The 139,379-nt window shown below is 51.1% G+C and overlaps 5 protein-coding genes and 3 non-coding genes across 20 annotated transcripts; 2 read left to right on the forward strand and 6 right to left on the reverse strand.

Moving 5' to 3' along the window:
- The first annotated feature begins 20,057 nt into the window (after positions 1-20,057).
- IDH3B (isocitrate dehydrogenase (NAD(+)) 3 non-catalytic subunit beta) lies at positions 20,058-40,117 on the forward strand. 2 transcript variants are annotated; one of them, XM_053402266.1, is made up of 12 exons: positions 20,058-20,126; positions 23,911-23,988; positions 26,431-26,529; positions 27,010-27,130; positions 27,514-27,574; positions 28,280-28,412; positions 29,661-29,794; positions 30,574-30,676; positions 30,965-31,111; positions 31,224-31,318; positions 31,795-31,855; positions 33,566-34,312. In XM_053402266.1, the coding sequence occupies exons 1-12, from the start codon at positions 20,091-20,093 to the stop codon at positions 33,653-33,655; spliced, it is 1,158 nt and encodes a 385-aa protein (XP_053258241.1). In that variant the 5' UTR covers positions 20,058-20,090; the 3' UTR covers positions 33,656-34,312. The 2 variants fall into 2 exon arrangements, with proteins under 2 accessions (XP_053258241.1, XP_053258240.1); XM_053402265.1 differs by lacking the exon at positions 33,566-34,312 and adding an exon at positions 39,914-40,117 and having other exon boundaries at positions 20,091-20,126.
- Positions 40,118-40,548: 431 nt separating this feature from the next.
- On the reverse strand, positions 40,549-45,306 carry NOP56 (NOP56 ribonucleoprotein). Its single transcript, XM_053402262.1, is given in 12 exon segments — positions 40,549-40,947; positions 40,949-41,143; positions 41,274-41,411; positions 41,622-41,731; positions 41,973-42,121; positions 42,426-42,526; positions 42,961-43,112; positions 43,446-43,633; positions 43,927-44,125; positions 44,235-44,396; positions 44,503-44,617; positions 45,162-45,306. Coding segments are annotated over 12 exon segments (1,671 nt in total). The 5' UTR covers positions 45,294-45,306; the 3' UTR covers positions 40,549-40,917.
- Positions 41,489-41,561, reverse strand: LOC128421565 (small nucleolar RNA SNORD57). Its single transcript, XR_008332347.1, has one exon. It is a non-coding gene; the product is annotated as a small nucleolar RNA SNORD57 (small nucleolar RNA).
- On the reverse strand, positions 41,844-41,914 carry LOC128421566 (small nucleolar RNA SNORD56). The gene has a single exon (XR_008332348.1). It is a non-coding gene; the product is annotated as a small nucleolar RNA SNORD56 (small nucleolar RNA).
- LOC128421568 (small nucleolar RNA SNORA51) lies at positions 43,728-43,868 on the reverse strand. The gene has a single exon (XR_008332350.1). It is a non-coding gene; the product is annotated as a small nucleolar RNA SNORA51 (small nucleolar RNA).
- A 2,655-nt stretch (positions 45,307-47,961) lies between the features above and the next one.
- DCTN1 (dynactin subunit 1) lies at positions 47,962-115,715 on the reverse strand. 10 transcript variants are annotated; one of them, XM_053402241.1, is made up of 32 exons: positions 115,590-115,715; positions 93,704-93,952; positions 90,441-90,519; positions 88,357-88,388; positions 84,038-84,058; positions 75,617-75,637; positions 69,623-69,643; positions 67,578-67,769; positions 65,475-65,672; positions 64,872-65,076; positions 64,414-64,492; positions 63,757-63,916; positions 63,064-63,168; positions 62,626-62,817; positions 62,026-62,142; positions 60,368-60,520; positions 58,686-58,846; positions 58,405-58,573; positions 57,813-57,881; positions 57,288-57,350; positions 57,029-57,178; positions 56,750-56,911; positions 55,038-55,169; positions 54,460-54,588; positions 54,070-54,212; positions 52,560-52,726; positions 51,445-51,459; positions 50,578-50,711; positions 49,384-49,573; positions 49,177-49,253; positions 48,731-48,820; positions 47,962-48,638 (listed from the first exon to the last, which is right to left on the reverse strand). In XM_053402241.1, exons 2-32 carry the CDS (start codon positions 93,929-93,931, stop codon positions 48,501-48,503), a joined length of 3,792 nt encoding a protein of 1,263 aa, XP_053258216.1. In that variant the 5' UTR covers positions 93,932-93,952; positions 115,590-115,715; the 3' UTR covers positions 47,962-48,500. The 10 variants fall into 10 exon arrangements, with proteins under 10 accessions (XP_053258216.1, XP_053258217.1, XP_053258218.1 ...); XM_053402242.1 differs by lacking the exon at positions 115,590-115,715 and adding an exon at positions 106,664-106,687; XM_053402243.1 differs by lacking the exon at positions 115,590-115,715 and adding an exon at positions 102,881-103,160 and having other exon boundaries at positions 75,617-75,634.
- LOC128420638 (uncharacterized) lies at positions 110,161-121,640 on the forward strand. The gene is made up of 7 exons (XM_053402316.1): positions 110,161-110,184; positions 111,090-111,168; positions 112,879-113,006; positions 115,555-115,970; positions 117,527-117,684; positions 118,197-118,363; positions 119,507-121,640. The coding sequence occupies exons 1-7, from the start codon at positions 110,161-110,163 to the stop codon at positions 120,818-120,820; spliced, it is 2,286 nt and encodes a 761-aa protein (XP_053258291.1). The 3' UTR covers positions 120,821-121,640.
- A 6,344-nt stretch (positions 121,641-127,984) lies between these two features.
- LOC128420602 (retinol dehydrogenase 11-like) lies at positions 127,985-138,088 on the reverse strand. Of its 3 annotated transcripts, none has more exons than XM_053402269.1 (6): positions 137,809-138,087; positions 135,679-135,918; positions 133,326-133,415; positions 131,922-132,137; positions 130,059-130,168; positions 127,985-128,266 (listed from the first exon to the last, which is right to left on the reverse strand). In XM_053402269.1, the coding sequence occupies exons 1-6, from the start codon at positions 137,960-137,962 to the stop codon at positions 128,051-128,053; spliced, it is 1,026 nt and encodes a 341-aa protein (XP_053258244.1). In that variant the 5' UTR covers positions 137,963-138,087; the 3' UTR covers positions 127,985-128,050. The 3 variants fall into 3 exon arrangements, with proteins under 3 accessions (XP_053258244.1, XP_053258245.1, XP_053258246.1); XM_053402270.1 differs by having other exon boundaries at positions 131,949-132,137; positions 137,809-138,084; XM_053402271.1 differs by lacking the exon at positions 133,326-133,415 and having other exon boundaries at positions 137,809-138,088.
- Positions 138,089-139,379: the final 1,291 nt, after the last annotated feature.

Consider the following 139,379-nt stretch of genomic DNA (forward strand, 5'->3'; position numbering starts at 1 on the left):
AACAGCTCTGTCTTGCAGGTCCTGTGGAAAGATGTCAAGTCCCGCAGGGCCCTGGTCTCTTGTGACAGAGCTTTCCACCAGATCGGGGCCACTACTGAAAAGGCCCTGGCCCTAGTTGCGACCAATCTCACCACCTTGCGACCTGGGACCTCCAAAGTGTTGTCATTTGTGGACCTTAATGTCCTCCATGGGGCATACCAGGAGAGGCGGTCCCATAGGTACGTGGGTCCTAGGCCACATAGAGATGGCTCTTGTTTTATATCTCCTCTCAGTCTCCTTTTTCCCAGGCTAAACATCCCCAGCTCCTTCAACCGTTCCTCATCAGGCTTGGTCTCCGGACCCTTGATTATCTCAGCCACCCTCCTCTGCACACCTTTCAGCTTGTCCATAACCTTAAACTGGGGTGCCCAGAAATGGACACATCACTCCAGATGTGGTCTGAGCAAGGCAGAAGAGCGTGGGACTCTGACTTCCCTTCGTCCGGACACTAGACTTCTGTTGGTGCAGCCTAGAAGAGCGTGAGCTTTTTTGCTGCTGCATCATGCTGTGGACTCGTGTTCAGCTTGTGGTCCGCCTTATATCCTTTTCTGTGGTGAGGGTGGATCTAGCTGTGGAGGTTAAGGGGTGATATGATAGCCATGTTCAAATATATAAAAGGATGTCACATAGAGGAGGGAGAAAGGTTCTTTTCTGCTGCTCCAGAGAAGCGGACACGGAGCAATGGATCCAAACTACAAGAAAGAAGATTCCACCTAAACATTAGGAAGAACTTCCTGACAGTAAGAGCTGTTCGACAGTGGAATTTGCTGCCAAGGAGTGTTGTGGAGTCTCCTTCTTCGGAGGTCTTTAAGCAGAGGCTTGACAACCATATGTCAGGAGTGCTCTGATGGTGTTTCCTGCTTGGCAGGGGGTTGGACTCGATGGCCCTTGTGGTCTCTTCCAACTCTAGGATTCTATGATTCTATGATTCCAGCTGTGCTACATTGCCACTCTGCATTACACAAACTGGTATTTGGGGATATAGCGCCTTCTTCTCTTTTATTATTGTCAAATGAGAAGTTTTATTAAAGCTGGATGCAGCATCACAGATATTGTGATCTTGGTCTCTTTTTCTTGCCTTTGTACAATGCTAACAGAGAAACATTTGCTACTTTGACGACCTTGAAACGAACTCCTGGAATGTCACCATGCCCTTTCCGACCAAACCCAGCAACCAGGACTTCTCCAGTTCAGACAACCATCATTAGGAAGAAAGGCTGTTGTTTTCTTTCCATTCTTGATGAGCTGAACTCGGACACACTTCCTGATGGCAGAATTTGGCTGCTTAGCTTCAACACCAACTTTTTCCAAGACAATTCCTTTGGCATGGGAAGCTCCCCCAAAAGGGTTGGCTTTCTTTCTTTTCTTTTCTTTTAAATAATTTTTATTGATTTAACATATAAATTATAAAATGTACCACAAAACTTATCACTTATACAATCTTTTTAGACTTCCATCAGCACCTCTGATGATCCACCGTTTTAACCACTTCTTATGCATTTCTTAACTTTATATTGCCTTTACATCTCTTAACAAATCATCCTCCCCCTTCTCCATTTTTACAATACTACTATAATACTCCTCACAAAACTTCTTGCAAACCTACAAACGGCGTCTGATCTTCACAAATACTTTTCAAATAGTCCGTAAATTTACTCCAGTCTTCCGTGAATTTCTGGTCCCGCCGGTTTCGAATCCTTCCTGTTAGTTTATCTAGTTCTGCATAGTCCATTAACTTCATCCTCCATTCTTCAATCGTCGGTAATTCTTCTTGCTGCTGTTATTGCATATAAAAAGAGCTTATATTCCTTTCTATTTATATCACTCCCAACAATGCCCAGTAAAAATGCTTCTGGTTTCTTTATAAATGTATATTTCAGGATTTTTTTTCATATCAAAAGGGTTGGCTTTCAAAGCAGTACCCAGATGTGCCTTCTTGCACTGTTTGTCATGCCAATTCTGGTCTCGGCGATGACTGCGCAGCTTCCTGGCTGTCCGAAGCCCACGGCCCTTGCCCATCTTCCTCCGGCTTCAGCTGCTGCTGGTTCGCCCAAAGCGGATATAGCGCCTTCTGACAGAGGAGGTAGAAAGTTAGACTGCTTGTTCTCCCTGTTCAGGCTGGCAGAGGCTGCATTTCTGGGTCCTCTTGCCCTTTAGATGGGAGGGGGCGTTGTCTGGGGTTTGTTCTTGTTTTTATCATGCATTTGGCGTGTGTTTTATACTGTCTTTTTATGTTGTGTACCGCCCTGAGATGAGGAGCGGTATAATAATAATAATAATAATAATAATAATAATAATAATAATAATAGATGTCTGTTTTGAGGAGGGGAGAGGCTATCACACATGGCAGGAACAAGAACTCTCTCCCCACATCCTTCCTTTCGTTCCCCCACAGCGAAAGGAAAGCTGCACGCTATAAAAAAACCCATGTGGGGAATTGCTCCATTCCCAACATTTTTTTATAGCAGCCAAAGGGACCTTTAAAAGCCCCTCCCCGAGAGATGGAGGGGGGTTCTCTAAGCAGCAAGCCGTGATGCTCCTGCCTGACCCGGCAGAAAGACCCCCTCGTGGTCAGGACCCCCCTCCGCCCCAGAAGTCGCAGGCCGCCTCTTCTGCTCATGCGCACAGCACTTGGATCTCGCAAAGCATTTTATGGGGGCCTCTGTGGCTTCAAATCCTCAGTGCAGATGGCCCTTATTTCTATTACACAGACGGTGACCCGACCTGCCCAAGGCTCTTGCTGCAAGTCCTTGGCAGAGGCAGAGTTTGAAGGTGTCTCTGGGTGTGGGCACACAGAATCGTAGAAACTATTGTGCTGATCTGTCGTGGGAACAACCCCCTTGAAGACTCTAACAGGTGTTTCAAGGTAAGGTAAGGTAATGGACCCCTGGCCTGTGGGGTGCAGCACTCGCCTTGTTTCTGGTTGTGAAGAGGCCCCTGTGACAGTTGCAGCTTCCACCCTTTCTTCCAACTCTGCGCCAAAGAATGCAGAAGAAAGGTCTAGATTTCAAGAGACGGAAAGGTGGGGTCTGCAATGCTCTGCCCGAGTCACCAGTCCCTGCACCTCTCAGATTTAAGGGGTTCTAAGGAACCTAGCAGTTTGAAAGCACCTCAAAGTGCAAGTAGATAAATAGGTACCACTCCGGCGGGAAGGTAAACGGCATTCCGTGCGCTGCTCTGGTTTCGCCAGAAGCGGCTTAGTCCTGCTGGCCACATGACCCAGAAAAACTGTCTGTGGACAAACGTCGGCTCCCTCGGCCAGTAAAGCGAGATGAGCGCTGCAACCCCAGAGTGGTTCGCGACTGGACTTAACTCTCAGTGGTCCTTTAACTTTTTTTAAAAAAGGAATTAAACTTCCTGCTCACATAACTGAAAGGAAGCTTTCGCATTGTTGTTCCCTGTGTTCAGAAGGTGGACCAAACTCCTAGACCTTCTTATTCTTTGGCAGTCCCTTGTAGCCAAGTGAGATTGTCTTCCATGAACACGGTATTAACAATGAGTCTGTAAGTGACTGTGGAGGCCAGTTCTGGATCCACACATCCTTCCACAGTGGGGACAGAGGTTTCTGGGCGGGTGTTGATCACGATGTGGATTTGCCAAGCGTGCCTTCCTCTTAGCGCGTTTCTCCCTTTCATCCTGAGTTTGAGTGTCTTCAAAGCCCAGGACACCTTTGGTCAAGGCTGTTCTCCAACTGGAGCGCTTGCAGGCCAGTGTTTCCCAGTTGTTGGTGTTTATACTACATTTTTAAAGATTTGCCTTGAGACAGTCTTTAAACCTCTTCTGTTGACCACCAGCATTACGCTTTCCATTAAGTTTGGAATAGAGTAGATGCTTTGGAAGACGATCATCAGGCATCCGCACAACATGACCAGTCCAACGAAGTGGATGTTGAAGAATCATTGCTTCCACACTGGTGATCTTTGCTTCTTCCAGTACACTGATATTAGTTTGCCTATCTTCCCAAGTGATGTGTAAAAAATTTCGGAGACACCGCTGATGGAATCTTTCGAGGAGTCGGAGATGGCGTTTATAAGTGGTCCATGTTTCACAAGCATACAGTAAGGTTGGTAGTATAATAGTTTTGTAAACAATCATTTTGGTTTCCCTGTGAGTGTCCCGGTCCTCAAACACTCTGCACTTCAATCGAGAGAAAGCTGCACTCGCAGAGCTCAGGCAATGCTGGATTTCGGCATCAACGTTGGCCCTTGTGGAAAGATAACTGCCCAGGTAAGAGAAGTGGTTGACATTTCCCAATGTTACACCACTGAGTTGGATTTGTGGCGCTGCAGAGGGGTTATTTCGTACAGTGGTATCTCTAGTTGTGGACATGATCCGTTCCGGGGTGCCGTTCGCACCCTGAAAAGTCCACAACTAGAGCATGCTTCTGCACAAGCGCGGAGCACAATAGAGTTCTTCTGCACATGCGCAAAGCACACCGAATGCTTCTGTGCACGCATGCGGGGCGAAACATGGAAGTATACACTTCCGAGTTTTCCGCATTCGGAAGCTGAAAAGACGCAACATGATGCTAATGCAAGATATGACTGTACTTGTTGGTGCAGCGCTTTGGTTTTTTGGATGTTGAGCAACAGGCCAATCTTTTCTTAGGCTTCTGCGAAGATATTTAGGATGGTTTGGAGGTCATCCTCTGAGCGTGCGCACACGACGTTGTCATCAGCATACTGAAGCTCTGTGATGGAAGTTATGGTAACCTTACTCTTTGCTTTCAGCCTGCGCAGATTAAAGAGCTTTCCATCTGTTTGATATTTGATTTCTACTCCAGAGGGGAGTTTCCCTTCAACAAAGTGTAGGATCATGGCAATGAAAATGATGAATAGAGTTGGGGCACAACCCTTTTTAAACACCTGATCCCACTGCAAATGGTTCACTTTGAGACCCACTGTTATCTGTGATTGTTGCTGTCATATTATCATGGAGGAGCCAAATGATGTTCACAAATTGGGCAGCCAATTTTCAGAAGGACAGTCCACAGGGCATTACGATTTACAGTGTCGAAAGCCTTAGTCAGGTTAATAAACACCATATACAGGGGTTGGTTTTGCTCTCTGCATTTTTCTTGAAGCTGAGCAGTGAAAATCATGTCCACTGTCTAAAACCATTTTGGGAGTCAGGAAGGGTCTCCTCGGATATTGTTAAGAGACGGTTTGCAAGAATTTTGCCGGCAATTGGTACTCAGAAGCGTGGCTGTGGAGGCAAAGCAGAGCTATCGATGGCAAACAGGCCTGCCAGTTCGGAAGCAGGCAGGGCTCAGGATTGAACCACTTCCTCAAATCAACTTTGAAGTTGTATTCAAATCAGTGCTGGAGCTGGGCATGTTTAGCCTGGAAAAGAGGAGACTGAGAGGAGATGTGCCAGCCCTCTTTGAATATCTGGAGGGCTGTGTCGTGGAAGATGGAGCAAGGTTGTTCTGCAGGGGGTTGGGCAAGATGACCTTTGGGAATCCCTTCCAACTTGACAATTCTGCAATTCTATGTGAGAATGCCTGCCTGCCTGACTTTGCTTCCTTGCAAAGCCCGGTGTGCAGAGACCCAAAGCGCCAGGGATCCAGAACGGTGTTGGCCTGTGGTTCCCGCCGCGAGGCCCAGGCGGTTCCTGCTTTCCTCCTGCTCCTCTCTGGGCCTGGCCTGCCCCTTCTGTCCCCAGCTGAGTTTTATTAAGACATCCGAAGTGGCTTCTCTTCCCCCCCGGCTGAGCGCAGTCAATCTCCCGCCACCCCCAAAGCCTCGTTCCCAGAGTGCCATTGGTCCGGCTACAACACCTGAAGACATGTGCGCTGTTTGGGCTCTTTGAGGCTGGAGCTAATCCTGGCTCAGAGGGCAGCGGGAACAAAGGGGCCGCTTCAGCCGGGATGCCCAAAGATCTCCTCCCTGCGCCGGGCTCCCCGCCGCTCGCGTAATCCAATTGCGCTGCCTCCCCTCTCCCCTTTGATGAGGGCGGGGGGATTATTTCACCAGGGCCTTGTTCTGCTCCGCTCGGACACTTCCTCTCGGTTTAATAGAGGGGATTAGCAGCTCCCTACAGGCTCCAGGGTGTAATCTCAAATCGTGCCAGTTCCACCAAGGGGTGCAACATGCCATGGGGCTCAGACAGCCCCCCAGGGCTGGGCAGCGGCAGCAGGAAATGCCCAAGACCTCAAGCACCCCAGGGGCATCTAGTTCAGGATTGCCCATCTGACTGGCAGCAATGGGTCTCTGGGATTTCAGGCAGGCTTCTCTCCCACCAGGAGACGCCAGCGGGGATTGAACCAGCGACCTTCGCCTTGCAAGGAACATGCTCTGAGCTGTGCCTTGAGAGCAGCCTTCGCCAACTTGTCGCCCTGCAGATGTTGTTGGACTGCAATTGCCACCAGCCCCAGCCAGGAAGGGGGGCCAGGTTGACGACGGCCATTTCAGAGCATCACCAAAGCCTGCTCAAAGGACACGCCGGTCTAGGACAACATAGTGTGTGCATGCTCAGAGGACAACGTCCAAACCATCCTAAATATCTTCAAAGAAGCTTACAAAAAACTTGGCCTATCATTCAACATCCAAAAAACCAACAAGCACAAAATAACCCCTCTGCAGCACCACAAAACCAACTCAATGGTGTAACGTTGGAAAGTGTCAATCAGTTCTCTTACCTGGGCAGTTATCTTTCCACAAGGGCTAACATTGATGCTGAAATCCAGCATCGCCTGAGCTCTGCGAGTGCGGCTTTTCCTGATCGAAGTGCAGAGTGTTTGAGGACCGGGACATTCACAGGGAAACCAAAATCCTTGTTTACAAAGCTATTGTACTACCAACCTTACTGTATGCTTGTGAAACATGGACCACTTATATACCCCATCTCCAACTCCTTGAAAGATTCCATCAATGGTGTCTCCGAAAAATTTTACACATCAATTGGGAAGACAGGTGAACTAATACCAGTGTACTGGAAGAAGCAAAGATCTCCATTGTCGAAGCAATGATTCTTCAACATCAACTTCACGCTCGAACTCAGGATGCCAGGGAGAAACGTGCTAAGAGGAAGGCACATTTGGCAAACCCTCACCGTGATCAGCTCCCGCCCAGAAACCAATGTCCTCACTGTGGAAGGACGTGTGGATCCACAGTCACTTACAGACTCATTGTTAAAACCATGTTTATGGAAGACCATCTTACTCATCTACGAGGGGTTGCCAAAGAAGAAGAAGAGGAAACAAAAGCAGAAATTAAAAGTCAATATGAATGTCTAGTGCGATAGATCTGCCATCTCCCACCTTCAGCCACAAATCCACAGTCAAGCCACGGACTGCCTGGGTGAAACTCACACAGACCCCTGTCCTAGCCAGTCCCTGGGGTCACAACATCTAGCAGCAAGTAATTTGTGATTCAAAAACTTGTGTCTGTGTGTGTGTGTGTGTGTGTGTGTGTGTGTGTGTGTGTGATCTGCCATTCAAAGGACTATGAACAGGAACCTCTAGCAAAAAGAAGATCTTTCGTTGCCCATTGGTGAGGCTTCTCCTTTGAGACTCTGGCTTTCTGAGAGACAGGCAGCTCTCTCTGGAAAGTGGTCTGGAGCTCAGCCCATCTAGCAGCCAGATGGTTCTAGCAGATATGATGCAGCCCCTCTGCTCTGCCTTAAGGAGGGGGGGAATGCAGTCCATCAATCAATCAAAACTAAATCCATCTGGCTCTGGTCAGGGCCATTTACGCCAACTTCAGGTGAAAGGAAGGCAGGGTAGAAAATGCACCAAATAGATGTATCAATGTGCACCTCTGGTTTCCCCTGCCCCCCCCCCGTGGTCCTGGGTGTGTTGGCAAAAGCTCCGGGGGAGGGGCAAGCACTCAGCACAGGCCCAGAGGCACTGTTGCCCTGTGGACACTTTCCGCTTGCAGGTTCCAGGGCTGCACTTTTAACACTGGTGGGAGGCTCCCTCTCGGGTCCCCCTCTCTCCCAGAGCCAGGCTGTTCTCGAACCCAAACCTCCTCCCCGTCCTCAGAAAGGGCAGCCCTCTCTGCACCCCCACGGAGGCCGTCCTGGTGGGATTCAGGTGGCTGCTCCTTTTCTGCAGCCTTCGGAAAATGTACTGCCTTCTGCTAATGATCTGGGAAAAGTCACACCTCAGCCCCAGAGCCACGGGAGGGAGGGAGGGGGTGTTTGTGTGTGTTTGGGGGGGGGAGGAAGTGGGGAGAAGCTCCCTCTGCTGCTGCTCCTGTTCCAGAGTGGTCTCCATTTTATAGGGGAGGGAATATGGGGCTTGAGGGACCAGCCTCCCCAACATCTGGAAGGCCAGGCTGGGTGTCGAGGAGGGGGGAAGGACAGCCCCATTGAGCCCCACAGCGTCCCCTTGGCTTGGATTTCACTAGGTCCCAGGGATGAGGGGGGCAGGGAGGGAGAGAATGCAGGTGGCAAGGCAAATCATGGAAGGGGTTCCAAGGGTCATCTAGTCCAACCCCCTGCAGTGCAGGAAACCCAAAGCTGAGAGAGCTGCCACGCTGCACAAGTCTTGTTTCGGTGGCCGGGGGTCCCTTCTGCTGTTTTTGCTCCTGGCCAGGAGGGATTGCTGCCAAGGATGGGGCTAGGTTTCAGGGGAGGTGCTGGGTTTCCAAAGGAGAATGTCAGTGATTGTCTCACAAAGTTCCACAAGGGTGGGAACCATGGAATTATTATTATTATTATTATTATTATTATTATTATTATTATTATTATTATTATTATTTATACCCCTCCCATCTGGCTGAGTTTCCCCAGCAACTCTGGGCAGCTTCCAATCAAGTTTTAAAAACAATACAGCATTAAATATTTAAAAGCTTCCTCAAACAGGGCTGCCTTCAGATGTCTTTTAAAGATAGGATAGCTGCTTATTTTCTTCACATCTGATGGGAGGGCGTTCCACTGGGCGGGCGCCACCACTGAGAAGGCCCTCTGTCTGGTTCCCTGTAGCTTTGCTTCTCGCAGTGAGGGAACCGCCAGAAGGCCCTCGGAGCTGGACCTCCGTGTCCAGGCTGAACGATGAGGGTGGAGACGCTTCTTCAGCTCTACTGGACCGAGGCCATTTAGGGCTTTAAAGGTCAGCACCAACACTTTGAATTGTGCTCGGAAACGTACTGGGAGCCAATGTAGGTCTTTCAAGACCGGTGTTATGTGGTCTCAGCAGCCTTTCCCAGTCACTAGTGTAGCTGCCGCATTCTGGATTAGTTGTAGTTTCCGGGTCACCTTCAAAGGTAGCCCCGTGTAGAGCGCATTGCAGTAGTCCAAGCGGGAGATAACCAGAGCATGCACCACTCTGGCGAGACAGTCTGCGGGCAGGTACGGTCTCAGCCTTCCTATCACATGGAGCTGGTAGACAGCTGCCTTGGACACAGAATTGACCTGTGCCTCATGGACAGCTGTGAGTCCAGAATGACTCCCAGGCTGTGCACCTGGTCCTTCAGGGGCACAGTTTCCCCATTCAGGACCAGGGAGTCCTCCACACCTGCCTGCCTCCTGTCCCCCAAAAACAGTACTTCTGTCTTGTCAGGATTCAACCTCAATCTGTTAGCCGCCATCCATCCCCCAACCGTCTCCAGACACTCACACAGGACCTTCACCGCCTTCACTGGTTCCAATTTGAAAGAGAGGTAGAGCTGGGTGTCAGCCCCCCGGAGTTTCCCAGGTCCCCCAGCACCGAGGCGCAGCAACTCCTCCCTGCCTCCGCAACAGAGAACGAGGCAAAGACGGCTAAGTGGTTTTTAGTTCGTTCGTACGTTTATTGTTCTAGGTTGGTGAAGATCATCTGACCACAACAAGAAACCAAATCTCCAGTGTCATTGGCTCAGCCAGTCCTGTGGAACTCCCTGCCACTAGAGATTCAGCAGGCTCCTTCTGTTTCAACCTGAACTTTTCCTGTGCCGTCAAGCTCACACAGGCCCTTAAGAAAACATATTTGCATAATAGTAAGGTTCTAGCCAAAGTCCGTGATAAACTTGTAGCAATAGCATATGCACGGTCCAAATGCTGCCTTCAGCAAGAGGCAGGATCCAGATCTGAGTCGTAATGGGTCCAGATCCACAACACACAGACACCCCAGTGGTTTCCTCTCACCATGCCAGGTTCGCTGTGCACTTTGCTTTTCCCTGCATGAAGCTTCACCCGCCGAATTTCCACCTGGCATCAAATGCATAAGTCACCCGACATATTTAGGGGCACCAAGGCGACAAATGATGGTGCACAGTTGAGATTACGCACATGGCAAGGGATGCTGCGCTGCGGGTCCCAGGTGCCAAGATGGGGGGGGCGCCGGGGGATTCCCCATTTTCTGCTTCATGTGTCTGTCGGGCCATTTCTGGATAACACTGAGCAGCAATATCAAAAGTTGACCTTGAAGAATACCTCTCTCGCCCTGACCTAGCCACTGTGATCCACACAACGGTCACCTCCAGGCTTGATTACTGTAACTCGTTCTACGTTGGGCTGCCCTTGAGACTGGCCCAGAAACTCCAGCGGGTGCAGAATGCCACAGCGAGACTCCTTACGGGGTCCTCGCTGCGGGATCACATTCACCCGGTGCTGTACCGGCTGCACTGGCTCCCGGTGGAGTGCAGGATCAGATTTAAGGTGCTGGTTTTAACCTTTAAAGCCCTATATGGCCTAGGACCCTTGTACCTATGGGACCGCCTCTCCTGGTATGTCCCACAGAGGACCTTACGGTCCTCAAACAAAACTATCTTGGAGGTCCCAGGCCACAGAGAGGTTAGGCTGGCCTCAACCAGAGCCAGGGCTTTTTCGGCTGTGGCCCCGATCTGGTGGAACGCTCTGTCACAAGAGACTAAGGCCCTGCGGGAGTTGACATCTTTCCGCAGGACCTGCAAGACGGAGCTGTTCCACCAGGCCTTTCGCTAGGGCACAGTCCGACCCCCTCCTTCGACAATCCTCACAGAACTTTAGCCTAATGGTTGCCATGAATTTGATTCTGAATTGATTTTAAAATGAATTGATTTTAGAATGCTGTGTCGCTTTTATTGCTGTTAGCCGCTCTGAGCCTGGCTTTGGCTGGGGAGGGCGGGTTATAAATAAATAATTATTATTATTATTATTATTATTATTATTATTATTATTATTATTAGGGATGCTTTGCCGGGCCGAGCCAATGGCCCATCGAGTCCTCCGTCCTGTTCTCTCAGCAACCAAATGCCCCAAAGGATTTGAGCCCCAAGAGTAACTCTCCTCTCTTGCGGTACCCAGAAAGTCGCCTTCAGCATCCTTGCTGCCTCGGACCGCGGAGGCAGAGCTTCATCCTGGCTAATACCCATCGATCGCCCCGTCCTCCACAAATTTGCCTAATAAACTCTCTGGGGTCCCCTTTGCCAGGAGGGTTTCGTGTCCTGCATCCAGGGGCCCATAAAAGTTCAAGGTGGTCTCCCACCAACGTAGGACCATCCCAGCCTCTCTTGCCGCCACCGCTTTGCCTTGTGGGGCGGAGGGAGGGAGTGCCCACCCCATAGGAGCTTTGGGGTCTGTGCAAAGAGGTCCTTGTAAAGGGGAGATGAAAGGCTGGACTTGTAAAAGGGACTTGTCATTAAGAGGCCTGAAGGAGCAGCCCTCCCCACCCCACCCCTGATAAATCCAGGGGGGTCTGGATTGCCTTGCCTGCCCTAGCGGTGCCGTTAAGGGACCCTTTTCAAAGGCGCCTTTGCAAATAAGGAAACCCCCCCCCCTCCAGCAAAGTGGTTAAACATGTTCAAACACTTGTCTGGGGCAACAGCACCCCGTGACTCTTGCACTTCCAAAGAGGTTTTCCCTGTTCCACCCCTGCAGAAGGGAATGGCAAACACAGATTTGTTTGTCCCAAGGTGGGGGACGAGCCCCCCAGCTCCTCCCTCCGACCCCACACCTATCAAAGGAGCCAGGCAAGGGACCCTTCAGATGTGTGGGGTTGGACGGAAGCCGCGTCCATCAGGCTTGTTTGCAAAGGACACACAGCCAGGCGGGGAGAGGACCCCCCGTCTCTTGTTCTGGGGATCCCCACACATCTGGCCTCTGGCCTGGTGCTGGCAGGAGGGGGGGGTGGAACTGACTAGGGATTACGGCTTCTGGCAGCTTCCCCCCAACCCTGACACTGGGGTCTTGCCTTGAATCACTTGCCCCCACTGCTCCCCGGTGGTCAGAAGCACAAGAAAAAGGCACATCTATATTTTTTTTAATTCATTTTTCATTTTAGTTCATTACATACATCTCAAATTCTTAACATTTGCTATATATTCCTCCCTCCCCTCCAAGACTTTCCCCAACTTGCGTTTCTGGTTTGTTTCTATTTTCACCCGCTTTGCTATCTCTCAACAGAAAAAGTTATTAATAACATAACATCAAACCTTAAAAACATAAAAATAAAATTAAATACATCGTCTTATTTCACTATCTTCCAAACATTTTCTGATGCTAATAATGGGAATGTTTATTTAAATCCTGCTATCTAATGCACATCCAAACACAGCGCAGATTTGAACTGTGGAACTCCCTCCCACAGGAGGCGACCAGGATGGCTTTCAAAGAGGACGGGGCAAATTCCTGGAGGAGGAGAGAGGTGGCTCTTCTCTGCCCTCATGAACGGAGAAGCAGTGTTCCTGCATCCCAGGCCAGCGCAGATGTCGCTGAGTCAGTTTTTTGGCCAAGCGCATAAAGCTGAATTTGAGAGTTGAGAGTCAACTGTATTCTCAGCCAACACCTCCAGATGTGCGCATCCTGAGAGTGGGGCTCATCCCTTCTCCCAGCGCCTGGCCTTTGGTCCTGTTCCAGAAGCGCCTTAAGTGGCATTAAGCAGAGATGCTCGCAGCACTTCCAAGGGCTATGTCTCCCCATGTGGCGTCAAGTGCGCTGCTTCTGGTAGGGCACCAGTTCAGCATCTTGGCCGTTACCTTCAAAGCCCTTCGTGGCTTAGGACCAGCTCACCTGAAGGACCACCTGCTGGGCCCCTCATTGCCTTGAACCTCAAGATCTCCAGGGGAGAAGGGCCTCCTGTCCTCTGAGGGGAGGTGGGGGCTGCCAGGGAGAAGGGCCTGCGTGGTGCTGGCACCCCAGATAAGTTTGCTCCTTCCTTCCATCCTTCCTTCTTTCCTGATATTTACAACTCCCTCTTCATTAAAGTCAACCCCAGAGCATGTTACGATAGACGGCTTAATAATACATAATGAAATTAAGCAATCTGGGAAGACAAGCCATAACAACAATAAATCCAGTGTACATCACAGCCCTGTGACTCCAAAAACCCAAATGCATCTGCATAAATGTGTCTGTGTCCTTTAATATGTTCCTGAGCCTCTTTAGATACAATTTTAATTCTCCAAAAGGCTCTGTTGGGCTTTATTACTGAGGAAAGGTTTGGAGTTTTCCAGAACTCATCATCAGGCTGCTTGTAGCAAGAATCTGTGTATGAAAGGAATTCTTAATTCTGGTGATGGTTTTATGCCGCTGTGGTGATTTTATGGCTTTAAACTTTTTTTCTGTATTTATTTTCTTTCTTTCAGTTTTGTAAACTGCTCCAGGAATATAGCTGAAGACAGTATAAAAAAACAGTGGTACCTCAAGTTACATACACTTCAGGTTACATACGCTTCAGGTTACAGACTCCGCTAACCCAGAAATAGTGCTTCAGGTTAAGAACTTTGCTTCAGGATAACAACAGAAATCATGCTCCGGCGGTGTGGCGGCAGCAGGAGGCCCCATTAGCTAAAGTGGTTCTTCAGGTTAAGAACAGTTTCAGGTTAAGAACAGTCCTCCAGAACGAATTAAGTACTTAACCCGAGGTACAACTGTACTTCAAAGAAATAAATTTCCTTATTTTGGTTTCAAAATGTTCCCTCTTTTCCCTAGCAAAAATAATGCGTCACTCTTAAAACTTTAAAAACAAAAAAAACCCCACACATCATTTTCTGCTTTTCTTCTACCAATTATGATGTGCCTTGCCTGAAATTTCCTGGATAGTTCTCTCCTCTGTGTGAATGGGCTGGCAAATTTGCACACTCAATTGTGTCTTGCCAAGAGCGTGACCTGGAAGCGGCTGAGAGCTGGTTCCTTTGCATGTCACTGAGTTGCCCCAAAGGGCAAGGGAGCCTCTGGGTGCCCCACTGAGGCTGGCCAAAGGAGGAACCCTTGCAGAGATCAAGGGCCAGTGCCCATTTCTTGCCCAAGGCCCCCTCTGGAGAACAAACACCTTCTCCTTAGGCACAGCGGCCTCCTTATTGGGCAATTATTACCCAAAAGGGGGCAAATGAATGAATCCTTAAGCTATGAAGGTGTGAGTGGGGCTTAATCCTTTTGTCCCTTGTCTTGGGTGGGGAAGGGGAGTTGTGTGGTCACAATCTAATGGGCAGCAATGAGGGTCATTAGCAAATGAATCCCATTGAGGACATGCCTGAACTTAGCCACTGTCTGGAAAGCATGTGGATTGGCTGTCTGGGCTGGATCTGCAGGATCTTCTGGGGCTCAAAGAACACAAGAGGCTGCCCTATAACTAGCCAGGCCATTATTCCTACACTAATAATAATAATAATAATAATAATAATAATAATGCAATGACAAACCTAGACAGCATCTTAAAAAGCAGAGACATCACCTTGCCAACAAAGGTCCGTATAGTTCAAGCTCTGTTTTTCCCAGTAGTGATGTATGGAAGTGAGAGCTGGACCATCAAGAAGGCTGATCGCCGAAAAATTGATGCTTTTGAATTCTGGTGCTGGAGGAGACTCTGGAGAGTCCCATGGACTGCAAGAAGATCCAACCTCTCCATTCTGAAGGAAATCAGCCCTGAGTGCTCACTGGAAGGACAGATCCTGAAGCTGAGGCTCCAAGACTTTGGCCACCTCAGGAGAAGAGAAGACTCCCTGGAAAAGACCCTGATGTTGGGGAAGATGGAGGGCACAAGGAGAAGGGGATGAGATGGTGGGACAGTGTCATAGAAGCTACCAGCATGAGTTTGACCAAACTGCGGGAGGCAGTGGAAGACAGGAGGGCCTGGTGTGCTCTGGTCCAGGGGGTCACAAAGAGTCGGACACGACTAAACGACTAAACAACAACAACAATAATTTATTTATACCCCATCCATCTAGCTGGGTTTTCCCAGCCACTCTGACAGGCAGCAGCACTTCAGAGATTCAGGCAAAGGACGTTCCCAGTCCTAAGAAGAGCCTGGCTGCCGGATCCAGCCAAAGGGAGCCCTTCCAGGATCCTGTTCTCACAGTGGTCAACCAGATGTTCGTAATAGGAAACCTGTGAGCAGGATGCGAGAACAAGGACACTCTACTGTAAGTTACGGACATGCCATGAAGGTGCACGTTGAAAGATTCAGGATACCATAAAGGACTGAAACTGTGGAACTCCCTCCCACATGAGGCAGCGATGGCCTTGGACCCAGAGGGCTCCCAAAGAGGACTGGATAGATTCAGGGAGGAGAGGGCGATTCATGGCTACTCGCCACAAGGGCTAGGTATCGCCTCTGCAGATGGAGGCAGAAAGGCTTTTGAAGACCACTTTGTTTTTTGTTGTAATAAACTTTATTTGCACATTAAGCGTTACACATAATGAAACACATTACTGTTATATTTAAAAAATCCACACAAAAAGAAAGAAATAAGAAGAAACGAAAAGAAAGAAAAAAGATACAAAGGGGAAAAAACTTGTCAAAAAACATACAACTATTTAATAAATACAAACCATCATTGATGATATTCTAAACACATATTTCCAGTAAGAGAACCTTTTATCTTGACCTTATTGTTTTTCCCCCTCGCACCTCTCACTTTCTTATCTGTACCTAATCTCTGGTTTTATTCCCTAATTTATTTCATGACTTCCTTCTACTTCTATGCGGTTCCTAATTTCTCATATCTTAAAGTCTCTGCGTCCATTTTTAGCTCTGCGAAAAACCATTCTGTTATCTCTGTGGAATTTAATCTATGCTCAACCAAGTATAATCATTGGAACCGTATTTCATCGTGTAAGTTTTAAAAGCATCCCATTCTTTTCTGGTCTTATCTCCTGAGTGGTTTCTTATTGATTCTGTTAATTTCGTCAATTCCAGTTCCTTTCTTCTTTTGTCAGTAGAACATTCCTTTTCCAGTACTTTGCTATCAGAATCCTGGTAGCCGTAGTAGCATAAAGAAAAACTCTTTTATTGACCTTTGGGATGTTTGTTGTCAAAATACCTAATAAAAATAATTCTGGTTTTTTTTTGTTGTTGTTTAGTCGTTTGGTCGTGTCCGACTCTTCGTGACCCCATGGACCAGAGCACGCCAGGCACTCCTGGTTTTTTAGGAAATGTATATTTTAACATTTTCTTCCATTCTTCATATCTTCTCCTTTGGCGATCCCTTGTAGCTGAGTAAGATTGTCTTCCATGAACACAGTTTTAACAGTGAGTCCGTAAGTGACTGTGGAGGCCAATTCTGGATCCCCACGTCCTTCCACAGTGGGGACATTGGTTCCCGGGCAGGAGTTGATCACGGTGAGGGTTTGCCAAACGTGCCTTCCTCTTAGCACGTTTCTCCCTTTCGTCCTGAGTTCGAGTGTCTTCAAAGCCCATGACACCTTTGGTCACAGCTGTTCTCCAAGGGGAGCACTCGCAGGCCAGTGTTTCCCAGTTGTCAGTGTTTACACTATATTTTTTAAAATTTACCTTGAGAGAGTCTTTAAACCTCTTTTGTTGACCACCAGCATTACACTTTCCATTTTTAAGTTCGGAATAGAGTAGTTGCTTTGATAGACGATCATCAGGCATCCGCACAACAGGACCAGTCCAGCAGAGTTGATGTTGAAGAATCATTGCTTCAACACTGGTGATCTTTGCTTCTTCCAGTACACTGGCATTAGTTCGCCTGTCTTCCTGGGTGATGTGTAAACATTTTTGGAGACACTGTTGATGGAATCTTTCAAGGAATTCTTCATTTATCATGTCCCGAAATAATTTAATTTGAAGACCACTTTATGGAAACCGCCAGTCGTGGGGGAGAGCTCTTGTGCTTGAATCCTGTTGGCAGGCTCCCCTTGGGGCAGGATGTGGGACTAGATGGGCCTGATCCAGCAGCCTCTTCTGAGGTTCCCTGGAGGTCTCTGCCCGCCTCTTCTTCCCCATTAACACCTCCTCAGGCTCAGCTCCATTAGCTCCTCCAGAGCTCTGCTGCTTAAGGGCTGCTAATGGCCTGAGATTGTGGGGTGGAGGAAGATGCCCTCCTTGGGCGCGCTGCTTACTGCTGCCAATTGCCCCTAAAGATGGGCTCTGAGGACACACCAGGGCTGGTAGAATGCCTTCTGCGGGGGGCGTGGCGTGAGAGTTCTTAAACATTTGCAGTAGGCAGTCTAAGTTTGTTCTTAGTACAGTCATACCTCTTGCTACGTTTGCTTCAAGTTAAATCTTTTCAGGTTGTGTCCTGCGGCGACCCAGAAGTAATGGAAAGGGTTACTTCCGGGTTTCGCAGCTCGTGCATGCGCAGGCGCTCAAAATGACGTCACACGCATGTGCAGAAGCAGCGAATTGCGACCTGCGCACATGCGCAGATGCGGTTTGTGTTCTGCTCATGTTGCGAACGGGGCTCTGGAAGGGATCCTGTTCACAACCAGAGGTACCACTGTATAAGCTTTCGTGTGCATGCACACTTCTTCAAATGCACACGAAAGCTCATATCCAGAACAAGCTTAGTTGGTCTCTAAGGTGATACTGGACAATTTTTTTATTTTTTATATATCATAGAATCATAGAATCATAGAGTTGGAAGAGACCACAAGGGCCATCGAGTCCAACCCCCTGCCAAGCAGGAAACACCATCAGAGCACTCCTGACATATGGTTGTCAAGCCTCTGCTTAAAGACCTCCAAAGAAGGAGACTCCACCACACTCCTTGGCAGCAAATCCCACTGTTTCCATATGTTTTGACTGTGTCAGACCAACACGGCTACCTACCTGAATCTTGCAGTTAGCAGAGAGCCATCAAGGGACTAGGCTGGCATGTGAGGCTGCCCTCACTGTCTTGTGCAAATGTATTGGATACCCACCCACCCTGAGATTGTAGAGGAACCAAATAAGGACAAGAGGAGATAGTAGAATCATAAGAGTTGGAAGGGACACCAAGGGTCCTCTAGTCCAACCCCTTGCAATGCAGGAATCTCAACTAAGGCATCTGTGACAGATGGCGGCCATCCAATCTCTGCTCAGAAACCTGCACTTGTGGGAGACCCTTCCATTGCCAAACAGCCCTTACCTTCAGAAAATTCTTCCTAATGTTTAGTCGAAATCTCCTTTCTTGACACTTGAAGCCATGGGTTCGAGTGCTACCCTCCAGAGCAGGAGAAAGCAAGCTTGCTCCATCTTCTATGTGACAGCACTTCAGATATTTGAAGATGACTATCTTATCTCCTCTCAAGATCCTCTTTAACTACAGTGGAGGCTCGGGTTGCGAACATGATCCGTGAGGGAGGCACGTTCGCAACCCGCAGCATTCGCAACCCACAGCACCGTATCTGCGCATGCGCAGGTTGCGATTCAGCACTTCTGCACATGCGCAATGCACGATTTAATGATTTTGTGCATGCGTGAGCGCCAAAACCCAGAAGTAACCCATTCTGGTACTTCCGGGTTTTGGCGTGTCTGTAACCCAAAAATGTGCAACCTGAAGTGTCTGTAACCCGAGGTATGACTGTATTTAGTTGTGCTTTCACCTTGTATTTTGTATCCTATGATGAAGGACGGTATAGAAATCTAAGAAATAAAATTAATAAATGAATAATATTGCAGTAGTGGAAACGAGCAGTGACTGTACCACATTAGAAAGCCGCATCTTTGAATCAGACCTCAGTAATGTCACCCAAAGCCCCTGGAGGTAAAGCCAGGACCCAGTGGGGTCTTTGGGGATCTATATCTCCCCAAACCAAAAGTCACTCCTGCAGATGCAAGTTCTGCCCCCTCGCCTCCTTTGGCAAGACTTTCTCATGGCATCCTCCCCATCTGGGGTTCAGTCACCTGCTCATCTGCCAAGAATGACGGCCTGCATTCTAAAGAGAGCGCACTCTTTAGACAAAATAATAAATGACACAAATCTTATGTGCGAAATGCCCATGGCCATAAAAAGAGGCTATTCTGACACCTGCGGCCTTTCTGGAAACAAAGGCTATTTAAATGGAGATGGAAATGTGAAACTGCCAAATAGCAATTCCATCAAGAAGTTCCATCCTATCACTTGTGGGTTTTTATCACACTGATCCCATGTGTTCATTGGCTTATCAGTTATCAGCACAACCTTTGTGCAGCCTGAGCGGCTCCTTGGGACTCTGGAGAGATTCAGGCTGCGAAGCAAACTTGGAGGAAGACCAGAGAGCAGTTGGCGGAAATCTCCTTCTGGTGCCAGAGCTGACGAAGTGGACTGCGGTGCACGAAAGCCTGTGGCATCATAATATCATAATATCTTGGTCCTGAAGGTCCACAAGACTCTTGTTCCTCGTGCTGCAAGAGACTCAGGTGTCCCCCTCCCCACCCCCAGAAATTCCTATATCCCTTAATTTCTTCCCTCACAGTGTTACTCAGGGAAATCTGCAGATCTGCTAGATGTACAGGGACAGCCTGGCTCTTAAACCGCTGCCCCAGTTGGAGAGATTGGGCCTTTCGTGTCCTGTGGAACTCCCTGCCACTGGAGATTTGGCAGGGGACGCCTGCTGGGCAGAAAACTTTCTTTTTATTCCAGGCCATCAAGAATTCATCTTTCCACAGGGGCAGATGGGACTTCGGATTTCAACCTGTTTGGTAGGGATTTTACTGCAAGGCTTTATTGCTACAGGAAGGAATAATGTGCATTTTTATGACACAGAGGCATAAAAGATAACAACAACAACAACAACAACAACAACAATAATAATAGAAAGAGAACTATGAAATATATATATATGAAATTTTTTTAATATATGGCGCGCACGTGTGCGCATGCGCGGGAGGTCAGGCTTCCGAGGCAGGTAGAGATTCCGGAACCGGAACCCTGGCGCCGCTCTGCCCGCGCTCCCTCGATGGTGGCACCCTCCTTCCGGGCCGCGGAGCATTGTGGGGCGGCAAGATGGCGGCGCTCAGCGGTGTCCGGGCGGTTGCCAGGGTGAGTGAAGGGGAGCGGATGGGGGGGGGGCGCCGAGGGCGACGGCAGCCCCGCGGGGAGGGGTCCTTTGGCAGGAGGGGCTGAGCCCCCCCGCCCCCTGCAATTGCCCCCCCGGCCCCTCCTATCAGCCTCAGCCCCCGCCCCCCCTGCAGGGCGAGGGGCGACCCCGTGGGCCCCCCTGGCGGGGCAGCTGGCTGCCTCGGGGGCGTTTGCACCCCCTTCGTCCTCCCAGGAGAGCCCCTCTCCCCCGACACCCTGGGGCAAATTAATCGAAACAAACAATTAATGGAACAAACAATGTGGTTATTATTGTACAAAACTCACATACAGTGGTACCTCGGGTTACAGACGCTTCAGGTTACAGACGCTTCAGGTTACAGACGCCTCAGGTTAGAGACTCCGCTAACCCAGAAATAGTACCTCGGGTTAAGAACTTTGCTTCAGGATGAGAACAGAAATCACGCAGCAGCGGGAGGCCCCATTAGCTAAAGTGGTAACTCAGCTGAAGAACTGTTTCAGGTTAAGAACTGACCTCCAGAACGAATTAAGTACTGTACAGTGGTACCTCGGTATGCGAACAGGATCCGTTCCGGAGCCCCGTTCACATCCTGAACGCAACGTAAGCCGTGACGGCGCGTCTGCACATGCACGGGTTGCGTTTTGCCGCTTCTGCACATATTGAGCATCTGCACATGCGCGAGCGGCGAAACCCGGAAGTAACATGCTCCATTACTTCCGGGTTGCCGCAGAGCGCAATTCGAACGCACTCAACCTGAAGCACATTCAACCCGAGGTATGACTGTGCTTACCGTAATCCAAGGTACCACTGTATATGTACATTAGTCACGGATATGATCCCCACTATTCTTAAGCAGCATTTGAAAACATTTTGTTATGGAGTCTTAACTAGTTTCGAACAAAAAAAATAAAATCCTTCCAGTAGCACCTTAGAGACCAACTAAGTTAGTTATCGGTACGAGCTTTCATGTGCATGCACACTTCTTCACATACACAGGTACTCTTCAGATACTTGTGTATCTGAAGAAAGGTGCATGCACACAAAAGCTCATACCAGTAACAAACTTAATTGGTATCTAAGGTGCTACTGGAAGGGATTCTCCCCTCCCCCCCCCCGACTATGGCAGACCAACACGGCTACCTACCTGTAACTAGTTTTGAATGGTCCCTGTTCATTTCCGGATCCCTGTACCCCACTTGAGTCAGCGCCTTAATGAGCTTCTCCATAGTCGTACAGTCTACAGCACGCAGGCAACTTTTGCATATAGCCCACAAATTCTCTTTTTTAATTTATTTTTATTAATTTTAATTTTATTTACAACATAAACCCATCACAACTCAAATAGCCCACAAATTCCCTGGCCAATCAAGTACCTGTATTTGCTGCTCTGTCCTGAATTTCTTCCCCACTTTCAGTGTGTGATGAGGGGGGGCTAGGTCCTGCTGCAATATCCCAGTACCGTCAGGATACCTCTTTTCCAGCTCTGGAATAACTCTCTTTCATAGAACCTCAATATATTGTGGGGAGCGCATCATTCCTCCTATTGGCTGCAGGTTTCCGACACCATAATGATCAACTGACTTCTCGTGTTTGTTCTGAGTACGGGATTACGAGTAAGATAGAAAACATGCTTTGTTTCAGTTAATTTGCTCAAGGGTGTACAATGCCTGCCACAACAGCCCTGCCCGGGAGGGTCAGGCTGAGAGGCGGCAATGGGCCCCCAAGGTCACCCTTTGGCTTAATGGCCAAGGGATTCGGACCCTGGTCTCCCCCAGGTCCTAGTCCAACATGGGTCCCCGGCTGTTGTTGGACTACAACTCCCAGCATCCCTCCCCACTGGTCCTGCAGCCGCTGGATGATGGGAGTTGTAGTCCAACAGCAGCCAGGGCCCCCAAGAGAGACCCCGCCTCAAGGAGTTTGCCTTCCGAGTCTTCCTGGGCAGGGAGCCCCAGGGATGGCTGGCACATGAGGAGGTGCCTGGGCCCCAGTGCTGCATACCCCCAAAGAACTTGTGAAAACGGCAGCCTTTCAGGAAGAAGCTTGTCTCTAGAATTATTTATTTCATAAAATGTATACGTGGCTTGATTGTAAGAAAAGCACCTCAAAGCCGTTTGTGAAAAGATGAAAAAAGAAAATCACCATCAAGAAAAAATTACAGTAGCTTAAAACGTACAAGAAGTTAAAATACTGAGAGGGGTTTAAATTCACATCCACTTTCTAAGCATCTGAGTAGGCTTGTCTAAACAAGAATGTTTTTAGCAGTGACACTGTCTGCTTGATGTCAACAGGCAGGGAGTTCCAAAGTGCAGGTGCTGCCACACTAGATGAATAAGTTCTTACAAGTGCAGAACGGGTATTATGTGACTCTTGCAGTAGTGCTAATTCCACTGACTGAAGCAGTTGCGGTAAGGTGATCTTCTAGGTCAGCTAGTTCCCAGTTCTTAAGAGCTTTAAATACTAACAATAACACCTTGAACTTGGCCCAGTTTCAAATCTGCAATCAGTGCAAATCTAAAATAAGGCTTCCTGCCAGGAATTGAAAGATAGTTAACATAATGACTGGGGCTGGTAGGAATTGGTGGGTCCAGCAACATCTGAAGGGCCAAAGGTTCCCCGTTCTGACCTGCGGAATTCACTGTCACAAGATGATTTTTATTTGTATTAAATTTTCAACAAAAATAAGAAGCAAACAACAACAAACACAGCAACAACCACAAACAAAGAAACTTATACACAACAACAATATCAAATCCATAAAAAGGATGCTCTGAATCCCGTGATTCCCCCCTTCCTTAAATTCCTTTTTCAACTATATGCCATTTCTACTCCAAATTATTTTTTCTACCTCAGATTTCCTGTATTAATCGTAAAATTACAAGTGTTCTTAAAATCCTGCCAGTGTATTAACCTGTTTACAGTACTTTTGCAAATACGTAATAACCATTTTCCATTCTTTTTTAAATTTCTTGCCATCTTGATTTCTGAGCTTTCCAGTTAGTTTTGTCATTTCAGCATAGTCCACTAACTCACTGTCACAAGATGTGTTGGTGGCCACTGACTTGCATGGTTTCGAATGTGTTAAATCAATGTTATGCATTAACCATGATAAACAAGAGGAACATCACTGCCACTGCGAATGTGCCACTGATTTGCTGGGGGAAAGAAATTGGGGGTGCTGTTTCCTACAGTGCCCTCTTGTGGAGTTTCTGGCGGGACACTGGGAAACTGGAAAGAAGAGATTTCTGCCTTAGTAAAGCCTAAGGAGTAAAGCTAGAGGTTGAGCCTTGCTTATATGGGGTCAGCTCCTTATATCAGAAGCTAGAGCCTGTTTAAAGCCCTAAACGGCCTCAGTCCAGTAGACCTGAAGGAGCATCTCCACCCCCATCGTTCTGCCCGGACACTGAGGTCCAGCTCCGAGGACCTTCTGGCAGTTCCCTCCCTGCGAGAAGCCAAGTTACAGGGAACCAGGTAGAGGGCCTTCTCAGTGGTGGTGCCCGCCCTGTGGAACGCCCTCCCTTCAGATGTGAAGGAAATAAACAACTATCTGACTTTTAGAAGACATATGAAGGCAGCCCTGTATCAGGAAGTTCTTATTGTTTGATGTTTTAGTACGCCCTGATATATGCTGTGAGCTGCCCAGAGTGGCTGGGGAAACCCAGCCAGATGGGCAGGGTAGAAATAAATTGTTGTTGTTGTTGTTGTTGTTGTTGTTACTGAGAAAGGGCCCTTCTTTGACTCTCTGCCAACATTCCCTTTCTCTTTCAGAGTCTTCTGCTGTCGCAGAGCTGTGGGGCATGGAGGAGCCTCAGCAACTCAGCTGCAGTTCTGCAGAAGCCAGCCAAGGTAAGGCCCCTCCTCTCTCTTGGAGACGCTCTCCCTTCTTCCAGCTCCAGGCTTCCTCTCTTTATTGATGGCATTTCTATGTCACAGTTCTGTGTTGCAACCAACATCTGAAGCAGCGTACGAAATGTTAAGAGAGCTGTAATTCATCTGCAAAAAGAGGCTAAAAATACTGTCATACCTTGTAAGGGCCACCAATGTATGCATAGTGCTTTTTTTTGTAAAGTTCTTTTTTAAAACTCATGTTATAATGTGTACAAAACAGAGAGAACAATTGTAACGAACAGATGAAAATGAAAAAGTGACATAAAGATTGCAATGAGAGTACTGAAATTAAAAGTTAAGGAAGTTGAGGTGTGGTGGAGGGGAGTGATAGGGTGGGGTGGTGGGAAGGATATAGGTTTATATATGTTTATGTTCAATGTTTTTTTTCTTTTGTATTGGAAGGGTATCTTACCCTTCTCTTTTATGTAGTACGAAAATGTAATTAAAAAATTGAAAAAAATTTAAAAGAAAAAATGAAAAAGAAGAACTATGAAATAGGCCTGTAGAATGAGTACAGCTGCACATGGGTTAAAATGACAAAAACCAAGTTGAGACGATGTTATCAGATTATCAAGTACAGCTCCAGATTTGTCAGGCTGGTGATGAGGGCTGTGTGGTGCTTGATATCCTCTGGGAAAGCTCAATTTAGGTGTAGTTATAATTTTCTCACTTCAAGGAAAGAACCTTATATTAAAGGGGGGGGGGAGAGACTCACTTGCTTTGAATACCTTGAAGAAGAAGAAAAAGAAGGGACCATTTTCGTCCCATTTATTAAGTCCAGGATAAGAACACCCTCCCAGTAGTGGGACATCTTTGAGGAGGGGAGGGTCTGGGAGAGCACCTGCTCTCATTGCACAAGGTCCTAAGTTTCCAGTGAGGAGGACCAGGAATCTGAAGATGATGGGAGACCCTCCTCTGCCACAAACCCTGGAACAGAGCTTCCAGTCAGGTGATTCTCCTGGGCAGACAGGCTGGTCTGCTGAGGCTGTTTCCTATATTTGCTTGGAAGTTGCTTACTATCTTTGTTTACGCCCTTCCTAAATGTCTCCCTCATTGGAGGTTTTTAAACAGAGGTTAGATGGCCCCCTCTCAGGGATGCTGTAGTTGTGATTCCTGTGGCAGCTAGACTGGTGACTGGGAGCGGCCGCCGGGACCATATAACACCGGTCCTGAGAGATCTGTATTGGCTGCCAGTACGTTTCCGAGCACAATTCAAAGTGTTGGTGCTGACCTTGAAAGCCCTAAACGGCCTCGGCCCAGTATACCTGAAGGAGCGTCTCCACCCCCATCATTCTGCCCAGACACTGAGATCCAGTGCTAAGGGCTTTCTGGCGGTTCCCTCACTGCAAGAGGTGAGGTTAGAGGGAACCAGACAGAGGGCCTTTTTGGTAGTGGTGCCCACCCTGTGGAACACCCTCCCATCAGATGTCGAGGAAATAAGCAACTATCCTGTTTTTAAAAGATATCTGAAAGCAGCCCTGTTCAGGGAAGTTTTTAATATTTAATGCTGTATTGTTTTTAATACTCAATTGGGAGCCACCCAGAGTGGCTGGGGAAACTCAGCTGGATGGGCGGGGCATACATACATACATACATACATACATACATACATTGTGGGGGGCTGGACCAGATGACCCTTGGTGTGACAGTTCTATGGCAAAGGGTTTTTTTAAAAAAAGAGAGATAAATCTGTTCAGCTCCTGTCAGGGTGCTCATTTAGCTGTATATCTGATTTGCATATTTCCCCCGAGCTTAGACGGCTGGGTGTTTGTTTTTTTAAGAGATATTTATTAAAGTTTCCAATTTTTATGCAAACAAAAAACAAACAAAAAAATTAACAAAAAAAACCATATAGTTCATAATACATACTTTTCCATACCATATTTCTCTGACCTCCTCATACCTCCCCTTCTTGTATTCCATTTCAAATTATTTGTTCAGCAAATCCTTAACTTAAAGCATTACAGCTTATAAACACCTTGTTTTCTATCCAATCCTTTTTTTTTTCCATATTCCTTTATATCATTACAGCTAGAAACCACTCAATTTCAATCCAGCATCATTCAACAATCCTTAATTTTACAATATTTCTGTAAATAGTCCTTAAATTTTTTCCAATCTTCTTCTGCCGACTCTTCTCCCTGGTCACGGATTCTGCCAGTCATTTCTGCCAATCCCATACAGTCAATCAGTTTCATCTGCCATTCTTCTAGAGTGGGTAAATCTTGCGTCTTCCAATACTTTGCGATGAGTATTCTTGCTGCTGTTGTGGCATACATAAAAAACGTTCTGTCGACGGTTGGGTTTTTTGAACCCCTTCTAGAGGATGGGAAGTAAAAACCAGATCTCCTCTCCTTGCTATGAGGAACAGGATGGGTGTGACTCTGTGCTCTCTTCTAGGCAGAGAGCTTCAGCTCGGAGGGGGTGTTCCCCGTCACCATGATCCCAGGGGATGGGGTGGGCCCCGAACTCATGCACTCCGTCAAGGAAGTCTTCAAGGTAAGAGCGCTTGCTTTGCTGGGCGATTTCTCAAGAGCTTGGCTTTGGGGAGGAGGCAAAGGGCTGGCTGGCTGAGACGCTCCAGTCTCTTGCGCTGCATGAAGCCGTGGCCCCTGTGCTGTCAAGCCCCAAGGTCTGGTCCTCAGGTCAAGACAGTTGGGCTCAGATCAGAATCCCAAGCCCAGCTGCATCCCAGGGTTGCTGGGGAAAATCTCTCCTGGCTTGGCTCATCCTTGGGGGTGCCTGTGACAGCCAGTATGGGTGTTGCACAGTGCCCGCGCACCTCGACAGGATTCCCTTTCCGCATGTGACATTCCTTGCAAGAGGCGGAGAGGGATGCCCCTGCACTACTTTCTTCTGCATGGGACGACCACGTGGTATGTGGAAGTCAGAGATCTCCAGGGGCAGAAGGGGCCCACCCTGGCCATGTGACCCAGCAGGAGGACACCCCACCTTCTCCCCTCCTGTGTGTTTCTGCAGGCGGCTGGTGTTCCTGTGCAGTTTGATGAGCACCACCTGAGTGAGGTGCAGAACATGGCTTCAGAGGAGATCCTGGATCAAGTCCTTGGCTCCATGGACAAGAGCAAAGTGGCTCTCATTGGTACGGCGTGAGGGGAAGTTGGTGGGCAAGGCTTCCTGCATACGCCTTAGAGGCCCATGGCGTGCATCTGGGCCAAGCATAGGCAAACTCAGCCTTCCAGATGTTTGGGACTACAATTCCCATCATCCCAGACCACTGGTCTTGTTAGCTAGGGATGATGGGAATTGTAGTTCCAAACATCTGGAGGGCCAGAGTTTGCCTATGCCTGATCTGGGCCATGGGGAAGTGGCTTACATCTTGCAAGGAGGCGGCTTTCTCTGGGCTGCCCCTAGCAAGGTTTCAGAGACTGCCAGTTCACACCTTCACCTTATTACCCCTTATTACCCTGTGGCTTTCCTCTGCAGAGGGCTGGGGTCTTTTCTCACTGTCTCTCGCCTTTGCAGGGAAGATCCACACCCCCATGGAATACAAAGGGGAACTGGCCTCCTACGACATGAGGCTCAGGTATGTTTGGGTAGACTAGATAAACTTCAAATGCCGCCACCATCCAGCTAAAGGCATCCAATTTGCTGTTGTCTGAAAGGATGTAAAGGTTGTGTTTCCCTATATGCTTTTCCACAATGAGCTTTGCCCAAAGCAGCAAACATCCAAAATATCAAAATGAGGAGCATGTCGGTAAATTAAAAAATGACAAAAATCAACAATTTAGCAAACAAAATAATATTACAGATTGCAAAAAAACCCACCAAACAGTCTAGCCTTAAATACAAAGCAAAATTAGCAATGAAGTTTCTGGCACCAATCTTGCTACACTCCAAGGAGTCTGGCTTAAATGCATTTCAGAGGAGAGAGGTAGATCGCGTACAGGGGGCATACAGGCGAGGTGAAAGTCTTGGTTCAGGTGCCTTTGCCTTAATCAAGACAGCACTGGATAGGGAAGTTTTTAATGTGTGATGGTTTTAGATTTTGTTGGAAGTCGCCCAGAGTGGCTGGGGCAACCCAGTCAGATGAGCGGCATATAATAAACTTTTTATTTATTATTATTATTTATTATTGCTGGGCCAGCCCATCCCGGTGACTGAACAGACAGAGAATTGAATGAGCAGCCATGGGGGCAGATAGAGTTGGAGGATGTGGAGCCGACTGGTGTTGACACAGCACTTTAAAATGGTGGTGGTTGTCTCTGTAACTCTGGCTTCCCTCTTCCAGGCGCAAGCTGGACCTCTTTGCCAACGTGGTCCGTGTGAACAGCCTGCCCGGCTACAAAACGAGGCACAACAATCTGGACCTGGTGATCATCCGTGAGCAGACGGAGGGCGAGTACAGCTCCCTGGAGCACGAGGTGAGTGCCGCCAATACAGTAATAAAAATAAATATATAATTTACATGCCGCCTATCTTGCTGGGTGACCCCAGCCACTCTGGGCAGCTCCTGACAAGAGAGAGTCAAAACACTATACAACATTACTTCCCTGAACAGGGCTGCCTTCAGGTGTCTTTTGAAAAGCACATAGCTCATAGACCACATGACACCGGTCTTGAAAGGTCTACATTGGCTCCCAGTACGTTTCCAAGTACAATTCAAAATGTTGGTGCTGACCTTGAAAGCCCTAAACGGCCTCGGTCCAGGATACCTGAAGGAGCGTCTCCACCCCCATCGTTCTGCCCGGACACTGAGGTCCAGTGCCGAGGGCCTTCTGGCAGTTCCCTCACTGCGAGAGGCCAAGTTACAGGGAACCAGGCAGAGGGCCTTTTTGGTAGTGGTGCCTGCCCTGTGGAACGCCCTCCCACCAGATGTCATAGAGAAAAACAACTACCTGACATTTAGAAGACATCTTAAAGCAGCCCTGTTTAGGGAAGCTTTTAATGTTTAACAGACCACTGTATTTCAATACTTTGTTGTAAGCCACCCAGGGTGGCTGGGTATAAATAATAAATTATTATTATAAATTATTATATCTGTTTGGCATCTGCTGGAAGGGCTTCTGTTCCTGGCTGTGCTGATCCTGCAGTTTGCCTAAAGTTACACAATTGAGCGAGATGCAGGGAGTGTGAGAGCCACTGTCTGAATGGGAAGGACGTTTCTAACGTAACGTTTGGTGATGGGGTCGGGGGTGAAAGATTGTGTACACTGACAGCCCCCACAGTAAAATGGGGAGAGGGGAGGAGACAAAGCTTGTGTGGACCTTGGCTCTGGAGAAGGCAGGCTCTGCTTGCTTCAAATTCATTCATTTATGCTAAGCAGGTTCATTTAGCTCTAAGGGCAACTTGCCTAAGAACGTTGATGTACAAGACAACCCCTGTTTGCAGGCTTACATTCCAAAAGATGCAGCACAAAAGGAAATGGGTTGGGATGGGATGAGGAAAACAAGCAAACCCGGGCACCAGTTCTTAAAGTTATAAAGTTTGAAAGGAAACAGTTCTCGTGCAAGAGGGGGCGGATGAGGAGGAAGAGCCAGGTGGAGCCAGTCTCTGAGCAGAGCCCAGGAAACCTGATGTCTCTTCCCACCCTGTGCATGAAGGGGGGGCCTTGGTGGGGGCAAAGCCTTCCTTCATGTGCTTTGTGCTGCTTGTGCCCCCTCTGTGCTCAGAGTGCCAAGGGTGTCATCGAGTGCATGAAGATCATCACTCGGGCCAAGTCGCAGCGCATCGCCAAGTTTGCCTTTGACTTTGCCACCAAGAAAGGGCGCTCCAAGGTCACGGCCGTCCACAAAGCCAACATCATGTGAGTGGGGAGCATCGGAAGGGCGGGGGCTGGCCGGCTGGGGGCTCCTTTTCCTGTTGCTGACCCCCAGTCCCCATCTCAACACCCAGGGGGTTCCCAAGTGTTTGTGCTGCCACACTAAGGGGTCAAGTTCTTGCAGATGCTGAACGGCTGTTCTGTGGCCCTTGGTGACGGAGTCAGTTCCATGGAACGAAGTGGCCGACCTGTTGAGATGAACGGCCTGACTTGGACATGCTCCTTACTTTCATCATCATCATCATTTTTAATCTGTATATCGCCTTTCTATCTTACAATACTCAAGGCGGTTTACAAGTTGAAGAAACAAAAAATGTACATCTTATAACAATCTAACGCAATACAAAAATGTGATAATAAAACATAACTTTAAAATAGGCAGCCTACATCAAAAAAGTAACATTCCACAATCAATTAGAATAGTATAAAATAATAATATCAACATATAAAAGTTAAACAGAAATCCACCCAACAGTTACAATAATATCTAAACTATAATCAATAAAACAACGGCACATAAAACAATACAATACAAATTGAGAAGCAGAGAGTGGGGCAAGGCAGCTGGAAGGAGGCCTTACCTGATGGAGTCTCTCCCCTCACAGTTCTTTCTCCAGGAACAGCTCCCTTAATGTGGGCTCCTAGGGCCGGAGGGTGGGGCAAGGCAGTGGGGCAGCCTTAGTTGTCTGTCTCCTGTTTCCACCTTACCCACTTACCTTGGGACAGCGTCCAGAATTTCAGACTGCCTTCTCTCTCTCTCTCAGGAAACTGGGCGATGGGCTTTTCCTGCGCTGCTGTAAAGAGGTGTCCGAGTTGTATCCCAAGATTAAATTTGACACCATGATCATAGACAACTGCTGCATGCAGGTAGGCCAGGCCCCTCGGCCCCTCCCTCCCCGCTGCCTCCTTCAGCAGATACGTTCCCTTGGGGACCCTTGCCCCTCTGCCCAGGCTTGTGGGTTGCCAGAGGAGTCCCCCAGCATTGGCAGTGTGCCCCTGCAAGTGTCGGTTGCTGGGCGGCCTCACCCCCTCCTGGCATGTGGCCTGCAGAGGAGCTTGGGCACAAAACCGTGAGCTGCCCGTGAGACTGGCATGACGGGAGGGTGCTTCCTGCCGCGATTCCACGTGCGACGGTGTGCCGTGTCTTCTTTCCAGCTGGTGCAAAACCCTTACCAGTTCGACGTCTTGGTCATGCCCAACTTGTACGGCAACATCATCGACAACCTGGCGGCCGGCCTGGTGGGTGGGGCCGGCGTGGTTCCTGGAGAGAGCTACAGTGCTGAATACGCCGTCTTTGAGATGGTGAGGAACTGATCGGGGCTGGGTTCGCCCTCCCTCTGTCCGGGGGCTTCAGGGGAAGCTGGGCGGCACAGCGTGTCTGAGAGCGTTTCCCTCTTTCTCTCCTTCCTTCCAGGGCGCCCGTCACCCCTTTGCTCAGGCTGTGGGGAGAAACATCGCCAACCCCACAGCCATGCTGCTCTCCTCGGCCAACATGTTGAGGCATCTCAAGTGAGTTCCCTGGGCTGAGTGGCAAGAGGGCGGGGAGCCTTCCAGCAGAATAATAATACCACCTTCATTGTCACTGTACAACCTGTGTACAATGAAATTAAATGAGCCTCCCTTCTCCCCAACACTCAGTCTCATTGCACTCTGTGTGCTTATCGAACAACACACCACCTCGCAAATCAATTTCACTGTGTTATTTTCCGTTCAACAGCCTAACAGCCCCCAGACAAAAGCTATTTTTTAGCCTGTTGGTACGGCTGATTATACTTCTATATCTCCTGCCCAAGGGTAGAAGATTAAAGAGGTGCATAGCTGTCAACATTTCCCTTTTTTAAAGGGAAATTCCCTTATTCCGAATAGGATTCCCTGCAAGAAAAGGGAAAGGTTGATAGTTATGAAGAGGTGATGGCCGGGGTGGCCTACCTCACAGAGTTATTACTCCTCGTGACAGCCTCCTCTTTCCTCCCTCCCCTGTCTAGCTTGGAATACCACTCCACCATGATCTCGGACGCCGTGAGGAAGGTGATCAAAGTTGGCAAAGTGAGTATTGAGCTGTCTGATTTCTGTCCTTTCCTTTCTGCTGTGTGCTGAACCTGTCTCTGCTTCTCTTCCTTCCGTGTTGTGCCCAGTTCTGGCTGGCAGGTTCTGTTGGGGCAGTTGGGGAGTTCAGGCCAAGGAGAGAAGGGGCATCTGACTCACTCCCCCAGGAAGAGGAGGCTATTGGGGCTTGTTTGTACTTAGAGCTCACCCTTCATCAAATGGTGCCCAGGTGGATTACAAAAATATCCTACTTAAAATTATTTTCAAATTATTATTATTATATTTATTTATACCCCTCCTTTTCCTCAGTGCAGGACTTAAGGCAGCTTACACAAATTAAAGCAGCACAAATAAAATACAAAAAGCAAAAAACATATACAGTGGTACCTTGGGTTACATACGCTTCAGGTTACAGACTCCTCTAACCAAGAAATAGTACCTTGGGTTAAGAACTTTGCTTCAGGATGAGAACAGAAATCGTGCTCCGGCGGCAGCAGCAGGAGGCCCCATTAGCTAAAGTGGTGCTTCAGGTTAAGAACAGTTTCAGGTTAAGAATGGACCTCTGGAACGAATTAAGTACTTAACCCGAGGTACCACTGTAAAAGTTAAAAAGTGATCAAACTATAATAGAATTAAAACAGCGTGAAATTAAATCCTTTAAAATACAGATAGCAAAAACAGCACAGCACAATTAAAAGCCCTTGCTTAAAAAACCGTTCCCAAAGGCCTGTTGGAACAAAACAGGCTTCATCTGCCAGCAGAAGGACAGCAAAGAGGGAGGCAGCCCAGCTCCCCAGAAGGCCCTCTCCTGCGTCCCCACCAAAAACTCCTAAAATAAAACCCCCAAAATGACCAAAGTAACAAAACAGCACCACAGAGCAGCAGCAGGAGGGAAGTCTCCTGCTCAGCCAAAGGCCTCCTGGGTGAATTGGCCAGTGGTGGCCAGGCATACATCCCTCTGAGTGGAGGTCAGTCCACCCCCCTAGGAGCCACACCAGCCAGGCCTCCCCGCTGAGCTCAACACCTGGGCACCCAAGTCGCCCCCCCCCACTCCTCATTTACCAGCGCAACTGCAGCTCAGTGGACGCAGCTCTCAGAGAGACGCCAGTTTCTCCGTGTGGAACTGGGAATAGAGATCAGATTCCCTTGGCAGGGGACGGACTATTGACCACAGTGCCTGCCCCCAACCCATCTCAGACTTCTCCCACGCTGGGGCCTGGCCACAAACAGAACCTCTCTCACGCAGAACCTGATTGGGAATCATGTGTGTGCGGTTGTTCCATCCCTTTGGGGTGACCTCGCCGCTTGTGGCACGGCTGGTTCTTGGTGCCATTCACAGGACAAGACTCTTCCCAGCACAGCCTCTCTCCTCTTCGCAGCTGCAAACAGCCAGCCATGTGTCCTTGCTAGCATCCAGTGGGAAATGGGGCTGGGGTCCTGCGTCTTCTGCCCCCTTCTCCCAGCTGTTCCCCTTGTCCTGTCGTCTCCCCTCTTCAGAGCCTTCTGTGAACTGACGTGCCGTCTTGTGGTCTGTGGCCTTGGTGGGGTGAGAGTGTCTCTCTGTCTCCCTTTGCCTCTCACTTTCTCTGGGTGCAGCTTGGGACTGTCCCCTTCCCTGTTTTTTTTGGGGGGGTTCGTGTTTCCCCCCTCCCACATCTCACAGCCACATGTCTGTCTCCCTCTCCCCTCCTTCCCTGTGTTGGATTGTAGGTGCGGACGCAGGACATGGGCGGTTACTCGACCACCTCTGACTTCGTCAAGTCTGTGATTGACCACTTGCACCCCCACTACGGGGCCTAGGGCTGGCCTGGCCCTCAGCTGCTCCCCGCCCGGCCCCCCAGCACATGGGCGCCACAGACACCTCCTCCCTCGGGGCTGCCTGTCTCAGAAGAGATCTGGGCGTGCTCTCCCTTGCGTCTCAGATCTGAAGCTGGCCGGTCCCTACTGGGGAGGGAATGTTTTCTTGCCCCCCCCCCAAATCTCTTAACCCTGGGTATGGGTCCCATAGATGAATTGAGGACACTCCTCGGTGCTGTGAGCCTTTGGGAACTGCTCCAGGCCTGGGGTCCCCAGGCAGGCCTCCCCCTGGAGCCCCCCCCCCCAAAGACTTGCCCATAGTTTTGAAAGCAGGCACTCTTGAGAGGCTGGGGTCCTTCGGGCTGCTCTGCCCCCTCCCATTCCCCCTCTTTTTCTGGGTGGAAATACCCCCCCCTTCCCACTGAAGCCCAGGCTGGAACTGGCCTTGGACCCCCTTTCAAGGGAAAGAGGTTTTTCCTGCCCGTAGTCCCTTTTCAGCAAAGCTGAGCTCTGCAGGCGATGCTGTGACCTTTGTGGGGAAGGGTCCCAGTCCCCCCACCCTGCTGAGGAGGGTACCTTTTGTGGCTAGAGCCTTGGTTCCTGCAGTTCTGACACAGGAGGAGGAGTGCTCTGTGTGTGTGTGAGAGAGAGGGGGGTGGGGAGGGTAAAAAGGAGATTTTGTTACAGCTGTGGTCCCTTGCAGAATCATGACAGCCTGGCACCAGTCTCTGCAAATGGACCTTTAGGCCCACGGAAATCCAGGTCGTGGGGATTTGTCAGAATCTGCCTGTGGTGCATGTGTCAGGTGGTGTCATGTGGCATATGGGGGTTGTCTCATTTTGAGGGCAGCTGGCTGTGTTGGTGTGAATGTGTGGGCAGAGAATCCCACGTGTGCTCAGCTGTCATCATACTCCATATTAATTGTGAATAAAACCATTGCGGATTTTCTGCACCAAGTGGCTCTGCTCCCTCCTTGGGGCTGTGTGTGTCTGATTCCTGGCAACATCTCTGCTGTGGACCCCGGAGGGAGAGCACTGGGCCTCTGGACTCCAGGCCAGGCCCCTGGAGAAGTTCCAGCCGTGGGGAACCTCTGCATGGTTAAGCGTTTGCCCAGCCCCAACTGGCCTGGCAGCCCTGGAGTGGGCAGGAGCCAGAGGCTTCACCTGGGTCTGCCTCCCCCCCTCCCTGCTCTTGGCCCCCCAACGGAGCCCCACGGATGCTCCCCTCTCCCTTTCCGGCTCGAGCGTTTGTTCCATGTCCGTGTGAAACAACAGACGTCCTCTTCCCGCCCTACTAGAGCTTCCTCTCCTGCCTCCATATTCATTTGCACACTGTCCATCCTGCACCTTCAGCATCATTGCATGACCATACATACCATGGCTAGCAAAGCAGTCATCACTAAAATAGAAAGTGAACATCACGCTTACCATCAGCAATTCATCCAGGTAGTTTTGATTTTTCCGCAAGTTAGAATTATACACGTGAGCGGTTCAAAAACGAAACAGCCATGGGTGGGTGGGTGGGGGTGCCAGGCAAGCCTCCCTAGAGAGGGCATTTCAGTGGCAAAGGGCTCCAGTTGCTCCCCCCCCCGCAGCACTCCAGACCAGGGTGGGGGTGCCGGTAGAAGGCCTCCTTATGGTAACCAGGAGGCAGGTCTGGCAGCCGTGTCATTTAAGCTCTTGCTAAATATCTCCACTCCCCCAGGCTCCAAGGATGTTGCTGGCTGGCCTGCTTGTAGGGATGTCTGTTCATTTAGCCTCTTCCCTGATGGGCCAGTTGAACTTCTAAGGTGTGCTTTGTGAAGCACCTCTGGATTTATGGAAGGTGACGCAGAAATATGTTTAAATAAATGGGGATTCAGGAAACTCGGTGTCAGCTGAACGCCCTCTGTTCCTGACAAATGCTGGAAAGTGCTACTGAATTTGCCCTTCTGAGCGCCTCAGTGAGCAGGACTTGCTGAGGGACAGGCAGCCTGACTTCTCCAAGGATTGGGAAGATGCAGCAGACCAGGATTTCCCAGCACATTTGCCCAGTCGAGGGCCAAAAGCCCCTGAGCGAAGAGCTGCTTAAGGAACAGGAAGCGCTGAGGGGTGAATGGAGAGAAGTGAAAAGTGGGGTGCCCAAAGGATGGTGCAGGGCCTGGGGGCGTTTCCCTGATCTGGAGTCAGAGGTCAGGTGGCCAGGCTTGCAAGCGAAACTCGTGGAAAACAGGAGGTAGCTCTGAAGAGCTCCAAAGGGCTCTCTCCCAGGCAGGCGAGAGGCCACAAAATGGCAAATAAGTACAGTGGTACCTTGCTTCTCAAACTTAATCGGTTCCAGAAGTCCGTTCCAAAACCAAAGTGTTCCAAAAGCAAGGTGCCCTTTCCATAGAAAATAACACAAAATGGATTAACCCATTCCAGACTATTAAAAACAACCCCTAAAACAGCAATTTAACATGAATTTTACTATCCAACAAGACCACTGATCTCTAAAATGAAAGCAATAAACAATGCACTGCAGTCACACAATCAATCAGTAGCTGAACTGGGTTCCACGGTCACAAAAACAACAAAAAAGCTGCAAAAACAAAAATGCAAACTAAATAGCAAAAACAGACCCCAGCGTAACACTCAAAACGGAGCATGTTCTGCTTCCGAAAAAAGCTTGCAAACGGGAACACATACTTCCAGATTCGCAGTGTTTGGGTTCCAAGTTGATTGAGAACCAAGGGACCCCTGTACGTTGTGAACAGTTCGCTGAAAGTAAGTATATCTGGTGGGCGGCAAAGGTCCTCCCTTCACGTCTGTGCTTATGGGGTCTGAGCTGGTGGGGAAGGGGTTGTAGACAGCAAGTGGGAAACGTTGGCTCCCTGTGTGGCAGCAGTGAGAAAGGCAAAAGGAGCTGGAGATTGGCAAAGGACCTTTGTGGTCTTTTAGCGCACCCTGCTGCCTGCACATGGCAGGATCCCTGATAGGATGGCTGTCAGCCCCTACTGCACCGCCTCCAGCGCAGGACAGCCCAACGTCCAGCTCCTGTCTCTTAGGAAGCTGTTTGTCCTCCTGTCCTTCAGCCAAGGTCTGCTTTGTTGCTTCTCTGGAGCGACAACAAAGGACTCCGCTTTGGCTTCTGCAGGACTAGCCCTTCAGATCCTTGCAGATCCTGTCTTTGCTCCTCTCCCAGACTCTGCTTGACCTCAACTTTTTTTCTTTTCCAAAAATTTTATTGCTTTTCAACATTCATCACAAAAATAACATAACAAAATACACAACAAAGAAAAACACACACACCACACTACAATAAACTAAACACGCAAGAAAGAAAAAAAGATCTCTTCAAATATCCAACTTTCATCACATTGGTGACTGACTTCCTCGAATCCCCTCTAACTGAATTTCATAATATCACCTTTATAACAGTTCTCCAAGTTCATCTTTCTAATAATATTAACTCCTTTCATTTACTAACCTCTTCTCCTTTAATATTCTAATCCTTAATATTTACTACCCCGTATCCATATTCTACCCCTAAGCCTATTTGTCACTTCCAAGGATTTTCTATTTATCTTATATCCTGCTTGACCTCAACTTAAACTTCTCCCAGTGCAACTAACAGTCCTGTGGAAACACGGTGGAACTTTACAATAATTGCAAAAGAAATCCACAGTTCCAGGCAGGGCTTTATAGTGCCCAAGGCTTCTGTTCTGTCGCCCATCAGTTGAGAGGAAGCCGTTTTCCCCTCGCACAATTGAAGATTCACCTGCACTTGCTGTTTAAGTGGTAGTTGCCAAAGGAAGTTACAGGGATTACCTGATCTCAGACAAACCCACCACAGAAAAGAAAATTCCTGATTTGGGGTGGGGGGACAAAAATAGAGATTCCAAAGACTACTCAGAAAGGACAGAAACTCTTTAGGACCGCAGGGATTCCTATTTTGAGGTGTCCAAACAACTTTCACATCATTTACAACACATTGGTTTAAATACGCTGTCAGGTGAGAACCAAAGGATTATTTCACAGACATGCTTTAAAAGGGTCCTTGCATGTTTTGCTTTGTGGCTTTGTAGGCGGGCTAGACTTGCACACAAACACACATGTAAAACGAGGGCCCTTTTGGGCAGCACAGCAACAGCTCCTGCACTTGACAGCATGGCGAGAATAGGCGTAGTTTTTCACATAATGCCAGAAATGTCACCCTATCGAATGGATTACTAGTAAATTAAGGACTGGCCACAAAAATGATTTCCGCAAGACTTTGTAATGTCCGCCAACTCCAGACAGCTTTAGAGAAGTCTTCTGAAGTCACTGAAAAAGAACCAGATCTTTGCTAGAGAGTTGGGGGGGTGGGGAGGGAATAGCAAATTTTGGTAGAAATGGAGAATATACAATAGTTTAATAGTGCTCTTTACATGTCAAAAGTCACTTTGTTCCTTTAGGAATATAAAACATGTTATGTGTAACTTGGTTTGCCATAAAATTATGTTTGGTATATTAAAAGTTCAGTTTGTGTTCAAACAATAATTACAATTTTACTGTGCATTTTGAAATGTTTACAATCTTTGTTACAAGATTGTAAACTGCAAGCTGCTGAACTGTAAGGAGCCTCTTTGACCATACCAGGCAAAAGCAATCAAATGGGAGGACTCAGCCACATCATAGTTTAAAAAAGAGGACATTACAGTTCAAAACTCTCACTGTTCTAGGTGCCTTTTGCAACAGGAAATTTCATTAGTGCAAGCAGTTTCTGAGCTCTGGGCGCAGTACTGCACCTGAGATTTCAGATTAAACCTGTAGAGTGGAAGGAAAAGAGGGCCTTTTTCTGCCTCCCCACTTCCAGCTACTCTCTGGAGAAGAGACCTTCTTAAAAATATTAGGGAAGGTGGGCTGGGGAAGGACTAGACCATGTGAAGAATGAACATAATATTTTAGCTACAGTTGATTCATTTTCCTGTTATAAAAAAGCACGCCTAGACATGCTGTTGTTGCGCCCATAACCTCGGTTTAAGGCGCCATTTAGCTCCAGGCTTCCATATCTGTTTCTAACAATGTCCACCATTGTGATGCAGTCACTTATTTCCATAAAAAGAGCTGGCAAAGCAGGACAGGAGAGAGACAAGACGAAATAAACACCAGATGAAAAGACACCGTCTATTTCTATCTGTCTCTGTTGCTTCTGATCGTTCATGTTTACCTTCAACTTCTAAACACTGAAGTTTTTGCCTAGATTGGAAAGCATCTAACACCCCTTTGCACCATAGGCCAAAATAATTGGGGGTGAAAGCAAGAGTTTGGAAAACAAAAAGGGAGGGTGGCTAGATGGCTTGAAAGGCTGGCCAGGCACCCATGAGAAAGCCAGCAGTGGCCTCAAGAGGAAACCTGAGTGCTCTGCTCTTTCCTGCAGCAGCAAGGCTGCAGATTCGTTGCAGTTAGTGATCAGTGGGCCCAGCTCTTGCTTTGGCTCCCTGTCTGCACAGCAGACTGTAAACTGTAAACTAGAAGGGAGGAGAGTTTGTAAATCATGGGATCTGCAACAGAAATGAGGGCACATCTGTGTGGCTTCAGGTCCCTTCTTAATACCCCCTTCCGTTGCATGATCTTTTTAATTTGAAACTCCAGCAGATGGCAGTCCTGAACAAGTCACTCCCCATCGTCTCTTGGAAGATTTTTCAAGTAGCTCTTCCCTCTTGGTTTAGGATCCAGGGAAAACAAGCCATTTTTTGCAATTTAGGGTTAAGGTTAGGAATTTTAAAATCTTTGAAGTTCTTTGCAATTATGTATTATGTGCAATCCACTATTTGGAAGTTAGCAGTAATTGCATAATTAACATTGGTACCTGGTGCAGTTTGGCATTTCCTTTCCCTCAGAGTTTGCTTTTCACAATTCCACCCTGGGATAACACTTAATGCATGCGATGCAGTGAACTGCAGCCCATACAAGTTCATATCATAATACAGTCGTTCCCAGTTGCTGGGCACCCTGGAGGTCCGTGGCACCAGTCACGGAATAAAAACCACCACAAAGATCACAATTTTCAAAAGTTGGGGGTCCATGGCTTGGCTTTTTTTAAAAAAAGGGGTCCACAGTACTTAGCTGATTGTAACCACTGCCATAATAAATATGAAAGTTTTTAAATTCCTAGATACCAACCAATATTGCTCCCTCCATAAATATATATTGTTCCTATTGACTTTGTTTTGGAAGCAGTATATTATTATTCTTGCACAAAGGACTCTTCTGGGGGAAGAAATGGCCTTTTTGCTAACCTCCCCATCTCTCTTCACAGGTGCGGACACCAGACATGGGTGGCTACTCCACATCCCACGACTTCACACGTGCCGTTATCACAGCTCTGAGCGAGTAGGGCTTGCCGAGAAACACATGGGGGAGGAACTCAGAAATTAATTATGATGCTGCTTTCTGCTTCTGCCAATTAATTTATTGTGAGCTTAGCTCAGTGTTGCACAAATAAAGTGAATGTGGCCACTCCCATGAGTTGTGTGCATGAAATACTCCCAGCAGACCTTGGAGGACACTTCGGGGAAAGTGGGAAGAAGCGGCCGGCCCCGGAGTTCAGCTGCCTCTGACAAGTGAAAAGCAGCTATAAGCAAAGAACTGAAGTCTGCAAATCTTGCAGTCAGCCAGCGGAGCACCAGGGATGCTCACTGTTTGCTAACTCAGTCTTGAATGTGGAGTGTCTTGGCTTAGAAGCTGGCAGTAAAACCCACCAGCTGCACAGAACCATATACCTCCCTCATCAAACGTCTTTATTCAAGCTGCATCTGCAACAGCTGCAAACCTTTATACACAACAGACATGGAATAAACAGAATATGCCACACTACTTGGAAGGGCAAACCTCGCTTTGTTGTGCTACACCCCCTTCCTGGGTCTCGCCTAACAGAATACCCAGAGGCAAAGCTGCTATAAAAAGACAGTAATTTTATTGTTAGCTGGTTAAGTACATGAAATGTCCAGGTGGAATTTGCTGAATGGACGTCTCCAGAGAGGGGCCTCGGCTGCAAGCCACAGAACACCCTCCCCTCCTCCCCCTAGCAGGAGAAGCCAGCCTGGCTCACTCTCTTTCCTTGTGCCACCAAGAAAGGGACAGGAAACGGATCCTGGGCTGCCATTCTGCCCATGGGAGGCCCAACCCTGGCTACATTCAGTTGTCACAAAAGTACTGGGCAGAGAGCGAAGAGCCCAGAAGACAGTTTTTAAAGAAACCCTCAGTGGACCTTAAGTCTCAGGCTGGCCATGTTGGACGGGATTTTGCCGTTCGTCCTGCCCACTAGTCCTCCTCCTCCTCCTCATCTTCCTCCATTCTGGCCTTCCTCCATTCTGGCCTTTTTCTTCTTTGTCTTTTTCCCCTTTGGGTGGGGCATCTCCACAAGGCCCAGCTTCTTCTTCTTTTTGGGGGAGACCTCTTCCTCCTCCAGGCCGTTCTCAGACGGCTCCACGTCCTCCTCTTCCTGGTGCTTTCGCTTTTTCTTTTTCTTGGGCGTGACATCATTTTCCTGAGATTAATTTATAGGGGAGGGGGAGTGAGAAGAGAATGGAGGATGCACACAGCCCTATCGCAGACACTCGGCTCCTGTTATGCCCAACCCTACAACCAACTGCCAGCTCCCCAAAGGGGCTTCTCACCTCTGCCGTCGTCTCGAGCACAGAATTCTCCATTTCCTCTGCGGCCTCTAGGGCTTCCAGCCGCTTCTTCTCTCTCTTCTTTTTCTTCTTCTCTTTCTTCTCCAGCTTCTTCTTCATTTCAGCAGCCACCTCTGTGGCCTGTGAATGTGGAGAGAGAGAAATCGGTCAGTACCAGCCCACGCACCCTCAGTTGTTTGCAGCAGCAGCAACAGGCTGAATCAGACTCATTAAATCAGCTTTTGCCTCCACCAGTGGATAGGTCAGGCTCAGGTCATTTCATCACATCCAGCGACGGCTATGGGGCAGCCCCTCTGCCCTCCCACCCCGGCTCCACAGCCCATTTCCCACCTCCTTCATGACGTCAAGGTTCTTGCGCGGAGGCTCCCCCGTCTCGTAGAAGGCCAGGCGCTCCTCCACCTGCTCTCGAAGCTTGTCTCCAAAGACGCAGGTCGGGGTCTCTGCAAAAAAACACAGACAGGAATGCGTGACTCCGAGGGCGCCAGAACCCAGAGAAGGGCGCCAGTATGTCACCCACTCTCCCCTCCACCCCACGGCCACACCCAGCAAGCTTCGCTCAGCCTTGATGCGTCACCATTCACTGGGTGAAATGCTGTTGACGAAAAATGTAACCATCATAGCAAAGCTGCTTGGCCGCTTGTCCAGCTCCATACAGAGATAGGCCAGGCCCCGATTCCTCACCTGAGAAGCAGTCAATGCGAGATGCAATCGTGCACTTGTTGGCCAGGTAGCGGGAGATCCGGCCCTTGTTCTTGGCAGCTGCTCGGCCAATGAAAGTGGAGTGGAAGATCAAGCCATATTTGGGAGTGTTTCCCCGAGTCTTCAAGGCTCTGCGGGAAAGAGGGGGCAAGGTTCACCAAAACAATGCTTTCTGGCAAAGGAAGGAAGCCATGCCGAGACCCACAAATTAAGCCCCCAACTGCGGCTTGTCTCCCTCCTCCCAGCTGTGTCCAACCATCCCAGGCCAAGCCTGAAATAGCTAACCTACCGGATGTAGGGGAAAGGGAATGGCCCGGGTGACCGCTCAGAGGCTGGGGGCCAGCCCATCACACATGCGGCCAACGGGACTTGACCAGCACATCAAGCCCAGCGCCCCAGGAGCCTGCCATCACTGCGGCCGCCCTGCAGCTGTACCTGAAGAGAGCCTTCTCTGCACCCAGGATCTGCACTGTGGAAGCTGGATACTTGGCCAGGTTGGTCAGGCTGCCAGCGTGGGAGATGAGGCGGGCACCCACCTGCGGGGAAAGGAGACAGGCAAGGCAATCATGTGATGCAGCTACGTCAGAGCAACAGCCAGACCCACAATTGTGCCCAGGAGACAAATTGCTTCCCAGGCTATGCAAGGGTCTCAGGGTTTGCTAAGCCCCAAACAGGAAGGTAGAAAACTCCGAAGCATCCACCTGCACCAGCGGCCCAATCCATGAGAGCTGCCCTTGGCCTTGCTCAGCAGCCGGCTAACATTGCATACACAAAACATTACAATGCTTAAAACTCCTCTCTACAGATGGCCTCTGCCCCCTCCCTTTCCTCTGGCACAGATCAGCAGTGAGAGGGTGTCAGCACAAGTGCTCAGTGGATTGACAGATTCACATTGTACATCATATCTGTAGCCAGTGAGAATGGGGGGGGGGGCAGGGGGCTCCTCTCTACACACACGGCAGCCACTTACCACTTCTCCAATCAGGGCTGAGAGGCTGGGAGCCACCTGGCTCATCTTGGAGCGCAGATACTCCTGCAGGCCTTTGCGGTACTCGGAGAGAGAGATGACGCGGCTGGAGAAGCTCTCAATGTTGATGAGGTCAATGGGAGAGATATCCATCCCTGCAGGGAGGAGGGAGGCACATCAGAACAGAGAGGAGGCAGAACGGAGAACCAGGCCACACTCCTAACCCCCTTCCGCAGTGCAGCTTCTCTTAAAAACTGGCCCTTGTTAACAGCAGCCTAAAAAGGATCTGGATGAAATTATCACAAATTGTTCCATATGCCAAATTTAAAACAACGGAACTGAAAACAGACATTAGCACCAGAAAGACTCAACGCCAAGTAGATGAGCTGCTTGAAATCAAAGAACTGTGCAAGAGCCGCGGTTCAGCACCTGTGTTCACCTGGCATACCCAAGGCCCCAACCCCGCCTATTCCCACATTCCTACTGACCCATGGATGAGCGGGAGGCCTCCAGGATAGCCTGAGCCTTGGCACTGTCCATGACGATTTCTTCCAAGGCCTCTAGGCTCTCCTCACTCAGCTCCTTCCGGTTCCCAATGAGCTTGGTGAGGCGGCAGTAGGTGTAGTTGTCACTCACGATCTTGATCAGCTCAGGGAAATGATATCCGTACCACTCTCTGCCAGGGGGAAGAGGAGGCAGTCAGGACAGAGCACCCACAGCCTCTCCAAGCAAAGTTTAGAAAAGGCTCCAGGATTTTGGGTGTGTGGCTTTTTTGTACCCGTACTAACAATACAGCTCAGGGGAAAGTCGGCCTGGCTGTGGTGTATACGCAGGGCTATCGATTCTCTATCTCCCGTTTCTATACAGTCAGCATGTATGGTGAAGCTGCCTGTGGTAAGCAGAGGGAGACCGGAAGGAAGAATCCACTTTGGCCAGAACGTCTCTCCAAAGAACCAGAGACCCCCTCACCTGACCCGCATGGAGAAGGTGTTAATGTCCTTGTCTAGCTGATCCAAGAGGCTGATGGACTGGATGATCATGTTATCCACCCTGTTCACGTTGAACTTCACTTTGGCCCGAGAGTAGCTATGCCCCAGTCCCAGCTGAGCCTTGGAGGCGGACTGCGCTGTCAGACCTTTGATCAAACTGTGAAAATGCAACCGGATACCTGGGCGGGGGGAGAAGACAGGAGAAAGGGGGTTCAGCCCTGCCAAGCGCTGGCAGAAAAACTCTCTCCAAACACCTCATCCTTCCTGTTGCCCTTTTCACAGACTTACCTCGGGTGATCTCAGCCACCACGCCTCCAGCCTGGCACTGGAAGCCCAGCTCTTCCTGGATGGCAGCCCCGATTTTAGCATCGCTGACCCCCACAATGACCTTCTTCTTTTTGGCCGGCAGGTTCGTCTCGAGGAGAAGACGGAGATCCTCATGGAGGATCCCTGGACCAGGCAAGAGAAAGAGAAGACTCAATGGGGCGCCAGGTGGCTGCTCTTATGGAGAAGAGCAGAATCTGAGCAACGAGGAAGGAATCTGGGCGCTGCTCACCTTCGGAGATAGCATTGATGTTTTCCAAGGCACTCTGGGCAGACTTGAAGGGGGAAAAGGCGACGAGTTTGACCACCGTGAGGAATTTGCCGAGATTCAGGACGCTCTCCTCCACCTGCAGAACCGCCAAGAGCACATGGCCTGGTTTTGCCCTGCACTGAATCAACCCACAATGCCCCCCCCAAGACTAAGATGGCGGGAGCAGCCACGTGCTTTGTGACGGGGGAACTTTGTTGCTGGGGGCGAGGTCGCTCTAATCTATGCAAATCTATGCAAAAACCTGCCGGATATTCCTCTTTACTGGCGCAATGAACAAAAAGGGGGCCGTGCGTGCAGATCCCATCTAACAAAGCGATATCGGGGGGGGGGGGAGGACCTATTGAAACCCACACCCGCGCCGCCCTCCCCTTGATCCCGCCGGGCCTACTCGCGAGTTGTTCTCCCGCGGCCGCAAAGGCTCCCGGCTGGGCCCAGGCCAGGCGCACGTGGTCCGCGCGCAGCACGTGTCTTCCCCCCGGGCGCTCAGAGTCCACACGTGGCATCATCCGAGTCAGAGGATTGACAGATTCCGACGGAGGGTCATCAGGGCGCCCGAGGGGGGAGGGGGGTGGGATGCGGCCCCCAGAAAGTCCTTCTCCGCCCCCCCCCCTCCTGCTCACCTGGGGCAGCAGCAGAGCCACCTCCTCCACCTGCCGGAGGGCGAAGAGCGCGTAGCCGGCCGCGTGCTCGAAGAGGACGTGAAGGAGGACCTGCGCGGGGGGGGGAGGGAAGGAAGGAAGGAGAGCCGCCATTAGTCAGTCCGACCCGAGGAGCCCCGCGCCCCCTTCCCCCGCCCCCCCCGCTCCCGCTCCCGCTCCTCACCATGGCGCCCCGCCGCCGCCGCCGCCTCTCTCGCCCGACTGGGCCGCGCAGGCCTCGCGCTCAGGAAGGACGTCTCCCCGGACCCGCCCCTTCCGCTTCCCCTCCCCTCCGCGAGGCCCGCCAATGGGAAGGCGAGGAGGCGGCCGCGGTCGGACTCTCGGCCAAGGGGAGGCGGCGGCTGCTGCTGAAGCTCCCGCCCCTTCCTCTCAAGGGCGGCCTCCTCCACGTCCATCAGTCCACCAGGTTCGGACTCGGCGCAGGCGCGGCAGGAGGCGCCGCCCGCAGGGCTGTCCGGGGCGGGGCTTCAGCCTCCTGGAAGGCGGGGCTGGGAGGGAGCCCCAAAGGTCATCTAGCCCAGCCCCCTCCAAGGCGGGGGCGCAACCAGCGCCAGGATAATAATAATAATAATAATAATAATAATAATAATAATAGGTCATCTAGCCCAGCCCCCTCCAAGGCGGGGGAGCAACCAGCGCCAGGATAATAATAATAATAATAATAATAATAATAATAATAATAATAATAATTATTATTATTATTTATATTATTATTTATTATACCCCGCCCATCTGTCTGGACGCGGGTGGCGATGTGGTCTAAACCACTGAGCCTCTTTGGCTTGCCGATCAAAAGGTCGGCGGTTGGAATCCCCGCAGCGGGGTGAGCTCCCGTCTTTCAGTCCCTGCTCCTGCCCACCTAGCAGTTCGAAAGCATCCCTAAGTGCAAGTAGATAAATAGGTACCGCTCCGGCGGGAAGGTAAACGGCGTTTCCGTGTGCTGCGCTGGTGCCGGCTCACCAGAGCAGCTTTGTCACGCTGGCCACGTGACCCGGAAGTGTCTTCGGACAGCGCTGGCCCCCGGCCTCTTGAGCGAGATGAGTGCACAACCCCAGAGTCGGACACGACTGGCCCGTACGGGCAGGGGTACCTTTACCTTTGCATCTGTCTGGGCTTCCCCAGCCACTCTGGGCGACTTCCCAGAAAATATTAAAATACTGTAATACATCAAACATGACAGCCGTTTTGACAGAGGTTCTTCTGGAACTGCCTCAGGACATCTGCAGCTTTGGTTCCACTGGTTAAGCCAACTTCAGGAGGCGCCCCAAAGGATCCCCCATTCAGAGTCCAGGGCAGCCCCCACCTGGCAGGCTGGCCCACCTCCCCGCCTTCCCTGCGCCCGGTTCCCGAAGCCGAGGCGGGTTCAGCAAAACCTCATATCTCCAGTCCATTGGGCTGCATCGTATTCGCCCCGGGAGCCTGTGGAGAGAGGCGCGAGGCGGAGAGCAGTTGCCACTTGCCACCACCCTTTTCCATTGGCAAAGTCTTTGTTCTTTGCAGGCGCTCAGGCGCTTTGCAACTACATTCCAGACGCAGGAGGTTAATGGCCAGTGTAATAAAAAAATTAAGGTCTTATATATATAATAAATGTTCATAAATGTACCAACCAAGCACATACATAGATATGTGGACCACACGTCTGGAGAAGCACAGGAAGACAGTCCTGAAACCATTTTGACTCCCCAACTGACCAAATGTTTTCTCTGCAAGGAGGGAGGGGGTGAGGAATTGGGAAATCACCATCTCAAAGGAATAGCCAGACTACCAGGAAAGGCCATCAGATAAGGCATTATCAGATAACCTGGCAGACAGGAAATACATCAACATTCAAATTTCTGTTGTAGACCGCCTTTTCTGTGATGTAGGTATGATGTTTGTGGGGGGTGGTCTTGGGTTACACCCCTTCTGTGATGTATGTATGATGTATGGAGGGGTGGTCTGGAGCTCCAGGGAAGGCAATTTAAAATGTCTATATAAGGGCGGGCACACCTTTGTTTGGGGTCCTCCTCCTTTCCTGTGTGTGGTGAGTGAGGACCCTGTTGCAACAGATCAATAAAGATCAGGCTTACTAGCTGCTTTGCTTCTCAATATTCTCTGGTTGGCCTCTGTTCTTTTCTCCTACCGATGGAGAACCTACAAAGGACTCTCTAAAGGGCTCTTGTACACCCCATAAGGGCAGATTTTGTTTACAACACCAGGCAACCAAAGGGAGCTTTGTGAGCCCTTCTGGTGGCTGAGACGTCTGCTTTGAGCCTCTCACTGCCTTGGCTGCATCTGAAGCCATTTCATGTGGATACCTCTTTGGACATCTGGGAGATTTGTATCAAGTTACATGTTCAATGTAACATTTGTGCACCAATGGCCACTGGGTGGTTTACTGTTATTTGGTACTATTTGTACATTATTATTACTCTACTTTCCCCCTTTATTTCATTTCCCCGTTTTCCCTTGTTAAATTTGAAAATACAAGGAGTTATTTTCAAAGGCCCCTCTAACGCATATGAATAACGATGTCACACAGTGCAAACTTGGTTTAAGAGTTCAGTTTATTTATCTCAAGAGCTCCAAGGAGTCAACGTGCAAGAAGGTTTCTGCCTCAAAGTGCTTGTGGATCTCCAGGCTCCAAATGGCTCCTCCCCCCAGTATCCCAACACCACAGAAGCCCCCACCAGGGAAGTCAGCAGAGGAAGAGAAGAGCACTTAGGGGCTGTGGCCAGAGGGGTGGAGCTGCAAGATGAAGTGTGCAGAGAGAGACCTGCCCCAGTAAGGCCAGGAAGACCCAGAGGGCAGGGGAAGAGCCACCCCTTGCCATGCTTGGGCCGTCTGGGGCTGCACCCAGATGCAGCAGGAAGGAAGCTGAAGGTGCTGATGAAACAGGTAAGGGCATGGATCTGGTGATGGCATTCCCTCCATCTTCCCCATCTGGCAGGTGGCGAGCAGGGTGCCTCCCCTTCTCCCTTGCTGGCAGGGGGGGGGAGTTGCCTGGGAGGGAAAAGCTACAGCACACAAAGAAGCTCTTGGGGCAGAACAGACTGTATCTGAAATGGGAGGAAAGCCTGGCCTGAGAGCAACAAGGAGCAGTGGCCATCGCTAAGGGAGAGGGTGAGACCAGGGAAGGAGGACAGTGGTCATTGCGGGCAGAGTTGCCTGCCCAGTTTGAGGAGGGAGGCGCACAGAACAAACACAGGTTGTTCAGAGAGTCGGCAGTGCCAGGAGGGCCTTGCACAAACAAGTCTGCATATTTAGTGTGCATCTTGTAGGAGAGGCAGCGGCGGAAGGGGGCGGGGGGGGGAGACCCTCTTAGGAGATGAGGCGGGCGTGGAGCTTGTGCAGCTGCTCGGGCGTCAGGACCAGTTTGTGGACCTGGCCGTGGCCCGGCTGGCAGGGGAAGGTCACTTTGCCAATGTAGACGGTGTCGTCCTTCTGCTCCTCTTTGGCCTGGAGGGGAAAGCAGAGCAGGCAGGAGAGTCAGGGGGGCGGCCCAAGAGGACTCCCTCCCCCCGCTTCCCTGCCCAGGCCCAAGCGCTCACCTTGAGGAAGGGGGCTGAGGGGAAGGTGCCAAAGTCGGTCAGGACGTTGGCTCCGGGCTGCTGGAGGACAGTCTCCTTCAGGACTTCATCCTGCAGGAAGGAAGCGCAGTCAGGGCCGTCCAGCCTGAGCCCCCCCCCCTGTATTCCCTTCCTGGCTGCTCAGGAGAGGAAGCGACACAGCCCTGGAACAGCCCACCAGGCAGCGGCCTTGGGGGGCTCTCACTTCCCCCTCCCCCTCTCTGAACAACCTCTGATGTTGCCCCTCCCTTTCTTCCAGGGAACAGGGCCCTGAGCAGCTTATTGCCAGCGAGAGAGACAGAGCCTGCTCTTGAGCACATTGCCAATGGGCAGAGTCTCTGGTTCGGGCCCCCAGTGCCACTCCCACCCCCTCCACCATGAAGGGCTCTTGCCCGGGACAGGAGATGACGGCCAGAGGCCCCGGTTACCTTCAGTTTGTCGATGGTTTCGCTCAGTGACTTCAGGCGGGCCGTTTGCTCCAGGAGCTGGGCTGCTGGGCTGGTGGCTGCGGGGAGGACAGAGAGACGGAAAAGGCGTTGCTATTGCTGCCCCTCTCCACCCTGCAAGGGCACGCTCCGCAGGGATGGAGAGGCTGAGCTCTGCCGCTGCCCCCTCCCAGCCCTCGCCAGGCGCACCTGTCCTCTGCCGCGTGATGTCCACCACCTTGGTGTTGGCGCTCATCTGATGAAGGGTCTCCAGCAGCTGGCTGGTCTTGCGGTAGAGGGAGCTGGAGACCACCTCCTCCCCTTGCCTATCCTTGGCGAGAGACAGCTTGGGCACCCGCAGCGGGGTCAGCGAGGCCAGCTCCCGCCTCATCTGGGCTCCCTGGAGAGGAGGAGGAGGAGGAATAGAAGGGCTCAAGCCAGCCACTTTGACACACACACACACACACACACACACACACACACACACAATCAAATGAAAATGGGCACAAGCAACCTCCAGCCACACTAGAGCACCCCCACCCCAAAAAGGCAGTTGCTCTGGGCAGCTTATTGTATTGATTATGACATGAATTTATATCCTGCCTTCTTCCCAGCCCAGGACTCAAGGTGGCTTACTCATTGAATAAAACAAGCTAAAAACATAGAAAATACATTCATTAGAAAAAGAACTAAAACACCGACAGAATTAATGTATGATTAAAAGATCCTTTAAAAACAAAGACAATAATAAAAATCTCCTTGGATCTCCAGGAACGGTCAGGAAGAGTCTGTTCCTTTCACGCGTGGCCCCCAAACCAGCCCAGGCATTCCTCACACTCCCCCCACGACAAAGGAGGACGGAACCAGAGATGCAGCCGGACAAATTGTGCAGGGAGGGGTCGTGAAGCAACATGGAAGAGAGGCGTGTGGAAAGGGAGCTGGGAAGGAGGGAGGGAAGGAAGGAAGGAAGGAAGTCTCCCTTTGACAGATCTTCCTTGGTGCCTGGGATTCCTGCATGACATGGGGAGTGTTTTGTTTTTATAATGTATTTTGTGTTTCTGTCTTGTATTTTTATGCTGTGAAGTGCCCAGAGCTCTACAGAGCAAGAGCGGTATACTAATAAATAACAACAGCAGCAGCAATAATATCAACAACAACAGCAAGAATATAATGTCCACAAAGGTGAGGGTGGCTGGGGTGCCACAGCCTGCGGAGAGCAAAGAGTGTGGGGCAATGGGGCTCCATCCCAGAGTCTGCTGCTTTTCCTGTCCATCTCAAAGAAGCCTCAGCCCCAGAGACCCCCCTCTCTGCTCCTCCCCCCCCCCCGCCTGCAGGACTCCTTCCCTCCGGCCAGGGAATGCTGGGCTGGAGCTGCAAGCAGGAAAGCCCCCCCCCCCCGCTCACCTTGAGGCGGTTGTTCTCGTTCTTGAGATGCTTGATGGACAGCTGCATAGCATCGATCTGCTGGAGGAGGAGAGGGGAGTCCTTGACCTGCACAGGGCCTGAGCCGGCCATCATCACCTGGCCAGCACCCACACCTGCAAAGAGAAGAGCAGCGCCGTCAGAACAGATTTCCAGAAGATGCCCCTGCGCAGCGCATGCCTGGACCGCTCCATGGGGAGCTCACAGGAGGAGCACAAGAGGTGCTCTGCCAAGGGTCAGGGAAAGGCAGGATGCGCCCGCATCAGGGCACCACAAGGTGGAGAAGACTTGAGCTGAACCCAGGAGGAGACAAGAGCTGAAGGCCCAGGAAAACACACGGGAACATGCAGCCAGAGGCAGAAAACGCCCCGGGGAGCAGTTTTGTACAAATATATGCAACAACATGCCGAACCCTCTTCAGAAAGAGCCCCCACCTCATGCATGCGGGGGACCAAGACAGGTCTCCAGCCTCTCCGTGCTTCCTTAGGGAGGCGCTCAAATTGGGCTGCCTGTGGCCAGACCCCTTGAGGCCCCAGACCGGCCTCCCCAGAGCCCGGCTCATTTCCAAGCACGGGGGGGGTGACGAGACATTTGCAGCAGAGGATGGGCGGGCTGGAGAAATCTTCTGTCACACACATGCTTTGCACCCTGGCATGCGACCTTGCTGTATCCACACACCCCCTTCCTTGGCACACACAAAAACCACCTCAGGCTGGGAATAGGGGGCAACAACTCTCACAGCCGCCAGAGATTCCCCTCTGCCCCCAAAGGCAGCCTCAGAGTCCCCCTTGTGTCCTCGGGAGATTCCTGGCCCCAGCAGCCCCCCCCCCCCGGGCCATGCCACTGTACCTCTCTGCTGTTCCTCTGCAGCGGAAGCATGGAAGAGACGAGAAGGAGCAGAAATTAGGAGAGGCGTCTGAGAGAAGTCAGGAAAGACAGCAGCAGCAGCAGCAGCTCCCCTCTGGGGTTGCTTCTCTGGACTACATGACAAACCTGCTTTTGTGAGCCACAATGGGCCACCTCTTCTCAAGGGCACTGGGACACCATTTACCCAGAGCCCTGGCCCAAGCATGCCAGGGGGGCTCCCTTGCTCTGCAGCCCTTCAGGAAAAAACAATAGCCCCCCTCCCCAGGTTTGGAGGAAGCTCACACAGCCCCCCGGGGCATGTGGGAGGAAAAAAGACCCAGAAGCAGCTCGTGTGAATCACTGAACGAAAAGAGAGCAGCACCAGCACAAGGGAACCCACAACCAGGTGCAGAAGCTTCACTGGCTGACCCTCCCAAGCAGATCGGCCCTCTTTTAATGGGTAGAGATCTCTGAAAGGCAGTGCGGCATGTGAATGTGAGTCTGGCGGCCTCAGCTCAAAGCAAACCCCTCCCTAGAGACAGCCACTCCAGCCTGGGACACCCCCTGCAGCAGGCTCAGAACTCTGAGATTCGCGGTCTAAAGAGCCCCGTGGATCTCCGTGAGTTTGGATTTGAGATTCACCATCCAAAAGGGCAGAATTTTGCAGCTCTGGGCAAAGGTGGCAAAGTGATCCTCTGTGCATCGCCTCTGCAGCGCTCCAAGCAGGAGTTGCAGTGGGAAAGGGCTTCGGAGGCCGGTCAGCACTCGGCAGCGCAAGCCCTGGACCCCAGAGCCTCCCTCCCCAAATCCCTGGCTCTTTTGGATCAGCAAGGGAAGGGAAAAAGAGGAGGGTGGGGAGATTCTCGCTTGGAAATGGAGGAAGTGGAAATAAAGGGGGAGCAGGAAGCAACGTGCCCCTGCAACCTGTGCTGCCCAGGGCTGGCCCAGCAACAAGGAAGGAACAGCAGGCAGGCAGGGAGTCCAGGAGGTTCGCCCAGCCCCTGCATCCACCAGCTTCTCTGGAGTTGCTGGCCCTCCAGCACCCCAAGACTCTCGGGGCGTCTCTCCCCTGCAGTCTCCCTGCCCCAAAGCATCCACACGCGCTTCCGAGGGCTCACCTCCGGTGATGCCAGAGATGACGGAAGCCACTCCCGAGGGACCGACCCCACGGAGGCCCTCAATGGTGCGCTTGGACTGGTTGCTGAGCCGCTGCTTCAGCTCCTGCTTCTCGGACTCCAGCTGGTCAATGTCTGCTTGCAGGGCGTCCATCGTCTCCTCAAACTCCCTGCGGAGGGAGGAAGATACAGAGGAACTCAAGACCCTTCTAGGTTGCCCTCCTCCTCTGCACACGTTCCAGCTTGTCAACGTCCTTCTTAAATTGTGATGCCCAGAGCTAATAATTTTGAAAATAATTTTATTATTTACATGCCGCCTATCTGACTGGCTTGCCATTCTGGGCGGCTTTCAGCAACTAGACACAGTATTCCAGGCAGGGTCTGACTAAAGCAGAAGAGAGCAGAACTCTTCCCTTGATCTGGACACTCGACTTCTGTTGATGCAGCCGAGAAGAGCATTAGCTTATTTTGCTGCTGCCTCACCCTGTGGACTCAGGTGAAGACCCTGAGATCCTTTTCACATGTACTGCTGTCAGGTATTCCCCAAGCATCTGATTATTCCTGCCTAAGCATAAAACCTTACATTTGTCCCTACTGAAATTCATTTTGTTAGTTTTGGCCCAGTTCTCCAATCTGCTGTGCTCATATTGAATCCTGTTTCTGCCTAATAATAATAATAATAATAATAATAATAATAATAATTTATTATTTCTACCCCGCCCATCTGGCTGGGTTTCCCTTCTGAGCTATTAGCTCCCCCTCCCAGTTTGGAGCCCCCGGCATCCCTTCCCTCCCTCCATCATTTCCTTTGCCATTTATAAAAACATACAAAACTGCCTTATTCTGAGCCAGACCACTGGTCCAGCTGAGCATCACTACACTGACTGGCAGCTGCTCTCTGGGACTTCAGAGAGAGTTCTCTCCCACCTGCCCTGCCTGGAGATGCCACTGGGACTGAGGCTCGACCACTGAGCTGTGGGACCCTCCCCACTCTTTGCCAGGGAACAACGCCAATCAGTCCCAAACTTCTCTGGGTGTGAGCACACAGCCATGTGCATCTCAAGGCCAGAGCTGAGCTGCCCATTAAATCTGTCCGGGTCATTCGTGGAAGCCGGCAGTGTCCAGAAATCAAACAGCCCCAGCTGACCTTTGGGCAAAAGAGCAGAGCGAAGGGGGCAGAGGAAGGCGGACAAGGAGGGGATGGGGAAGCTGTCTGAAACCAAGCTCCACCATCACAAGGACACAGAAAGCGATGGCCAAGGTCTCCAGGATGCCAGCTGCTGTGCCAGGGAGCAGATCCAGTCCTGGTCTTGAAATCCCTGGGCACACAGAGCCCACAGAGCCCTGGCTACGCCTGGCAAGACCCGATCTGTGTGTAGGCAAGCTCAGAGGACACAAGAGGATGTGAGTTTGGCACAGAAGATGCCAGCCAGCGTCTCCTACACCTGTCAATCCTCAGAGGACACCCCACTTCCTCCTCCTCTTCCTCCTCCACTCCCCGCCTCCCGCTTACTTCTCCTTCTTCTTCAGCAGAGCCTGGGTCTCGTCCAGCTTGGTCTGGATCTTCTCCACCCGGTCATCCGCGTCCTTGGAGGAGCTGTCCAGTTTCTTCTCCAGGAGACTCAGGCGGACGTTGGCCTCGCTCAGCTCCTCACCCTGGGCAGCGGGAGGGAGGAAGGGCACTTGTGGGAACGAGGACGGCCAGGCCTCTGGGGACGGGGCACCCGCAGGAGGACCCCAAGAGCTCTTCTCCGCTGACGCTCCATGTCCTCTGGAGCCAGGCAGCAGGAGCAGGGCCACCCACGGCCACCCACCTCTGGAGCAGCCCCCTGGGAGACTGGGCCGCCTCCTCCTGGCAGAGCCTTCCCAGCCCCACCTGGGGAGAGGCAGCTCCTTAACTCACCTTGATTTTGAGGGACTTCTTCAGCTCCTTGATGACGGTCTCTCGGTCCTCCAGCTTCAGCCCCAGACCCTCAGCATCTGTGATCTCTGCCCGCAAGGCGGCTGCCCGCAGATCCACCGGAGGAGGAGACTGCAAGAGGAGTCCACGTTGGGTTGCTCAGGCATGGACCAGGTTCTGGGAGGCGTCTCGAGGTACAGAGCATGCAATGAACCCCTCCCAAGGCCAGGGGAAGGCCCCACACCTTCCTTCCTCCTCAGAGGATTCAGCTGCAAGGAAGGCAGTGCGAGGAAGCAGACCAAGGGGGTCCCAGCATGGAAGCCAGCCTCCTCCTTCCCACAGTAGCTGCCCCCCTGCCTCGGAGGCTCCTGCAAGCAGAACCCTCCCCCCACCTGAGAGCCCACCCAACAATTTAAAATGGGGCTGGAAAAGGAGTGGCTTTCATTGGGGCACAGACACCCTCTCCCAACCAATAGGCTGGCCCCGTTAGCCAAGCCCCAGCCAGGGGAATCTGCCCGCAAGTGCCTGGCTGGTGGCTGGTGGGTGAGGCCAGCTCCTGCCCTCTCTCTCCGCAGGCTCACCTTGGCCTGAGGCTTGTCTGCATCGTACTCGCCCTCCTGCATGGCCGTGGCCATCTTGTTCATGGTGGCAATCAGGATGTTGCACGACTGTCGCAGGCACTCGTGGGGGTTGATGCCTTGCGTGCCGTAGATCTGGAAGAGAATTGGACATTGCTGATCCCGGGCTGAGGTCTGCAGAGAGCTCCCCAGCCCTAATCGACAGCGACGGAAGAGGAAGGGGCCAGCCTCCCCAGGCCTGGGGAGAACCGGGGAGGAAGGCCAGGCCTGGCCCAGTTGGGAGAGCAGGGGAGCTTCCAAGATCTCTGTACTGAGGAGGTGCAGAGGGAGGTTCCTTAGCCCAACAGGGCACCTGGTCACTGGTGCCACCCTCAGCCTCCATAGTGCTGGCCAATTATTATTATTTTATTATTATTTATTGAATTTATACACCATCCTATACCTGGAGGTCTCAGGGCAGTTCACAGGACAAAACCAAAATATAAAACCACAAAATACACAATCAAAATAAAGACAACAACCCAATAACACCCCCCCCCCCAAATTTTAAAAGGCACCGGATGTCAATCAAATCAAAGGCTTGGTTGAAGCGGAATGTTTTTGCCTGGCACCTAAAGGCGTATAATGAAGGCACCAGGTGAACTTCCCTGGAGAGAGAAATCCATAGACAGGGAGCCACTGCAGAAAAGACCCTGCTCTCGTGTTGCCACCCCCTGGGCCTCACGTGGAGGAGGCACATGAAGAAGGGCCTCAGAAGATGATCTCAGGACCCAGGTAGGTTCATATGGGAAGAGGCGGTTCTTGCGGTATTGCGGTCCTGAGCAGTTTAAGGCTTCAGAGGTCAAAACCAGCACTTGGAATTGGGCCCAGAAACTGATGGGTAGCCAGTGCAGTCGGACCAGGATCGGTGTAAGATGCTCAAACCGTCTTGCTCCGGTGAGCAACCCGGCCGCTGAATTCTGCACTAGCTGAAGTTTCCCAACCGTCTTCTGAGGCAGCCCTACGTAGAACGCATTGCAGTAATCTAACCTTGAGAACATAGACAGCAGTAGTTAGGCCATCCCTGTCCAGAAAGGGGCGTAGCTGGGCTACCAGCTGAAGCTGATGGAAGGCACTCCGGGCCATTGAGGCCACCTGAGCCTCGAGTGACATCAAAGGATACAGGAGGACCCCAAGCTATGAACCTGCTCCTTCAGAGGAAGTGTGACCCCATCAAGCACAAGTGACCTCTCAGCCATCCGGTCTAGGGAAGCAAACCCCCCACTAACAGGGCCTCCGTCTTATCTGGATTGAGCTTCAGTTTGTTGGCTCTCATCCAGCCCACTACCGAGGCAACTGCTCAAGGGAGCCAAGCAGCAATACTTTGGAGCCGGGGGGGGGGCAGTGGTTAGAGCATCCGTCTAGGACCTGGGAGGCCAGCGAGCAAATCCCTGCTCAGCGAGGAAGCTCCCTGGGTGACTTCAGACCAGTCACACACTCACAGGATCCTTGTGGGGACAAAATGGGGAGGGGGAGAATCACGGACGCCCCCTTGAGCTCTTTGGAGGAAGAGGGAGGATACAAGTGCAATAATCAATCAATCAATTAGTAGCTGAGTGTGAGCCAGGATTTAACCCTGCCAACCTGCAGCAGCCGCCCCCCCGCCCCGGTGATTCTCCAGGGGATCCTGCTCTGCCCACTGACAGACGCAGCCAAATGCAGCGGAGGCCCCTTACCTGCTCGCTGGCCTTGAAGGCCAGGTCTTCCAGCTTCACGGCCTGCAGACCCTCGTTCTCCGTCAGAGGGGCAATCATCTGAGCCCCTGCGGCCGCCACCTCCTGCAGCACAGCCACCACCCACGTCAGGTGCTTGCGGCAATCCAGCAGCGTGTCTGCGACCTGGGAGATCAGAGCAGGGTCAAGAGGCAGCCATGCGCTCAGCTTCGGGGAAGGGGGCACGTTACTCCCTCGAGGGGGCTGGAAGCCCAGCTCTCTGTCCCGGGCCGGGCGACCCACCTGCTGCCCAAAGCCGAGTGCTGCAGGGATGCCGGGGGCGTCGGTGCCAGGCATGCGGCGCCGGATCTTCTTGCAGAACTGCCGGATATCGCTGCAGGAGGTCTCCAGGTCCTTCAGGAGGATGGCAAAGTCGGACACCTCCTGCCCGGTCTGAAAGCGGGAAGAAGGGCAACGTCAGGACCCACGGCTGGGGCAAGCAGCCTCGCCAAGGAGACCCCCACCTGGCTGCCTCCTGGGGGTGGGGGGTGGATGGGCTTACCTGCAGGAAGGACCGCAGCCTGCCCACCTCCACACTCATGCAGTCCAAGGCACTCTGGGTGAACTGCAAGCAAGCAAAGGCACCGTTACCTGGGCCTGCGCAGGGCAGTCTATTCCTGCTGCAGCCAAGGCCTAGGAAGATGTGGCTTGGGATGGGGCCTGGGGAGGGGAGGCTGATTTTGAGGGGTTCTGAATACAGCATGGTTTCACTCCATGTTTTTTGTGTGTGATTGTTCTGAAACACACACAGAGGGAGAGAGAGAACTTTTTTTCTGGGGGGACGCATACCCCTAAACATTTTGTGAATTTGAGTTTGGCCTCATTGAGGAGAAGTTTTTCAATGTGAGTAGGAAAATGAGAGTACCCCTAAACGTTTTTTAAGAAAAAAGCACTGTGTGTGTGAGAGAGAGGGGGGGGAGCTGGAAGAGGCCAGGGTTTGAATCCCCCCACTGCGCCACGAAGCTCACTGGCGACCCTCCTTCAGCCTACGAGGAGACGGGGAGCGCCACGAACAACACCTGCTCACCTTGATGTGGTCAGCCAGCTGCATAGTGCAGTCCTCCGCCTGGTCAGCCAGATGGATGCTGTAGAGGTGCTGGAAGGGAGAGAAGGAGGAACAGTGAGGGGGGGCACCTCTGCTGCTGAGCTCCAGCTGGCTTCCAATCCCCCTCAGCCAAGGCAGCGCCAGAGGGCCTTGCCCCCCCCAACATGCCAGCCTTGCCCTCTGTTGATCTTGCCACCACCAGGAGAGCTGCAGCAAACACAAGGGCTCCACCCTCTTTCAAACCAGCACAGCAGCATGGCGGGACCGGACTCTGCAGGCAGCCCTCCTGGGAAGAAGGCCTGGCGGCCCTGGGCTCATAAAAGAGCCCAGCCGCTCCATACTCTCAGTCTTTTCCTGGCACTGGGGGGGAGGCACAGCCAGGGCTTGAATTATGGGGAGGGGGGAACAGCCCATTTACCTTTTGGGGGGGTGTGCCTGGCCAAAATTGAGAGAGGGCAGCCAGGAGGTGGGGCTAGAGGATTTCATGAAATGCCCACTCCCCCCCTTTCCCAGCATAAATCAGCGTGACGTGGGCTCCCCTTGCTGAGGTCCTGGGGGGTCAGGGCCCCCTCACCTGATAGTACTTGATGGCTTTGGTCAAGGGCTCGACGTTGACGGTCTCATCCAGCTGGTCCTTGTGCAGCAACTCAATCAGGAAGTCCAGGGACCTCTCGTGCACGCTCATCTCGGGGTACAGGGTCCCCACTTTCTTGTAGATCTCCACGCTGCATTTGTTCAAGGCCCTGAGCAAGAGGGGGGGGCGAGAGAGGTAGGGGCCATCAGGCTCAGCCAGGAGGGGGCACAGAAGCCACCCTCTCAGGGGGACCCCAGGGACCCCCGGGCCGGAGGACTTACTGCTCATATTTGTGCAGAGTGGCTTGCAGGAGGCTGAGGGAATACACCAGCCCGGCAGCAAAGCTCAGCTGCTCCCCTGGCGCCCCCCGGAGGCCAGCGCGCTCGGCACAGTTCTCGTTCAGCTCAAACTTCTCCTGGGCCTGCTTGCTGATCAGCTCGGCCTGTTCCAAGAGAGAGAGGGAGGGGAGGTGTCAGAGGTTCAGCGTGCCCCACCCCACTGCATCGCTCCAGTATTATCTCAGATAAAGGAAAGGCCCTTTTCACATGGTGCAGACCTAAAACTGCAGAGCTCCCTCTCGCAGGAGGCAGTGATGGCCAACAACTGAGACGCCTTTAAACGAGGATTCAAGCAATTCCTGGAAGAGAGGGCTTTTGGTGCCTACTAGTCTATGATAAACCTAGACATCATCTTAAAAAGCAGAGACATCTCCCCTCTCCATTCTGAAGGAAATCAGCCCTGAGTGCTCACTGGAAGGACAGATCCTGAAGCTGAGGCTCCAATACTTTGGCCACCTCATGAGAAGAGAAGATTCCCTGGAGAAGACACTGATGTTGGGAAAGATGGAGGGAACAAGGAGAAGGGGACGACAGAGGACAAGATGGTTGGATGGTGTTCTCGAAGCTATGAACAGGAGTTTGACCAAACTGCGGGAGGCAGTGGAAGACAGGAGTGCCTGGCGTGCTCTGGTCCAGGGGGTCACGAAGAGGCGGACACGACTCAACGACTAAACAACAACAAGTCTCTGCTCTGCCTCCACAGTCAGAGATACAAAATGCTGCTGAGTAATACCAGCTGCAGGAAACCACAGGAGAGAAGACCAAGCCTCCTATTTTGATGTTAGATGATGTGGTTGTATTATTTTGCTTTGTAAAATCTATTGGGTTGGGGGGGGGGTAGGATTAGAAATGCTAATTTATCTTTTCCTGCAGATAGTATAGCCCTGATTTGTAACTGGGGGGGGGGGAGTGAGCACCTGGTTGCTGAGAATTTGGGAGGATGCGGTATGTATGGTGAAATTAATTCACCTGTAAGATAAGGAGGAGAGTTAAATAATAATGTTTTTTTTAAAGTAAAACTGGTGTTGAAGTAAGTTTTATTCTGAACAGAGTCCCTTGTCCTAACTTAGTCAACAGGTCTATTCTGAGCAAAACTTAGTTTAAATACCACTTGATATATTTTTGTAATCTATTGCAATGTGAAGGTTGAAGGTTTTCTGCAACCATATATGCTACTGGGTAGTGTTTAAAAAAGCATACAGTGGTACCTCTGGATGTGAACAGGATCCGTTCCGGAGCCCCGTTCGCATCCTGAGCAGAACGCAACCCGCGTCTGTGTGTCTGTGCGTACGCAGGTTGCGACTCAACGCTTATGCGCATGACAACATTTTGAGCGTCTGCGCATGCGTGAGTGGCGAAACCCGGAAGTAACCCATTCCGTTACTTCCGGGTCACCGTGGAGTGCAACCTGAAAACGCTCAACCTAAAGCAACTTTAACCCGAGGTATGACTGTAAAAATGATTCAGGTTCAGGTGAGAAATTTCAGACAACGTAATTTTTTCCGTAGGAAACAGACTAGCAAAAACTTGATTATTTACTGACCTAAATCATTTGTGGTTGGCGTGTTTCTGTTGGAAAGGAAGACATGGCGACACTGCCCCCCCTCCAGTCGCTCGCAGCCTACCTTGCAGATGAGCCGTGGGATGAGCAGCAGCACCAGGACGCAGTCGTGGTCCCCGCCATGTCGCAGGAAGCTGTCCGGCATGAAGGAGGTGAGGAGAGAGACGTGGCGGTTGGCCTGGTGAACCTCCATCTGGCGCAGCTCCATCTCGATGGCCTGGAAGGGGATGGGGAGAAGCCCATTGAACACCCCCGTTCTCTGGCTCTCAGGGCTGCAAGCGACACCTGGGGGCGGCACCAGGAACACCTCCAGGCCCCACGTATAAGCGCGGCACAGGGGAGCGGGAACCCCACTGCAGTGATCAGGTGCGATTGCCATGAGGAATTAGAAAAAATATGGAGCAAGCCATTTGTGTCAGCAATGAAAGCATTGCGTTGACTGGGTTTGAGCCATTTTGATATGATTTTTCATCAATCCACGCCTCTGCATCCCTGTCCTATTTCTCTTGCTTGACAAGTCACGTACACAGCCCAGGAGGAGGAGTTTGGATTTGATATCCCACATTATCACTACCCAAAGGAGTCTCAAAGCGACTCACAATCTCCTTTCCCTTCCTCCCCCACAACAAACACTCTGTGAGGTGAGTGGGGCTGAGAGACTTCAGAGAAGTGTGACTGGCCCAAGGTCACCCAGCAGCTGCATGTGGAGGAGTGGGGAAGCGAACCCGGTTCACCAGATTACGAGTCCACCGCTCTTAACCACTACACCACCAGTTGCCAGTTGCTTCATCAGGCATCCTCAGTGCATAAAGATTGTAGGTTACCTTGATGTAGTTTAATCTTTAGATAGATCTTAGGGGCCAGGAAGAGAGTTCACAGGAGATGGTGAATACTTTTTCCTTGCCATCCTTCCATCCTCTCCTGTTTACTCCTGTTTATGGCCTTCCTAAATGCATTCCTCTTCGCTTCCTCTTTTATTTACTCTGAATTGCATATGCATGCTCAAGTAGGAAATTAGCTTTTTGTAGTTTTAACTTTAACTTTGTCCCCATGTGGGGTTTTTTATGAAATGCTCAGAGGAAATCTGATTGGTACTTCCGAACACTTTACACAGTGTTCATAAGAACCAATCAGATTTTGTGAATAAAACGACCCGGGCCGGAGAGGAATTATTATTATACGCACTCCTCCCAGAGTCTTGCTGGCTCAAGCCTCTGTGTGTATTTTATTATCAGAGTCCAATCCTTCCTTTACTTTGGGAAGGCCTCACCCCACAAAACCCCTCGACTCTCCGAGATGAGTCCCACCGCTGCTACTCCACCATTTGTGCCAGTGGGGCTTTGCTCTTGACTCCACAAGCGCGTCGGAGATGAGCCTGAAGGTGTTCCAGGAGCCCTGGCAGGCTACCCTGAACATGTATTTATTTGTTTTACTGATATCCTGCTGCAACCTAGTAAACTATTCTTGAAAATACAAGCATAATTCAAGGTTACTATTCTAATCAGAACTGGTTTCTGAAAAATCAAGTCTGAACTTTCAGGTTCACAGACTTCAGAAAACAGGTCATCTGTCTGAACTGAAACTATCTGTAACATTTTTTGAAGCACTGCTTTAAGACTAGCTCAAGAGTGTCTTCCTGGCCCCAGCTCTTCAATTTCTAACATGGGTTTGTTTGTCCCGTCCCCCCCCGGCCTATCCCTGCTGGTCTCCAGCTGAGCATACCTTGGCGTGAGCTTTGGTCTCCGCAAATTTAATCTTGAAGTCAAACATTTCAGGCGGAGGCTGCTGCTGCCTCTCCACAGAGGCCTCTTGCTGGTTCATCAGCTCCCGGTTAACATCCTGGAACAGGGAGAGCAGGAGTGAGGCATGCTGGGAAGACAGTGCTGAAGGAGGAGGAGGAGGAGTGCATGGCTCAAGGGGGAACCAGGAGAAGCCCCAGAAACCCCAAAGGCACCTGAGGGGGCTAAACGGGAACCGGAGAGGGAGAGAGCACATATAGGTGCATAGAGATTTTGTGGCACCTTATCGCCTCCTGGCCCCAGTGCAGGAGATGTTGGGCCTGAGGGGCAGCCTGGAAAGAGGAGACCCATGTGCGGCCCCTCCAGTTCCTGTTCCACACAAAGCTCCTTGCGCTGATGCTCGCCTGTCCCTCTCATGCGCTTGGAAGCAAAGTCTTGCCCTTGCACAGACATTTTCGCTGAGGGAGGAGGCCAGGTGCTCTCCAAACGGGGCAGGAGCCCGTCATCCCTCCCGCAAGGCTGTCCTCCATCACCCGAGCCTGGCCTGCTCTGCGCCCCGCCTTCCTCCCCCCACAGCAAGCACCTGCAAGTGCGCAGTCAGCTCCCGATACTTCTTGATGGTCTGCTGGTAGTCGGCCACCGTCTCCTGAGCCGCCTCCACGCGCTTCTCCGCCTCTCGCACCCGGGCAGTCGCCATGTCCAGCTGCTCTCGCAGCTCCAGCTCTGTCTCCCTGGCGTTCTCCTGCAGCTCATCGTTCATCTCGTTTATGGCTTCCTGGAAAGGGGGGAGGGCGTGGGGGGGTGAACATGGAGGACGCAACAGCAGGAGGCCCTTGGTGGCCAAAGACTGACTGACCACCAGCAGCGACAAGGATGAGGAGGGCACCCCACAGCCCGCCTGTGGGCCACGGCAGCACCTGGGGAGAGACATGCAAGAGGCCCCCACCCCCTCTTGCCACGAGGCAGATAAAACAAGAGCCAGCCCGCCCCCCTCCCTGCTCCTCCGCCCCCTCAATCTCACCAGGTCAGAAACCGTCTCGCGAAGCTCCCGGACCTTCTCCTCCAGGTCCAGGTTCCTCTCGGTCAGCGTCTCCACCATCTCCTCAGCCCCCAGAGCAGCATCCACCTGGGAGAAAGGACACAGGGTTGGGCCCAGACCTGGAGCAATCGGGGCACAGGCCCCCCCATCCCAGCCCCTGCCCTGGAGAGAAGAGGGAGCCCGGCCCCAGAAACCAAGGCTGAGCTCTGACCATTGTCACCTTCCTTATTATTGGTTATGCTTGTTAGTCAACTTTTCTCACAGAGTGAAGCAAGGCAGCTGGCATTTAAAAGCCACTAAGGGCAACCAAGACAAAACAACCCACTGAAATGGATCTTAAAAGAGAGCAAAGCCTCTATACTCAAACTGCTCCTTTGTGAGCATCCCTAACCTTCCAGAGCTGACATGCTGAGGGGGCTTTTCTCAGCAAGCAAGGCAGAGAGTGCAAAAGCTCAACCAGTCAGCCTGCAACCGCGTCTGGTTGAAACTGCAGGTGTTGAATGCTCCTGAGAGGCCATAGTACTTCACTTCCCTGTTTGGGATTCTGGCCAGGAGTGGAAGCTCCCCACCAGGCCTCCAGCCCACCCCCTTCTCCCCAGCGACCCCCAAGCGCAGCTGAGCACAAGGCTTGGAGGGGACATCAAGGCGGGGCTGCCTGGCCCTGGGCGCACATGCCTGCTCCTTCAGCTCATCGATGGTCCTCTCCGCCTGCTTCAGCTCCTCCTGAAGCTTCTCCTTCTGTTGCCGCAGCGTCTCCAGCTCCGTGTTCTTCTTCTCCATGTGCTTCTGGAGCTTGACGTGCTCCTGCTTCTCGGAGGCAGACAGGTCCCGCATCCTGCCGAGGCCAGAGGGGGAGAGAGAGGGCGGCTCAGAGTCATGCGCCCCCGGGATAAGAGGGCAGCAGAGCCACCCCAAGGCCCTCCCAAGCCAGACAGGGAAGGAGGAGCAGGACGCTGGCATGGAGAAAGAGGGGGAGGCACTGCTAGAAAAGGCTTCTCCCCGCCCCCTGAAGTATCCTCAGACAAGCCTGGGCCCAGTTCATTCCCCCCCCCAAATGCTTTTTATTGAGATTTAAGAACACCAAGTAGGATATATGTAATATGTAATAAGATTTGATGTTTTTGTTGGTCGGTGTTGGTGTGCCTGGGCCCAGTTCAAAAGAGAGAAGCTTCTCTGGGAGTGGGTCGCCTTCCTTGGGCAACAGAAACAGCTCACGCCACAGACCCAGGAAGGGTGGGACAGGATCCTGCCTTCAGAGGCTGCAGGAACCAGGACACCGGGGGGCGGTGTGTGCCTGACGTGGAGGTGTGTGTCGCATGCTTGTGTTCTTACCGCACCAGCGCCTCCTTCAGCCGGCCATTCTGCTCTTCCAGCTGCTTGACCTGGTAACTGGAGGCAGCGCCGTCAGATCCTAGAGAGGTGGGAAGGAGCATGTGAAAGCCCGACCGGATGCAGCTGGCACAACTGACTCACTGGCAAGCAACGGGCCGGCCTCTGGCTCAGCAGGCAGCCACCCCACTCAGCCTATGGGAGGAGGGGCATCTCAGCTGCCTTCCTGCTAGGAGGGCACCCAGCGCCCCTGCTCCAGGCCCTGCTCAGGGAGTGTGGCACCTCTCCCAAGGATGCAGCCAGCCGGGTGAGGCCCTGGGAGAAATCAACCCTTCCACCGCTTGGAGAGCTTTTTCTCCCTGAAAGAAAGGGCAGGGCAGGCTGGGCCCAGCCACCCACCCACCAAGTGAGATGCCAGTGTTCCTGCCACACCCCCCCCCCGGAGCCCCCGCCGCTCTCACCCTTCTCCTCGATCTCGTGCTTCAGGATCTCCAGGTCCATGGTGAGGTACTCCACCTTCTCCTTCAGGGAGTCCACCTCCTGCTGCAGGGACTCTGCCCGCTCCTCGGCCATCTCCTTGTCCAGAGTGGCCATCTCGATGGCGTCAGCCGTGTCAGCCATCTCCTCCATGTAGCGCTCTTTGGCCTCCAAGGCCTCTTTGGCTTCCTGGGAGGAGAGGAGACAGCTGGGCCTGGCCGGTCGTGCGGCTCCCACCCTCAAGCCACCCTGGGTGCCCGGCCCCCTCAAGAGACTTCTGCCCGGACGGCATCTCAGGCTAACGGGCCAAGTCTTGGGAAAGGCCCTCTGAAGAGCAGCAGGGGAAGGACCAAGCAGAGCAGCCCAAATCTGAGGGATGCTGGGGAAGGAGGGTGTGTGGGCTGCTTGGGCTAGGAGGAAGAGGCTTCCCCTGGAAGGAGGAAGGAAGGCTTCCCCTGGAAGGAGACCCCCTGAGGCTTCCAAGGCCTGGCATGGACCAAGCCCTGCGCTGCTGGGTGCCCCCCTGCCCCCAGGCAGAGCTCCCCAGTTCCCAGCATGCTTTGCAGGCTGCCCATCTCCTCTCTCACCTTCTTCGCCTCCTTCAGGCGCTTCTGGAGCTCGGCCTGCTGCTCCTGCATTTTGCTCTTCCACTCCTGGACCTGCTCCAGCTGGATCTTGTACTTCTCCAGCTCCTTCAGCTTGGCCTTGTCCTCGTTCCGCTTCATCTTGAGGGTCTCCAGCTTCTCCTCCAGGTCTCGCACCTGGCTGCGCAGGTTCTCCTCCTCCTGCAAGGCAAGGAGGCTCCCACAATGAGAAGCCACACCCTGTGCGGTCAAGCCTGGACCGCCAAGCAGGAAAGAGCCACCTGGCTGGCACCAGGGGAGACCTCCTGCCACATCACTGCTATTTAACCTGCAGTATCCATCTGCATAACATGACCTGGATAGCTCAGCTGGTTACACCAAGGTTGCAGGTTTGATCCCCGTATGGGGCAGCTGCCTATTCCTGCACTGCAGTGGGTTGGACTAGATGATCATCAGGGTCCCTTCCAAGTCTGTGATGCTTTGCAGTTTAGCCCTAATAAGGCAATTCTCACGGAAGGGCTGCAATGCCACCTCCTCTCCACCAGGGGGCACTTCCTTCTGCCTCCAGGGTCTTGATCACAATCCCTGCCGTAACACAGAAGCACCAGCCTCTCCTTGGAGCATGAAACACTCGCATAGCATTAGCAGAACGAATGCACTTTCCTTTGAAATGCAATGTTCCACCTTTCCTTTCCAGGCTTACAAATAGTTATAGACTTTCAAAGTCTGTGTCAAGAACGGTAACATCCAGACAATGTCACGTGGTCCTGCAACTAAACATTGCAGAGAAGCCCCCCAGTTGTCAAAGAAGGAAGGGGAGGGCTGGTCCCCAGAGCAGGGAGGGGGAACTTGCAGTCTGGCCAAATCTGAAGGGCCACCACCATTATCCCCTGCTGGGAAATAGGGGTCAGCAAACTTTTACAGCAGGGGGCCGGTCCACTGTCCCTCAGACCTTGTGGGGGGCCGGACTATTTTGGGTAGGGGGGAAATGAACGAATTCCTATGCCCCACAAATAACCCAGAGATGCATTTTAAATAAAAGGACACATTCTACTCATGTAAAAACACGCTGATTCCCGGACCGTCCGTGGGCCGGATTGAGAAGGCGATTGGGCCGGATTCAGCCCCTGGGCCTTAGTTTGCCTACCCATGGAGACTCTCCACTGAGCTCAGCCCGGCGCTGACAATGCCAAGGATGCAGGCACCCCCCCCCTAGGGGCCACCTGCCTATTCCTACATTGCAGGAGGCTGAACTAGATGACCCTCAGGCTCCCTTCCGACTCTACTATTCTGTGGTTCTTTTGAACACATTCACAGCTTAGTCTCAGCTGTCCATCTGTTCAGCAGGAATAATATTTCTCCAAGTCAGAGGGTTGCTGTGAGAGAGCACATCAAAACTGAAGAGCAATTTCAATATCCGTAACAGCGCATGAAAGCTTGGGAACTCTGAGGACAGGTTCTGGGCCCACTGGACACCTTGAAAGCCCTAAACGGCCTCAGTCCAGAAGACCTGAAGGAGCGTCTCTACCCCCATTGTTCAGCCCAGACACTGGGGCCCATCTCCCAAGGGCCTTCTGGCGGTTCCCTCACTGAGAGAAGCCAGGTTACAGGGGAACCAGGCAGAGGGCCTTCTCAGTGGTGGCGCCCGCCCTGTGGAACACCCTCCCACCAGATGTAAAGGAAATAAGCAGCTATCTTCTTTTTAAAAGACATCTGAAGGCAGCCCTGTTTAGGGAAGCTTTTAATGTTTAACAGACTACTGTATTTTAATACTTTGTTGGAAGCCGCCCAGAGTGGCTGGGGAAACTCAGCCAGATTTTTTATTATTATTATTATTATTATTATTATTATTATTATTATATTTGTAATTTCCCGCTTTCAGGAGATGCCAGCAACAAGGGAGCTCCAGATTACCGCGCTACGAGGGCTGCCTCTGATGAATTTGTGCACACAAGGAGGGCTGTCAGAGGCTCTTGGCTTCGAGGCCAGTGGGATCCCAAAGCTCACCCTCCCCGCTCATCCCACAAACCCCAAGTTGTAAATGGCGGGAAAGCTCAGCAGAGCCAATGCAGCCTCCCCCCAGAAGCCGCCCAGGGGCCCATTTACCTTGGTGGGTGACAGGATAGATGGCGGAGCCACGGGAGAAGTCAGTGACGGCGTGGGAACCACGGGAGCAGCCAGAGGCGTCTGCGCAGGAGTGCTTGGCTCACTGCTGCTCATCTCGCCGGCCGAGGCAGAAGCTGAGCCCGAGAGCCCCGTTGTGGCGCTGGAGGCTGCTGAGCTGGCCGTCCGGGTGGGCTGCAAGGCCGCCATTGGGGTGGAGAAGGAGAAGAGGGAGGAAAAGCATGTTAGAAGGACGCTGGCCGTGCTGAGCCCATGGGCTGCTCTCTGGGGCAATGGCATTGCACAACCGAAACGGCAGATCTCACACAGCTTCTGCAAGATACACACAGGGACTGATGAATCCAGGAATCTGCAGGAGTTGGAGTAGATTCTGGCACTTAAGGGCAATGCAGAGGAGAGGGTGTGTGTGTAAAAAAAATGTTACTTTGACAGCAAAACTCCCAATTATTTTTTGGAAGCCCTGCTTGACTCAAAGGGACTGGCTGTGGTGAAGGTGAAAGCACTCTGTACCAGCTCTGGGGTACTCTCTTAGCCATTCCTATTTGTATCCCAAGGATGAAACTTGGCCTTAAAATCAAGACACCGCCCTGGTTCAAATGGAACCCTGACACTGTCAAGGGAAGGGTCATTCCAAGCGGCGCTTGCAGAAGGCACTGGGGTGCTCTCACCCCTGAGAGCTCTGCAGCCTGGAGTCCTGCTCAGCCAGGCTCCCCTGCAGCGGGATGCTGGCTTCACAGCTCGTCTTTTATTTTATTTATTTCATAAAATTGATAAACCATTTTATTGTAAAAAAAAAAAGGGGGGAGGGCAACCTCAAAGAGGTTTACGAAAAGATAAAACAAGAAAATCAAGAAAAACACACTTTAAAACACAAAACACCCCAAAGTTAGAATACTTTCAGCTTTTAAAATTACCCCAACTTTCTAAGCATCTGGGTCTAAACAAGACTGGTTTTGGCAGGTGGCGAAAAGGGTACTGTGAAGGCACCTGCTTGAGCTCAACCGGGAGGGAGTTCCAAAGTGCTTGTACTGCCACACTAAATAATCAAGTTATGGCAAGCGCAGAACAGGCATTATGTGGCACCTGCAGCGGTGCCACTTCTGTCAATCAAAGCGGCCGAGGGGCAGACATGGGGCTTTGTGGGATCTGCTCCCACGCCTGCCTCCAGACAGGCCTGCTCTGCATTTGCCCGGTTGGCTTCTCTGGGCCCAGGATGGCGATATGGGTGCACATTCCTGCTCACATTCCAAGAATCTGCTGGGAGAGCACCTGAAGGCCCACATGAGAGGGAGGGGACAACGGGCAAGTAGAAAATAAACCAAGTCACTGTGTCCAGATAGCATACACCAGAGAGCCCCCAAAATGTGAAATTACTGTCTATCAAACTATGCCTTTTGTCACTAAAATTGGGCTCCTTGCTAGAAGATGAGAAAGACTCATGCCATGTCATATAATAATAATAATAATAATAATAATAATAATAATAATAATAATTTATTTATATCCCACCCTCCCCAGCTGAAGCCGGGCTCAGAGCGGCTAACAATAAAAGTAACACAGTTTACATAAAATCACAATCAATTAATTAAAATACATTCTAAAATCAATTCAGAATCAAATCAATTCAGAATCAAATTAATGGCAACCATGGGCTAGAGTTCTGTGAGGATTACCGAAGGAGAGAGGGGGTCAGGCTGTGCCTTGGCCAAAGGCCTGGTGGAACAGCTCCGTCTTGCAGGCCCTGCGGAGAGATGTCAAGTCCCGCAGGGCCCTAGTCTCTTGGGACAGAGCGTTCCACCAGATCGGGGCCACAGCCGAAAAAGCCCCGGCTTTTTCATTTGCATTATTCATTTTCATTGCCCCATGTTTCTCCAGGGAGCACCTGTGGTTCTCCTGCCCATATAATCCCCACAGCAACCACGGAGGTAGGTGAGGTGCCCTCCCTCCCCCGCCACAGAGGAGAGAGGTTGTAGCAAGGGTCAGCTCAGAGGGGCCTCAGACCCTTCAGCAGCCGAGAGCATTCTCACCTTGGGCCTCCTGGTGGTGGTCTGGAGGCCGGCAGGAGCAGAAGGCAGAGGAGGAGGAGGAGGAGACAGGCAGACAGACAGACAGATGGGGAAGACAGGAACAGGGAGACACACAGCAGCAGCGGCAGGACAGAACAAAGTGCGGAGGGAAGAAGAGAGACAGGAGAGTGGTTAGTGTGCGCGCCATCAGCTCCGCGAGTCTGGCACCCCGACACCCCCCCCCCACACATGCACAGTCCAGGTGGGGCTCTGGCCAATGCTGCGAGGCTGGACGCCCGGAGAAGCCTGGTCTCCTCTTCCTGGACAAGGGACAGGCCTCCCTGCCTCTGAAGTCAAGGTGGCAAGGGGGCCCTTGTCACAGCAAAAGGACGGACACTGGCGAACTGGAAAAATAAAAATGCGGCTCCCTTCTATGATTGGATTGAAGGCTTGTACAAACTTGCAACGTATGAACAACTTGCATATAAACGCAGACAAATTCAATGGTATTTGGAATCCATTCTTACAAATACTGTAACGAGTTAAGATCTGGTGAAGTACGATAGCAACTCTGTAAAGTACACTCATACCTTGGAAGTTGAACGGAATCCGTTCAGAAGACCGATGGACTTCCAAAATGTTCGGAAACCAGAGCACAGCTTCTGATTGGCTGCAGGAAACTCCTGCAGCCAATCAGAAGCCCTGTCGGACGCTTAGCTTCCAAAAACAGTTCGCAAAGCGGAACTCTCACTTCCAGGTTTGAGGCGTTCAGGAGCCAAAACATTTGAGAACTAAGCCGTTCAAAAGCCAAGATACGACTGCATACAGTTTTGGGTTTCTCCCCCCCCCCTTTATTTCCCCTTCTCCACGGGTGCTGTTACTCTTTTTCTTTTTCTCTCTTGTTTGCATCCCATCATGTTTAGTGCACATATAATTATGTACTTTTTGAACTTCCAATTAAAAAGAAAAGGTGGCAGACCAAAAACCACACCCCCCCCCCGGATATCCATTAAGCACTGCAAGCAGAGGAGGTGGCAAACTTCACAGCAGCCAAGACTCGCTTCAGAGGCGGGTGAAGTCGGAGAAAGCTTGAAGGGAACCTGCAACCGGGCCAGAGCTTGGAGCTGATCCTACCCAGGGCCATCAAGGCACGTGGGAGCTCCGGGGGTCAAAGGCCGTCCTGACTTCCCAGAGGATAAGAGAGAGGGGGAAAGGGGACGGATCCTGCAGAGGACTCAGCGCCTCCACTCACATGAAGGAGCTCCCTGGCAGAGGGGAGTCCCAGCTGGAGATGCCAGGGCCGGAAGCTGGACATCCCTGCTCTGCTATTAAGGTCTGGGAAGGCTGATGGCACCCACAAGGCCCCGATCCAGGAGACGCTTCCAAGATTGAGGAGGAGGCAGCTCCCCTCCCCATCTTGCTGAAACTGTGAGACAGCACATGGCAGTGCAGAACTATCCTGGGGTGCAGCTCTGAGAGGGCTGCAGGACGGTGCCCCCGCCGCTCTGCCACCTGCAAAACACCCCTGGGGGCTGCGGCTGCCCCTCCCCTTGCTCTGCCCTCCTCTCCCGGAGCTCCAGCCCCCACCTTGCCAGCCGCCTGTGCCCAGAGGCTTTGCTGACAGCCAAGGCTGGCGCCTCCGGGCAAAAGAGGAAGCCAACAAAGTCTCCATTGTCCGGGGAGGGAGGCGGCGCCAGGCATTGTCCCTTCTCCCCTGCTGCTAAGATGGAGCGTCCTGCCAAGCGTGCAAAGGCCAGCCTCTCAAGCGCCCCTTCTTCTCCCTGCAGAACAAACTTCCGAAGAACAAAGTGCTCAGCTGGAACTTGTGGCTGGGGGGGGGAGCAGGGGGGGACTAGTAGCCAACTTTCTGCCTCTGGGGTGCACAGCGCAGGCTCTTTCCCTTCCCAGTTACTGCCTGCGTGCCTGCAGAGTCAGCCAGCTGTGGCCTGTATCTCTGAGAGTGGCAAATCTGAACTTCAAGGCTGCTTTCTCCACAGTTGCCCTTGCATATCCTTTGCCCTGTGCAGTTTGTGTAGGGTTTTTGGGACCATCTAACGGACAGTCAAGGGACGCGGGTGGCGCTGTGGTCTAAACCACAGAGCCTAGGACTTGCCGATCAGAAGGTCAGCGGTTTGAATCCCCATGACGGGGTGAGCTCCCGTTGCTCGGTCCCTGCTCCTGCCAACCTAGCAGTTCAAAAGCACGTCAAAGTCCAAGTAGATAAATAGGTACCGCTCCGGAGGGAAGGTAAACGGCATTTCCGTGCGCTGCTCTGGTTTGCCAGAAGCGGCTTAGTCATGCTGGCCACATGACCCGGAAGCAGTACGCTGGCTCCCTCGGTCAGTAAAGCGAGATGAGCGCCGCAACCCCAGAGTCATCCACGACTGGACCTAATGGTCAGGGGTCCCTTGACCTTTAATGGACAGTCATTGGGCTAAATGCCCCTCTTGCTGGAGGGAGGCTTCCTAGGTGGAGAACCTCTGCTTTAGCAGAAGGATGTAGGTGAGATCCCTGAAGTGTGGTGAGACCAACCTAAGGAAGTGCCTTCTTGGGAGTCGGGCCACACAGATCCGTCTAGCTCAGCACTGGGCCCAGCAACTGGCAGAAGCTCTCCAGAGTTTCAGCCCCAGCCCTACCTGGAAAAGCGGGGGACTGAACCAGGGACATTAGGCAAGCAAAACAGGTCCTCTGCCACTAAGCCACAGTCCTTCCTGGCTGGTGAACGCAGTCAGAGGGTGCTTGGCCAAGTGGGTAAGGAGAGCAGTCCATGTCTCGGAGGGGAAGGTCTACTTCCATCCAACCCTAAGATGGCCATTGTGAGAACATCACTGGAATCCCACTGGGTTGTTTTTAACGGTTGCAATCCAGCCAGAATAAATGCACCAGAAGGGCAGAACTTAAGTTTTGTTCATATACGGTTGGCATCCTTCTGTGTTGGGAGACAGTGGAGGAGGGAGCCTTTGGGAGTAAAGTCCAACCATGGGAGAGTTACAGCGCCTGCTGTGACTGGAGATACATGTTTTCTGGCAGGTGAGGCAGGTGAAAGCGTCTGGTTTTGCTGCTTCAGGGGCACCACATTAATATAAATATATATAGAATACAGAACACGCCCCCCCCCAATGCACCAGTGCCTTGCCCGCCTCATTGTGGCTTTGCAGCTCCTACAGGACCAGGACCAAACAGCCTAACTATGTGCCAAGGACAAGCCAAAGGTTGCAGCCGGCAGGAATGATGTGCAATATGCAAGTGGAGCGCCATAATCTGAACACCTGATGCTGTTGCGCAAATTTTCCTCCCCCTCAAAGCCTCTCTGCCCCAGGCTCCAAGGGGGAAATGCCTCTTCGGAAGAGAGGATGCATGCCCAGCAGCCACAGCAGAGCACCAGCAACAAGGCCTTTCCCTGCCCTGTCCCAGGCTGGACAAGGCGGCCTCCCTGCCTGCCTCTCAGCCGCAGCAACACCCTCTCCAGCCCCACCCGAGGCAGGTGCTCTCCCCATCCAGAGCGGATGATTTCAGCCCACCTGTTTCTGGCTATGGAAAGGCCAGCTGCAGCCACGCTCCAACGCAAGGACAACAACGGCTTCGTGCCCTTTTCGCCCACCTCATCCTGCCAGAGGCATTCAACCCATGAACTATGAAGTCCATGACTATCAGTGACATCTACAGCCACCCATTAAACCCAAGATGCAATCTTAGGCTCTCGTGGTGCAGGCAACAAGCCGTGGTTCATGTTCCTTGCATAGTTCTTGAGTGGGAAACTTCTGGGGAGCAAAGCAGTCTTCTTCAAGACACACAAAGGAATAAACACATTTTAAAAGAGAGAGATGGATGAAGGGATGCATTTCAGTCTGAATGGGCATGAGTTTTCCAGGTGCAGACGCTGCAAGTTCAACTACGATTCCCTCCATTTATCTTTCTTTCTTGAAGACCCAGACCATGATGAGGTGACCCAGCCTAGGCAAGCAAGCCACCGGCCCACACCTGGCCCCATCCTCCTGCGGCCCAGGAGGGACTTCCCAAGCCTGCGCTCCAGGAAGGAGCCTGCCTTTCCCAAGATGCAGATTGGTTTGTTGTATCAGCTGACTGGCCGGCATGCCAGGGCTAAACTGGGATCTACACCAGCCATCTTGCCCTGCCTTTAAAAGCAAGAGCCCTGCCACAAAAGCAGGCAAGGTCACAAACTGGCCTTCAGTCTCTGTGGTCCTGCATGTGAGCAGAGTCCCAACACCACTCCCCCAAAAAAGAATTGCCCAAGGAGCAACATGTCCCTTTCACGGGAAGGCTAATTCAGGACTGCTTTCATGTACACAGCTTCAGGCTACTTCCTTAGACTGGGGGCGGGCGGAAATCCCAGCTGGGGTGCCAGGAACTCCAATTCAGTAGAGCAGACACCAAGAAGCCACGTGGGGACTCTGCCCAGCCCCTTGTACATTTCTCTCCCCCCCCCCCGTGCCTTTTCTGTCTGCATACAGGAGAAGGGCCTGTCAAGAGAAGCCTCAGGGCAGAGATGGGTGACCGGCAGCCTGTCTCTGCCTGGTCTCCTTGTCCAAGTGCCACAGGCTACCCGGTCCATGTGCAAGGTGTATCCTAGCACTTGCACGCGCTGGAAGCAAAGCTGATTGTGCTTCCCTGTGCCACCTGACACAACTCCTTCCTTCCTTCCTTCTTGCAATATTATTGCCTACCATGGCTCCAGGACCAGCCTCAAGTCCGCAACTGGGGACAAACCTGCTGGAATCAACTTTCTGCTGCTTTCCAACAGCTGAGCTGCATGCTTTCCCCTATAGTGACCGCTGTCCGCCAAGCCTCTTGCCTAGTTCAATAACCCTCCGCCGAAGGACCACGAGAAGAAGCCGAGGGAGCCTGAGGCAGGCAAGGCGAGGTCATCACACCCCAAAAGGGCATTTGCCAGGAAACAAATCCCGTCACTGCAGCCGTGCAAAGCCTCCTTATTCCAAAGCAGGACAGGGGAGGATTAAAGAGGCCCCCGCAAATGCCAGGGGGGCATTAATTTATTGGGATCTGTTTCTATACTGCCTTAAATAAATAACACCTCTCAGCAGCGTAGCACAAGATGGATGAAAACCAAAACTAGCCAAAATAGGGGCAAGGGCAGGAGCAAGGGCATCAAAGCAGCGGCATCGGTGCCCCAAGGCCTGAACAGCCAGGCAATGTGGGCGCCAGAAGAATCCCTGGCATGACCGGGGGCAGCGAGCAGGACCTCAAGAGCTGGCCTCTGCCAAGGCTCCCCTTCTGCTGGATTTTAAAGGCACCTCTCAAAATAGCCAACAGGCAGCAGCACCTCACCCCAGTCTGGCCAGCCCAATGGCCCAGAATCGGGCACTGGGCACATTTCCCGTCACGTAAGCCAGGCTACGCAGCATCCCTGCTGCGGCAGGAAACTTGCACCTTTGCCTCTCAACTGCTCACACACTTAGCCTTGCATGCAGAAGACCCCAGCGATGGCATGGGCAAAGCGGAGGGGACAGACTGTGCAGCCCAAAGAGCAAAATGCCCCTCAGAGAAGGAGGAGGGCAAGCTCCTGACAGGGAAGACTGTCAAATTAGCCAGAAGTGTGAGAAGCCGAGGAAAATGGCTGATCCGGCGGAGAAGAAGACAAGAGAGAGCAGTTCACGGGCAACTTTCCCAGAGCAGGCAACCCCCTCTCCCCTGACCCTGGGCAGCAACAGCGGCGGCAGCAGCAACACTGGCCCTCCAGGCTGCTTGGAGGTAAAAAAATATATATGCTGCATGCAACACCAAGGAGATGAAGAGGGAGGAGAACTCAAACTCAGGAAGATGGGGAATGAAATGCAAGCACCTCGCGCCTTAGATCCAAACATGTGCCGTCTCCAACCCCCTTCCAGCGGCTCCACACTCCTCATCCCCATGGCCCGCATGAAGGAGACAAACTCAAAATGACACCCCCTCCCCCCAAAAAAATCGTTTCAGCAAACAAAATGGTTTAGAAGCAGCAGCAGCAGCAGCAGCATTTGCATTTGCATTAGACTGTACCTTCCGTGCAGTTGCGGCCTGCTTCATGGTTGCAGGAGATAAGAGGCAGAGACAGAGAAGAGCAAGGCAGAGGGAGAGGGAGAGAGAAAGAGGCAGGCAGAATATTAGACCATTCAGTCACAACAATGCAGCACTCCCAAGCAGCACAGCCTGTCCAGGAGATCTTGCAAATGGCTGCAGCTCCGGCGTCTTCCCTCCGCTGTCCTCCGGCCCGGCAGTCCAGCCCCGGCGGCTCCTCTCAGACCTGGGGGGATTACAGGGGCTTGGGAGCCCAGGAGCACCCCAGCAGCCAGCCCCGTGGGCCGCACATCCTTTCGCCACTGGCCTCCGACCACCGCCCCGGCTGCTCATTACATCACCACTCCTGGATCATCCCCTCCCTCCCCCCAGTTCCTCGCAGGCAGATCTCTGATCCAGACGCGCCGCTGCTGCGACTGCAGAACCGGAGACGGAGCCTTTTCTTCGGCAAAGTGAGAAGAGGAGGGAAGAGAAAGGGATGCGCCTCTCGGGGACAGGCGAGGGGCTCCTTGTCACTTAGCAACGCCTTCGGCTCAGCTGTCTCCCCGGCTAATTAAAAGGCTTCTTGGTGCTTCCCTCCCTCTCCCTTCTCCCGGGGAAAGCGCAGGGGCTGGGCTTAGTCTCCAAGCCCAGCAGAGTCTCGGGAGCTCCCTCCTCCTCCGTTCCACAACTCGCTTCAGGGATCTCGCGGAGGACAGGATCTCATTCGCCAGGACTTGGGCACAACTGCACCCGCCACCCCGCCGTCATCAAAGGATTCATCAGTCAAGCCAAGTCCTTTGCTCACCATCGCAGGCAGAAAAACAAAGAGGGAACACAGACATGCAGCACAGGAGCACAAAATCCAACGTTAAGAAGGGATGGCTTTAGGAAGACACTACGTGACTTGAACCTGGAGCCATGGAGGAGTCCCGAGTGCTTGTGAGGAAGGTCCCATGCCATGGGCAAGTTGACCACCAGGGTCTCTAGGACACAGGAGAAGACGGACACAGCACAGATGCCTCTGGAGGACTGTGGAATATGTATGAAATATTGGGTGCCAAGGAAGCCTCCTAGCCCTGATTTCAGCAGTTGTACCAACCTGAGCATCACAGAGTAGATGATCTCATGCTCAGAATGATTACGAACCAAACTAAATGACAGCTGTCACTCAGACACTTCACCACAGGCAGAGGCCTGTGTTACTTGATGCTGCTCATGTCATAACAGGCTATAATGCAAACTTTAAAGGTGCTGACCTTTAAAGCCCTAAACGGCCTCAGTCCTGTATACCTGAAGGAGCGTCTCCACTCCCATTGTTCAGCCCGGACACTGAGATCCAGCACCGAGGGCCTTCTGGCAGTTCCCTCATTGTGAGAAGTGAGGTTACAGGGAACCAGACAGAGGGCCTTCTCAGTAGTGGTGCCTGCCCTGTGGAATGACCTCCCTTCAGATGTGATGGGAATAAGCAGCTATCTTATCTTTAAAAGACATCTGAAGGCATCCCTGTTTAGGGAAGTTTTTAATATTCAGTGCTGTATTGTTTTAACACTCGATTGGAAGCCGCCCAGAGTGGCTAGGGAAACTCAGCCAGATGGGTGGGGTATAAATAATAAATTATTATTAATTATTATTATTACTTCTAGTGTTTTGGGTATGTTCCTCTTGGTTGCTCTTCTGGGAGCATCTCCAGGGCAGGCCAGAGAGAGGAGCGCAGCCCCCGCCTTCCTTTTCGCCTGCTCCATTTGTTCTCCATCTCACTAATGCCCAAGAAGCTTGTCCACAGGGATGCCTGCGCTCTGAACCTCATGTCACCATGTCAAGCAGGCTGGAGGTTCTCAGGAGGCCCAGAGTCTTTAGCATTTCCTTCCAGACTTAACCACCTTTCTGCCTGACGGGATCTGGCACCTGACAGGGGGCTGGAGGTTCCCAATCCAGACTTTGGGATGTGTGAAAGGGACTGATGCTTCCAGATCAACTATGGGATTAAAGGGGGGAAAGCAGCAGAAATGACCAGAAGCCCAAAGAATTGGGCAGAAGTCTGGACTTGTGAACTTTTTCAGTGGCACTGTCACAACACTATACAGGAGATGAAGATCCTCTTTTGGTTTCAGGGATTTCCCTTGGTTCTCTCTCTCTCATACTTTCTCAAACTGGCCTTTTGCATAAAACGGAAAGAGAACTCAGAACCCTTAATTTTGCTGCCATGAATAAAAATTCTTCACAAAACTTTAAGAGGCTTTTCGGCAGCTATGAATAAAGACACCAAGCTCTTTCTTATTTGCCACTTGGCTTGCAAAGCGTCCATGTCGTCTTCCCAAAACAAGCTCAGCTTCAGGACCAACCTATCCTCCACAATCACAGCGACTGGACTGAATGAGAACGGCAGCAGAAGGTTGTGAGCACTTGCCCCAAAGGTGAAATATGACAATGTGGTCAGTAAGTCCAAACAATGCAAAAAGAGCATGCATTGGGAAGAAATGACATTTAGGATCTATCCTCTAAGAAGAAGAATGCCCATTTGTTGCAGTAGGAGATCTGCACACTGGCTCACAGCTTGCCCTTGTGAGCAGCCCAGAGGGGTTTAGGCAAGGTGGCTAGAGAAGCTGTTTCTCATCCTCCCGGAGAAAGCAGAGCCAAGCCAGGATGCTGGTCACCCACAGGGAGTTTTCACCGTTAAGAACCATAGACAGCTAAAGGCCAGCTCAGCCCCTCTTCCTTGGGGAGAGGACAGCGGCAACTGGCACAAGGGGCTGGGGAGTATTTGTGGCAAGCTGGAAGGAACTGAGCTAGATGGATCAGTGGTCTGACTTGGTAAAGAGCAGCTTCCTGTGGTCCTGTCTCCTTCGTGGAAACAGGTTGGGGGGGGAGCTTCCAAGAGGGAATAGACAAGGCAGAGTTGTGGACTGCCTTTACTGCCAGGGCAGCTGGCTGGGGAAGGGAGCCAGGCCACAGGATCCCCACACTCTGCAGAGAGCTGGGCTTGGTGACCTGGAGCCATGAGAATGCTCAGCATCTCCCAGGTGATTGGAAAAGGCTACCGTGGCGCCACACACATGAGGGACTTCTGCTGAAGCTCATAGCCTATGCCAGGAGCCCCAGGAGAAACAGGACGCCACAGAGGCTTCACTGAAGCCTTTTAAGCTGGCAGAATGTTTCACCTGGAATCTATTTAAGGTCCATATATAACAACACCCTAGTGGTCCCGGGCCCTAAGGAAGTTAGATTAGCCTCAACCAGAGCCAGGGCCTTTTCAACACTGGCCCCTGCCTGGTGGAATGCTCTGCCTCATGAGACCAGGGCCCTGCAGGACCTGATTTCTCCCCGCAGGGCCTGTAAGACAGAGTTGTTCCACGTGGCCTTTGGCTTGGAGTCAGTTTGATTCCCTCCCCCTCTTTCTTTTTCCTTTCTCCTCCTGTGACGAGGCTGCATTTTAATGTTTCAATGTTTTAATGTTGTATTTTAATCTTGTTTTTAAGTTGTATTCATTCAACTTGTTTTTATTATTGCTTGTTAGCCGCCCTGAGCCCGGCCTTGGCTAGGGAGGGCGGGGTATAAATAAAATTTATTATTATTTATTATTATTACTCAGGCCAGGTATCACAATGCTGCAAGCACAATGCTAACAGAAAGACCACATTGTATTCGACGAAGCTGCTCTGTTCACAGGACTTCCACTTACACAACGGAACTTTCCTTCCTTTTCGTCTCCCTGTGCATGCACCCCCACAAATATTTTCTTGGGTGTCCTCCCCACCCTCTGTAGCAGACCTGGGGAGGAGACAAGGAGAGGGAGGAGGAGAAGTTCTGTTGCTCAGAAGTTCTGTCCTTGCACAAATGAGACTCTGCTGGGTACAAGCCCCCGCCTTTCCTCTGCCCACCAACTGCCGGGCAAAGCAGCTCCCTTGACAAGCAAGATCTCTGACTCAAAAGTGAGCTCCCAATGAGGACGCCCTGGCAGAGCAGCCATTAAGGCCCCGGGAAGCTGCAATCAGTGCTGACCTGATAAAAGGAGCTCAGAAGAGCAGAGCTCTGCAAGATGACACCAAGTCCCAAAGGCCCAGGCAGGGCGCTGGAACAACAGCAGGAGAGCACCCCAGAGAGGCCGCTGCTGGCTGCATGGAGACAAGGCCCTTCGCTTTCAGCAGCCAACGGGGGGGGGGGCAGCTGGGACAAAGAGGGAAACAGTCTGTACCAGCAAACTAAGGAAACAAAGCGCCAGGCAGAAGAGAAGCTGACAGAAGGCTGCCTGAACACCAAGCCAGGCTACGTGTGTCCATCCAGCACAGGGCAGAAACAGCTCTCCAGGGTCTCTTGCAAAAAAAGTTTTCTTCCCTGCCTCCTGGTACTTCTAACTGGGAGGTTCTGGGCACTGAGCCAGGGACCTTCTGTGTGCAGAGAACGGCCCATTGCTCACTGAGTCAGGATCCCAACACCAAAAGGGCTATATGCATTCTGCACATCTGGCCCAACTCAATCTTACAACCTGTGTAAAGTTGCTTGTTTTATTTTTTATAATTCCATCCCCGCCCCTGCTGATCTCAGGTAAGAGCAAAGTGGTACATAAGGCACCAGGGCTCCATTCTGAAGACCCAACACAGCCCCTTCTGGCTTCCAAAAATAGCACCCTCCGGGTCCTGCACAAGCATCCCTGCGTCCCAGGGAACAGGCTCTCCTACCTGGGACAGCTACCACAGAGAGCTCACCGCCCACTGCCAGTCTGGGAGAGGGTGGGGGGAGCAAGGTGATCGCCTGGATGCCAGAGTGCATTTCAGAGATACCCCAACGGGGGACGAGGATGCTGGAAAAGCTTTTGGGTGCATAACTGGCCTCCTGCATCTCCACCAACTTGCACCCATCATTCACGGACCACCATCTTACTTAAGCAGGAGTTCCCCCCAGTCCAGTTTGGTGCTTCTCGTCTGCCCCCCAGTGGGAAGGGGGAGCATCGGCTGCATTTGGGAAGAGAACCAGAGAATGCCACTGGGGTCAGAGACCCACTCCTCCCCAGGAGGAGAGAAGCGATGTAAGGTTGCTGCTAGAAGGCCCACAAGGGCGTCCAGATGCTCTTTCTAGCATTCACTCAGCAGTCCTTTCGCAGGTCCTTCACTGCCCAGGCCCCGCCCTTGGTCCTTCAGCCTCACCTGCCGAGCACAGGGCTGGAGAGGGCCCTGCTGCGCTAGCCACTAGGCAGCCTGCCCTGGTGCTCCCTGTCACCAGGGAGAGGCCACCATGCCTAGAAGGCAGACACCAGGAGCAGAGAGGCTCCTTCCGGGCGGGGAGACAGATGTTAGGGCTGGGGGAGGGGAGGGGAGGGTTAATAGGTTGGGGCAGGCAGGGAGGGGGCTCTCTGGGGGCTCTCCCTCTGGGACCACGGGGACCATCTGTCACTAAAAAAGCACAGCCAGAGGGAGCCAGTAACCCGATTAGCAAGGCAGAGCTGTGCTGCAAAGAGCTCCCTAATCCCATCAACTGAGATTTACCTGCTGCCACCTTCGGCTGTTCTGAACCCAGCTCTGTTTTCAAGAGACAGAAAGGGAGCCGAGAGAGATTTAAGCATGCTGAAATGTCGTATATACTTGGGGGGGGGGTGCCAGCTGGAGAAAGAACCTGCCCCCCACCCCCAGGGCCAAGGGGCAAGCGGCTTCAGGGACAAGACACAACGCAGCCCCATCTTCTCTTCTCTTCCAGGCTGCTGAGCCGTTTCATCATGAGGAAGGGGAGCCCCCGTGGGACAAGAGGAGTCCCCCGGCACTGCCTTCCGACTCACAAACAAGCCAGGCAAGCCAAGACCTGCCGCCAGGAGCCCCAGAGAAAGGAGAGTCGCTCAGCTGGACGTCCGCTGCTCTCTGTGCGCTCTGAAGGATGGGAGGACAGGCAGAGCTGGGACCAAGCTGGGGCCTCATGCAAAGTGTTGGCAGCAAGGAGAAGGTTCGGCAAGAAGCAGCAGCAGCAGCAAGAGCACAAGCGAGAGAGGGAGGGAGGGAGGGAGGACAGAGCCCATGCAGGTCAGGAGGCCTGAGGCACATGCAATAGCGGTGGCGGCAGCGGCGGCGGCAGTGGAGGAAGAAAGGGATCCCTGCCAGAGATGGAAAGGGCCCTCAAAGCCAGGCCAGGAAAGGTTCTCCCAGTCAGAGGTCATTTCCACCACACCCTCTGGAGGCCAAGGACAACCCACCTCTACTGAGAAGCCAAAAGGTAGGACTTCTCCCTCTGGGGTGCAAGGCTCAGGGTGCCAAGGCCCAGGGATTCGGGTCCTCCATGATCAGATCTCATTCACAAACTGAGAGTAGCAGGAGTACCTTAAAGCAGTCGTGGGGATTCAGATTTCGACCGCAACAGCCACTTGGGCCGGGGGCAGAGGGTGTTGACCCCCCTCCCCCCCATTCATTTTCCAGATCTGACAGAAGCTGCCACTCGACTAATCGTAGGAAGAATAAGCATGAAAAGCGGCAGCTTTGGGCTTTCTTGTTCTGATGTGTGTTTCTGCTGCACTTTCCTTGATTCTGCCTTAGGAAAAGCTGGTGCTTGAAGGCCCAAGACCAAGGGCGGCACAAAGCCCCTCCCCATGTCCCAGGGAGAGTGGGGTGGTCACTGCCCTTCTCTCCCAAAGGGGGAACGGGCCCTTCCTTGCTGCGATGAGTACCCCAGGGGTGGCTTATGTTAGGGAGAGCGAGAGGCAGGGTAAGCCAGCTCTGGGCTCTTCTCAAAGGCACACGGCTGCTAGTTCTTGGCCAGGCCTGCTCGCCCAGGATGCCAGCGGTGTGTCTTTGAGTTCAAGCTTTTCTGTGTCCTGCCAGAAACTAATAGGAGGGCGAGATGGAAAGGAAGCAATCAACAGCAGCTGTGCTAGCATGAGAACCCACAGCCAGGCTCACCCGGGCAAAAAGCAGCTGGCAGCACCCTTTCAAAGCCCAGGTGAAGCTGGCAGGGGGCAAGGGAGCCCTGGAACAGCCTAGCTCAGGGGCCGCCAGCTGCCCAGACCCAAGTCTTGGCTGATGTTATACTGATGCTTCTTGCTGATTTCGTTCTTGTACGTTGTATAAGTAAAGGTAAAGGTACCCCTGCCTGTGAGGGCCAGTCGTGTCCGACTCTAGGGTTGTGCGCCCATCTCACTTAAGGGGCCGGGAGCCAGTGCTGTCCGGAGACACTTCCGGGTCACGTGGCCAGCGTGACGAAGCTGCTCTGGCGAGCCAGCACCAGCGCAGCACACGGAAACGCCGTTTACCTTCCCGCTATAAAGTGGTACCTATTTATCTACTTGCACTTAGGGGTGCTTTCGAACTGCTAGGTGGGCAGGAGCTGGGACCGAGCAACGGGAGCTCACCCCGTCATTGCGGGGATTTGAACCGCCAACCATAGGATCGGCAAGTCCTAGGCACTGAGGTTTTACCCACAGCGCCACCCACGTCCCTCTGTACGTTGTATAGCGCCTCAATATATTCTGATGAAAGCCAAGCCATGAACCCCCTAATGTTGATAACTCTGCAAAGCAATTTTTTGAACAAAATGTGAGGTAGCCCCAATAAGCAAAGGATTTTAGATATACTAAAAAACAGACTAGGGCTGCGTGATATCTGGTTGTCAACATTGTGATGTATCAGTGGCTAAACATTGTGATATTCCAATATATCACCATGTCTGAATTTGGAGGTCAGGCGTGGGGATGAGGGAAGGAGCCGTCACAAAAATCAGGCGAGTGGCGGGGGGGGGGAGGAAGGAGAAGAGTCACCCCCACTGCATGGTTTGAGTGGAAGGGGATGGGGATAGGGGGCACATCAAGTCACCATCAGTGGAGCAGCTAGAGTAGATGCACGTCCACTGTGACTGCTGCTGCTTTCCTGCTGAGAAAAGCTGCTCCGCCTCAGTGCCAGGGGAAAGGAGGTGCCATGGTGCCTTGAAGTGAGGGCAATCAGATGCCCTGGTCTCCCTCAGCTCAGGGAGGGAAGACAGCTCAGATCAGCAGCGTTATTGGCCGAGATCATTGTGCGGTGTCAGGGGTGCCTTGAAACCAGCTGCCCTGCTCTCCCTTCTGTGAGGAGCAATATATTGCTGCTTATTACCGGGTCAAAACTGTTATCGCGGTGTGATTTCAGAACCGATTTTGGCCAATATACTGAAAAATCATACAGCGCTAAAACAGACCATTAAATTTGTGATATTACCATGCAAAAATGACCCTTTAAAAAGTTGGGGGGGAGGCAAGGGATGGGGCTGCGGACCCCCTGAGTGCACTCCACAGACCCCTAATTGGGAACCACTGATGCAAAGCACTCCAAGCCAACTCATCAGGCGCCAGCCAAGGGGGCAGACATGCAAGGAGGGCACATGCACTTGTGCACAACGGAGGGGGGGCACAGCAGCCCCTGCCGAAACGGTTTCATGCGCGGGTGGGACTCTGTCAAGAGAAAAAAGAGGCACCACCTTTTTAGGTTTCACTCCACGCTGCATGGAAAGAGGATAAAAGATTAGATGTTAGAAAGATACAGGCTTTTATGCACCAAAGGCAAGTGGGAACCAGACTGGTTGCTGCCATAGTGGGGAAAACCTCGCTCCGGGCAACCATCTTGGTTAGGCTCCGTTCAGCAGCACACACAACCCTCCTCCTCCTTCTCACAGCCTTGTTAGCCTCCAGGAGTTCAACCAAGACAGAAAAGCAAGCTTGAGAAATGAGGACGGGGCTGGCCTTTCCCTCCTCGCACCCAGGTCCTGGGACACCTTGGGCTCCGGATGGCAGTAGCAGAGGTGGGAGGGAAATTATATAATGCCACAACTCAGTTGTGGTGCTGGTGCCTGGAAGCAGGACTTAACGTTTCTATCCTGCCTTTCCATTAAAAGCAGGAAGGCAATAGGTGAAAAGTCTCAACAGCAGACCAAACACAGGACAGTCCGAACCATGTTGACTTTGAAGTAAGCAATATGGAATTCACTGAGGAAAGACTGGTGAGCTCGCAAGCCCATTGAGGACTGCAGCCAGTTTGCTTCATGGAACAATTCTGGTACGGAAGGGCCCCACCTCAAAAGGAGAACAGGGGTCTCCTCGCGGTCGGTTCCACTGGTGTCAGTTTGGAAACCCCAGAGAAAATGGTTGGGACCCCCTGAACGACTGTTGAGCAAAAGACCATTCCCCTCAAAGCAAGAAACCAATTTCAAAATGGCCTCTTCTTCGGCCATGATTATCTACAAATAGAGAACTATTTGCAAGTCACTGAGATGAACATGATACCACAATGCAATACAAGCAGATAATGTAGCCTGCATAACCCTCAAAGGAGATACTCTCGCCAAATACCGCCCTTCCGCCCATTAGACAGCCAAGGACTCTTTTGCAACAGCAGCTCCCAAGATCTCCTGGCTCTGCTGACATCTAGTGGAGCAACAAACAACTCCTGCCCACAGCTCCAAATTCAGCTTGGAACAAGGGATGCAGGCAGACTTCCTTCCGGAAAGGACATAGGAAAGCGGCCCCAAGACTCAAGCTCCTCATTCTTCTTAGAAAGAAGCCACGGGCACAGCCTTAGACTCAGGACTGGGAAGCAAAACGAAGTCAAGGGAGGAGGCGACTCTCCGAAACAGCAGAGGGTGGGCAAGTTTTATGGAAATGAGGACGGAGATGAAGGCAGTGAGGCACAGCTGGGAGGATGGAAGCCCAAGGGATGACCTGTTCCCTTATGAAGTTTTGAGCTGGCATTATTAACATTATTGGCAGCTGACGTTATTACCGTGTCCGTACCCTTCTATAAAGTTTGGGGCTTGTGGCTAAGAAAATGTCATTTAAGGGGACAGGATGAACTCCAGGACTTGGCCATAGTCCCCGGCTTGAGTCCCTGGGGGCATCTCCTGGTATAACTGGGAAAGAGTCTTCCACGCTGGGAGATCCTGGAGAGAGCAAGTCCCCTCTTCCTCCCCTTTTCTCCAAACTGAAACATGGTGGACGGATTTCATCAGGGGGCACAACCTGGCCAGAGTGGTGAGCAATGTTGGGGGCAGAGTTCTGGGTGGAGCTGAGGTGGCCAAGCTGTGCTGGCAGGAGGCCAGCGAGGAAAAGGCTGCAGAAGTCGGGGAGAGAGACGGCACCAGAGTTTTCAGTGAGCGAGTGGAGAGGAAGGGTTGCATTTGATGATGGACTGAATAGGCAGAATAAATGAGAAAGAAATTAAGAAATAATGCCAGTTGCAGATGAGATGGCAGCACTGTGAACGACAATGGAGAGCGAACACAGAGAGAGAAATGAGAAATCCAGGAGGTTAGTCACATTTATTTAACCAGAAGACCACAAGATTTTGGGTTGCATGTGAAAAGTTAGGGAGGGGGGCAGTCAACTAAGTTTTACTCAGGGTAGACCCACTGAAAATTAATGAGCATGACTAACTGAGGTCCTTTAATTTCAGAGGATGTACTCCAAGTAAAGCTTAGCTGAATATCACCAAGCAACTAAGTTGCTTGGATGTTAGGCTGGTTAACACAAGCTATTTTTGTGACTGCGGTGGGTATGTTAATGTTGGCAGACACATTAAGATTATTCCATAAAAAGGTAAAGGTAAAGGTACCCCTGCCCGTAAGGGCCAGTCTTGACAGACTCTAGGGTTGTGCGCCCATCTCACTCAAGAGGCCGGGGGCCAGCGCTGTCCGGAGACACTTCCAGGTCACGTGGCCAGCGTGACATCGCTGCTCTGGCGAGCCAGAGCCGCACACGGAAACGCCATTTACCTTCCTGCTGGTAAGCGGTCCCTATTTATCTACTTGCACCCGGGAGTGCTTTCGAACTGCTAGGTTGGCTGGCGCTGGGACCGAGCAACGGGAGCGCACCCCACCACAGGGTTTCGAACCGCCGACCTTTCGATCAGCAAGCCCTAGGCGCTGAGGCTTTTACCCACAGTGCCACCCGCGTCCCAAGATTATTCCATAATGTTATTTAAAAAGACTGATGAGCCTCAAGTGGGCAACTTAGGCCAGTCACCCAGGGGGGCAAATCCCGGCAGGCCATCTTGGAAATCGGAAAGGTTGGGACTGGGATGAGCATCTTCCTCCCCAAGCCTCCCATCTCTTCCCACCCAATGTTTTAATAACTCAGAAACCAGGAAAGTGGGCACTGGAGGAAGAGCAGCCTCTGTTGTTGCTGCTGCTGCCCAGCTGGTGCCGTGTGAGAAGCGCCTGCAAAGCCCACGACCGCAAACCAATTGCTTCACGCTCCACGCTGCCAGCATCTGTTGGGGCAGGTGGTGCATTTGGAAGCGCTTTGTTCACTGGGCATGGTGACCCCCCTTTGCAAGGTTGGCAGTAGGAAAAGCCACTTGTGCCCTTGCTCTAAAGAGATGCCCAGAGGGGCTGGGGCAACCCAGACAGGTGGGTGGGATCTAAATAATAAAACTACTATTATTATTTATTCGAGAGAGTCAGGGAGTTTTGGGGGGCACCAGCGCCAATTCATGAGACACCCACCCGCCTGCCTACCTCCCTCCTGAGTCAGTGACTGCCCCCCCTCTGGCAGAGCTGCTCCTTCGGCATAACTCTGACCTCCACCCTGCCCCTCTGCCTTCATCCTCCTCCCTCGTTCCTGGGGCTCAGCAAGGTGTGTGGGGGGGGTAATCTTCCCACTGAACCACCACATAACTTAGAAACTGAATGGGAGGGCTTGCAAAACTGAGGGTGAAGCAAATGTTTGGCAACAGACACCCTTCTGCCCCACATGAAGGGGAACCCAAGGAAAGGCACCACCAGCCAGCTAACTGCATATGTCCTCTCCATCGCCTAGAGGAGAGGCAAGGAAGGGACTGGACTTGGGCACTTCTGATCCCCACAGAGCGCAGGAACATGAGCGACATGAGTCAACACTAGCTCACACCACCACGGCTCTTGGGTCCGTATCTCTGACTGCAGGCTGCTGTGCTCCACTGTGGTCATGAACCAGGCCCTCCCTTGCAGCTGCAAGTGCCATGTGCTCCCTGACGCATCGCTCGGAACCAGCGAGCCAGCAAGCAGCTTGAACCAGCCTCAGACGGAGTCATTTGATCAGCCAACGTGGCAGCTGAGAGGGGCGCATGGTTCCGTGTTGAAGCCGGGACAACACCCCCACTCCCTAATTGCGCAAGCCAACTCATCCCTATGGCCTGGGCCAAGGTGTGATACTAGAGGGTGCAGCCTGTAACATCTTCCCAGCAAGGCGCCCTGGCCTGCAAACTGCACAAGCAGCTCCAGGTCCAGGGGTTGGAACTAAGAAGCACGCCTAGGCCTTTTGTGACCCAGAGTGGGAGGAAGCCCAGTGGCTGTGAGAGAGCCCTCGATTCAGTGCACGTGCAACAAATAAGCAAGCCTCTGGACACGCAGCGTCACAGGCTTTGGCGCCACTGGCCGACAGAGCTGGCTTGCTCCAGCAGACACCCATTTCAGTCAGCGGTTGCAGGACTTTGCGCTCCCATCCCCTTCTTTTTCGTTCATAAAGCAATTGCTGCCTTGGCAATGGGTGTGATGTGTGCTCTAGTCCCCCATCCCAGCCCTGCCCTTGCGCACATTGAGAGCGAAGCCACAAAACATTCAAGCAGAGCTTTGGTGGCCATCTGTCATGTATGACCCAGGGGAGAATCCTGCACTGGAGGGGGATGGACCAGGCGGCCCTCAAGATCCATTCCAGCGACAATTCTATAATTCTATGAAGTCTCAACCGTCTGGGCAAAATTCCCCCCCTCTTCAAACCAAAAGATAAGACGTGAACTGTTCGCCCTTCCCAAGAACAAAGTACTCACCAGCTTGCTGGCTTTGGGACCTTCCGAAGAATCTGGAGGAGAAGAGAAAAGGAAAAGAAGCAAAGCACTCAGAAGAGACTTTGGAAAATGGATTACTCTCCCCGCACCTGACAAGGCATCAGCAGCAAGTTCCTAAGGGAGGATCTGGATTCCTGAATTTCACCAGGAAGGCAGCTCCCATTTTATACCCTTCAGCTCATTTGTGAGGCAGAGGGGGAAACTCAGGTTCCAAGCACGTGCAAACCAGCGTCCACTGAGGCAACGAAGTTAATAATAATAATAATAATAATAATAATAATAATAGGTAAAGGTAAAGGGACCCCTGACCATTAGGTCCAGTCGTGGCCGACTCTGGGGTTGCAGCGCTCATCTCGCTTTATTGACTGAGGGAGCCGGCGTACAGCTTCCGGGTCATGTGGCCAGCATGACTAAGGTGCTTCTGGTGAACCAGAGCAGCACACGGAAATGCCGTTTACCTTCCCGCCGGAGCGGTACCTATTTATCTACTTGCACTAGTATGCTTTCGAACTGCTAGGTTGGCAGGGGCAGGGACCGAACAACGGGAGCTCACCCCGTCATGGGGATTCGAACCGCCGACCTTCTGATCGGCAAGTCCTAGGCTCTGTGGTTTAACCCACAGCGCCACCCGCGTCCCTAATAACAATAATAGCTGCTATTAAACTTAGTGAACCCCACAATAACTAATAAAGCACAGCCAGTATCCTTCACACGGTTTGTGATGTCCTCTCTCTGCACAGCAATGAACCTGGCGAGTCCCCTTTCATTCCTGATACCGTCCTGTACTTAATGCGTATCAGTCATTTGCCACTTGTCTTTACTGGATGTGTTCTGCGATATCGGCTGCCTTATTGCGAATGTTAAAAGCTACTTTGGAGACAATACGATGCTTTAATGGCAAACTCAGCTGGCCCTCGCCAATCATTTTGAAGGCGAATCAGGGACACCCACAAAGAAAACAAAAGGTTTTAGCCTACCAGGAGGAACCCCAAGATACAAATCAAGTATCCCAAAGGAGCAAAACAGAATGCTTAAAAAAGATGCAGGCTGCTTACTGCTGATGCACTCAGTCTAACAGCCTCACCTGATGTTAATGGTACTCTGGACTTGTGGACAAGGGAGACAAAGTTGGAGTGCAGGGTTTCTAGCAAATCACCCAGCCAGCCCTGGCATGCCCTCCCAGGGCACTGCAAATCTCAGACCAATTTACCCAGCATGGGACACACCAGCCCATGTCCCTCCAGGGTTATAGGGAGCTCTGAGCTCTGCTGTAGCCTGAATGCTAAGGAAGCCAGAGGCTCCTGAAAAAGAGAGAAGAGAGCTACAGCCAAGCAGAGCCCAGCACGTCCTTTCCATCTGTTTCACGCCTGCACCAAACGTTGCAGCAGCCACCGGTTTCCATGGAAACCCTCTGGCAAAAAGCCATGCTGCTCAGAGTTCCAGGGAGAAAACATTAAGGCCAAGTCCAGAAACTTTGACGCTTCTCACCTGCCAGCCTCACTCCTGCATCCCAACCTTATAAGACTAACCCAGCCATTTTCTACATCCTATGCCCTGGTCCTTAACCCAGGACAATCGTCACCTCCCTTCACAGTGTGGTGTAGTGGTTAAGAGCGGTAGTCACATAATCTGGGTAACCGGGTTCGTGTCCCCGCTCCTCCACACGCAGCTGCTGGGTGACCTTGGGCCAGTCACACTTCTTTGAAGTCTCTCAGCCCCACTCACCTCACAGAGTGTTTGTTGTGGGGGAGGAAGGGAAAGGAGATTGTTAGCCACTTTGAGACTCCTGAAGGGGAGTGAAAGGCGGGATATCAAATCCAAACTCTTCTTCTTCTTCTTCTCTGCCTGGTGAAGCCGGCTGCTTTCTTTTCCCCCTCTCATCTCCACCTGTTTATCTGGCTTCGCTGACCCTATGGGATCCTCTCTCCACACCCTCTTTAAGCTGCCTGCTGTTCAAATTCAGCTGCCAGAGAAAACAAGGTGCTCCAGCAGGAACCTTGCAAAATCCTGCTTGTCCCTACTATATTTACATGAACAGGTTAGTCAAGGATCAGTGAATTCCCTACCTCTCTTAGGGACCTTCGAAGCGGAAGACTCCGGCGTCTCCGGGGACGTTGTTTCTGCGCCATCGTCAAAAACCTGGATCTGATCAGATTTAACATTTTATATAAATTATTTATTGAAATACTGTTAGGTCACATTTCAGGCTATGCACCCACAGCGAGGCAGCTTACAATATATTAAATGCAAAGTGACAAACATAAAATAAAATCAAAACGCTGGTTTTAAAACATGGATTGGAAGCAGATAAAATCATATCATTACAGCTCAGGTTAAAATAATTGCAACAGCAGCATCATAAATCCATTAAAAAAGGAAGTTGAATTGGATGGTTTGTCAAAAACCAGAACTGACAGGGCCTCTCACACTTCAGTAAGTGAAGAGTTTTATTGATTTTTATTTGAAGATTTATTTGAAGTCTTTAAGAGTAAATAACCTCAAGGTGGCGCCTAATATAAAAACACTAATAATACACACAGATATATTAGCACAGCTCAAACAAGCAAATAGCTGAGCATTACATAAATACCACCCGTACTAAGAGCATCAAAGCCCAAAAAGTAAACCCCTTTGAAACAAAGCCAGCAAGAAACACTGGTTTTTGAGATCTTTCTGAAAAGCCTGCAGTGCTGCTGTCACAAGGTTCTGGTCCCCAAGATGTGTGGGTTCAAATCTAGTTATGGACTTGGTATGTGGCCCCCTGGAACCCAGTTGCTGCTTTCTAAAACAAAACCAATATGCCTGGGTTTTATAGACATGCTCTTGGTCAGAAGATCTAAGTTCTTCATCTAAAACACACACACCCTTAAGCACCCCATAACTGCCTGTGGAAAAAGGCTTGAGAATAAAATAGCCACCATGCCTGATGCAATAGCGCAGCTCCCCCATCTCTAGGGGGCCCCTGTTTACTGGCAGCAGAGAGGAAACACCTCCCAGTTTACACCCATTGCTTCCCCCTTCCTGGGCTGCTGAAAGATTTTAACAGTCTTCCATGCCCAGTGGCTCCCTGCCCTGCATGTACATCAAGCATACATGACCTGTAGCCCTGTTGAGGGAAGCTTTTAATGTTTGATGTATTACTGTATTTTAATATTTGGTTGGAAGCCGCCCAGAGTGGCTGGGGAAGCCCGGCCAGATGGGCAGGGTATAAGTAATAAATGATGATGATGATGATGACGACTGGTGGATTCTCTTCCCTCGGTCAACACCAGCACCACTCCAGAATTTTACAGGTATAAGAATGGGAATTATTCCCATATAAATTTGTCCTCTACTGAGCCCTGAATCTTATAAATAAGTTTAGGATTTCCCTTTAAGACTGTCTGGTATACTCTTTAGGGAGCAAACTCTTGTGGTTGGTTTTCCCTTTCTACTGCTACCTATCTGACTTCTCCCTTATCCCTAGTCTTAATAGTTTGGAACTCTGGGTTTGGCTATATAATTTGGGCATCGCAAAGATTCTCCCTTTGTGTGCCAGGCAGCTTTTTTTCTGTGCTGGCAACACCCTTTGAGCAAGGGGAGTGGAAGGGGAAAACTCCTTCCGTGATTCCTGAGGAGTGAGCTGGCCGTTTCCCCAAGCTGAATATTAACCCACCACTCTTAGGAGACCCACTCATTCGGGAGCAAAGGGGCACAGAGAGGCGGAGGCAGCAATGAGGAAGGGGAAGGGTTTCAGGCTGGCCCCTCCCTTGGTTCAACCTGCTAGTGCTGACCCCCCTCCTGCAAGTGCAGCAAGGGTAGAGAAGGGGGTCCTTATTCAAGGACTTGTCCTTATTCAGCCCTGCATATTGGGGCAAACTCCCTTCCACCCCCCACACCAAAACACACAGAGCAAGGGACACCGCAAAGGCCTGGCCAACTGCCCCAGCCTTCCTGTTCACCCTCACTGGTTAATTCGTGCCCAAGAGCATGCGCAGATTATGTCACGCGAGGCAGCTTCCAAATAGATACCCAGCATGTGGTTCACCCTGTGCAACCTGTCAACTTGACCACTAACTGAGGAAAGGAGGAATGCGAAGGAGAGAGCAGCCCAACCTGGCCAGAGCCACATCTTTCTGCCTCTTCGCTTCCCATCACCAGGAAGAAGCTGGACCTGAAGCAGCAGCAGCAACCAGCTCCAGCTGCCAACAAGATTGCCATAGCAACAGATCTGTCAAGCAGCACCAGAAAATTCAGGGAGGAAATGAGAGAGAGGAAGCCCCAGTAGCCAGGCTTCCAGAAGGAAGGCCCAACTGCTCCAGGCAGAGGGTTTGGGCACAACTAAGGGCAGGAGAGCAGGAGCCTCAAGGAGACCATCTTCTGCACAACACACACCAAAATGGGCACGAGCTGCAATGGGGGGATTGGGCCCCACATCACTTGCCCTCTGGGTTTCCCAGCTCAAGCACAAAACCATCTTGGGCTACCAGGACTGAAGTCAACCAGGACCAGACGGCACTGGGACAGAATCCTGAACACATACGCCAAGGCCAGCAGAAGAATAGAGGAGCCAGGTTACCTCAAGCTCCCTAACTATAAACCACCCACCCACCCCCATCTGACCTGTGGGGGCATCAGGACTTTGCAGCAAGTGCCATGGGCATGTCCCACTCTGCTCACTTCCCTTGAGAGGAAGGAAGGGTGTGCATGACAGAGCCAGCAGAATTAATCTGAGCTTGAAAAGCACATGGCGTTAAAATAGACGGGAAGAATAACATTATTCTAAGTTCTACTCTATATAACCACCCTTAGTGTGGTTAAGAGCAGTAGTCTCGTAATCTTGGGAACCGGGTTCGCGTTTCCGCTCCTCCACCTGCAGCTGCTGGGTGACCTTGGGCCAGTCACACTTCTCTGAAGTCTCTCAGCCCCACTCACCTCACAGAGTGTTTGTTGTGGGGGAGGAAGGGAAAGGAGAATGTCAGCCGCTTGGAGACTCCTTAAAGGGAGTGAAAGGCAGGATATCAAATCCAAACTCCTCTTCTTCTTCTTCTTAGTGCCTCAGGACCAAGGGGGCAGTGAGTGGGGTGGGAAGGGCTGGGCTTCAGAGGCTTTGTGGGCACCAAGGGAAGACCTGAAGGGCACCAAGTTGGTGCCTCCTATTTTAGGAGACTCACGAGGGCACCAGAAAGGGTAAAAACCGCAGTTGATACTTGGAAACGGCTGGTGCACCTTAAAGGGGGAGAGAGACACTCTCCCTATCAAGCGTGTTAAGCAGAACTTCTTTCCTGACCGACACAAGCACTGACTGATCTCGGTAACACCCAGCCTTGCCGCTCAAGAGGAAGCTTACCTGCGACTGTCGCACAAAGATGCCGTGGTTCTCCTCGCAGGTGAAGTACTTTCTGCCCTGCACCATGCCATCGTTCTTGCCTTTCGCTTCGTCCAGGATGACGCCCACCCACTTTCCGGTGGCAAAGAGCGTGGCGCCCACATAGGCCACCGTCCCACGGTACCCTTTCCCGATGACCTCCACCCGAGAGCCCACTTTCAGGGGCTTGCCGCTCACTTCCACGCTCATCCTGGCGCTGGCGCTCGACGCCTGGGGAAAGAAACAGGGAGAAGCCAAGGGTCAGTTGACAACCACAAGGAGGCTCTTCAAGGCAAATCTGGACCCAAAGCATTGTTCAGTGCCACAAAGGAGAAATCCTCCTCCTCTCTACACACGCGAAGACACGGCGGTGTTGAACAAAGGAGGCCAGTCACAGAGTTTCTTCATAGATTTGAAATAAATGTTGAAGAGGGCAAAGGGCTGCTGAGTGGATTCTCTTACAGTAGGACCAGAAACAAGGGAGATGAGCTGCTGGAAAACAGATCCAGGCGAATATGGGGGAGGACTTCTGAAATCCTCCGGAGTGGGATGTGCTGCAAAGGGGAGCTGTGCAATCTGGCTCCTTTCAAGAAAAGACTGAATAGGACTATGACGCACAGGCGCGGACCCTCTTTCCCCCCATATTTTTTCTTTAAAAGCCTCAAGTAGAAGGGGGCCTGCCACATGAGTCTGCTGAATGCTTCTGGTTCTATGGAAGCTGACTGACTGGAGGCCCAAAAGAAACCCAGAGGAGTTTAATGGAGGCAATTGCAAGAATCTTTTCCAAGCCCCTTCAAATCGCTTCCAACTTCTGCCAGAGCAAAATGAAGATGGGAAGTGGCCTCTCAGCAACGCATGGTCCTTTCGCTAGAAATGCACCAAGTGGCAGCGTGTGGCCCAGTCCCTCTCTCTTTGGGAACCAGAGCATTCCAAGAACTGCTGCAAGCCACCCTCTCTCTGGGCTGGAGCGCTTATATATTTCAGAAAATTTATACACCGCTTGATGGGAGAAAACCTCAAAGCAGTTTACAAAAAAGATAAAACAATGAAATCATCAATAAAGAAATTCACAACAGTAATTTAAAATCTACAATATAAGGCTTGGCTAAACAAAAATGTTTTCAGCAGGTGCTGAAACGAGTACAGCAAAGGTGCCCTCCAGATATCTATAAGCAGGGAGTTCCAAAGTGCAGGTGCTGCCACACTAAGAGATCCATTTCCTACAACTGTGGAATGGGGATTATGTGGCACCGATAACAGTGCCAGTTCCGCAGATCAAAGCAGTTGAGTTGGCATATATAGGGGGCAAGGTGATCTTGCAGGTAAACTGGTCCCAAATTGTTAAGGGCTTTATATACAAATAGAAACACCCTGAACTGGCCCGGGAGGAAACTGGCAACCAATCTCTTGCCTTTTAAGGCTTTCTGCCACCTGAAGAACATCCTTCTCCTCCTCCAGTAATGCTACCTGCAGGATGAGAAGTGGCCCCTCCAGGCAAAAAGGCTCAGTCTGGGATATGAAAGGCTGATGGTTTGAGCATCCGTAAAAAGGAAAAGCTCTGCGGATCAGTCTTTAAGAGACCAAGTGCCTGGATCCGTGTCTTCCTCTCCCTCCTGCTGGGAAACATCTACAGCTTTGGCTATCTATCAGTACTGTTCTGAAGTCTAGACTATGTGCAACCAACCTGTTTTGCCAGCATGGAACCCTATTGGGGATGGTGTGTTCACAATGAAAGTACAGCAAGTCTGAAGAGGGAACTATCACCTGCAGCACCGCCCCACGGAGCAGACTAACAGCACACAGCCAGGAATCCCACGGCTTGACACCTGGGCGCAGATCTTGTAACAGCCTCACTCCCTTCCCAGTCCACTCCCCTTGTATATTACAGTGGACCCTCAGGTTGCAAACGTGATCCATGCAGAATGCACATTCACAACCCGCAGCGTTCGCAACCCGAGTCTGCGCACACGCGGGTTGCGATTCGGTGCTTCTGCGCATGCGCAACCGCCGAAACCCAGAAGTAACCCATTCCAGTACTTCCAGGTTTTGGTGGTCCGTAACACGAACAAACACAACCTGAAGTGGCTGTAACCTGAGGTAAGACTGTATTAAGAAAAAACACCTTTTAATCAAATCCTCCTAGATGTGCTTCTTCCCAGAATCACAGGAAGGTGTTTTGTTCTAATGCATGCAGTGTGTGGTTACCGCAGCTCAACAAATCCACTGGAAAAACTGCCATAGGACCAGCCCTGAATCCACAACCCACAGAGATAGCTCAGCTACCGAGAACAGAGCTGACCTGTCCTGGCACATCTATTCCACATTTATTGCCTCTGCAACTGCAATTCTAGTCATACCCAGTTGCTCATCCTGCTGGCCAAAGCTCGGTGGCCCAGCCTGCCCGATTCCTGGTCAACATGACTATACCAGAGTGCCATGGTCACATTGCACTTGGAGAAGGAGCCAGAGATCCTGGGCCAACAGTTTGAAGTATTGCACCTACCTAGGACTCTCATCTTCATGAAGCACCAAAATGCAAGCTGCAGTTTTTGCAACAGACATGGAAACCGACATGTGAAGTCAGCCAGTCAGGGCTGTGATGGGAAGCAGCAGCCCAAGTGCCCTGTTTGCCTGTTAAGGAAGGCCTGGTCGCCTTCCCACAACAGCCGCCCCCAACACAGTTTCGCCTCCAATAGGCCACAAGACGCAGGCTTTCTGGTTTGCCTCCCTTCCTAGGAAAACTGCTGATGGGTTAAATTCACAGTCGGCCTGAGAAACGCAGGGACAGACCTGCAAATGACTCAGTCTAAGGCACCAGGAGGCTTCCTGCACAAAATGGGAGCAATGCAAGGACAGCACCCAAACGATGGAAAACAAGACCAAGTGAAGGCCGGCTTTTAAAAAAAACCTCTTCACAGATGAGTAAGAATTTTATGCTTTTTAAGGGTGGGTTGCAGAAAAGAGAACACTACTTACAGAACGTTTTGGAAGACGATGTGTGTAAAATAACAAACTTGGTGGGGAGGGGAAACTTGTTGAAACTTGTTTTAAAAATGCAGCAATGCAGCTGCCCTGTTAAAGGCTCACTTCCAAACTCCAGGTTCGTGAGCTGAAAGCTTGAAAAAGCAAGAAATTAGTCCACTTAAAATCAATAACTACTTTCCCGAGGCAGACAGCTGCAGACACCCAGCACATGCCCCACAACGGGGTCCAAAAGGGGAGGGGCCACAGTTGTTCTCCCTCCTTAAAATAAAGGACAGGGGCTGGTTCTGCAGAGCGATGGATCTGGCAGCAGCTTGGCTAAGGTGGAAATGCAATTGCACCAGGGCAGGGAGACATGCTCTTCCCACCAGGCAGTGAGATGGAAGGCACACTTAAAGGATTAAATGCTGGGCAGGAGAAAGAAAAAGCCACCCTCTCTTTACAGGCTCAAAGAAAGAGGAGAGAAGGGCCTTTCTCACCTTTTAAGTGAATTCCCACCCCTGTTCTCTGCTCACCAGGACACTTAGTTCCAGGGCACGCAGCACCACCTGTACCGGAATTGTTTTAAGACGCTGTTATTGTTTTATCTTTTGTGCTTGCCGCTCTGGGCTCCTTAGGGACAAGCTTGGAATATACATTTATTTATTTTATTTAACAAAGTGCATATGCCGCTTGATTGAAAGAAAACCACAAATATGAAATAAAACATTGAAATCACCTGTAAAAACAGTCTATTCCAAAGAAGATTGAAATTCATCAGTAGCTAAAAAGAGATTAAATACATGTCGTAACAACAGCACCGCCAGCACCCTGGGCATTCTAGCCAAGGAATGCCATCATCCCTGCAGACTAGTGAGTGAGATGCCATTGGTCCCTTTGGGCAAGGCATCCTTCGCCTGAGATTCCTAAGGAAGTTAGGTATCTGGCTATGGCGACACAAATATGCCTTAGTTGCCTCCTGGCTGATCTACTGCAGTGTTCTTTCTGCCTGGGGCTGCTTTGGAGAAGTGTCTGTGAACTTCAGCTTCTCCAGGATGCTATGGCAAAGCTTTCTGTTTTGGGGAGCATTTCACACTCTGACCAAACAACCTCGCTGGCTTCCTTCTTGTTTCCAGGCCCAATTCAACGAATCTGCTTGGAACCAGGATGCACAAGGGCTGCCTTTTCGCACTTTCACTCTTCATTATGGAGCTTCTTTGCTCTTTAAGTTCTTCCCACCGATGGCTGAGCTGTGTTTGGTTGAGACGCTGAAGAGGTCCTCTGCTATGGATCTGTTCCCACGGAAGCCTGTCCTGATGCTTCTCCATCACAGGAGCAGGAATTCAGCAGGGCAAGCTGCTAAGTTTTAATTTCCCTGACATTTTAGTCTGCACTGCTTTGTCCTCCGTATTTGCCATTAATTATTACAAGAAAGAAGATTCTGACTTAACATCAGGAAGAACTTTCTGACAGTATTAGCTCTTCAAGAGTGGTGCAGACTCCCTCAGAAGGTGGTATTGACTCTCCTTCCTTGGAGGCTTTTAAGCAGAGACTGGATGGCCATCTGTCACGGATGGTTTAGTTGCTATTCCTGCATTGCAGGGGGTCGGACTAGATGACCCCTGGGGTGCTTTCCAGCACTACACTTCTAGGATAACTGTATTTTATTGCAAGCCCCCTTGAGGATTCTAAATTGAAAAGTGAAGTAATTAATAACAAAATGAGCAATACATTTTGGCAGAATACAGCTCAGGAGACAAACAAAAGTGAAATAACCGAGCTCTGCAGAAGCAGCTGTGCCTGTGAGAAACAGGGGCGAGCCAGCAAACTATGGCTGCTGCTGCTTCCGCCAGTGGGCTGTGGGGCTCCTGGAATAAGAGGGAGCAGCTTCTGCCCGATGGGGCCAGGGGAGGATCCTGGGAACGCGACTGAAGAGCAGCTTTTGCAGCTCTCTCACAAGGATGCCTTTTATTCCACCAGCCACTAGTAGCACCCACCAGAAAACAAGCAAGTTCCGAAATAATCCAGAAGGAAGGAGGAAAACCAAGAGAGATGGGCTTGCTAGAGAGAAAAACCCTCAAGGCAGCCCAGCAAAGGCGAGTGCAAGGCGAGGAGAGATAGAGGAAGCCCACTTCCACATTCAGGCGGATAAAATGATTTGGACCTCCTCGGGGAATATTATTCAGGTATCATTTTGGATGAGGCATCTGCCCAACTTGAAGAGATGCGTGGTAGGGTGAACAAGCTGTCAGACTCCATCAGCATGTCTAAAGATGCCCCAGGAATTACGCAGGTGTATTAGAAGGCCAGGCACCATGAACTGCACAGGAGGAAGGGAACTCAATTCGGGAACCCACATAACGTGTCTAGAGAAAACACAAGGATGCCACAGAGCACATGGCAGTGGATACAATAAGGTGCCCTCCAGCAGTGGGAATGAGAGAGGGGCTCAACAGAACTGCCAATCACAGGACCTGCCACCTACCACAGAATCAGAGCAGCATCCCTCAGGTGAGCCAGAGAACCCATCACCAGCCTGCCTGTTCACAGAAGGGGGGGGGGTGGAATTTAGAAAGGAACAGCCAGGACCCCAGCTTGGGCTCTAGGTCCCCTCTACCTGGCAAGTGACACTCATGTTTTCAAGGAACAGAGTCTTCTCACTGGCTGCCCTGGTTTAAAGGAATGAGCTCCTGGAGGAGGTATGTTCATGGCTCTCCCTTCTGGGCTTTTTAGAACCTTTCTCAGGCTCACTTGTTCACAACAGCCTTTGGGCAGATGGCAGAAAGCTATTTATTTTTTATTTAAATCATCTCCTTGCCGCTTCAGTTTACAACCTGTCATTAATAAACAGGACTTTGCAAGCACTATAGGTACAAATGCAATAATAAGCTATATTTAAAGCAGCATGATTAACAGAAAAACATGATAATCTCTCAAAGGAAAACATGACAAATGAAAATCAGGTACAAAAATACAATAGAAATTCCATATATAAAGATCATTAACGAAATAAATTCAATACAACAGAAGTTGTACCAACAGCTCCTTTCCCCCTAAAAGTCCCCTATAACATGTTTTATGCTGCCATACTTGCTATTTAACTTTCAGAGTGATTTAAGCTTCTTGCATTTTTAATATAATGTTTAATCTCACCCTAGCCTTTTCCACAAGTGTTCAAGGCAACTGAACCCTTGTGAAAAAGACAGAAAGCCCTTATATAAATACATAAAAATGAGTGGGACTCCCGTGTCGCTCTGTGAAACTGAAATCTGGAAGATTCTGACCTTCTCTTGGCAAAATCCTGATGCTTGACTCACAGTGAGTGCCTGTCCTTGGCTGCAGAAGCTCCCTGCCTTCTCCACTTCAGAGCGGGGTTCACTCTCTAGGGCTGTCAATGCAGACACTTCTCCAAACATGCAAATCACATTAGTATTTCTGAAACACGCAGGCTCCAGCCTCTGCCACTAAAGTTCATTCTCACGGAAGATTGTGAAAAATAACCAATTGAGCATCGCCTGCTTTGCTTGAAGGTAATGTGCTGTAGCTGCCTTCTTGGTTCATTATCACAGGCTTCCTTCTTCCTCACTCCAAGAAACTGGAGTTAGTTTCTGACACCACAACAGCTCAAGCACCAAGGAGAAGGCTATTTGAGGCCTCCTCCAAGAGTCTCTTTGAAGTACAAATCCATAGTCTGAGGAAGGCCTTCAGCCCCACAGCCTGCCCTGCCACCCACCCACCCCTCCAACAACAAGAGCCAAGGGTGCAGGATTCAAAGCATCTCCCGCCTCTAATTTAAGTCATGGACAGACTCATCTGGAAGGAGGAGGAGGAGAAGCAGCCAAGCTCCCTTTGCACTAAGCCTCATTATCAACAGCCATGTAATACCAGAGAACTGCCATCTTCCCTCCTCACCAAAGGAGGAGATTACTCAAGGATTAATAACTGACTTGTCACCCAGTGACAGAATGGGGGTGGCTGCTGTCTCATCAAAGGCGGCACAGATGATCTGTTGCTCTCAAACGAAAAAGTGAACCAGCCAGAGCTGGTGTCTGTCTGGTAGGAGCCCTCGCTCTGCTCAAGAACCAGGCTGCCCCTGACATGCGCTTGGCCTGGCTTTTAGAAAAGGGGAGCAAGGCAGTGTGAAAGGAAGGACAAGGTGATGGGTGCAGGGAGGCTCCAAGGAGCTAAGAGCAGAACAAAGGGTGCCCAGCCCTCCAGGGAGGAGCGCAAAACTGAAAGCCCACAGGAAAACTATTTTCCATGTCAGCCAAAGAATGCAGAAGAGCCAGAAAGTCTAAACTGCCTGCCCCCCACCCCAATGTCCCAAAGTGCAGGCTCCAATCCTGGTACAACTTACTAAACCAGGGAGCTGGTGCAGCTCTGTGGAGAAGGAAACAGCAGTGGCTGCTGCAGACCACTCGAGCCAACAAGCCAAGCCACATTCTACAACCACTAGCAAGGCACGTTCGATGCAAGACCAACATAGGGTACCGAGTTAGGTCTCGTGTCCATTGAGTTCAGCACCATCTGCACAGAATGACAAAAGCTCTCCAGGATCTCAGGCAGGAGTCTGGGAATGCTGGGGATTGATCCCTGGACCCCTGCACTCAAACATATGTTCTAGCACTGCGCTAAGACCCTTCCCCAACCAGCCGGCATCAAGTCCTGCAGATGCTTAAGAGGGGACCACCGTGGCAAGCAATGGAACACACAAGTGAAGGCTCTTCCTTTTAATAGGCCCACAATGGGCCTTGTCTCTGGCAAGAGACTGACCCAGTTTGGGTTTATGGGGGCGGGAGAGGATTCCAAACACGGAAGACTATAAAAATCACAGCCCAGGCAGCTGATAGATCCTCCAGAGGCTGTGCTTGAAAGAACACAACAGCAACCTCAGTGCATCAGACCCAGAGGCCTCCTGACCGACTGCCCTGCTCAAGAGGCAGCCAACATGAAACTTCAGTCACTGTCAGCCCCTTTCAGAGATGGAAGAGGAAGGACAGGGGAAGGCAAGGAACAAACCCCTGCAGAACCACAAGCTCACTTCTCAGGCACCAGAGCCTGGAGGGCAAACATTTTGCACTCCCGACTGTCAGCTGAGCGCCAAAGACAACGCCTTCCACCCGCTTTGGGGCCTCCACGGAAACTAGCCAGGGTAACTGCAGAGGAGCCGAGGGACAAAGTGGCCTGGCCCCCAGTGAAGGGAGACCACCTGCCTTGCATGAAGAAGGTCCAAGGCTCAATCTCCAAAGGCATTTCTCTGGGTAGGGCTGGAAAGGCTCCCTGCCTGAAAGCCTGGAGAGCCCCTGCTGCCAGTCAGTGCTGGGGCTGACGGACCAGTGGCCAGACTTGGTATAAGGCAGTTTCCTATGTTCCAACGAAGAACCAACGAGAAGCAGTGGCAAGAAAGGCCTCCCTGGGAATTGCACATGCTTCCTTCAAGGGAGCCACAGACGGCCTCCTCTCCTTGCAAAGGTGAAGGAAGACACAAAGGTGGCCACTCAGCACTCCCAAAGCACCTTAAGCAACACCAGGCTCTTGGCCCAACGCACTGCCTGAGCAGCCCCACATCTTGTGTGTCACTTCAGCCCTCCCTGGGGGTCGGGCAGGGCAGGGTGGGTACAGAAAGAGAACAAGAACAAAATGACAAAGGGGAAAAAACTCCAGAGAAAGGCCCCATTGTGAGGCTGGTTCCGAGTTCTGCTGCGGAGTCTGCAGCTGATGCCCAAACTGCAATATGGTGGAAGAGGGGGCTCTCAAAGACTGTCTGGAAAGGAAGGGGGGATAAAGGAGGGGGTGCGGGTGGGAGCAAGTGGTTGCTGGGGTGGGGAGGGGGCGGAGAAGGGGAAAGGAGCCCAGAAGCTTTGCATTCAAGAGCCCTGGGGAAACTCACCATCACCAGAGGCTCAGCTGACACCTTCTTACAGTATCAGCAGCAAATAACAGCAGCCCATCTCCATCGAAAGGGCTTGGCTAGCAGGGAAATTCAGCCAACAACCCAGCTTTCCTCAACATACAAGGCATGGAGGCACAATTCATGGCAGGGAACCGGCAAAGGAAACACTCTCTCTCTCTTTCTCCCCATCCAGACCATCTGCAGGCTCCCCTCGCAACAGATTGCATCTAGAGATACTGTACCTACAGGGGCACAGAGCACAGCCCAGGCGTGGAGCGGCCAATGGCTGCCCATGTGTCACTTACCCGGCTGTACGTGTGCCTCTTGGTCTGGGCCATGCTGATGTTCTTCCTCCCAGCTTTAATTCTCTCTGAAAAGGCTGCTCTCAGCTCATGGCAGGGGGCTCACCAGGGAGGATCCTGCCCCTTCCTATGTTGCAGAGGAGGCTTCCATGCCCACGCCCTGAGCCACCCTCTCCCTCCAGCCACACGGGAGAAAAGAGCCCTTTTGCTGACAGAGAGGCGTCTTTAAGCCTCCAACACACAAAAATCCAGCCCAGCTGATGGAGACTCACTCTGCAGTGCTGCTCCAGACTCTTGTCACAGATTCTGTCAGCCCACTGGGTCCTAATGCTAGACCGTTTTTGCTCTCAGAAAGGAAGAGCAAGACGCTTTGTGAGGCGAAGGTCGCACAGCACACCAGAAGCACCCACCAGCCCAGAGGCAAGTCACAGGCTGAGCTCCACTTTGGTCCTCTCTGTCTGGAATAGTCTGGGGAACAGCCCTACATGACACAAAACGTGCCCTCAGGTATACCACTTGGAGCTCTGCCTGTCCTGATCACCCATGCGCACCCCCTCCCCATCGCTGGCTCCCAGAAGTGCATTTAGGCCACCTCTCCTGGGCCTTTTTTCCTGCTGAAGTGGAAAGAGAGTAAGAGGAGGGAAAGCAGAGAAGAGTAGCCAGCAGCAGCAGCCCTGCTAGCCAAGGCTCTCCATCAGATCTCAGGCAAGATGGCAACAAAGACCCAGCTCAACTGCTCCATTGCCTGACACAGCCACACAGGGCGGAAGGTGAGGGGCAGGCAGCTCAAGAGTTAACTGCGACTTGCTCTGAAATCCATCTGCCCCTAGACCATCTGCCTCATGACACCCAGAGCTACCTGGGAGAGGGAGGCAGCAGGTAGGAACTGGAGATTCTGGCAGGACCAGATTCCATCTGCCGCTAACATCCTCAGGAGCCAACTCAGGCCTCCATGAGGTGAACCTAAACAGCAAACACATTCCACCAGGCCTGTCTTAGTGAGGGTCCTCTTTCAAATGTCCTGTTTAGAAGCAAGGGCTCGGATTCATTATTGCTGATCAGAACATCAGGAGGTGCTTCAGTTTCTAAAAAACACTGTTCTATACTTAGGCTGCTGCTCCTCTCCGTCTCCTTTGCTGCCGCCTCCTCTAGTTCCACCTCCAGGCCTTCTGCCATGCTGCTCCTGGTGCGTGGAATTGTTTCTCACCGCCAGCTCAGCTCCTGAACCATCCCTGAGCAGTGCTCCTCTGCTACCACCTGACTCTTCCATACCTACTGCTGGCCAATAAATCCATAAACCAAACAATCCATTCCCTGCTCAGCAGTGTCAGCACCACCTGAGAAGCAGCTGAAGAGAGGGGGGTAGGGACAATTGTTGCCCAGTGGCAGAGCCCATGCTTTGGATGCCAGAAGGTCTCCGTTTAGATTCCTGATGTCTCCAGGAACTTGACTTGTACTGTGTCAGGAAATACAGTACTATGCTGACCGGCTCTCCAGGGTTTTGAAGAGGATGCCATTCCCAGCCCGACCTGGAGGGGCTCTGGGTGAAGCCTGGGACCTTCCGAAGTTCAGCCACCAAGCTAAAGCCCTTCAGTTGCTGGGAAAGATTCCTGCTCAAAACGCTGGAGAGCTGATGCTGTGAATAAGACGGGCACCTGGCGGGGGAACTCAGCTGACTTTCAGGTTTCCTCTGCCCAGGAGTGCAGCCTATGGATTGATTAAATCTGCATATGATTATTACAAATGAATAGGCAACCGTTTTGTTTTTAAGATTATGCCCCTAAGTGTCAGCACCAGCACTGCCTTAAGAAGACTCTCCCCTCTCATGTGTCAGAGCGGGAGCAAATGCCTCTTACTGGGTGGTGCCAACTTTGCCTGTTAAAAATAACCATTGTTGTTCTTGCGGCTGCTTTCAAATCTGCTGCCCAATTGATCATGTGGAGACTTATTTATCAATTAACCTGACTGATGACTGGTCTGATCAGCACCCCTGTTCAAAACGACAAACTTCAAAGAGTTCTCAGGTCCAGAAGTAACCCCAAGGCCTCAGATTCATACAATGCCCCCTATAAGGGGTGAGGAAAAGGAGGGAATAGGCGCAGGGCACCCTTGGGACTTTGTGTGGGAAATGGGCACACTGGCAATTCCTCTTAATAGCTCAACATCCCACTTGGCCAGGAAGCGCTTCAATAATCTTTTACGACACAAGGTGATATTTTAGAACATCTTGAGCTGATAAAATCAATGTGGTAGTTTCCCCTGCAGTACTTAACATAAGAATGCACCTGAGGTTACTCTGGGAGGCAACCACAATGTCTACAGAAGCTTCCATCCATCATACCTGCCCATAGAGTCTGACAATCGACTCATGTGATTTATTTCCCTCTCCACATGAAATGATTACATAAGCACAACAAAGAAGAACTGTGAGGAGGGCCGGCCCATGCAGGGGCAAGGGGAGGTGATCACCTCGGGCGGCAGGATCCACAGGGGCAGCAGATCCTGAGGTAGATCTTTATCCTCACCACCTTGCTCTGAAGCGGATCTTCACTCAGCTCTCCTTCCCTCACCAATGGGGGGAGCATTTTGGGGTTCACCTCAGGGGCCAAAATGTCTTGGGCTGAAGCTGACGGTGAGGTCAGTGTTGCTTTTATTATTGTTGTTATTATTAATAATAATAATAATAATAAATGGCTCCCAATTCATACTTTCTCTGACACCACATTCCCCATCTCTTTACTCTCAACCCAGTCTTTGTCAAAATCTTGCAAACTCCATCCTTTCATCTACAGTGGACACTCAGGTTGCAAACGTGATCCGTGTGGGATGCACGTTCGCAACCCGCAGCGTTCACAACCCTCATGTGCGCATGCGCAGGTTGCGATTCGGCATTTCTGCACATGCGCAACCGCCGAAATCCGGAAGCAACCCGTTCCAGTACTTCTGGGTTTCGGTGGTCCGTAACCCAAAAAAACCCAACCTGAAGCGTCTGTAACCCGAGGTATGACTGTACTGTACAGTCAATTTATATAAAGTCTTGTCATTAACATTCTGAATGCTACAGAAAGAAGAAAACCCCAAAGCATGCAATGCCATCAGACCTGCTTGCAACCGGAAACCCGCAAAGCACCTAAACGGTCTCCTTTGAATGTCTGCTACCTCCTCCCTCCCTCCATCTTAAAATTCTTACCCGGCGGAGATAGGGATGGCTTGAACGTCAGTCTTTCTCTCCACAGCCGCCCTTCCCCACTTATCATCTATTCTAGCTTGATGAAGAGTTCTGGGGAACACAAAAGCTTGCACACTATTTTGTGACATTGTGATAAACTTTATAAAGGCATTGCCCTGACACATACTACTTATGGGCCAACACAGTACCTTTATGACTCGGCTGCTTAAAAAATCTCTGTTGTTTTGTCCTAGCCAAGAAAGCGCTGCCTTATTTGACCATCTAGCCCAATAGGGTCTCTTCAGATTGGCTGCAGCTCTCTGTGAGGCAGAGAGGGAAAGCCTTCTCCATTACCTGCTGCTCTCTGATACTTTCTTCCGGGGATGTCAAGGACGGAACCTGGGGCCTTAATAATATTAAATTTTATTATTGATACCTTCTGCATGCAAAGCACCTGATCAGTCACTGAGCTGCAGTCCCTCACCCCCACCCAAACATTCACACCTGCCACCAGTAAAACATAAGGGATGTTTTGCAAGCACAAAATGAGGCATGCCAGGGTAAAAAATCTTAATTTCACACATACACTCATGGAGCCTGAACTGGCACTGACTAACCAGGAACGAGACCTTGGGGTTGTAGCTGAGAGCTGATTCAGATTGAATCAACGGTTGTCATTGCCCAGCTTTCCCTTCTTTCCTTTGAACTGATTTGGGGGGGGGGGAAGGTTCTTCTTTCTGCTTTAAACAGACAGGTGAATCTTATCTTCTACAAATAAAACAATTGATTATTTAGAAAAGTTATAAACTGCATAATAAATAACACCCCAAGTAATGCTCAGATAGAATTATTGATAAAACAAAGCTAAAAATCCATAAAGCAATTAAAAAACATAAAATCATAATCATTAGAAACAAAGATAACACTCAATATAACTTTAAAATAAACGTAAACAACTAAATCATGTCTTCGTTTCTGGTTTGCTGAAACAGAAGAGTTTTCAGCAGCAGGCACCTGGAAGCACAAAGGGCACCTGCCTCATGTCCACAGGCAGTGAGTTCCGGAGCGCAAGTGCTGCCACACTGACAAATGCGCAAGCAGACAGTCCTTCGCCTACAGAAAGATTAAACTCACTACCCAACCCTCACAGAGACAAAACAGTTAAGAAATTAAGAAGAGCTGGCTGAGCCCAAAGCCAGGATCCTCTTTCCCACAGATGCCAACCAGATGCCCAGGTGGGAAGCCCACAAGCAGCGCATGAGCTCACCAGCTCTCATGCTCATGTTCCTCAGCAGCTGGTATTCCCTGGCAGGCTGTCCCTGGTCCCCAAGGAAGTACACAATCCTCTGCGACCAGTAGCCACTGATAAACCTGTCCTCCACATTGTTTTGGCATCTGTCCATCTTGCCAGGCAATGGAGGAGTGTGCCTTTGAGAGTGAAGTCAAACTGTTGGCAGGTTGCAGCGCCTGCTGTGGCTATAGGGACCGATACAGGAGAGACATGTTTTGTTGCAGCCGGGGCAGAGAAAAGCAGCCAGTTGTGCTGCTGCAGATGCGCCAGGGCGTTTCTTCTCTCTGGGCTCCTCTCAGCGGCCATTTCTCCTCTGGTCACTGCTGTGGATACAAGACCCGGCTCTCTGTCTCCAAGCCCTGTGATTGTCTACAAGGGATTCCCACACGGCAGGGTTAATGTTGCCAGCCTTCATGTCACATCTGCAGACATCTTTGTAATGCAGAGCTAGTCTTCCAATGATGTCTGATGCCTGGAACCAACTCCCCGTAGATCACGTCCTTGGGGATCCTGCCATCTTCCATTCTGCGGGCATGACCAAGCCAGTGTAGAGGTCGCTGAGGAAGGAATGCGAACATGCTGGGAATGTGTGCTGGGGAGAGCACATCTTTGTTTGAGACCGTCTGCCATGTGAAGCCCAAAATCTTCCTGATGCAGCACACATGGAAGGCATTGAGGCATCGCTCCTGGCAGGTATAAGTTGCCCCTGACTCACTCCCATAAAGCAGTGTGCTCACTGCGCAAGCTGGGTAGACCTTCCCTTGGTATTGTAGTCCATGAATTTCATCCAATCCCCATTAAAGCTGAGCTACACAGTTAAGCATCCAACATCCAAGGGATTCATTGACTGGTGGCATTTACAACCTGCACACAGGAAAGGGATCTGCAGTCTCCAGTTTGGAAGAGGACTTAACTGCTGCCACACTAGGAACTGGAAGAGCAGGGTTCGAATCCCCATACCGCAATGCAGCCCACTGGGTGGAAACAGGGAGCAGAAATAGAATACTAAAGCCTCAGAAGGCCCTTGGGACATATATCAAAAAAGGTTGAAGGTCCAAACGGCTATCAGTCAGCCGCCTCTGAGGCTGGGACATGCAGCTGCACAGAACTGGGATCACAAGGACAGCGATTTGATTTAGGAAAAAAGGCAGCCTTGCACAGGGGCATCTTATGGCCCAGGTGGACCTCAAGCATCCCCTCCGTTCCCTCCTCTGTCATATTCACAGAAGGGCAAGAAGGGAGGAGGTGGGCATTAAGTGGCTCGTATGCTGTTCTCAGTACGTTTCCAAGCACAATTCAAAGCGTTGGTGCTGAACTTTCAAGCCCTAAACAGCCTCGGTCCAGGATACCTGAAGGAGCGTCTCCACCCCCATCGTTCTGCCCGGACACTGAGGTCCAGCTCCGAGGGCCTTCTGGAGGTTCCTTCATTGCGAGAAGCCAAGTTACAGGGAACCAGGCAGAGGGCCTTCTTGGTGGTGGCGCCCGCCCTGTGGAACACCCTTCCCTCAGATGTCAAGGAAATGAACAACTATCTGACTTTTAGAAGACATCTGAAGGCAGCCATGTTTAGGGAAGTTTTTAATGTTTGATGCTGTATTATTTTTAATATTTGGTTGGAAGCCGCCCAGAGTGGCTGGGGAAACCCAGCCAGATGGGTGGGGTATAAATAATAAATTATTATTATTTATCATTATTATTATTATTATTCTCGTCTCTCCTGCTGCAGCTGCCTGGTCCCCCTTGCTCCCTAGCCAGGTGGTGCTGTTACTAAGTAAGACTTCCCTTCCCCACGACTCGACCGTTGAGGAAGGAGCTAACCAGGTATGCATTACTCAAGAGTGGCACCCTACCCAGAATCTTGCAATGGGCTGATGTGGGACTGCCCTTATGTTTGATGGGGAAACTGCAGCTAGCACATGATGTGGCAGCAGGGCTTGGGGCAGAGGCTGCTGCCTGCCTATTCAGGATACCAGTCCTCAGGGAACTGACCTGGCCGTCAATAGGCTACCAGGCCAAATTTAAGGTCTCAGTGCACGGTGCCCTAAATTCTTGAGACAGGATATCCCAGATTCACCTTGTCCCCCCTTTAGCTGCCGGTTCACTGCAGTCATCTTATGGCAGCCCAGTGGCACCTGCATTACGGAAGATGCTGTCCACTCAAGTTAGGCTCCAGCATAGCACACATCTTGTCAGAGGCTGAAAAGAAAAAACAACCCCTGTCTTTTCTAGAAGGATGAATTGACTTGTTGGAACTATCCAGTTTTCCTTTGGGAAAAAATCTCTCTTTTCTCTCTCTTTGTATTTGTTGTATTTTTATTGTTGTTTTATACACTGTAATATTCAGTAATGTCTAGCTGCCTATAAATATTCAAAATAAATAACAACCACTGAAGTGTGAGTTTCCACCAGGTCATCCTCTCTCAAAAGAACTAATGCAGCAACTGAGGACACTGCCACTGAATCCCCAGGAGCAGGGCTCCCGGCTCCTGGTCCAAGCTCCTCACCCAAGGAGAACCGTGATCCACTTGGCACTAGGACCCTGCTGAGTCAAGCTGTGCGCATTTGCGCACTGACAAACTGCACCATTTTACCGTTTCAGCAGCAGCTGGAGCAGCTCTGCCAAGGGAGTGAGGCTGCAGCGCCTTCAGGAGCACAGAAAAGGGGCTATTCAAACAGATGCCCTCGACGCCCGTCCAAATGCCCTCTCATTTCTTTTCTTCTTCTTCTTTTGCAGCTTAAACTGGAGCAACCAAAGCTGCAAATCAATATATCTGGAACACTTCACTGAAGGCGTAACCATAGCAACACACCACGGATCTGAGGATGCTCCTGTCTGGTAACAAGGAGGTTAGTCTATTTCAAGTTCACGATCATATTCATCTGAATGCGTCACCCACCACCCCATCATTCCACAGCCAACCCCTTTCACCTGACTATCAGATAGCAGGGCAGCAGGTGAGACACGTGCCGGGACAGAGGTCAAAAGCTGCTCTATAAGTACTTGATCACACTACTTCTATTCTTCAGAGTTCAAAATCTCTTACTTAAACTGCTGTTCTCTTTGGTATTCTCATGAGATATAGTGGTTCTCTTGTTCGTCGGTATTAGGCCCATATATTGGAATTAAACTTCTGTTTCCTTCCATCATGCTTTGCCTTCTAATGTTTGGCCCAAACAGTTTTCACAAACCAAAGGAAATAATATTTCCCCCCATCTAATTTAACAAGCTGGCTCCATCGCCCTGTAAGCATGAGATGCTCAGGAGCAAATCTCGCAACCATCTCTTCCCAGCAGTCACTGTATATTTCAGAGACGCTCAAGAACCTGATCAAGGTCCCTTCTCTTCCAAGATCCCATTTCCAACAGAAGCCGGAAGGTTATCTATTTATTACATTTCTATCTCACCATTCCCTCAGGGAGTTCAACGTGGCATACATGGTTCTCCCCCCCCCCATTCAATGCCCAAAACAATGCCATGAGGTAGGTTAGCCTGAGAGCCAGTGACTGGTCCAGTGTCGCCCAGGGAGCATCATGGCCGAGTGTGCATTTGAACTCTGGTCTCCCAGGTCCTAGTCCAGCACACTAGCCACTACAGCCCGCTGGCTCTCAGATGCCCCAAGGGGAAGCCCGTTGCAGATCATGGAAGCAACCTCCCCATAGTCGTCAGCAGCAGCAGGCAGAGGGAGGGGAGGAAGATGTGGTCCTCCAGACATGATTCCCTTTAGGGATCATTTTCTCCCCTTTTGGTCCAGATCTCACTGGAGGATCAGGACCAGCAGCAGAACCCAGCCAGCAGCAGCCCATGTTGCTTCCAGAAGGAAGCCGCTCCAAGTGAGCTCTCCCAACCAGCACCTTCAAGCCACCCACATCATGTCAGCTGCTCAGTCGCAGTCATGCCACAAAGGTCCTAAGAGTTCAAAGAAGTCCTCCTAGTCCACTGAAAGAAGCAGGCAGGTCCCAGCAAAGATGCAGCACTCTTGGCCCACACTGCACAATTCCTGCAGGGGCCAGCAAGGAAATAATAATAATAATAAATTTTATTTATATCCTGCCCTCCCCACCCAGGGTGGCTCACATCAAAATATATAATACATTAAAATATAAATTCAGCAATCAACTGAAGTACAGCTTAAAATCGGATTAAAATCAAAATAAACTCAGATGGCTACCCACAAATTATAACTATAGGGTTAGGGACCTTAAGTACTCACCAGGCTCAGCTATTTGTATGAGCCAGCAAGAAGCAATAGAGAGGCCACTTATATGCAGGGTCTTATAAAAGGAGGGGGGTCAGACTGGGCCCCGACCAAAGGCCTTGTGGAACAGCTCTGTCTTGCAGGCCGTGCGGAAAGATGTCAAGTCCCGCAGGGCCCTGGTCTCTTGCAACAGAGCATTCCACCCGACTGGGGCCAGGGCCGAGAAGGCCCTGGCTCTGGTCGAGGCCAGTCTAACCTCCTTGAGGCCCGGGACCTCCAAGATGTTATTGTTGGCAGATCGTAAGGCCATCCACGGGGCATACCAGACAGGGGGTCCTATAGGGAAGAGGGCCCCATGTTGTATAGGGCTTTAAAGGTTAAAACCAGCACCTTAAACCTGCCCCTGTACTCCACCAGGAGCCAGTGCAGTTGGTAAAGCACTGGATGAATGTGATCCCGCAGTGAGGACCCCATAAGGAGCCTTGCCGCGGCATTCTACACCCGCTGGAGTTTCTGGGTCAGCTTCATGGACAGCCCCGCATAAAGCAAATGACAATAATCAAGGGACAGGCAGTAGTTTCTGAGCACCTCCTTTTAGTATTCTGCCTCTATGAGCTACAGGATGTATTTGGCACACGGTTTCTCTGTGTAGAACAACTGGGTGGAGCTGCTGAAGGAAAACTTTAAAGCACACAGGACGGGCTGCCCTCTATCACGTGAAGCAAGTCCGACAATTGCTGACTTGTCGCTGCACCGCAGATGCTAGCAGCCTCCCAGCGAAAGCTCAGTCGCCTGCGTCTTTGTCATGCTAGCTGATTTGCTGCCAAAGAGAAGCCTTTGGCCCAAAAAGCCTGTTCACTGACATCACACCCATTCATCAAGAAAATGAATGTGTATCTGAAGAATGAGTGTATCTGAAGAAGTGTGCATGCACACGAAAGCTCATACCAATAACAAACTTAGTTGGTCTCTAAGGTGCTACTGGAAGGAATTTTTTTTGTTTTGTTTCAATCAAGAAAAAAGTCATCCTTGGTGGAATCTGCCTCTTTCCAACACCCCGTAATTCTTTAGACTCCCCAGTTTTGAATAGAGTTCTTTGAGCAGGGTGTTTGAAGACTATCATGTGCTGACAAAAAATGTGAGGGAAGAGTTTGCTTGACTGTTCAGTTAAAAATTGAGGGCGGGAAACTAGCACTTGGGGAGGGGGCGTGCAACAAAACCTGCCATCCAAACAAATAGAGCAAATGAGCTGAGACGTTGCAGACACGAGTGATAAGTCTTTTAAAAATCAGATTCCCCCCCTCCAGGGATATGCACTGTGTTTCATTATTCTAATTTTGTTCAGCCTGTGTAGATTCTGTCATCACACTGAAGCATGGGAAGAAACACCCAAGTCCAGCCCGCAATGCAAACATCTCCTGTCGGAGCCCAGACTGCTTGAAGATCAACAGGTCCACCGGGAAGGAGGAAATGGTGAGTGAAGCGAAGCCTGCAGCACAAGATTTCCTCCCCACATAGCAAACTCCAGTGGGGCTTGAAAGGAAGAGGCTGCAGTGAAAGGTCTGCAGGAACCTCAGGAAAGAGAGGCAGTGGGAAATGGGTTCCGAATGCAGGCTAGATCCATTGGCTCCAGTGAGTCAGAATGACACCAAGGAGAAAGTCGCCCTCAAGAGCCCTCTGGGAACTGGTCCAATCCTCTCCTAAGGCCAGCCAGATGGGAGGGGTATAAATTATTATTATTATTATTATTATTATTATTATTATTATTATTACCCCCTGCCAGGGCCGTATTTAGGTCTGATGAGGCCTTCAGCTACTGAAGGTAATGGGGCCCTTTATATGTCTAGCTGTCCTTTGTCCACAACAAATTGCTGCTGTTTTTTGTGTTGAATAGATGCTATACGATAATTTATGGACCTAAGAAGTATCTAAAGCCATTTGCACATCACAAAATATGTCTTTTATCAAAGTAATTGTTGAATGAAATATAATTAAGAAGTAGTATATTAATAGTGAAATACATTTTCTTTTCCTTTAATTTTTTTGGGGGGGCCCAAGAGAGTGGGGCCCTAAGCTATAGCTTGTTTAGCTTATACGTAAATCCGGCACTGCAGACCCTGCCTCTTGTGGGAGGGAGTTCCGTAGCTCCACACTGCACTGCATGAAGGAGGACCTTCATCTCCCTGTCCTGAATCTCTTTGTCGGATGCCCTCGAGTTCAAGAGAAGAAAAGCTTTCCCCGCCAGTCCACTTTATCCCTGCTCTGTATCCCTTCATAAATTTCTATTGCCCCCCCCAGCCACCTCCCCCACATTTTCCTTAAACCAAAAGGTCCGTCTTCATGGGGGAAGGCCGCCCCTGCCAAGATGCCTTGATAGCCCTGTTGAGTTGGGGGGGGGGAATTGATTTTTATAAATAATATATTTATTAGGTTTTCCATTTTATAATGTTAAATACATCTTTATGGAACTCTTTCCTCATTTGCTCACGCAAGCTGTCGACTTCCCTCCATCCCGCCTCATGGTTTTTTATCATTCCAATTTTATCTCATAGCATTTGTACCTTTTCCAATTTACGTTGCCCTCCATTTTATCACGTATTTTAAATCAGTGTGGGCCAAACTCGGCCCTCCAGCTGTTTTGGGACCCCTCCAGCCATAAGCGTTCAACAGATAAAAAGCAAATAAAGTACCTGAAGACAGCTTTCAAGCCACATAAAAAGAGCTTTTTGACTTTTTAAAATATTGTTTGCATCTGGAGAAGATACTTAACTACCGAAGCAGGGCCTTTTAATGTGACCAGCATATTATCTCTATTGGCTCCTAAAGTGTCACAGCTACAAAATTACAGCTTCCACGTCATACTTTTTTAAACACCCAAATCTGGCAGAAAGCCATCTAATTCAGATTATAATTCTCTCCTGATTTGTTTTGAAGAGGTGATTTAATTATTGTTTGATTTTAGATCAATGTTTATATTTGATGTTAGCCACCCTGAGACTGGTCTCGGCCAGGATACAAATAAAAGTTTATTATCATTATCATCATTATCATTATTCTTCCTAGCTAACAGGACCAGTGGTCAGGGATGATGGGAGTTGTAGTCCCAAAACATCTGGAGGGCCAAGTTGGACCATCCCTGTTCCAAATAAATGTAAAGAGGTGGTAACTATGGGGGGGGGGGTTGAGCCCAGGTCCCACCCCCCGCTTCCCGGCCAGGATACAAATAAAAGTTTATCATTCTTATTCTTATTTTTGTTATTATCCCCAGCTAACAGAACAGGTGGTCAGGGATGATGGGAGCTGTAGTCCCCAAACATGGGGAGGTCCAAGTTGGACCATCCCTGTTCCAAATAAATGTAAAGAGGTCATAATGGACACTGAGGTCCAGCGCCGAGGGCCTTCTGGCGGTTCCCTCATTGCGAGAAGCAAAGCTACAGGGAACCAGGCAGAGGGCCTTCTCGGTAGTGGCGCCCGCCCTGTGGAACGCCCTCCCAGCAGATGTCATAGCGATAAACAACTACCTGACATTCAGAAGACATCTTAAGGCAGCCCTGTTCAGGGAAGTTTTTAACGTGTGATATTTTACTGTATTTTTGGTTTCTATGGAAGCCGCCCAGAGTGGCTGGGGAGGCCCAGCCAGATGGGCGGGGTATAAATAATATATTATTATTATTATTATTATTATTATTATTGGGGGGGGGGGTTGAGCCCTGGTCCCTTCCCCCTCCACTTCCCGGCCAGGATACAAATAAAAGTTTAATATTACTATTCTTATTATCATTATTCTTCCTAGCTGACAGGACCAGTGGTCGGGGATGATGGGAGTTGTAGTCCCCAAAGGTCAGGAGGGCCGAGTTGGGCCTTCCCTGTTCTACATAAATGTACAGAGGTCATAATTATGGGGGGGGGGTTGAGCCCCGGTGTGCCCCCCCCGGCTTCCCGCCTCCCCGCCAGCTTCCCCAGAGACTCCTTCTTCGCTGCCCCCGCCCCGCGCCCCCCCCTTTTGGGCCTGTCTCCTCAGGACCCCCCCGTCCCCCCCTCCCCCCCCCCACTCACCGGCTCCCTCCTCTCTCCGCCGCGCCGGCCTCCGCCCTGTCAGCAAGGCCCCCGCCCGGGCTGCCCTCTCGCCGCCGCCCGCCCAGCCCCACCGGCGACTCCCACAACTTCCCACGGCAGGCGCCGCGCGGGGCAGCTCTCCGCCCAGAAGGCCCCCTGGGGCCCGCGCAGGCGCATCCGGGCCGGCGAAGCCAAGGGGGCGGGGCCGCGGGGCCTTCCGCCCGGCGAGGGGCGGGGCCTCTCTGTTCCGCGGCCGCGTGGGCGGGAGGAGGAGGAGGAGGAGGAGGGACTCGATCCTTTGGGCTCCCGGGAAGGAGGGCGGCAGGCAGGCGCGGCTCCGGGAGACGGGCGGGTCGGCGGCAGGAGGGATCCAGCGCCAGGGTAAGGGCTCCGTCCGGGACCAGCCTCGCCTCCCTCGGATCGGGACCAGCTCTCTTGCACAGCTGTCAACGTTTCCCTTTTTTTAAGGGAAATTCCCGTAGTCCCTTATTCCAGTATTCCTTTATTATTATTATTATTATTATTATTATTATTATTATTATTATTCCGAATAGGATTCCTCGTGAGAAAAGGGAAACGTTGACAGCTCTGCTCTCTTGGTCCCGATCGGCGCCCCCTTCCCCGCCCCGCCCGGGACAAGCCCCCCAGGATCCCCCTTCTGCCCCAAAGCTTCCGCTTTCTCCCCCTCCCCGGGAATCCTGTCATTGTAATTGATCAGTGCAAACTCTTTACGATTTGCGGGTGTTTAATTTTACTGTTTACTCCTGGATTCCAATGGACTGTTCAATGCTGCTTCGTTGGATATGTGTTGGAAGCCACCCAGAGTGGCTGGGCTGGGTGAGGTATAAAGACAGTGGTACCTCGAGTGACAGGCGCCTCAGGTTACAGACGCTTCAGGTTACAGAAGCGTACCTCGGGTTAAGAACTTTGCTTCAGAAGGAGAACAGAAATTGCGGTGCAGCGGCAGCCGGAGGCCCCATTAGCTAAAGTGGTGCTTCAGGTTAAGAACAGTTTCAGGTTAAGAACGGACCTCCGGAACTAATTAAGTACTTAACCCGAGGTACCACTGTAAATAAAATGATGATGATGACCCTGGGAGGTGGGGGGTCTGCCTGGCAGCTTTGCCCACCCCCGGGGGGAGAGAGGAGAGTCCGTCCCGTCACCTCTGGGCCGCTCTCCTTCCCAGGCCAAACCAGAGATTTGGATGCCGCCTCGTTCCGGGTTGGGCCAATGATTCATAAAGGAGGAACTCATTCATGAAATCCCCCGCACACACACACATGCACTCACAGCTGTTGGAAGGCGGCCCAGAGCTGGAGAGAAATGAAAGTGCTCCTGTGCAAAAGTTTAAAAGGCGCAAGGAGATAGGATAGTAAATGTATTAAGATGGAATAACAAATAAAGCGAATAATGCAACAATAACAAAAATAATAGCAGGTACAGGGGTGGAGGGAAGTACTGGGCTGTGGGGGAGGGAGGTGAAGGGATTAATTGAAATTGTTAAAGGTTGGTATAGGATTTAAGAGATTTAAATTTTTATAAAGATTCTATAAGGAAATCAGAAAGCAGCAAGAAATATCAAGTAAAGGTATCAGAGAGGAGGTCAGTGTAAAGGAAAACATGAGACTTATGGTTTTACATATGATTTAATTTTGGAGTTGTCTGTTTATTTTGGAGTTGTTTGTTGTAAAGAATGTATATTGTGTGAATAAAATAATAAAGGATTTGGGAAAAAGAAAGTGCCCCCGTGGACGAGGAGGGCGCAAGTGACGTCACACTGGCACGATGTCACACCGTGACCTCACCCCCCACCCGTGGGGCCTGTCATTCTGCCAAGGGAGCAGCTCCACCCTGACTGGGAGCAGGGGAGGGGAGGAACTGCCCGCCTGCCCGCCTCTCCCTTGCCAACGCCTCTCTGCCTCCTTCTTTTCTTCCAGGAGCTCCATGCCCAGGCGGAAAGAGGTGCAGGCGCTGCAGAGGCTCTGCCTGGAGAATGTGGCCGGGAACATGAGCTGCCTCTGGCTCAAGGATTACGCCGACAAATACCTGGACGAATACCACTTCCGCTACATCATGGGGCCCTTCAGTGAGCTGGGTGAGTGGCTGGGGAAGGGGGCAGCGCCCAGGAGCCCCCAGCGGGCAGCAGCAGCACCGCTGCCTCCCATATTGGCAGCCAACAGTCCTCCAAGCAGCTGCCCAGAGTGGCTGGGGAAACCCAGCCAGGTGGGCGGGCTATAAGTAATAAATTACAGTCATACCTCAGGTTACCGACGCTTCAGGTTGCGTTTTTTTGGGTTGCGGACCTTCCAAAACTGGAAGCACCGGAACGGTTTACTTCCAGGTTTGGGTGGTCGTGCATGCACAGAAGCGCTAAATCGCACTTTGCGCATGCGCAGAAGCCCCGAATCGCAACCCATGCGTGCGCAGACGTGCTGCTGCAAGTTGCGAATGCTGTGAGTTGCGAACGTGCATCCCGCATGGATCACGTTCGCAACCCGAGCGTCCACTGTATTGTTGTCGTTGTGAGCACACAGTGGGGTGAGGGATAAGCGCACTCCAGATCCTTGGCAGATTAACATCCTGGGTCTCCCCCCCCTCCCTTCCCAGCTGGCTCTGTCGTCCAGGAGCTGCTCCAGCTGATGGGGCAGAGCGGGCGCCTGACCCGCCCCATGCTGCACCTGCTCCTGGTGCCGCACCTGACGCAGCTGAGCCTCAGCACCTGCCCAAAGCTGGTCACCAAGGCCATCACGGACATCATCACCGTGCGCTGCAAGGTAAGGGGGGCGCAGGGGGCGCTGTGCCAGGACAGAGATCCCTCGGGGAGGCACGTCTTCTGAGATGCTGCTTCCTCTCCCTGGCCTCCTGCCATGTGGCTTCGCTCAGGCGCTTGATGCGCTCGGATCGGGGCCATGGGATGCCCTCCCATGCGATGTCAAGGAGGCAGAGGACTTTTAGGAGACATCTGAAGGCAGCCCTGTATAGGGAAGCTTTTAATGTTGGATAATTTATTATGTTTTTACTCTGTTGGCAGCTGCCCAGAGTGGCTGGGTAGTAGTAATAATAATAATAATAATAATAATAATAATAATAATAATAATACCACCATATTGGCCTGAATATAAGCCTCACTTTTTTCCAAATTCCAACCATGAAAAGTTAGTGCAGCTTAAATTTGCGACCTTACAAAAACAGGCTTTCACAATATCGCTGCTGAAACAGACATACGGTAAAACAAAACGGGTGTGAGTTCCTGCAGAATTTTAATGGAGTGGCTTATATTCGGGTATTGTCTTTTCTTCTTTTCCACTCTTGAACTTTAAAGGTGCAGGTTATATTCGGGTGTGGCATATATTCAGACCAACACAGTAGTAACAATAAATTTGCTCTGCTGGCAGCATGGCCACGTAATTATGGTGTCCCAGGATCCTTTAAAAAAAAATTATGCTTTTCAGGTTTATACATTTCACTAAATTTACAATCATTTTAGCATTTTAAAATTTTACTTCCTTCCCCCTCTTTCTGCAGTTCCTTAACTTTATTTTTAATATTTTCTGCATATCTAAATTAACTTAATTTGTTCATCTACTTTATGTATATACTCTTATCAAACTGCAGGTTGTTACAATAATCCTGCCAATATTCTTATCTGTAAATGTTCAATAAACCATTTCCATTCTTTTGTAAAAAGTTTGTTGATTTCTTATTCTTCTGGTAAGTTTTGCCATTTCTGCATATCCCATAAGTTTTTGTATCCATTCTTCCTTTGCTGGGACTTCTGCTTCTTTCCAGTTTGGGGCGAGTAACATTCAGGAATAAGTTTCTATATGGTTTTGGTAGTTCTGCCCCTATAATTCCTGGCGTCCCAGGACCCTTTGCCCTCTGTCCTACTCTCATTCTCGCTCCTTTTCCCGAGGCAGAACCTGTCCTCCCTGGATCTCCGCGGCTGCAGCCGGATCCCCGCCGATTCCCTGGTTGACCTGGCGGAAATCCTTTCCGGCCTCACGAAGCTGAACCTCTCAGGGACGCAGTGCAACACAGCCGTCCTCTCGGCTGTGGGCTCCTCCTGCCAGCGGCTGCGCGAACTGGACATCTCTGCCTGCACCCGGCTGTCCGGGGCCTCCCTCCTGCACCTGGCCTATGACCCCATCGCGGGCGCCTTCTGCTGTCCGGCCTTGCAGGTGCTGGCAGCGTCTGACCTTGAACCCGGCGCCTCCGGCCAGGACCTCCTCTGGGCCCTGGTGTTCCTGCTGCTGGCACTGCCCAGCCTGAAGTCCCTGGCCAGCAGCCTCGTCCCGGACGCCGTGTGCTTGGTCCACCACCAGGAGTTTGGCGGGGCCCAGATCCCCCCGGAGTTTCCCTCCCTGGAGGAGCTGGCGCGGCGGCACAGGGCACCCTCCTTCACAGGCGAGGGGAGTGCCAAGCTCACGCTGCGCCTCCGGGAGATGCTGGAGGTGAGCGAGGACTCCTTGCCTGCCATCTGTGCTGCGTGCCCCCACGTGGCGAGGGCCACAGTGATCCTCGAAGACGGCCCTGGCAAGGGCCAAAGCCCCCTGCTGTCCTGGCACGGCCTTGCCCACCTGACGCTGAGCTGCCAGGGGAGCAGGCACCTGGGGGAGCTGCTGCCCCTGGCCGCCGCCCAGGGCAGCCAGCTCCAGACCCTCTCGCTGGGGGGCTTCTCCCTCGAAGACCCTCTCTGCTTCCCCACCCTTCTGAGCCGCTGCCCGAACCTCCGGGAGCTCAGCGCCTCCTTCTGCGCCCCGCAGCTGCCCGGCTGGCACTGGGAACCGCTTGCAAATGGCGACGGAGGCTTGGACGTCGGCCTCCTTCCCCTCGACAAATTCCCTCGACTCCGTGCCTTTCGGCTCATCTTTGCCGCGTCCGACGCTCCTCTGCCTTCTCCCCACTCCACGGTGCTGAGCGCCACCCTCCTGTCTCTGCTTAGGAATTCCCTGTGCCTGGAAACCCTGGAGCTGATCCACGTGCCTTTCCCCTTGGACGGGCTGTTTCAGAAGGCACTGGAGACCCCTGGCACCCCCCTGGCACACCTGCGCAAGGTCTCCCTGGCCCACAGCCAGGTGTCTGCCCAAACCGCCCACCTGCTGCTGTCTTCGGAGAATCAGCTCGGACACCTGGACTTGCAAGGCTGCCCAGACGTTACCCGGGGAGACCATGACCAGCTGCTCAGGAGGGTCCGCCGTGAATGCCTGGACCTGCTCGTCCTGTGGAGGTGAAAGTCTCTGCCCCGTTCAGCCTGCAATGGGGTGCCCCCTTGCACCGAGGCTCAGAGCGCAAAGTGAGTGTTACGTTTGCAGAATACAAGCGCCATCTTTGTGCCCAGCAAACACCAGCAGAGCCGGGGGGGGGGGACAAGGTCCCTTGCAAGGGGTCAGCTGAGATGAAGTGAAGGCCAGAGTGAGGCCTCGGTGCTTGCAGGAAACAACATTGCACTTGGCAAGAGGCTGTGGAGAGCAGGGCAGCCAAAGATGCCAGAAGACTCATGGAATTATAGGGTTGGAATTTACCCCCAAGTAGGCTTTACCCCCAAGGGACGCGGGTGGCGCTGTGGGTTAAACCACAGAGCCTAGGACTTGCCGATCAGAAGGTCGGTGGTTCGAATCCCCGCGACGGGGTGAGCTCCTGTTGTTCAGTCCCAGCTCCTGTCCACCTAGCAGTTCGAAAGCACCTCAAAGTGCAAGTAGATAAATAGGTACCGCTCTGGCGGGAAGGTAAACGGTGTTTCCGTGCGCTGCTCTGGTTCACCAGAAGCGGCTTAGTCCTGCTGGCCACATGACCCAGAAGCTGTACGCCGGCTCCCTCAGCCAGTAAAGCGAGATGAGCGCCCCAACCCCAGAGTCAGCCACGACTGGACCTAATGGTCAGGGGTCCCTTTACCTTTACCTTAGACTTGCCAAGATGTATAAGACTGAATCAGATAAATGCTGGAAATACAAAGAGGCGAACGTTCTTTCACACATGGTGGACTTGTTCAAGGGTAAAAGAGTATTGGGAAATGATCCATAATGAATTGAAAAAAATGTTTAAAAGTACTTTTGCCAAAAAAACGGAGTCCTTCCTGTTGGAGATAATTCAGACTGACATTCCCAGGGGTCAAAAAAGGTTATTTATGTATGCCACTACTGCAGCCCGTGTTTCGCTAGCCCAAAAATGGAAAACGAGCCAGGTCCCAACCAAAGAACAATGGCAGCTGAAGTTGACAGATTATGCACAACTTGCAGACTTAACATAATAAGAGACCAAGAAGAACATACAAAGTTTGGGAAACGTTTATCAAATAATGATTGTGTCCAGCTGAAAATGCTGGCAGCGTTAAGATAAATTCAACAGGGTAAACAAGTTTGACGGATGCAGTAATGGAATACTGAATGGCATAGTTTTTGTAAAATATGCAGGGATTTAGGATATGTAAAATGAACCATGGAAAGAGAAGAAGTCGTTGATATCTTGAGGGTGAAAAATGAGTATTTTAAATTGTGAAACAGAAAATTTAATTAAAAATTTGTACGCAAGGGGCCCCGAGGGGCATCTAGTCCAACCCCCTGAAATGCAGGAATCTCAGCTCAAGGATCCCTGGCAGGCGGACATCCAAGCTCTGCTTAAAAGACTCCCATGAGAAAGATTCTGATGCAACATCACGAAAGGAAGAATCCTGCTGCAAAGAATTTTACCTTGTCTGAGCAATTCTGAGCACAAGCAGGGAGCCCACAGAAGTTCCGCTTCTGGGGTCAGTCCCAAGTTAATACATAACGGCCGCTGCGTGAAAATATCCTGCCCTGTGGCCTTCACCCTTTTCCCTTTCCCTTCGTGTTCGTTTCTGGGGAGGCTCAGCCTCCCTGGGCTCCCCGGCTCCTTCCTTTCCACCTGCACTTTCAGGGACGGAGAGGCAGTGCGGTGTAGTGGTTAGAGCATCAAACTGGGACCCCGGAGACCTGGGTTCCATTCACTACTCTGCCTTGAGCCTCACTGGGTGACCTTGGGGGCCAGTCACCAACCCTCCGCCTGACCTACCTCACGGGGTTGTTGTAAGGATATTATGGGATGGGGAGGAGGGTGCAGGCCGCCCTGAGCTCTGCGGAGGGAAGACCGGATATGAAATGCAATAAATATTAAAAAATAACCCTTTGACCCACCATGTAACAGCTGCAACTTAACGCTGTGCAGTTAGAACGGAGGGGGGAACTTGGAATGCTTTTAAACTGAAGGAGATTTAATACAGTTGTTTTCTCAATCCTTCTCCTTTAAATATTGCTGGTGTTTTTGTACTGCTTCCTCTGTTTTTGTACTGGTTTTTGTACTGGTTCCTTTCTTGTTCCTCTTGAATTCTCACTGTGTGGTTTATCCCACGGTGCTTCTTCGATGGGCCCCCATGACCTACACGTCTCTCACTCTGCTGCGTCCGTATTTTGCATTATATCTCAATAAACAGTTGAGTTTTGCTTCCGTTGCCGTCTGGAGTCCATGCTCTTTGCACCTGCATTTCGGCTGCACTTTAGGGCGTGCAAATCCAAGCCCAGGTTATCCCTGCTTTATACTGGAGCTGCCTTGGCCGTTGCTGGCTGGACTTTGGAGCCAGGAATCTGATAACAGCAGGCAGCTGCCAATCCAGAGTTCAGAGCCGGGGACGGCGTGTGGTGCCAAAACCCCCAGGAGGGAATGATTCTGTTTCGGAAGAGGCAGTTGTGTGAATGCTCCTTGAGGAACAGGACCACAAACATGCCAATGTGTTTGCCGTTAATCCCTACACCATGCTAATAACAGAATTATAGCAGTGTTGTGTAGTGGTTAGAGCACCAGGCGACCCGGATTCGAATACCCGCTTGGCCTTGACGTGCATTGGGTTGTGAGTCACCAACCCAACCTCGCAGGGTTGTCGTGTGAGGTCAAATGGGGTGAGGGGAACCATGTGTGCCGCTTTGAGCTCCTTGGTGGAAAAAGTGAGATATAAATGTAATAAATAACAAAAACAAACAGCTCATATGATAACTGAGCATTCCTGTTGATGATGATGATGATGATGATAAAATAATAAATCATTTATTTCCCTGCCAGAGCCGGGCTCAGGGCGGCCAACACCAGCAAAATTACAGTAAAAACATAATGGGGGGGATCCAATTTAAAATACAGGTTAAAATGGAGAGGAACGACCTTTTCAGTTGGAAGTGGGCATCTACTGTATATGAAAAATTGTAAATACGGGGGATACATCAATGGCCCCAAATGCCTTGGAAGTCCCCTGTGGTGGGTGTTTGGGAGCAGGAATGGCAAGTGGGGGCCCTGAAATGCTGGTAAGGGGGACTTTTTTTTCTTCATTTATGGTGGAAACATAAAGCAAAATGGTGCTGGCCCAGGGCAACTTCAAGTCCGAAATCCCTTTTGACTCCCTTCTGTGCCTGCTGAATTTATTTTATTTTATTTTATTTTAATTTATTTATTTATTTATTTATTTATTTATTTATTTATTTATACCCCGCCCATCTGGCTGGGTTTCCCCAGCCACTCTGGATGGCTCCCAACAGAATTAAAAGCACAATAAACATACATAAGACCATAAGGTCCATCTCAGGCACAATGCATCCTTTGCAACGGCTGGGATTCTGCACGTGAAGTTGTGGAAAAGTAACCGGACGCCTAATGAAATTTATGAGAAAATTATAGAAACAGCCAAGTATTACTTAACTAAGTTACGTTACAGGAAAAAGAACATTTTAGAGAAGCTATTGAATCCTGGTAATTCCGTTGGTAAAGGGAGAACAAAGAATTTCGGGGCGAGGTGCAGAATGCGTCTATTTACAGAATGACTATTTATTTGTCAGGAAAGGCCGACATGAGAAATGGCAGCTTCTTTGTTCCAGATTTACAGTATGTAATCCCTCCTAAGAAATGCTCCGTCTCTGTTAAAGGTGAGATCAAGTGCATTGTCATTTGGTTGTACAGTGCTACCTCAGGTTACATACGCTTCAGGTTACATACGCTTCAGGTTGCAGACTCCGCTAACCCAGAAATAGTACCTTGGATTAAGAACTTTGCTTCAGGATGAGAACAGAAATTGTGCTCCGGTGGCGAGGCAGTAGCAGGAGGCCCCATTAGCTAAAGTGGTACCTCAGGTTAAGAACAGTTTCAGGTTAAGAACAGACCTCCGGAACGAATTAAGTACGTAACCAGAGAATCACAGAATTGTCCTGAGGCTCATAAGAGTCCAAGCCCCAGCAAGACATATCTAAAGAACCTGTTTCAAGGAGAAACTGCAGGGGCAGCCACTGTGAAGTTGCCACAGAGATCCGCAAACAGATGATGAAAGCACAGGTTATATTATTATTATTATTATTATTATTCATTTTATTTCTATATTGCTTTATATTTTTAAGGGGGGAAACCCACAAAGCAGAGAGAACACAACATCAAATAAAACAGTCCAGAAAAAACAGAAAAAAGTCAGCTATAAAGTATGCAATCAAAGCAATATAATTGGCAGCAAACTAAATCTTATCTCAAAGATTCGAAAATAAAACATTACAAAGGAGGTCAATGACCGAATTCAGATTAATGCAGCAAAGTTATCTTAAAGATTTCAAAAGAAAACTTTACTAAAGGAAGCCAAATATAAAATGCACTGTTGTAAGAAAAAACTGCTGCTTTTACCTTATGGGGTACCCAAGAGCCCGTATAGAGCCCTTAAGTGGGTTCGCTATCGTGGGAGAAAATTACAGAGGCCAACCAGAGAATATTGAGAAGCAAAGCAGCTAGTAAGCCTGATCTGTATTAAACTCTTGCAACAGGGTCCCCTGCTCGCTCCATGCGGGAGGCAGGAGGGACCCAGAATAAGGTTACCAGACATCCCCATTTCCCAGGGACAGTCCCCTGATTTACAAATCAGTCCCCATACAAAATCAATCAATCAAAGTTGAAAAGTGTCCCCGGATTCATTGAAAAAGTCTGGTAATCTTAACCAATGGTGCACAAGCCCTTATATAGACTTTTGAAATTGCCTCCCCTGTAGCTCAAGACAGCCCCCAAAAACATCATCACAGAAAGAGGCAGTCTACAGCAGAAAACTGGTCTGCCAGGATACCTGATAATGGTCACTGATTGCTCTACCTGGGCAGCCTGGCTGTTCTTTTGTGGTGGTAAATACCTAGTTCTGACTCCAGGTCACAGGCTCACCCTATTCATACAAAAATGCGCCCTTAATACAGGATTTGGGAGCAAAGAGACAATGGGGAGGTTTTCCCCGTTTGCCTCCCTTACTGCAGAGGAATATTTGAGGTCACAGAAAGAGTCAAAATGGCTTCAGGATTGCTCTCCTGTACGACTTCAGACACATGGTTTATATACTTATGTATGTGTTTACCTTGCACATTTATGAACATTTATTTTATATATAGAAGACCTTGGAATTCCTATAACAGCATGTTTAAAACAGCACAGTTGGCAAGGGAATAGTAAGAGTACGATAAGCATCGACCATATCCGCTGCTGCCAATCCTGCCAGTGGTGGCTCGTCGCAGGCAGCAGAAGTAGAAGATTTGCATCTGCTCTAAGAGGCAGCCAAGATGGTCTCTGCCTCTCAAGCACTCAGGACTTTGTTTGGAGAAAATAAGTTGATATATTCCTCTGTTCTGCACCCCATTTCTCCCTTCGACAAAGGGGGTGTGGAGTCATGAACTGCACTGCAATGCTAATAAACGCTATTTATTAAACTCTGACTGGTGTCTGAAAATGGACTGGCCGTCCCGCCAAACTGAATGGGGTACCATATGCCAATGTCACCATCATTTGGGGTTCCTTTTGCAGTCAGCAGAGTCACCCAGAAAGTCTTCCAGAATCTCCTTTCTCAGTTCAGCTCACCCACGTGGACAGAAACACCTCACACACTCCAGCTCTGCTTAAAGGGTTTATTGAAGAATTACCAATATCGCAGCCGATAAAAGGACTAGTCGAAGGAAAAGAAGGTGAAACTCTACAGGGAATCCGCCGTTCCTCCTCTCTGCTCTTCAGCCGCCTGGGCAGAGTATCAGCCAGACCCATTCTCTCCTTCACAGCCTGTCTAATAAAGAAGTCTGTCGCTAAGGAAACCTGGTTGCTAGGGAAAGAAACTGGGAGGAAAGGGGTTGCTAGGGGTAAAACGATGCACGGATCCTTTCAAGTCTCTCTTTAGACCACACTAACCTCAAAGGAATTTCTGGTCTTTCCCCGCATGTCGGTTAGGCTGGTTCTGCAGAGACCCCAAACAGTCTCCGAAACCTGGCCAGGTGAGGGGAAAACCAGAGCAAGCGTCCAGGATTGTTGCCGGTGTAGCACCTGCTTGTGGTGAACGCTTAGCTGGAATGAAATATTCAATGCAGCAATAGAGAAATTAAAATAATAATTTATTTGTCGGACAAATAAATGAGAGACACCGTGGTATATGGTTACCAAAGCTCTGCCCACTCCAGCCCTGATGGTCAGCACTTATATTTCCTCAATCCAGCCCCCTTGCTCCTCCTTTGGCTGCCTCTGTCCAATCAGCCTGGTTGAAATTCCTATTGGCTGTTTGCTAGAACCAATCATAAAAGATACACCTATTTCCTATTACCTTTTATGGGAGACAGAGAGCTATATTTTCTTCTATTTATAAATGGCAAATAAGTAGCCATATATCTTACATTTACCTCGACCAGGCACCTTAATTACCAGATAACCTTTTGGCCCCTCTTGCCCTATTCCCTGCAAAACAGATGGCTAATGGTTCTAATTTTATCTTAAACAGAGATCTTGGGTTTACCTCCTCATACACCATCTATGAAAGATCTCCTACTTTAAGCAGAGGTCTTTAAGCAGAGGCTTGACAACCATATGTCAGGAGTGCTCTGATGGTGTTTCCTGCTTGGCAGGGGGCTGGACTCGATGGCCCTTGTGGTCTCTTCCAACTCTATGATTCTATGATTCTATGAAATAAGAATCTAAAATAGTTTTTTTAGAAGAAAGGGAACTTAGTAAAAGCTAAGCTAAATTCTCAGTTCTCTAAAGCTTCAAAGCAGTTTCAGAGAGCTGCTTTGCCTAGTCCAGCTGCTGTTTCTATTTGCCCTTTTAACCTTATGAAAATGTGGCTCAAGTCTCTAATGGGAGGCACAATAATTCTTACTATTTACCAACTCTTAATTGTGTTTTGCAACTTGATTATTCTGTAATTTGTATGGTCAGTGTGACCTTTTGCTCCTAGCCTGTAATTTCCTTTTACAACCCTGAGGCACTGCTATAGATCAGGGGGGCCCTTGATCAAGAAGATAAACAGCTGCCAGAGTATGGTTTCTGCCTGGCATGAGAGACACAAACATTTACAAATATATTTTTTTAAGCTCATTTTAAAATACAAATCTTGATCCGATGCCTCACTGGCAGACATGAGTCCTGCCCTGGCACCCTAGGGAGCAGCGTGAATCCCTGCTTCCTTCTCGCGGGCCGGCCTAGGCCACCTTGCGGCTGGCAGGCTCCCTTCCGCCATCATCCAGGCCCACCAGCTTCTCCGAAGCCTCCCAGAGCTTGCGGCCAATGGCGGGGTCTCGGGCGAGGGGCGAGGGCAGTGCCAGTCTGCAGTCGCTGTCAAAGTACTTCCCCGAGATGCCCTCCACTTCCTCGGACACAGCGCAGTACGTGGTGCTGAAGGAGCCCTGCGTTGGCGACTGGGGAGGAGGCAAAGAAAGAGGGTCAGCCAGCTCCACAACACGGAGGCGTAAAGTTGGAAGGGACCCCCAAAGGTCATCCATCCCAACCCCCTGTAATGCAGGAATCACAGTGGAGGAATCCGCTTGAAAGCCTCCAAGGAGAGATGGGCCACCCATTTCCGAGGGAGTCCCTTCAGTCGGAATCTCCTCTCCTGCCGTTTGGAGCCATGGTTTGGGTCCTGCCCTCTGGAGTCGCAAAAAGAAGGTTTTCTCCATTCTCCTTGGGGGGGCCCTTATTTGGAGAGGGCTCTGCACCTTCTCCAGGCTAAACACCCCCAGCTTCTGTTTTGTATGCTAACGCCCTGGGTTAGATGTCCTGCGGCAGCGGTTCTCCACCTGTGGGTCCCCAGATGTTGTTGGACTACAACTCCCATCATCCCTGAGCTCTGGCCTTGCTAGCTAGGGGTGATGGGAGTTGTTGTTCAACAACATCTGGGGACCCACAGGTGGAGAAAGGCTGTCCTGCAACAAGAATGGCAGGTGAGAGGCGGTGGGAGAGAGGCATCCTTGCCACTCAGGGATCCACCTGCAGGCAGGTCCCCCTCCCTCCCTCATCTCACCCCGGGGCAACAACATGAAGGGAGGGGCAGAACAGATAACGGATAGGAATAAACTGCCTCTGTTGGAAGATGGGATGCAACTCAGCTTGCAGAAAAGGGGTAGTTCAAGCTCTGGTTTTCCCAGTAGTGATGTATGGAAGTGAGAGCTGGACCATCAAGAAGGCTGATGGCCGAAGAATGGATGCTTTTGATTTCTGGTGCTGGAGGAGACTCTTGAGCAGGGGTCGGCAACCTACAGCCCATGCGCCACAAGCAGCCCATGGGGATTGTTTAACCGGCCCACAAGCTGCCCCCAAACTGAGCCTCCCACTCAGCGAGTCCCTGCGTGCTGCACTAAACTAGCACAGCACAGCACGGGGACTCACTTCCGCGGTGCCGAAAATTGCGTCTGCACATGCTCAGACGCCAGAAATTGCAGCACCAGGCTATCACGCATGCACGCAATCCAGGCCATGGAGGGATCTCTGCTAGAGTGAACGGGCCCAGGTGAGGTAAACCTTGCCGACCCCTGCTCTGGAGAGTCCCATAGACTGCAAGAAGATCAAACGTCTCCATTCTGAAGGAAATCAGCCCTGAGTGCTCACTGGAAGGACAGATCCTGAAGCTGAGGCTCCAATACTTTGGCCACCTCATGAGAAGAGAAGACTCCCTGGGAAAGACCCTGGTGTTGGGAAAGATGGAGGGCACAAGGAGAAGGGGAAAACAGAGGGCGAGGTGGTGGGACAGTGTTCTCAAAGCTACCAGCATGAGTTTGACCAAACTGCGGGAGGCAGTGGAAGACAGGAGGGCCTGGCGTGCTCTGGTCCAGGGGGTCACAAAGAGGCGGGCACAACTCAACGACTAAACAACAGAAGGCAGATGGAGGGGGCCCCGAGAGCTTGGTGTCGGACTAGAACCTGTGAGAGACCTGAGTTCAAATCCCACCCTCACTTGACACTGGCTGACTTTGGGAATTGGCGAAGTCTCTGCCCTCGCTGACATTTGCATTTCTGGTTTCCTCGGCTTTTTTATTGTATTTATTTTTGCTCTTTTATCCCACCTTTTTCTCCGAGGAGCCGAAGGTGGTGCGCACGGTTCTTCTCCCCCTCCTCATTCAATCCCCGCAACGACCCTGTGGGGTAGGCCAGACCCTAAGGCTCTGAGAGGCAGCGACTGGCTGCCCCCGAGGACCAGCCTCCGTCCCGTCTCACCTTGAGGAAGAGGATGCCCACGAGATGGAAGAGGAGGCGAACCCACCAGCTGTAGTTCTTCATGATCTCCGTGTGGACGATTCCTGGGCTCAGAGCATTGACGGTCACTCCTGCAAGGGAAGCGGGTCCTCAGTCACCGAGTGCCAGGGCAGGGGGCACACAGCCCCCAGGTCTGCCACCCCTGGCTGGCAGCAGGGCAGATCTCTGACTGGATCATTACAGAGTGAGAGATCTTGAGCAGGGGGCAACCAGCCTGGGTCCGTGTGCAAGAAAAGTCCATCATTAGAGCAATCCAGAAATGTGAACATTTTGGGCCCCCACCCTCCCACGCTACATGGTCCAAGCGTGCTGGTGTGATCCACCTTAGAACACGAGAAGAGCCTGCTGGATCTGGCCAAGGGGGGGCATCTACACCAGCCTCCCGTTCTCTCAGTGACCATCCAGTTGCCCCAAAGAGAAGTAATCATATGTTTCCAAGCACAATTCAAAGTGTCGGTGCTGACCTTGAAAGCCCTAAACGGCCTCGGTCCAGTAGACCTGAAGGAGCATCTCCACCCCCATTGTTCTGCCCGGACACTGAGGTCCAGCTCCGAGGGCCTTCTGGCAGTTCCCTCCCGGCGAGAAGCCAAATTACAGGGAACCAGGCAGAGGGCCTTCCTGGTAGTGGCAAAATAACTACCAAACCTTGAGAAGACATCTAAAGACAGCCCTGTTTAGGGAAGCTTTTGATGTTTAATAGGTTATTGTATTTTAGTGTTTTGTAGGAAGCCGCCCAGAGTGGCTGGGGAAACCCAGCCAGATGGGCAGGGCATAAATAATAAATTATAAGTATAATTATAAAATAACTATTATTATTATTATTATTATTATTATTATTATTATTATTATTATTATATTTCTACCCTGCCCATCTGGCTGGGTTTCCCCAGCCACTCTGGGCAGCTCCCAACAGAACATTAAAAACAGAATAAAACTTCAAACATTAAAAGCTCGAAGTCTTTAAAGCTCTCAATGGCTCTGCCTCCTCGGCTGGAAGCCGCAATGCCCTGCATCCCAGTTGCTGGAAACAGCAGGAGGGGAGAGTGTTGTGTTCGAATCCCGCTTGCGGGTTTCCCATCCTGGGCACCTGCTTGGCCACTGTGAGAGCAGGAGGCTGGACTGGATGGGCACTGGGCCTGATCCAGCAGCCAGACTTTTCTGATGTTCTTCCTCAGAAAGTAGGGGGCTCTCCTTCCTTGGGTGCTTCCAAGCAAGGATTGGGGGGCCATCTCAGAGATGCATTGCAGGGGGTTGGACTACATCATGCACCCCCCACCTTTGGCCCTCCAGATGTTTTGGACTACAATTCCCATCATCCCTGACCACTGGTCCTGTTAGCTAGGGATCATGGGAGTTGTAGGCCAAAACATCTGGAGGGCCAAAGGTTAGGGATGCCTGGACTCTACTATTCTAGAATTCCCACCTACAGGGCAGCCCCTCAAAGGTAAAGGTAAAGGACCCCTGGATGGTTAAGTCCAGTCAAAGGCGACTATGTGGTGCGGCCCTCATCTCTCAGGCCAAGGGAGCCGGCGGTTGTCCACAAACAGCTTTCCGGGTCATGTGGCCAGCAGGACTAAGCCGCTTCTGGCACAACGGAACACAGTGATTGAAACCAGAGCACACGGAAGCGCCGTTCACCTTCCCGCTGGAGCGGTACCTGTTGATCTACTTGCACTGGTGTGCTTTCGAACTGCTAGGTGGGCAGGAGCAGGGACCGAGCAACGGGAGCTCACTGCATTGCGGAGATTCGAACCGCCAACCTTCTGATCAGCAAGCCCAAGAGGCTTAGAGGTTTAGACCACAGCGCCACCCACGACCCCTAACCGCGAGAGGGAAGGGCAGTGCGCTGACCCGTCCCCTGCAGCCTCCGGGCCAGCTCCACCGTGAAGAGGACGTTCATGAGCTTGGTGCTGTCGTAGGCCTTGCTGACGTTCTTCGGATACTCCTTTCCGCTCAGGAACTGGACGTTCGCTTCCCCCGTCTGATGTCTGAAGGAGGAGACGTTGACGATGCGCGAAGGGGCCGAGGCCTTCATGGCATCTGTGGGGTTTGGGGGACACAAGTAGGGGACACAAAGGGTGACAGGCTGGTAGGTAGAGAAGAATGGCAGATCAAGGTGATGGATTATGCTGAAATGGCTAAAATGACCAGAAGAATCAGAAATCAGGAAGACCACAATTTTAATTGTGGAACAGGGAACCTTGATAATTTATCCTAAAAACCACTGTAAACAGTTAAAATCTTTGGTAGGATTGGAATAAGACTTGTAGTTTAATGGTGAATTTTGGACACAATGGAGAGGTAAAAGATTTGGATTATCATAAAAGATGCAGCAGGAAATGATTAACAACAGGACCTACAAAGGAGGAAAATCCAAGAGATTATTGGAATCTTGTTTCTATGTTGTATGTTGGATATGGGACTGCAAAAGTTAATCTGAAAAACCAAATAAATATATATATATTTTTAAACTAACACAAAAAGGGTGATGGGCTGGAGCAAAGACCCTCCTCTACCTACTGGTTAACCGGGAGGGATCGGGGCTGGGCTCAGCCCCTGCCCCGCAACACCCACTTCTCTCACTGCCCCCCAGCGGCTGCTTCCCCAAGCAGCACCCACTTCCTTAGCGGGGAAGAGTTCCCATAGCTCGGCGGTTGACACCCAAACTTTTTTGGCCCCCCACTTGATTCCATAAACTCAGCCCCAGCAACCCCTTCTCCACCTACAAAAAAACCGTTATTCTTAACATTATTTTCTAATCTGTTTTAGTGTTTTAATTGTTTGCTGATGTAATTTCTCCTCGATTTTCTTGTTTCCTCTTTTCCTAATCTGCTGTTTTTCTTCTTTTTACAATCAAGCGGGGAATATTTTTTATTAAATAAATAAATAGCTTGGAAGAGCACTTGGCACGACCCAATTGTATTGATTACGCAATAAAATTCAAAACACGAACCAATTAATTCCACGCTTATTTGAAACCCAATGAAATCTGCTCCGTTTAATTAATTTAAGAAAACGGAGGCACTTGATCCAGCAATGCAAGTTTTTTTCAAAGCCTGATACTCCTTTACACCTTTGGCGACCCCCTAGGGAGAACCCCATCCCTCCAGGGGACTATATCCCTGCCCCACTTTGGGAATCACTGCTCTAGATGCCTCCCGAATCCCCACAGATAACCCTGGGGGTCAAGCTATGGGACTGAGAGGGGGAAGAGATGCGTGGCCTTACCTAGAAGCAAGTTGGTGAGCAGAAAGTGGCCCAGGTAGTTGGTGGCAAACATCAGGCTCAGTCCCTCGGGGGTGACCGTGAACGGCAAACCTGGAGGGAGAGAGAAGATGGGGAGCAGACTGACAGACAGACAGACAGCCCACCTGCCCAGGTGGCAAGCGGGGCTGGGGCTGACACCCTCCAGCCCAAGGTGCTCCTTCCGCTCCCTGAAATGGGCACAAGTGAGGTCCTTGCCCAAAGTCTCCCCTGGGGCAGACACCAGGAAAGGCACCAGCAGAGAGAGAGGCAGTGTGGTGCAATGGTTAGAGTTGGACTAGGACAGGGAGGCCGGAGTTTGAAACTCCACCATTTGACCATGAAGCTCCCTGGGTGATCTTGGGGGCCAGACACTACCTCTCAAGGTTGTTGTGGCGATGTCATGAGGAGGGGGAGAACCAGGGCTGGATCTAGGTTTGATACGTCCCTAAGCTACTGAAGGTAACGGGGCCCTTTACATGTCCAGTTGTCCTTTGTCAACAACAAATTGTCACTGTTTTTGTGTTGAATATATGCTATATGCCTGGGGTCAGCAACCTTTTTCAGCCGTGGACTGATCCACTGTCCCTCAGACCATGTGGGGGGGGGCAGACTATATTTTGGAAAGGGAAAAAAATGAACAAATTCCTATGCCCCACAAATAACCCAGAGATGCATTTTAAATAAAAGGACACATTCTACTCATGTAAAAACACACTGATTCCTGGACCCTCCACGGGCTGGATTTAGAAGGCGATTGGGCCGGATCCAGCCCACAGGCCTTAGATTGCCTACCCCTGATCTATGGTGATTTATGGACCTAATTGGTCCATACACAACACAACACAAAACACTGTTGCTGTCTGTAGGTTTTATTTTATTTGTTTTTTATCTTATATTTTGGAAATGTACATCCAGGTGTTTTTCCCTTTAATTTTTTGGGGGCTCCCAAGAGAGTGGGGCCCTAAGCTAGAGCTTGTTTAGCTTATGCGTAAATCCGGCACTGGAGAAGGACGGATGCTGCCTGGAGCTCCTCGGAGAGGGAGGTGAGACAGGAAAGGAAACAGCAACAGCAGGAGAGTTTTGCTGCTGCTGGATCAATCCAGGCGGGGTCCCGGGAGCCCAGCGAACCTCTTTTGAATTAATTTTCTAATGAATGATTTTAGAGTGTTTTTATTGTTGTTAGCCGCCCTGAGCCTGGCTTCGGCTGGGGAGGGAGGGATATAAATAAAAATTATTATTATTATTATTATTATTATTATTATTCGCAGTGGCTTTGACAGGGGTCACCGCAGGAGTCTTTTGGGCAGCACCTGAAAGAGCAGAGAATGGATCTCCGCAGAAGCCAGCTTTGGTGCTCCAGAGAATCCACCCTCTTGTCTTTCAGGCGCAGCAAGACGCTCTTCGCTGTTGTTTTGCGCCGTTTGCAAGAGCGGCCGCTGCCGAGGGATGCTCCGCGGAGGATGACAGGTGAGGCGCGCAGGGGACGGCTGTCCTCCCCTGCTTGTACCAGAGTGCTGCTTGTCCACACTTGCCTTGGCGGACCAGCCCTAAGAAGAGGAGGAGCCTCAGGCGGCAAGGAAATCCCAACAGGAGACTCCCTCAGTGTCAGAGTGGCAAATTAAATTTTGCGAATATATTGAACTAGCCAAGATGACAGCGTCGAATAGAATGCAATCAAAACAAAAATTAAGAAAGGAATGGAAATGGGTTGAAGAATATATTGCACAAAATTACTTCAAGAGAAATTTCTGGATAAGTACTGATTGAGTTCATTAAGCTAAGATGCAATGATTTTAAGATAGAGGATTGCTAAACGTGATGAAGAACTACAGCGTTAAAGTTTAAAGGTAGCCAGAAGGATATCGTGCATGTGGGTGAAGGAAGTCACATTGGGATTTGGGTAAATGGTGAGTTGGGTATAGGGTTAGATGTGGGGAATATACAATATAATGGAAGTTATGTATAGTGCTGGAATTGTACGGTAACTAACATGTTAAATAGATAGATATAGATAGATAGATAGATGATAGATGATAGATAGATAGATAGATAGATAGATAGATAGATGATAGATAGATAGGAGATCCCAAGAGGAAACCAAGAGGTGCCTTTGCTTAGGTGCTGGGGCGCCCTGCTGCGCTGTGGGTGCCTCCCGGGTTTCCAGAATCGGGGCCAATCACGCTTTGGTGCAGGCAGCACAGTCCTGCCGTCCAAGCCCCCAGGAGCAGAGGCTCTGTGGCTTCCTAGCGGCCCCTGGAGAGGATCCGCAGGCGAGCAGGGGTCCGATCCGGCGCCTCGTGGCTCCTTCCGCCGCCCGCCCAGCCCCGCCACTTACCTGTGGTCCCGGCGTTGTTGACCAGGATGTGCAACCTCCCCTCTTCCTCCAGGAACTGCCGGGCGAAGTTCCTCACCGAGGCCATGGAGCTGGTGTCCAGGATGCGCAGGTGGACGTCGGGGTTCCCGGTGGCCCTGCGGATCTCCTCCACGGCTGCCGCCCCTCTCTCTCGGCTGCGGCAGGCCAGGATGGTCCGGGCATTCCTGCGCGCCAGCTCCAGAGCCGCGCACTTGCCAATCCCTGCAGCAGAGCCCGGGGGCGAGTCAAGGACCAGGACCGCGCCGAAGCCCCTCACCACCGCTTCGTGGGTCTCCCCCTGGCCCTGACCGGCTTCCCTGTTGCTCTGGGAACCCGACCCGACCCAGCTGGCAGCAGCAGGAGCAACCAGACTCGCCCTTCTGCCCAGATCCTGCTCACCTGCCCCGGGGGTGTGGGGGTTCCCTGGGAAAGCCCCCAGGGGTCGGTGGGTCTGGCTGTCAGCCAGAAGGTCGGTGGTTTGAGCCCATCCAGGGACGGCTGTGGGCAGGATTCTGGCACTGCGGGGGCTGGACTAGACAGAGGACCCTCGGAGTCCCTTTCAACTCCGCAGTGCTATGAAGTCCGAAGCCATCAGCCGCAGGCCAGATCACGCCACACACACCCCAGCCCCATTGTTTCAGGGGGGCGGGAGGAAGGAGGGCGCACGCAGCAACCCACGCAGGGCTAAATCAGAAGAGGCTGCTGGATCCGGCCAAAGGGAAGCCACCCAGTGCTGAGTCCAGGTCTCACCCTGGCCAACCAGGTGCCTATTATGGGAAACCTGTAAATAGGATTGGAGCAGCAGAGCCCCCTCCGCTCCTGGGGTCTCCAGCAACCAATACGGTACTCAGAAGCTCTGCTCCCTTCAGCCCTCGATAGCCGTCTCTTCCTCCTCCAGGCATTTTATTCTATTTTATTATTCTATTTTTATATATCTATTTATTTATTTAAACTTCTTCATTTATTTAATTTTGTTTGCTTGAAATAATTTTAATTTGGTTTTACTTGTATTACAAGTATAACATTATAACAATACGAACATCCATCTTTACAGATTCCTCCGAATTTCTGGACTTCCCGCCTTCCCCTCCTCCCCGGGTCCGCCGGGCATTTTAAAGGCTTCTAGGCTGGGGGTCAGGCAGGCTGCCTCCTGCTGCGAGAGCCAGTTGCGTACATAGTTTTGCGTACATAAGCTGCAACATTCTCTCTCTCTTTCGCGCGCACACACAATTGCACAATGGCGCAATGGAAGAACCGCAGCTAGATCATACCTGACAGGTGTCCCTCCAGCCTCTGCTTCAGTTAACCCTGAAGTCCCACTTGCGTGGTGGTATAATAATACTGTATTAGGGTGCGCCTACTTTAAGTGCCAAGGAAAATGCATGTCCATGCAGACATAACCCACAAGTTCAGAACCACTAAAAAACATCCGAAACACGCAAGAACTGTGTGTCGAGATTTCCACATTGCGGGCGCTTGGACTATATGAAACTCGGGGTTCCCTTCCAATTCTATGATTAATGACCCCCCAGAATCTTGAGCTGAGATTCCTGTCTTGCAGGAGGTTGGAATAAATGATTCTTGGCAGTTCCTTCCAGTTCTGCAATTCTAGGATTCTGTTTTCCGAAGCGTTCAATGCCCCCTTAATCCCTTTGCGCAGCCCCGATAAGCAGGTAAAATCTGTTGTGTATTGAGTCAAAGGATTTTATATCTGTATTATTATTGTCTGTATTTGCATTAAAGTAACTGCCTTTTGGTTCCAGAGGGTACAGCTACTATTGGTTCATTCAAGCTGCTGTATTTGGATCCTCTGTCTTATTGGTTTCCTCCAAAAGGCAGGACTGTGATTGCCTGATATTGTCCCCTCCAAAATGTATCCTTTCTAGCTAGTTCCCTGTCCCTATAAATGTAGCTCTCCCCTCCTCAGTTCTCAGTCTTGTTTGCTTAAATAAAGAAGTGTTACTACAGAACTGTCTCCAGCATATTATGTCAAGGGAGCTGAAATCACAAACCCCACGTCACAACAGTAAAATCTACCGAGTTGGGGGTCTGGGGAGGGGTCAAGGCTTAAGGCCACTGGCCCTTCAGCCCCAGCACATCTTGCGGACTCACCACTGTTGGCTCCGGTGACCACGGCGGTTTTGCCACGCAGGTCCACGGGACACGCCGCAGGTCTCCACGCTGCCCTCCTTGCCCAGAGCACCACGGACAGGACCAGGGTGCAAGGCACCCAGAGAGGGTGCCAACAGAGGGCGAGAAGCTCCATGGGGCCCCGCGCGTCTCCCAGAGACACAGCAAGTTCTGCCGCCCGGCAGCCGTTCCCTGCAGCTACTCTTCCCCAGGGCGCTCCGGCCCGACGCTCCGCTCCGTCGCCTGCAAAGAAAGGGAGTTGCCAAGGTGTGCCAGCTCTGCTATTCCGGGCCAGAGTTCTGGTTTAATGAACAGCCAGCTTTTCCACTGGGCAGGGAGCCAGCAGCGGGTGGGTGCAGGTGTTGGGTTACCTTGGGAAATCCAGCCAGATAGGTGGGGTATAAGTAATAATAAATTATTATTATTATTATTAGGTGTTACCTTAGGAAAGAAAAGGGAACGGAGAGCTTCCCCCGTCAGCGAAAATTCCCCTTTCCCCACAAAGCTCGGTATTAATATCCTTGGCCACTTTGCGGCAACAATAAGTGTTATCGGCATTGCTCTAGTTTCGAAATTTTTATTGACATAATATAGTCTTTTATTGCGGGTACTCCTTGCGCCCCTGGGAGGTTCAGCTATAGGTTTCTCTATCTTATCTAGCTATTATATTCGCGTGGTGTCCTTCATCAAAAGAACGAAACGAAACGAAAATAATGCAATCACCCTCCGCCCGCAAAGACGTTTTGAAAGACACGTATCTTGCAAACCATGTGCACCACGTGCCACTTGCCCCCTCTTTTCTCTCTCGACGCTGCCTCCGCCTCCCTGTCTGTGTTGTTCTTTAGTCCTTTAGTCGTGTCAGCCTCTTCGTGACCCCCTGGACCAGAGCACGCCAGGCACTCCTGTCTTCCACTGCCTCCCGCAGTTTGGTCAAACTCATGCTGGTAGCTTCGAGAACACTGTCCCACCATCTCGTCCTCTGTCATCCCCTTCTCCTTGTGCCCTCCATCTTTCCCAACATCAGGGTCTTTTCCAGGGAGTCTTCTCTTCTCATGAGGTGGCCAAAGTCTTGGAGCCTCAGCTCCGTCCAGTGAGCACTCAGGGCTGATTTCCTTCAGAATGGAGAGGTTTGATCTTCTTGCAGTCCATGGGACTCTCCAGAGTTTCCTCCAGTACCAGAATTCAAAAGCATCAATTCTTCGGCAATCAGCCTTCTTGATGGTCCAGCTCTCACTTCCATACATCACTACTGGGAAAACCATATCTGGACATCCTGATTGATTAACATAGGAGCAAATGAAGAGCCAGGCTGCAGGATCAGGCCAATGTTGGAAGGGACCACGAGGGTCACTATAGAGGCCAACCCCCTGCAAGGCAGGAATCTTTTGCTCAGCTTGGAGCTTGAACCCAACAACTCTGAGATGGAGTCTCCTGCTCTTTCAGTCTCTGCCTCGGATGTTCTGGCCACTTCTGGGCGTCCCACGAACAATCCTGGCTTGTTGCTGGGTGCCGCCTCTGCCTCCAGGGGGCAAAACACACCCGCACTCTGGCAA

The sequence above is a fragment of the Podarcis raffonei genome, chromosome 9 (genome assembly GCF_027172205.1).
Source record: "Podarcis raffonei isolate rPodRaf1 chromosome 9, rPodRaf1.pri, whole genome shotgun sequence".
Taxonomy (NCBI): domain Eukaryota; kingdom Metazoa; phylum Chordata; class Lepidosauria; order Squamata; family Lacertidae; genus Podarcis; species Podarcis raffonei.

What these genes read in the sequence shown, in the direction of transcription:
- LOC128420638 (XM_053402316.1), top strand. Translation starts at nt 110,161, where the DNA reads ATGCTCCTGTCTGGTAACAAGGAG. An exon ending in CCACCGGGAAGGAGGAAATG is followed by an intron (nt 113,007 to 115,554) that starts GTGAGTGAAGCG and finishes CTGTCTCCTCAG; the next exon opens with GACCCCCCCGTCCCCCCCTC. An exon ending in TCATCACCGTGCGCTGCAAG is followed by an intron (nt 118,364 to 119,506) that starts GTAAGGGGGGCG and finishes TTCCCGAGGCAG; the next exon opens with AACCTGTCCTCCCTGGATCT.
- LOC128420602 (XM_053402269.1), bottom strand. Translation starts at nt 137,962, where the DNA reads ATGGAGCTTCTCGCCCTCTGTTGGCACCCTCTCTGGGTGCCTTGCACC. An exon ending in CAACAACGCCGGGACCACAG is followed by an intron (nt 133,416 to 135,678) that starts GTAAGTGGCGGG and finishes CTCTCCCTCCAG; the next exon opens with GTTTGCCGTTCACGGTCACC. An exon ending in CACTGCCCTTCCCTCTCGCG is followed by an intron (nt 130,169 to 131,921) that starts GTTAGGGGTCGT and finishes CTTCCCTTGCAG; the next exon opens with GAGTGACCGTCAATGCTCTG.
- IDH3B (XM_053402266.1), top strand. Translation starts at nt 20,091, where the DNA reads ATGGCGGCGCTCAGCGGTGTCCGGGCGGTTGCCAGG. An exon ending in TTCTGCAGAAGCCAGCCAAG is followed by an intron (nt 23,989 to 26,430) that starts GTAAGGCCCCTC and finishes GCTCTCTTCTAG; the next exon opens with GCAGAGAGCTTCAGCTCGGA. An exon ending in TAGACAACTGCTGCATGCAG is followed by an intron (nt 30,677 to 30,964) that starts GTAGGCCAGGCC and finishes TCTTCTTTCCAG; the next exon opens with CTGGTGCAAAACCCTTACCA.
- DCTN1 (XM_053402237.1), bottom strand. Translation starts at nt 102,913, where the DNA reads ATGGCCCAGACCAAGAGGCACACGTACAGCCGG. An exon ending in AGAGGCACACGTACAGCCGG is followed by an intron (nt 93,953 to 102,880) that starts GTAAGTGACACA and finishes TTCTTTCCCCAG; the next exon opens with GCGTCGAGCGCCAGCGCCAG. An exon ending in AGGCCGCAACTGCACGGAAG is followed by an intron (nt 69,644 to 75,616) that starts GTACAGTCTAAT and finishes GCCGGCCTCCAG; the next exon opens with ACCACCACCAGGAGGCCCAA.